Genomic DNA, 144,179 nt, shown 5'->3' with positions numbered 1-144,179 from the left:
TCTCAAACAATTGTACTTTTGGGCAGGGATGAGACACAATGTTGTTGATTTTGTTGTTAGATGTCTTGAGTGCCAAAGAATGAAGGTAGAGCATTAGTATCTGATGGGTCTTTTGCAGCCACATACCATTCTAGAGTGGAAGTGGGATATGATATCTATTGATTTTATCATAGGGTTGCCTATGCCATCACGGAGACATGATTGTATCATGGTGATAGTGGACAAGTTGTCCAAGGTAGCACATTTTTCACCCATGAGAGCATCCTACACATCTTCTTCTATAGCACATGTTTTCTTGGCAGATATTGTTCATTTGCATGGAATTCCTCATTGGATTATCTTAGATAGAGATCTAGTGTTTACTTCTGCATTATGGACATCTCTCCAGCATGCTTTGGGTGTGCAACTCAATTTTAGTTTGGCTTATCACTCGAAGACCGATGGTCAAATTGAGAGAGTGAATCAAGTTCTAGAGGATATGCTTCGCATGTATTTTATGGACAAGTAGGTGAAGTGGGAGGACTATTTGTACCTTGTTGAGTTTGAATACAACAATTGGTATCATAGTTCTCTTGGCATGTCACCTTTTCAGGCCTTGTACAGTAGACCATGTTGTACCCCTTTAAGTTGGGATTGTTTAGAGGATCAAGTTCTTTTGGGTCCAGAGATGCTTTAGGATATGGAGCAGCAAGTTGTTCACATTAGGGAGCATTTGGTTATTGCTTAGGATAGGCAGAGGAAGTATGTTGATGCCCATAGGTTGGATCATCACTTTTATGTTGGTGACAGGGTGTTTTTGAGAGTGTGTCCAAGGAAGAGCCCCATCTGTTATGGGAAAGGCTCTAAGTTGGCACCACATTTTGTCAAGACTTTTGAGATCCTTAAGAGGATTGGTCCTGTTGCTTATCGACAAGTGTTGCCACCTAGCCTATCATGCATCCATGATATTTTTCATGTTTCTATTTTGAGGCAATATATTCTAGATGTGACCCATGTTCTTGATTGGGATGCTTTGCAAGTAGTAGACAGGAAACTTACTTTGGAGCCCATTCATATCCTATAGTAGTGGAGGCTGACTTTGCAAGGTCGGGACATAGATCAAGTAAGGGTCCAATGGGACCTGAGTGATGAGACCTCTGCGACTTGGGAAAGTGCTACATAGCTAAGGGGATTGTACCCCTACCTTTTTGTTGGCTTCCAGTAGTAAGCCTATGCTAGTGGGGGAGGATGTAGTGCCTCTCATGTTTGCAGTTTGTACCTTGTTTATTTTAATTCGAGAGATACTTGATACTCTTATTGTTTATGTATTTTGAGATGACTTGAGGGTCAGATGTTATACTTTGGTTTGGTACCATAGATGCTATACTGCTATGATGTTTTTTTTATCATGTTTGCATGTTGATGCTATTTTGAGATGATAGTAGATCTATGATGATATCTTGATATATGGTTTATTTGAAATATTTGTTGATTATGCTATGAGATGGATTCTTATGCTATGGTCATTTACTTCATTCTTGTTCTTTATGCTTTATGCAAATGTGAGTGGTGTAAATCGATTAACTATGTATTTAAATGCATTAATTGCTTTGGCTATTATATTATATGCAATTGCACTTGATCGTGTGTTATAGTGTGCAAGAATTATATCCCTAGCAGTGGCACATGGAGTTAGTGATTCAGTTGTTCATATTTTACCAATGTCATTCCTATATGGTTGACATATCCTTATTTTAGTTGTTTAAATATAAACCTTTTAGTTATTAGTAAATTCGAACTCATTTGCATTATGTGATTAGACCTATGAGCATATTTGTGCATTTAGAGGTTCACTATGTCACGAAAGTGTTAAGTGATTTTTTGTATTTTGGATTTTTGGGCTTTAAATCTTTTTGGATTTAATTTTTGGCAACTTTGCCTTAGGTGAATTTCCATTATGAATAATAACCTTTTTTTTTTGGGTCGATTCGGAGTCTAGCTACTCCAGCTGGCTATTTTCCCTAATTGACTATTCACTCAAAAAGTGAATAAGTATTGAAAAAGTGAATTCATTATTCACTTCTCACTTTTTGAAATAGAAAATTGAGAGCTATTTTGGAAATCCTCTTCTGAAGGATTCATTTTCTATTCATTCTGGGGGCTCTGAGTGTGGAATTTTCATGAGGTCAATCTCATTGGATCTGGCTCAGGGAGACCTTGCTTTGCAGCCATTGTTGGCAGAGTCGATGGGGTATTTGTTTTATCTGGTTGTTTTCAGTATTTACCCCTTTTGTTGTTAGGTAGGGCTTTCCTATTTTATTTTTTTTATTCTATTTTAGCTTTTGTTTCTTGTGGCAATATGCTAGGAGGCCGAGAACTAATATTTTCCTCCATTTTTGTTTGTTGGTTCTACCCAATTGGTCGAGTATGAATGTTTTCCTTATTTTTGGGATGAGGGTTTGGGGTTTTGAGCCATTATATTGTTCGTTTTTGCATATGGTGTCTAATTTCATTTATTTTTGGATTTTCCAAATGGGTTTTAATTTTGAAATTTTCTAAAATTTGGGGTTTTTACCTCATTTTGTGTGCTACCCTATTTTCTCAAGTTTTTTTGGCATAATGTGGGTCGTTGACCTAAATGATCTGTTTGGATACTAGTCAAACCACTTTTGCACTTTTTATGTTGCATTTGGATTCGTGTTGCATCCATCCTCTCGATTCTCTTTTCAGTTGAGGGACTCTTTGTTCTATGTTCTCATCTAGTCCTTGTGCTTTGATCTTCATGATGATGGTGTGCCACATGAGTACGTGTGCATATATTTATTGGGTGACCTGCTAGGCTTGATCTTGTGTGGTACTTCTAAAAGTTATGATCATTGGGGTTGGGTTGGAAATTTGCATGCTTGCAAGCACTCATCATTGGATCAGCATGGGTAGGGTAGGGTAGCATATGGAGGGGGCTTCTATCTCACAACTTGGTGTCATGACACCATAGGGTTGGTAGAGGAAGTTTTAAAGTAAGTGATAACTAAATAAATATTAGGAGCTAATAAAATTTAAGATAATAAAACAATGCTTTAGTGTGAGAGCCTTTCTTTGGGAAGTTGAGTCTGCACAAGTATGAGCTTGGGCTTGTTGATGCCAAGTGACTCTCCATGATGTCAATCTCTATTTAGTAGCCCATTGAGATGTCTAACCAGGACCTGTAGTTTATGCATTGTCTATGTCTTGGATTCAATCATCATACTGCTTGGCATGTGTGTTAGTCATGGATGTTTGCTTTGCATGTGTTTGTAGTTGAATCATTATCTCCATTAGCATGGTGGGTGTGGACCTATGAGTGCCACGTGGTTGAGAGATGTAGCTACCTTCACCACTACTAGGGACCGGTTATAGAGATGGTCTATTGTCCTAGCATGACCATTGCTAGATGTGTTCACTTGGTACTTCGAGTTTTGGAGTATGCTTTCTTATGACTTATGCTTTCATTGGGATGTTTTTTATCATGCTTAGATGATCTTAGTTTTGATGCATTCCTTATTATGATGAGTAGCATGTGATAGGTGATGTTATCTATTTGTAGGTTTATCTTATGCTTTACTACTAGCATGTTATATTTTCTTATGCTTATGTTTTAGCATGTTTAGTAGTGACTTCCCTATTATGATAGTACCAATGATCTAATCGATGGCTTGGGATGTTATGTGTTGGGGATGGCTAGGGCTCACAATGGTCTTATGATGCCATTAATAGTTGGGAGGAACCTCGTACTTAGTTTGGTTATTTTGCTCACTGCGATATTGCTTTCAGTTCACTGCGATGTTCCTTCTATACCTTTACTCTTGTCTCTAAGATGGTTAGATGTTGTTCTTTTTATATTTCATATTTGGTTCGAGTGTTCTTCCCTCAAAATGTGAATTTGGTACTCCCCGAATTGCAGGTTTTATTCTCTATTTTTCAAGAACATCATTCCAAGCTCCAGCCTCTCTGTTTCAAAGAATTGCTATAAGAATACATCAATGCTCATAATTTTAGCTCTACCCTGCAAATCCCAGCAGTAATGAAAGTAAAATAATCTTCCATTTTTCTTCAAAAACTCAAAACAAATTATTTATCTTTGGGTAAATAGGTTTCATCTTACAAGCCCGAAAGTAAACAAGTGTTTCTTAAGTTTCCTCGATGACCATTTATCAGCATGGTGCAACACAAAAATGTATCACACGCCCTTTGAAATTGTATTATACGTCCCCTGATTCTATCACACACCTCTTGGAGAAATATCATGTGATACTTTCTAGTATCGCACCCCCTTGTAAGAATTATCATACGATACCCTTAAAGTATCACATGTCTTCAAGTGAAGTATCGGCTAGTCTCTAAAAGTGTCACCCTCCTTCTTTAGGAATGTCGCACGATACTTTCCAATGATGTATTAAAGTATCGCCTAGGTTTTGTAAAAACTTGTGCGGGCAAGTAGCGGGAACTTTTTGGTGTGATCCAAACTTTTTGGGAATCATTTGGGATTCCCTCTTAGGTTTTCTTCAACCCTTTGGTGTTGCATTTTGAATTTGGAATGTGTTTGATTCAAATTCAACTATGTGTTCTTCGTTATCAGTCATTTTGGTTAGTAGTGGTGTTTGGAGATTCATTGGTTGTTGGGATGGTGTTTAAGTCTTTCGTTATGATCTTTGTGATCAAAGTGGGTGACAAGTTTAAAAGAGGATGGAAGACCAATTTATGAATTATGTAGTCATTGGGATATTATGGGGGTTGATGAAGTTAGTGGGTTATTAATGTAAACCTTTTTAAGACATGATCAAAGTTGTTGAGAAGGAAAAGTGTGGCAGTTGATGACAATAGGATAGAAAGGACTATCAGTAAAGGTGGGGGAAAGATTGTGTAAATCACCAGCTACATTTTTCATAATGAGAAAAGATGATAAGCAACTAGTTTGAAGTGTGTAGTGAAATGCTGGGATAGTGGCTTAAAGAGCTAGGTACTCACAAAACTTAATAAATTCATGATTGATGAAAAAACCTATCAAAAACAATAATTTGTAGCAGTGATAGTGACAAATTGAAAGAAGATGGAGGAAACATTTACCTTTCAAACTCAACGATAGTAAAAAGCCCTCTACGAATCGGTGAAGGATAAATGGTTAAACCAACTAGTGAAGTGCCCAACGTCAGGAGTTATAGTAGCCATGAAAGAGACAGTTGGGGAACCTTTTCAAAACACCACACATCACTAGAAGATTAACATGGATGCGCGGCCATGGTAACAGCATGGGGATTAGAAATTGCTTGCACGATTGAAGAAGTAGAGTGGGTGGTTAAAAATCAATTTCTTGATGATTTACTAGGGGGGATAGAGTTCCTTTTAGAGTGGGCTTGGCTAGGCAAAGGATTTGATTACATTGAGTGTTATAAAGACAATGAGGAAGGTTTGAGAAAAGGAAGAGTGGGTTTCCTATGGTGGTCGATAGGAGTGGACAAAGAATTATATAAAGAATAAGAAAAGTGGTCATGGGTAAATTTAAGTAGGGAAATTGAGAGCTTCTTAGAGGAAAACAGGCAGAGGGTTAAACATTTTTTTGTAAACCACTCTAAGAAGGAAAGGAGTATTGGTTCAAGGAGGATAAAGGGGATGGTAAAGGAGAAATTTGTAGTGAGGGTGGATGATTGAGGTAGTAGAAAATAGGCATGGTAATTTTGTCAAAAAAAATTGGGTTGATAAAGTGATGGATATGGATGAAGGGAAAGTTTTGATATAGGTGGGAAGGGCAAGGAAGTGAGGAAGGGAAGCAGATCAACAAGGAGAAAATAGAGAAAGATGATGGCAATTCAGTGCTGGCTGGAGAATGATGATCGAAATGTCTGCAAATGAAGGCCATGAAAAAGAGGATCAATTGATAGAGTGAAAAGCAGAATTTTGGAACAACAATGATAATTTTTTGGTTCTGGTATACTTCTATGTGTTTTAGTGATATATTCAAAGGAGTTAAATTATGAAAAGCTATGATGTATTTAGGGTGGGTGAATTATGTTTAGGAGTTTAGGGATATGGGGTGGTCAACAAGGAATGTATGAGGACCTTAATAGGTAGAAATATGTAAAGAGAATAGCTTGAAAGAAGCTTGTAAGTATTTATGTAATGATGATATTTTATTAATATAATTAAAAAAACTTATTACCGACCCAAAAAAATGTGACTCTTTAAGTCCAATAATCACCCCCTTTGGCCTTGAGGGAAAAACCTCTTAACAAAACCTCTAATTATCTTAACACCTTTGTCACATGCTACACTACCCCTATCAGGATGGCTTTGTCTTCTCCTCTATGATCTTCTTTTCACTTATCTCTCCCTTACTCTATATTATATAATTTCTCCCCCTTTTTGTGACTTCTCATTTTTCTATCTTCTTCTTATTCTCCCTCATTTTCCTTGATCTTGTATTTGCCTCTTAGTCCCCCCCCTCCTTTTTCTTATCCCCCCCCCTTTCATCCAATTAAAAAGAATATGTCATGCTCAGATCTTTTTTAATGTCTTTAGAACCATATTGTGTTGTTGAGTTATGCCTCTCATGACTGCTTTAGGTTGGTGAGAGCTGGAATCTCACTCTAAATTTTCTAGTTCCTTATCAATGTTGTCCATTGAATATTACATTGGTTTCATAATCTAGGCTTTTACATCCTTTAGATGATCTTTTATGGTTCTTTCCAATGGTGATAAGAAATATCGTAGCTCAAGTAATTGACCCTTCTATCCTTTTCTTCCTTGAGTTGATTAACCAAGTAAATTATTTCTTATAGCTTTGCGTCATGCTCTGAACTTGATCCTAATAATGGATCATATGATTTGATGACTTCATTAAGCTCTTTTTGAACTTTCTATCTCTATTGTTCTAGGTCACTAATGAAGGTTCTTGATGTGCATAGCTTCTTGAACACTAGGGTGAAATCATTCAGAGCTTCTAACATTTCATCCTTAAGTTAAGTCAGTTCCTCTTTCTTGTCTTGAATAAGACTAACTTGTTTCTCCATATTTGTCACTTGAACATTCTATTTAGCATCTTTTTTAATATCTCTAGTCTTCTCATAAAGATGATCAACAAATTCTTTGATCTGATTAATTAGATCAACATCTAGATTGTATGAGGCTTCTGGTGCGAGCTCACTAATGAGATCTTTGGCCTTTACCAATGCACTTTCTCTTTTGCACTTTTTGTTGAATAACTTTGACCTTTTACATTTTTCCATGAGATTTGTATATTTCTTTAGTTTCTTATTGTTTAGCTCGTCAAGATGCTTTTACAATTATGTTATTCTATTGATTATTGCTTTCTTTTATATTTCCTCTTCAGCATCTTCTTCAAATAATTCTCCTTCATCCTCAAATTTGGAAGATGAGGCTAGCATGGGTGACTCTTATCTCCATTTATGATTTTTCTTTTTGTCTCACTCCTCTTCTAAGTCAAATTTTCTTTTTCCTTTCTTAGGCTTCTTCACACTCTATTGTCCTTTAGACATACTACCAAACAGTCTTTACATCGTTGATGTCTTCTCTTTCTCTGATGATAATACTTCTTCTTGTCCCATCTCTTGCTCCACTATTGGAGTCTTTTGTCTTACCTATTCTCCATCCCTATGTGTTTGATTCATGGTTTTGGCAGGGAGCTCCTTCTTAGGTATATGTTTTTATTAGGTGTGACTTCCTTTACAAGTACCTAATCTTTTTTATTTTTCTCCTTTCTTTTCACTAGTCATAGTTTGACCTAGTGACTCTATTTTTCTTTTCTCTATTTCCTTCTATGGACTTGAATCCATTTCAATTACAAAAATTATCCCTAGAATGTTTTCTCTCATTAGTGAGTGTTCTTTTCTTTGAGCATCTACCTCAAGTAATTTTTCATATATTTGTTCATGTCTAGTTCTATGTCCAAGAGCTTTTCATTCAAATTGTATCTTACTAGAGAGTTTTCTTTAGCTTGTCCTTTGGCTTGTCCTTTTGTTCCCTCTTGTGATATGTTTTGCTCTTCAGACATTAGAGCCTATGTGATAGACATACTTGGCTCTTTCTCACTTTTCTTCTCTATTAGGATATGTTCTTTGTGCCCTGGGTCAACTTTATTCTTTTTGCTAGATTTCTCTTATCTCACAAGCTTCATCCATAACTTCTTAGCATTCTAACATGCTTCTTTTCTTTGACCAATTGTAACCAGTGCCACATTATTGAGCATGTTGAAGTCCTTTTAATAGGATTATACTAGTGTCACTCTTTCTTTATTAGTATAATCTAATCTCATCTTGGCTAATACTTTATCCAATATTCCTTTACATTGAATGATTCTTGTCTTCCACTTCTTGGAAATTATTGTATCTAGTTCATTGGGCACTAATGCTTTGATGTGTCTAGGTCATTTATTGAATGTTCTCGTACTTATGAGATCTACATGGGCTATCTTATCTTTATTTATTCATTGAATTTTGAAAATCTATTCTTCAGAGTGTTGTAGTTACCATTGTGCATGATATAATTCAATATATCTTTGAAATTAAGTCTCTTACCTTTCTTAGGAGATTTTAGACTTTCAATATTTGTTTTCTTTATAGATGCACCCTCCTCTAATGTAGCTAATGCATTTTTTCCTTCCTTATATGTCTTCTTTATCTTGTAGGTTTGTATCATTGGGGCTTTGATAGTGGTTGGGATGCTTCTCCTAGTGGCTTCACTTTCCAATTTAGGTTTAGGTGAAGACTCTCTTCTAGTCTCCTCTCCTTTCAATAGTTTAGAGCTCTCCTTAGCTTCACCAATTTCTTCTACATCTTCCTCCTCTTATTCCTCTATGTTAGCCCCATATTTGTCTTGCCAATTGTTGATACTAATACTCATTGTTTCACCAAATCAAACTTGAACTTGAACCTTGTCCCCTTTATACTTAAACTTCTAGTTCAAGTTAGTATCATTCACAAAAGCACATAATCCTTTCTTCCCTTTACCCATCAGTTCAAGATGTCTTGTGCAAGGAAAAAGTTTTAGTTAAAGCAAGAAAGTGCAACTTCAACTTCAACTTCATTTCTTTTTGTTTTAACATTTTTACTTATTTTCTTCTCACAGGGATTCAATTAAGTAAAACATGCACATCTTAATAAAAGGAGGCCCCACTTTCTTTCCATGTGTCGAATATGTAAAAGGCAGTAAATATGACAGCTAAGTGACATGTGTCAAAGTACCAATTATTTCTAGGAAAGTAAAAGTAATGATCATTTGGCATCATTAAAATGAGATCATATTATGATGTGATGGAGGTATTTAATGGTAAACAACTAAGGAGTATTGTCAAATAAATTCACACACTGATATTGATGATTTCACACACTCCATATCTGTCCATGATTTTTTGAAATCTCATTCCTTAAATTCTTCCTTTTCTAATTTAATTTTCTATCTTACTGCATTGAAGCCCAAAACATCAAGCTGGAAAGAATAGAACTAGAGTGCTTGACTTTGCAAAACTTGTGAGTTCATAATTCAGCCTTCTCTATATATATTATTTTCTTGCTCTTGGTTTTTGGTTAAGCTTTATTTTTAGCATTTAAGTTTGTGATACCATGTCAAAGTGACCATGACTCTTTTTCAGCTTAAGCTCCCTAAGCCTGAGAAGCCCTACTTCTTAAGCTCTTTATCTAAGATACAAGATACTTTCCTAGTCAATGTAGACTTAACCCAACTAGTAGAAAGAGTTAAGAATGCACAAGTTGGACCCATATAGTAGAGAATCACCAATAGTGGTTTGATAGAACTTGTAGGATGACTAGAATTGATTGTTGAGTGTGTGAATCATTATGACCCTCAAACTAGATGTATAAAGAAGGTCACAGGTGAAATTTTGGCTAGAATTATAATTTTGGTCAGTTCTTCCCTAAGGATACCTCATAAAGAACCCTATGAGCCATGGACATTTAAAGAATCTAGATGCTTGTATGGGAAAAACAAGAAGGATTATGATTCTATTGTGGCATAGACCTAGCTCTTGAGACTAGCACTAGGAGGCTCAAGGTTACCCAAACCACTAACTATTGAGCATTTTATTAAAGAGATCACCGACATAGTTTTTTTGCTCAACAAAGTAAAAGGAAATGAGCATGCCTTTCACTAAGACAACTGGGTTATTTGTTCATTCAAAAAATTGTTAAGGGACATAAATTCATTGACTAGGTAGATTTGATAGCTAAAGGGTTGCACATAGGTCTTGTAGGTTTGAATAACTTCAACTCTTTCTTCATGTCCTCCTTTTTGGTTTACATCCTAGTTGCATCAAAGGAATGGGAAGGTCTCCCACATGAGCCTTGGACAAAAGACATGACCATTTACCAATATTATAAAAACCTACAAGCAAAGGAACCCTAAAAAGAGTTCAGGAGAATTAATGATCTATTTTTAGGGAAACTAGTTTTTGATCTCTAAGGTCGAGAGAATTGTGGGATCTCTAAAGAATCTATGCAAGCTATTAAGGATTTATGGTTTTTATTATGTATAGTTCCCTAGATTCACCTATATCAAAGTTGAAGGTTTTTCTAGTGAACCTCTTAAACTCCCTCACTCTTGCCTTGATAATGTCAACCTTTATGAAATTTGTAGGCATCTCATTCATGTCACTGATTTGTCTAAAAATATTAAGAAGATTCATGTTGTTATGTTTCCTATAGAAATTGGCCACTATAGATGTCCCAATATCAAATAGGCTATGTTGATAAATTTGGTGATGTCCAATCTATGTCTCAAGTTCTACTTTGCTAGAGGAAACTTTGATTATGTGGGTTTTTCCAAGGAAAACTAAAACATGTGTCCTCCCTCAAGCACATTCCCACTAAGAAGACTATTGGGCCAATTGCTCTGATAAGTTTGAAGTAAGAAAAAGATTATAGTCAAGATTGATCATAAGTCAAATACAAGCATTCAAAGTTCATCTTGACATCAATGGGTTAGAGAAAAATGATAATGAGGAGGTGGTTGATCCCCTATATATTGAACAAATTGAATGTCTCCCTATCCCTAAACTAGATTGGAAAAAGAGGGAAGAAGATGATTTGTATTCTTGGTTGACTAAAAAGATGAATCGAGTATCAACTCAAGAAAAGCCCAAAAAGCACTCAAGAGCTAGAAAAGAGAAACTTTTAAAAAAAGCTAAATTTTCCCTGTAATGATGCCATTGGTGATTCTATTGCAGGTCAAAAGGAAGCCAAAGTTGAAGCATGTATACCTCTTATTCAACTCTAGGTTCAACTTCAAGCAGTAAACACTAAAAGAGCTAGTCATTCAAACACCAGAAGCAAGAAGGTTGCACAAAATAGAACAAAGAATAGAATTGCAATAGACTTGGGTCCCCTAGAATCTAAGGCAGTAAAAGAACAAATCATTGCTCCTGATATGTTTGACTCAATAGGAGACCAATAGAAAATGGTAGAAGGAGATAGTACATCAATGGGTAATCTAGCCCTAATTGGTACCACTACCACACCTCGAAAGGAACCTATGACTTTTTATGTGATCTGAGAATGTATTGAATGGAGAAATGAAGCAATCACACAAGGTGTAGCTAATATCAAAGAAACACTATCTAGGCTTGAGGTCATAGATGACATAATCCTCAGAGACCTAAAGTGGTTTTATAAACAATGTGGAGGAGGGGAAAGCGATTATGTTGCACCTACACAAGATATCATCAAATAGATATAGAAGAAATTCTTGGAAGTATAGGAGAAGAAAATGCTTGTAAGACAAGACTTTTATAACATTGCACATGTCGAAGCCATGTTGATAATCAACCAAAAATACTTAGAGATGCACAAAGGAAAGATAGTAGAGTTGAAGAAAGAAAAAGAAGTATGGGAACAGAGGATCACTTTTCTCAGCCTGCCACATCAATCAGTTATCTCATCCTTTACTACTGCATAAAAAAGTTGGAAAGCTGGAAGGATTGTTTTTGGTGTGGAAAAAGCCCTGTGACACCTGGAATCTCATAATTGGACACTTGCTAGCTTTTATTTTTTTTATTTTCTTCTATTTTCAATTGGTTAGCATGGTTAAATAACCAAAAATTATCTACTCCTGGCGGGGTGATTTTGGATTTTGTTATCCAGCCCTGAAGGGTATATATATGTGATAACTGATTTATAATAGGGACTCTCTTGGTAGATGCAAAACTAGAAATACGTTTGATTAAAGTGTCTGCATTTTAAAAAAATTGATGCAAATTTTGGTTGTGATAAGGAAATATAAGATTCTACAGTTTTATATTTTGAAGCTTTTTTGGAATAGATATTATTTTCTATTCTATAATGATTTATGTCCTTATGGAGATTAATCATTTTGTGAAAAGGTTTACATTGTCTCATTACAATTTAAAATCTTGTTGTTGAAATTGAGAGAATTCGAATGGATAATAGAAAAAGTAAATTTTAAGTCATTTTCATCTATAGGGATTAATCATGTGGATGATCTTAGTTGTTAAATTTGAATAGTTTTTCAATCTACACACTCTTTTCATTTTTATGAAATGATTGTTTAAACTTTTCAATTTTTTTTTTGAAAATACTCATTGGGAAGGTTTTCCCTTAAAAGAGGAATTAACGAATATCTTTTCAAATTGGTAGTTGTACCTAATAGTATTTTTTAAAAATACTAAGTAGATAATTCCTTACACATTTAGGAAATTCAATCAGTTGGTTTATCAAGATTTTCTTTCTTTATGATTTAAGATTTAGGGAAAAACTATTTACTGACACTCTACATCAACTTTTTTGGAGGCTTGGCCTCTATTCTTTCTCTTCAATCTTCTTTTATCTACAACTATCTCTTGTTTCTTCCTCTATTTTTTTTTATTACTTTGCTTAGCCCGAAAAAATTCCCTTTTCATCAATGGGCTTAGAAAGTGGATGCCCAATATGAGTCTTGGTTGATAGCTTATCAACTTTGTTTAGAATATTTGTTAACATGTGGGTTCATGGTTGAACTCCTTAAGCAATGCACCTTTCAATATTAGCAAGGAAATATATTTCCTTCTTGTATTCTTGTGCTGGTCTAAAAGGGGTCATGTCCCTTTGTTGCACCGCTTGCTAAAACTTATTGAAGTACTTATCATGCAACTTAGTACCTTTATCAGTCAACATTTCATTCAATCTGGTGATTTGTGTAGTGATGGGTTTGTTTATCTTCTATTCAAACTACATTAATCTAGGGATCTCTTTTTGAAAATATAATAAAATCTATACCAATATAGAACCACATTTCAAATTGTGCTTACTATAATTCATCTTTATTTTCCATAATTTTTCCAACACTTGCATCTATAGAAAACCTCATAAATCAAGTGGGGGTTTGATCCTTTATGGTCTAGTGTGTTCAATACATAGCTCTTCTTGGACTGCTATTATTCCTACTATAGTAGTAGAGCTTGTATGTGATTAGTATCATGGTGTATCTTAACTCCTGATTGGAAATTTCCTAATCGTGATGACATCCAATTGCCTTGGCAAATTCCTTTAGTGAGTAAGTCTTCTTCGTCAATTATTTTCATATTCTATTGAACCATGTTACTCTTTGGATCGCCTCCTTCATGATCTTGTAGGGTTTGTTAAGCCAAATGTATTGATCATGGACCCTACTTAGCATGAGTTAAACTAGTCTTCATGGAAGAAAGTTGGGATGTCCATGACATGGTGTAGTATAGTCACCTCTAGATGTCTATGTTAAGGCTTCAATGCTCCATCTTTATAGAATGATTAATATAGCTCATGAATTTGTCTGTCTCCCAACCAATAGATCTTCACCATTAGAAATGAACTCACATTATAAGTGAGTATAACATCTCCTAGGAGGAAATAAAGGGCTCTCATTGTGTCTTTTTCATCATCATTCATTGTAATAGGTGTGAAAATTGGTTGTTCACTATCCTTTCCATTACCCAGATCTATGTCATACAATTCCTCTATCATCTTACTTGTTGAATTAATTTGTTTCTTCATACACAAGTTTCTTTAGACCTTATTCTTAGTTCACCTTTTACCACCTACTCAAAGTCACATGGTATTCTCACAATGATATTGCACTAGATAGCTAGGGTTTCATAGATATGAAAGATTGAGAAATTTCAAGTTTTCAAAATCACAATCATATTGTGATGTGCCTATTTATAGAGCCAAATAGTAACATTGAGGTTCCAACTATAAATAAACCGTTTACCTACCTCCAACTCTAACTAGTTAATACATTCTATCATTTCATCCAATAATCATGATATTGAAGACAACATGTCTTTTCTTATAGGAAAATAATATTAGACTAGTAACCATATTCTAGTTTTCTTTGGCATCACATTTTGTGAGTTACCAATTTTAGATCAGGGGATTAGTGTTAGATTTTCCTTATTCACATAAACCCCTAAGCTTGGCTAGCTTACTTTGATTTAGAATTCTCACCATTCACTAGAAGATTTTAATATCTACATGATTTACTACTTCTATTTCATCACTTTTATTTTCCCAAATTCTTGTAGAATCCTTGGTGATATGATCTTTGTTGATGATCTTCTTCTTTCCTTCCTTATTAAAAAGTTTTGGCTTTGACTTTCTTTTTTACTAGCAATCTCTGGCAAGATGACCTATCTTATGACATTTGTAGCATGTCATATTGGTACCATTCCATGGTCCAATGTTGTTCCTCTTTCTTGTCCTTAACTTGTAGTGTGATTTAAGATGATCATCATTCCCACAGGTAGAGAAAACTTGTATGATGCTCTTTTCCTTTCTAGTATGCCTTTTAGTCTTTGGAGATGACTGATTAGATCAATTCTTTGATCTACAATCTTTGTTTTTGTGACCATACTTGTTACAATGGTAATAATAACTTCTATTCTTTCTTTATTAGCATTATCTTTTAACTTCTATACACTATGTCTATATCGATGGTAGGTATTAAAGTAATTATTATAGGCATACTAAATATCAGGAACTACTTACATGTGCCAACAAATATTTGACTTGTGTCCTACTTTCTCAAAATAGTAACAATTAGGTTTGTAAGATTTCTTACCTATTGACAATGTTCTCCTATTTGTCTTGAGGTTCAACCTTTCATTCTAAAAGACACTCATTTATCTATTTTGCTAATTTCTTTAAATCCTAGACCAATTGAGTTCATAGTCTTCCTTTGAGTGCTTAAGTTTCTCTTCTACCTTTCTAGAGCTTTTTTTAGATTTCATTGGTCTTTCATTCCTTTATTTTGTGTTCTTTATCTCATCAGCTAAATGGTTTACTTTCTCAGCTAGTTGTTTGCATTCTTCAGTTAGAACTTCCATCTACTCCATTTTGTCATGATAGTATTTATGTAAAACAATATTTTCTTATCTAATGTAGTGATGCTCTACTTTCATCATAGTCATTTCTTCTTCCTTTTCTCTTAGCAATTATTTGGCTTCCTACTTTGCTTCTTGGGCTATCTACAGTTCCTCATTGGCTTGACTCTTACCAGAATGACATTACCTTTCTTGTTCCAAGATTCACTCATTCTTACCACTACTTTCTTTTATTCCTTCTTCATCAAATTTATCCTTTTTTTAGCTTCTCATTGTTAACCATGAGATCTAATATTGCTTCTTTAGATTCCTCAGATCCACTATACTCGTATAGTTGTTCTATTAGTACATGGATTTCACTTGGCTTCTTCATAGGTTTCTTTCTCTTGGCTAGTAACTCTCTCAACTTTTCCTTCAAGTCCTCAATAGTGTCAAAAGCTTCATCAAGTTAACTTTGTAGTCGACAAGCTTCTATCTAATCTTCCCTTGATTTTTTAAGCTCTTCTCTATCAAGGCCTGAGGCTTTGTTAGCAAGTGCAGGTCCTAACTAGTACTAAGAAGGAGAGTGAATCAATACAAACTTTCAATTTGGTCATTAGAGCTACTTTACTTACTATATTGACTATTGATTCTTTAACCAAAAAAATAATGATAAAAGTTATGCAATAAAACCATGCAAGATTAGATAAAAGAGAATATGTATTTATACATGGAAACCCTCAATGTGGGGATGAAAACCATGGTGGAAGTAATGTGCCCACCAGCCTTTCCTTACAAGTAAAGGGGTGCCCTTTTAAAGGTTATAGTTGTTGTTTCTGAGAACATGTCTTATTAGGAAGCTACATAATTTTTTAGGATTACCTAAGCCTACTAAGGCTACCTTGTAAGAGGATTTGAGTTATCTTTTTGAGAGATACCTTTCTTGAGATTTCAAATACTTACATACAAGTTTTTCCCATTAAAGGCTTACAATAGTTTCAATGCTAAGATAGAAAAATAAGGTTTTGATCTAAACTTTGATACATATTGCCTTGTAGATCCTTTGTATTTACCCTAAAGACTCCCTTATATTCTCCTTTTGTTCTAGCTTTCCTCTATAAAATTTCCTCATTCACTTTTTCCTCTTTGTACATCTATACCAATATATTGCTCTTCTCTCTAATTTAGCTCTCTATTCTTCATTGTTATATTTTTAGTTATACCCTTCAACAACAACAACAACAAAATGAAATAGGTCTATATTTCTTCCTGTGAGCCTATGTCTAGACTTGTGTCCTTGCATCCTTTAGTTTCTTCTTTCTATGTACATGCTACATCATTCACAAATTTTTCTTTTGTCTTATCACATTATTGGTGACTCTTCATACTTGATATATGATCTACTATCTTTTGTGTCAATTTTTTGGTTGTGGCTTCAACTACCCCATTCTTCTTGTCTTGATCAGTATGCTAGTTTGTTAATGGTTGCATTGTCTTACAAAACTTATCCTTTATCAACCAGTTGTTAATTAATGACAACACTTCAAATATTTGTGATGAAAAGTATTAGTCATCTCCATTTAGCTATCCAAATACCAATGTATTTTTTTAAGTCCAACACATTAAAGAATTAGATTTTAGAATTGATCCAATTGATGTACTCACATAAGACTACTTTATAAAAATTCAGCACATGTTTCATAACTCTCACTTCCCTCATAGTTTCTTCTCCAAATAAAAAAGTATCATCAACAAATTGTAAGTGGGAACAGGAGACTAATCCATCTACAATTCTTACTCTTCTAGAAACTCCTTAACTCCTTTTATTTGAAATGAGATGACCTATAATCTTTACCAACAAAATAGAAAGGAACAAAGAGACCAGGTCTTTTTGACGCAGCCCCCTTATAATGGTGAGGAAGCTTTGAGAATTTTCATTAACAAGAATTGACACCTTGTAATCTTCTACCATGCTTCTAATCCATTGAATCCATCTACTAGTAAATCCAAAATTTTCCAACACCTTAAACAAGAAACTCATATCCACCCATTTATAAACCAATGTCTAATTTGAGAAGCACAAAACTTATATTCCCTGTTAAAATTGAATGAGTTACTTTGTGGGTCATTATAATACCAACTAAAATGTTCCTACCAAGAGTAAAACCACTTTTCTCTAGAGAAATGAGCATCTCTAAAACCTATTTTAATCTATTTGCAACCACCTAGGAGATGATCTCATAAATGGTATTACATAAAGAGATCAACCAAAATTCCTCCATAGATTTCACTCTTTCTTTCTTTAGAATCCAGGTCGTTAAGGCTTTATTAAATTCTTTTAAAACAATTATGCTAGCTCTTGATTCCTCTATCACACCCAATAACTCCCCACTAATAGCTTTCTAGAATTTGTGATAGAAGAATGCCTAAAAACTATCAGGTCCTAGAGATTTTTCTCTTGCCAAACCATAAACAAATATCTCCAACTCTGATATACTAAAAGGTGCCAACAATCATGTGTTATCTTCCTCTATTAAAATTGAATTAATGGCATCCAATATATTCTCTTTGTGGTCTCTCCTCACCATGCCCAACACTCCAAATCTATGAGAAAAACTCCACTACTAGATTGTTAATCTCTTCTAAATTTGTAATTTCTTCACTTTTAGGGGACCAAAGCTTTAAAGCTTTAAAAAAATGTTAATAGTCCTATGAGAATAAATGAGTAGTGGAATAATTTTATGTTCAGATCATCCATCCTTTACCAAGACTCCAATGACTTCTATTCCCCAAAAAAGAATTATGTTGCCAAAATCTCCCTGTACTTAATTTTTAAATCATTTTCTACCTCAAAGTTGATTTCATCCATCCCATCCTAAATGACCTTATTTAATTAAGGTTTCCAATGATCCCTCTAGGATTTCCTTCTTCTTAAATAGATTCTTAAAATGGTCCCTATTCTAAAATTTTAGCTTTTTCTTGATATTCAACAACATCTTAAAAACCTTAAAAATTCTATTACCTTTTACATAAGGAGCCCGAGTCCACCAACTATTGACCATCTCAAAGAATCCCTTCCCTCTAATCCACATCTACTCAAAATTGAAGGATTCCTTGGGGGGGTTTATCTCTACTCATGAAAAATGAGACTGTAAAGTGGTTTGAAGCTAAAAATACAAGTATTTCAGCTTCAAATAGCACTTCAAGACTCCTCCAATTACCCCTAGAGAAGAATCAATCCAATCTTTTGGAAATGCTTGAAAATCTTGCTCTATGATTAGTCCATGTAAACTTACCACTCTTTGGTCGAATCTCCCATAGACCATTCTCCTGGACAAAGTCCTAAAACTTACCTTGGATCCTGCCCAACCTACTCCTTCCTCCTCTCTTATCCACCAATTCAAAAGTTTCATTAAAATCACCCACCAAAATGACACTTTCTTGTTGTATGTTACTATATAGAGTAAAATATGGTTGAATAGGGTTTAGAATAATGCACATGAAAGAGATCTTAAACCCATATTTAACGCATGCATATAGAGTTTTATGATATGAAAAGTAAATCTAGATGACTAATATTGAAATGAAGAAATAAAAGATGCTTATCTCTAAAAAAGAATCGACTAAAAACCTTGTCAAACAATATCAAAAACTATCAATTTCTGCACAATTGACTTGAAACTACGCTTCAAAACCCATAAATCATTTTCTTTTCTAAGGGTAGGTCAACCTTGATTGAGATAGTGGGGCACAATTGTGCCCCAAAAAGTTGACCTTGACTTGCACTACTCCAACAAAATTTATATTTGTGGATCCCACAAGTTCGACAAAAATGGTATCCAAATCTATACTTTAATTTGTTGTTCCACAACTGTACCTACAAGAAAAATGGTTTTTTTTTTTTTTCAGATGGGGGGTTTGTCTTGGTCAAACCTTAGTTTGGAATCAACCTTGAAATGTAATTGAAATTATAATATGAATAAACAAAGTAAATGGAACTACTCACCTTTCTTATATAGAAATCCTTATGGAGGATTTGAATCCTTGAATCCACAAGTATGGATGCTCCAAATGAATGTAAGATGTCTCAAATCAATGGCATTAGATCTTCAACACCAATCTTGAATATATCTTGGATTAGGAAGAGGCTTAAATAGAAATGGATGAATCTCCAACAAGAGGGCTCCATAAAGCTTGAATCCTTCAATGGCTACTAATGGATCTCCTTGATGAATTGAATTCTTGAAGATGGATGCTTGCTTGAACTTGATAATGCTTGAATACTTGATCATGAAAGAGTATAACTTTGTCTCATCTCCTTATGCCTTTTTCATTCTCAAGTCTTAGAGAGAATGAGAGGAGGGTTCCTTATATAGAGATCTAGGGCACAAACTTCTAGAGAAGGCCAACATTGGAGCATTAAGTCCCAATTAATCTTAACCCCTAGAAATGGACCTAGATTAAATGTAATTTAAGAGTTTACCATTTTGGAGACCAAAATAGCCGACCTAGTAATGAGAAAATAATTCTTTCTGAAACCTAACATCCGAAAATCATGGAACCTTGAAATTTGGACCTTGACCTAAAAGGTTGTCCTTGGCCCAAAAGTTAAGAATCTCAGGATTTCAATCTAGAATGCTAGAAAAGTGTAGAAAGAAAGTGGAAAAGTGGGTAGAACAACAGAAAAAGCCATATCCAAGTCAAAGACCCATTCAAGGCATTTGAAATGACCCAAAACCACTTACTCAGAGAGCTAAACTCTCTTAACATGAAAGTGCTTCCATTTTAAGATGATACAGTTATGAATAACACCCAATAGAAGTTCCTACAATTCCTTATTTTTTTCTATTTTTGTCAAGCCATAATATTTATCAAATGAAAAGTAACATCCTATGTTAAAAATTTCACTACTCATGATCTTGTTCCTCTCTTTATCCTCTAACTCTTCTCTCACATTCCTCAAATTCCACATAATACCCTATGTAGGGGTGAAATGGAATCAACCACCTTAGTTAATTTAAAAGGGGTAATACTAAGATTCTCCCCTTTGATTAGATTTTATTTATACATAAGTACAAATGCATAACCTAATTCAACTTTAAGAGAGTTTAAGCAAGAAGATATGCAATATAGAGTTGAGAAATAAAGGTATTATAAGATGATAAAGAGTATTGAAATACAAAAGGGAAAATGACATACCTTCTAAAATACAATCCTAAAAAATGGGCTATCAAATGACCTCTAAAAGGGTTGATTACCCCATTATGAACTAAAAATTGCAAGATGGAAAAAACCCAAAAATCGATCGACAACCTACTAGGACTGAATAGATGATCAAGGTTGACCCAATCATAATTAATGCATAATGGGTGACCCAATAGACCTTGATGGAATGAGCGTGATGTTGATTTTGATTTTGCAGTTTTGAAGAAAGCCAAAAAAGGTATCTAGATTTGCAACCTATTCACCAATATGAGATCTAATACTTGCAAAATAAAGGGGTTTGTTTATTTGTTGTTGCCAAGGGGGTTACCTCAGTCAAACCCCAATTTAGGAATTAGACTTGAATTGAAATAGAAATAGAATGATAGCAAGTAGTAGTGATATATCTAGCATAAAAGTAATGTAAATATATGAATATATTCTTGAATTTGGAATGTAATCAAGTATGTAGATGCAATAGACTTCACTAAACTTCAAAACCCTAGAAAGGAAATCAAAGTGAAACCAAAATCTTCATGAATGAATTCTCTTGAAATCCACCTTATGAGTGAAGGTAGATGAATGTAGATCTTGAGAAGATGAATCTAGAAGATGCAACGAAGGTTCTTGAATGTATGAAGGGAGATCTTAAATGTTGAAATTCTATGGAAGATCTAGCATAAACTCCTTCAATAGCTTGAATACATGAATCCTTGATCTTTAATGGCGAGATTTCTTAAATTTTATGAATGCTTGAGAACTTAAGGGAGAGTGCATGGTCATCAAGTGCTTACATATGGGATGAGATGCAAAATGGAGCAAATGGATGGGTTTATATAGAGCTCAAAATTAACTTACTCCCTTAGGCTGACCTTGTTGAAAATAATTGTTCAATTGTATATTGTCCTAGATGTTACACAAAATGTCATATCTTTACCAGTCAATGTCTATCGAGCTCACATGGGTGATGAAGATAGTTTACTATATTTGTTGAGCATTCTAGTATTTACCAAGTTTAGAAGATAGTGTCTACTGAGTTCACTCGAGCACCAAAGAGAAGTTTGTAGAAGTTTAGTGTTAATCGAGCTCACTCAATTAACAAAGGATAGTTGGCATGGAACTAGTGTTAACTAAGCTCACTTGGTTACCAAAGGAAGTTTATGAAGTTGTAGTTTTAGTCAATTTCACTTGGTTAACATAGGAAAATCATTTCAGAGTTAGTGTTTACTGAGTTGGGTTGGCTAACAAAATATTTTCTTGTTTTGGCATATTGAGTTTAATGGATTTGTTTGTTGGTTCTAGCTGACTAAAGAGATGAATATTAATTGTTTTAAGTTATATTCAAGCTGACTTGAAAATGTATATGATATAAGTATAAGGTCAAATTGAGGATTGAAGAAGTGAGAATGTGTGAAAGATAAGAAGATGCTTAGAGGAAGTGAATCGAAAGGATAAGCAAAATATCCTTGTTGGGCTACAAAGATTAATACGATCAAGATGGATCAAGTATTCAAGCTAGAATTGAGATCTAAATTAACAAAGGCAATTACATCAGCAATCAATTCAAGTCATTGATGCTCTCTAACCATTGTAGCAGTGCATCAAATCTCTTTATAGAGTTAGCCTAACAACCATTTGTAAATCCTCTAACAAGGTGGCATTTCTAGATTGAGGTGTCGAAAGACCTCTAACAAGATCACTCCTAATAGGGTGATTAAATCCTTTAATAAGGTCACACCTAATAGTGTTTTTTGTAACCTTTAATAGGGTTTGCTCCTAATAGGGCTCACTTGAGAATAGTGAAAACAATAACTAGTTGCAATTGGTGGTTTTTCCCAAATTGGGTTTCCATGTTAAATCTTGGTGTCACTTGTGTTCATACTATATCTTTTAAGTGTATGCAACTAAGTTAATTAATGTTAATCACATTTAATATCTTAAGATTTGAATACTCAGTATTTACTAAGTTACAGTTAAAATTATAGTGTTTGCCAAGTGACAATAAATTTCTAGTGTTAACCAAGTGTCTCTGTATTAACTGAGTAACAATAGTAATTTAGTTTCAGTAGATTTTATGTTTTGATTTTGTTAGGAATAAGGTGTCTCAACCTTGGATAATTCCTATTCTTATTATTTGTTTTGTAAAATGTATTTTTGCAAATAATATGTAAATGTGAGTGTACATGTCTAGTTGGCATGTTGATCACTTACATGTGTCGGCATCTTGAAGTGTGTGAAGGAGATCATGGCTGAAATGGTTATGATGGATTCCTATGATGTGTAAGAGCTATTTAAGGAATGAGCTATGACAGGTGTAAGAGCATCTTATGACATGGGGCCTATTTGGGTGCCCAAGAATGAGTGGTTGGTGTGTGTAAGAGAATATGCCAAAAATAGGTTGGTATGATGGATTCCCTTACGCTTCTCTTGTGATCGCTATTTTTGGCATATTCTATGACAAGCTGTCATTGCCTATTCAAGGGATGGATGCCCTTTTCTTGGTATTGCATGTACATGTGGCATTGTGCATGGTTCTTGGTGGTTGAGCCATTAAAAATGCCCAACTCCTTTGTGGGCATTTTGTTGGGCCTTAAGATGTTCATAAATGTAGTATTGCATGTTGTAAATGCAAGAGAGAGGACGAGGAGAGTGTGTAGGTACTGAGGTGCTGCTGAAGTCTTCTGTTGTCGCTATTGAACGTGCATTGCAAGTGTATTATAACCTTGTGTTGAAGATAATACATTGTACAGGTTCTAGAGGGGTGGGGTTGTTTTACCGAAAGGTTTTTCCCCACCAGAAAATCTTTGTGTTATGTGTTTCTTTCTTTGTCTATTTTTTGTATGCATGGTTGGCTGCAATATTGTTGTTTACATGATATTGAATCTATAAGTGTAGAAGATTTTAATAGGATTTGAACCATACTTTCCCTAAGAGATTAGTGTAGGAAGCTGTTTTCGCACCTGAGTTTCCTTACAAGTGGTATCAGAGCTTGATCAACTTTTGATCCTAGTTGTTTTGTACGGTTTTTTGATCTACTTTAGGAAGCAAGTGTATTATAACCTTGTGTTGAAGATAATACATTGTGCAGGTTCTAGAGGGGTGGGGTCGTTTTACCGAAAGGTTTTTCCCCACCAGAAAATCTTTGTGTTATGTGTTTCTTTCTCTGTCTATTTTTTGTATGCATGGTTGGCTGCAATATTGTTGTTTACATGATATTGAATCTGTAAGTGTATAAGATTTTAATAGGATTTGAACCATACTTTCCTTAAGAGATTAGTGTAGGAAGCTGTTTTCGCACCTGAGTTTCCTTACAAGTGGTATCAGAGCTTGATCAACTTTTGATCCTAGTTGTTGGGTAGGGTTTTTTGAGCTAATCTCAAGTTGAGTGGGAGTCTTGTGTAGAGCATCTTGAATTTTATTTGCAGATTGAGATGGCGAGTTCATCATATGGAAGAGTGGAGGTGGAGAAATTTAATGGCGCTAATTTTGAGTTGTGGAAACTCAAGATGGAAGCATGTTGGAAGATCGTGACCTATGGGAAGTGACTTCCAATGCTACAAGGCCAGCAACTATAACTCAAGCAAATTGGGATATCAAAGACCATAAAGCTAAGGATCTCATAAGACTCTGTTTAACCGATGCAGTCCTTCTGAATGTTCTAGATGAGAAAACCGCATATAGTTTGTGGGAAAGACTTGGGGTTGTGTATCAGGCCAAATCTTTGGTGAACAAGTTGTTTCTAAGGAAGAAGTTGTACTCTCTATGAATGGAGGAAGGTGGATCCTTAATGGATCATTAAAATGCATTTAATCTACTGTCTGCATAGTTGACATCAGCCAGTGTCAAGTTAGAGGAGGAGGATCATTGCTACACACTTTTTTGTTCTTTACCGAATTCATGGGACCATCTTGTGATGGCTCTCAGAAGCACTTTAATCACTTTCAAAATGGATGATGTGGTGTCTTGACTACTATCAGAGGAGATGTGGAGAAAGGCTTCCATTTTAGAAAAAGAAACCCTTGCTATTTGTGGGAGATCCACAGAAAGAGCAAAGAAAAATGATAATAAGTCTGACAATAAGGGTAGATCCAAATCTCGTGGGAAGTCAAAGACTTCCAATAAGTCTAAGGAAAAATGTTGGAACTATGATAAACTTGGGCACTTTCGTAAAGACTACAAAGAACCAAAGAAGAAGAAGAAAGGTTCAGATTCAGCTTCAGAAAGATCTCAAGAAGATGGCGATGCATTCATCGTAGCTTTGGTAGCCCATGCATCTGATGATGTGTGGTTGGTTGACTCAAGTGCATCTTGTCACATGACCTCTCATCAAAACTGGTTCTCAAAATATGAAGAGTTCGATGGTGGAAAGTTGTACTTGGGTGATGATTCTCACCTAAAGATAGTTGGATGCGGAAGGGTCACTATCAAATTTCCTGACGGACGAGTAAAGGGAATCAATGGAGTTATGCACATTCCAAGTTTGGCATGAAATCTATTATCTGTAAGTATGCTAAATGATGTAGGTGTGCAAGTTGGTTTTTCGAAAGAAGGATGCAAGATGATGAGAGGATCGATAGTACTTGCAAGGGGTACTAGGAGAGGTACCTTATTTTAGCTAGATGCATGTATTCCTCTATGTAATAGTTCTTCATCCTCACCATCTAAATCAGCAATGAAGAATATTGTGGTTATTGGTTCTAATGGCAATGCAAACACTTTGGAAGGTAAGCTTCCTATGGCAATGCAAACAATGTTGTGGCATTTGAGATTTGGTCACATTGGTGAAAAGGGTCTCAGAACCCTGAAAAATAAAAATCTCGTTGAGGGGTTAAATGATTTCAATCTCGAGTTTGACTTCTATGAAAACTATGTCTATGGTAAAAAAAATCGTGTTCAGTTTTACTCTAGTTCTCACAAATCTTCTGATGTTTTGGATCTTATTCATTCTTATGTATTTGGTCCTGTAAAAGTTCCTTCAATCTCCAAGTCTATATTTTTTGTATCTTTCATAGATGATTATAGTAGAAGGACATGGATTTATTTCCTTAAAAGTAAGACACAAGTCTTTGGTTGATTCAAGGAATTTAAAGCCCTTATAGAGAATCAGACTAGTAAGAAGATTAAGTGTGTGAGAATTGACAATGGTGGTGAGTTTTGCTCAGCAGAGTTTGAACAATTCTGTAAAGAACAAGGTATTGAGAGGCATAAGACAACTCCTTATACCCCACAACAAAATGAAGTTGCAGAGAGAATGAACAGGACACTGATGGAGAAGGCTAGGAGTATGCTTAGTGGAGCTAGTTTAGAACAAAGCTTTTGAGCCGAAGCTGTGGCCACTACTTGCTATCTGGTTAACAGATCTCCTATATTAGCCCTTGTTGGTAAGACACCCATGGAGGTGTGGTCTGGTAAGAATCCTTCAATTTGACATCTTCGTGTTTTTGGTTGTGAAGCTTATGCACATGTTCCAAAGGAGAAAAGATCTAAGTTGGAAAACAAAGCTGTTAAATGTATTTTCATCGGGTACAATGCTAGTGTAAAAGGATATAAGCTTTGGGATCCTGTGACTAGTAAGGTGTTGTATAGTAGAAATGTTATTTTTAGAGAGCTAACATCTTCTCCTATTGTGCTACAACCAGATGAAAAAGAAAAGGAAAAAGATGTTGTTCAATTGCCTCCTACCCCTGAGAAGACTGAACAGAGAGACCATGTTGGGTCTAATGATGAGGAGAGCTCTAGCAGCTCTGATAGTTCAGAAGAAGAGGAAGAACAACCTCAACATCAGCCCTTGAGGAGATCCACAAGAGAAAGAAAGCAACCAGAAACGTTTGGATATTCTATGTTAGATTCCAATTGTGCTTTTGCTTTGATTACTAACACTGATGAGCCTAGATCTGTGAAAGAGGCTTTGGGCATGGAAGATGCAGGTTCCTAGATTGAGGCTATGGATGATGAGATGGCTTCATTAGAGAAAAAAAAACTTGGGACCTTGTACCTTTTTCTAAAGGGAGAAAATCTGTTGGCTATAAATGGGTGTTCAAGAAGAAATTCTGTGCAGATGGCAGTGTTGAAAGGTACAAAGCTAGATTGGTTGCAAAGGGGTATTCACAAGTAGAGGGAATAGATTATGGTGAAATATTCTCTCCTGTTACAAAGTTGACATCCATTAGATTTCTATTATCTCTTGTTGCATCATATGATTTAGAGATAGAATAGATGGATGTGAAGATAGCTTTCCTTCATGGTGATTTGGAGGAAGAGATTTATATGTCACAACCTGAGCACTACATTGTTAAAGGTAAAGAATCCTTAGTTTGCAAATTAAACAAATCTCTATATGGTTTGAAGCAATCTCCTAGGATGTGGTACCTTAAGTTTGATGTCTTTGTGTTGTCAATTGGATTTGTAAGATCAAAATCAGATCATTGTGTTTATTTCAGAGTTTAAAATGATTGCCTTCTTATTGTTGCATTATATGTTGATGATATGTTGCTGTTTGGGAAGGGTAAGGGTATGATTTCTGATTTTAAATCTTAGTTGTCAACACAGTTTGAGATGAAAGATCTTGGGGCAGCTAGGTACATCTTGGGTATGGAAATCAGTAGAGACAAGTCTAAACGAAAACTTTGGTTGAGTCAGAGTAAGTATGTGAAGTCTGTGTTGGATAGGTTCAACATAGCATATTGTAGACCACTATGTGTTCCTATTCCTATGGGAACAAAGTTATCTGTAGATGATTGTCCAAAATCTCCTAGTGAGATGGAGGACATGAGTAGAGTACCTTATGCTAGTGTAGTTGGAAGTCTTATCTATGCTATGGTCTGTACTACACTAGACATTGCCCAAGTAGTGGGAGTCTTGAGTTAGTTTATGGCTAATCCTAGATAGGTACATTGGGATGCAGTTAAGCGAGTATTTAGATATTTGAGGGGTACATCAGATTACTCCATATGTTATCATGGTAACTCTTCTAGATCTCTGCATTCATTTTGTATTCATGGGTTTGTGGATTCAAATTAGGCAGGTGATATTGACTGCAGGAGATCCACCAGTGCTTATGTGTTCACTATGTTTGGTGGTGTCATCAGTTGGATGAGCAAGCAACAACCTGTGGTTGCTTTGTCCACTACAGAAGTTGAGTACATGGCTGCCACTCATGCTTGTAAGGAAGCCATTTGGCTTAAGAGATTATGTTCTGATGTTGGTGTTGATGTAGAACAAATTACTATTTGGTGTGATAGTCAGAGTGCTATTTTCCTTGCAAAGAATCCAACTTTCCATGCCAAAACAAAGCACACTGATGTGCAGTTTCACTTTGTGAGAGATATGGTGGAAGATGGAAAGGTAAATTTGGAGAAGGTAAATACTGTGAAGAATGTTGCAGATGCATTAACGAAACTAGTGGGCACAAAGAAGTTCAGATGGTGTTCGGAGTCTATGGGCCTTTTGGCCTATAGCAGTTAGTTCTTGTTATGTTGTTGCTGCTCTTACAAGGTGTTCGACAAGTGGGAGAATGTTAGGAATAAGGTGTCTCAACCTTGGATAATTCCTATTCTTATTATTTGTTTTGTAAAATGTATTTTTGCCAATAATATGTAAATGTGAGTGTACATGTCTAGTTGGCATGTTGATCACTTACATGTGTCGGCATCTTGAAGTGTGTTGAGGAGATCATGGATGAAATGGTTATGACGGATTCCTATGACGCGTAAGAGCTATTTAAGGAATGAGCTATGATAGGTGTAAGAGCATCTTATGATATGGGGCCTATTTGGGCACCCAACAATGAGTGGTTGGTGTGTGTAAGAGAATATGCCAAAAATAGGTTGGTATGACGGATTCCCTTACACTTCTCTTGTGACCACTATTTTTGGTGGATTCTATGACAAGTTGTCATTGCCTATTTAAGGGATGGACACCCTTTTCTTGGTATTGCATGTACATGTGGTATTGTGCATGGTTCTTGGTGGTTGAGCCATGAAAAATGCCCAACTCCTTTGTGGGCATTTTGTTGGGTCTTAAGATGTTCATAAATGTAGTATTGCATGTTGTAAATGCAAGAGAGAGGAAGAGGAGAGTGTGCAGGTACTGAGGTGTTGCTAGAGTCTTCTGTTGTCACTGTTGAACTTGCATTACAAGTGTATTGTAACCTTGTGTTGAAGATAATACATTGTGCAGGTTTTGGAGGGGTGGGGTTGTTTTACCGAAAGGTTTTTCCCCACTGGCAAATCTTTCTATTATGTGTTTATTTCTCTGTCTATTTTCTATATACATGGTTGGTTGCAATATTGTTGTTTACATGATATTGAATCTATAAGTGTAGAAAATTTTAATAGGATTTGCACCATACTTTCCTTAAGAGATTAGTGTAGGAAGTTGTTTTCGCACCTGAGTTTCCTTACAGATTTGTATTGGCATCTAAGTGATTTGGGATTTATTTTAGTGGTAACTAATTCACCCCTTCCCTCTTAGTTACTCCTCTTATATTTCCAATAGACCTACCTAAGAATTAACACCTCCAAGGCATCCATACATGGGACCCAAATAAAGGATGCAAAATAGGGCCCAATCAAGGGTGCAATATGTCCCTATTAATTTAGAGTCGCACTACTGCCTTGAAATCCAGGGTCCAAAATCTCTAAGATCTCTTAGGGATCCCAAAATAGGTCCAAGATCCCAAAAATCAAGCATAAAGTCTAAGATATAGTTGTTTGGTGAAGAGAGAAGATTCCAAGTGGATAAATGAAGGGAATGGAGGACCTAGGAGGATAGATCCTACCTCTAGCTTAATGCTATAAAAATAGGAGCTTGAAAGAGGATCTATTAGGTTTTACCCCAATTCCGCATAGAAGAAAGGATGATAAAGGAAGGGAAGATGAAAATTAATGATGATGTCACATTAAATTGGTGCTAAAGCATCACTAAATTGGAGTGCTTCCAATTTAAGATGATACATTTAGCCCCCACTTTAGTGAGAGTGTGGATCAACCCACACTTGCGGTAAAGTATAGAGAAGAATAGAAGAATTTGACAAATCGCAAAGAGATAGATCATCACCTAGTCAAAGAGAATAAACCCCCAAGACCAAGGGTCCTAACTCCACATCCATCCACAAGGGTGAAAAATAAAAGAAAACAAAGACAAAACAAGGGTTATTACTAAAACAAACCAAAATAAACTAGTGAAGGAGACATCAACTGAAGAAACATTGTGTCCACTAATATCATATTTGGAAAGCTATTACAAGAGCATAGGTGACATAAGAAATTCAAGAGAAACATTATTAATAGCATAGTTTTTGAATCTATCTCTGCTAGAGTAAAAGAAAAAGAGAGAGAAGGGAGGGAAAAGTGATCACCTCACCCAGTAGAGTGCCCACCTTACTACAAACCACCAAAAGAGGTATTTTAAAAGATGGCTTTGAATGGTCTAATATGGTGGTAACCCACTAGTCAACCCACTGAAGTTCTATACGTTGATCAACATCCTCCATATCACAATGGCATGGTCGTATGTAAAAATGTGTTACATGTGTATGAGACTTAGCATGTTGTGCTTGAAAGTGTTAATTATTTTGGGACTTAGCAAGTTGTTATGTGTTACCCATATATAAGATTTATCATATATGTTTGGATGCATTGCCCATAAATGAGATTTAGCATATGTGTTTGTGTGCAAAAGAGAAATGAAGTAACATTTCTTAGATTTGAGAATAACTTAGAAATCATACCAAGCATCTAGGGCTGTAATACTCTAAGGCATGCTCAAAATTTGTATTTGATACCCCATGACAAAAAAAAACTATATACAAGGAGGGAATATATATGCCCCCCTCCTTATCATGTCTAGAAACTATACATGAGAAGGAAAATAAAGAGGATACCTACTTTATGCAACAATGAGATATCCTTAAATCAACAATGTGGACTATATTCATAGTAAAGAGTTTTAACTCTTGTAATCTAAGAGCATACAAAATTGTGAAAAGTACATATTGCTTATGGAAAGAGGATCATCAAAAGGAGAAGTTTTAATAAAAAGATTCCCACCTAAGAGGATTATTTGACTAAAATAACATCTCCAAGAAAAGGAAGAGGGGAAGAAGAACAAGAATGCACCTATTCATCCCCCTATATAGGTGGAATATGGATCCTTGGAAGAAGGATAACAATTTATAAGCATGAGGAAATGTATAGAATAGGCATAGTTTTACTTGGTAAAGAAGAGGTGGTGACTTAAAACATACACCTCTTGTAAAATAGAGAATTTGTAGCCAAGATACAATTCTTTAGAAATAAAAAACAATGTTGCATAATAAACAAGTTCCAATGAAGCCCAAAGAAAGTAGATCCTTAGAAAAGAAGATAAAGAATATACAAGGTTTCTTGTCCTCCAAGCTTGAGACAAGAAAAATGAAATTCTATGGTGAATTATATAGCAAAATCTTGCAAGATATAAAGGATAAATCATAAGAAAAACCTAACAACCATGCACAAAATGCAAACACCCCATATCCAACAAGAAAGATATAATCGTACACCATAGAGGGGATATAAGAAAGAAACATCATAGGATAGTCAATTATAAACAACATAAAATGATAGAAAAGATATTACATATGAAGTATACTATAGATGATCATTAAATGAGAAACCTTAAAACCAAAGGAGTGAAAAGACATTTTGCTAGGCAAAAATCACAGTCATGAATGTAATAAAGAAATACATACCCATAGATAATAATATTCCATAAAATAATATAAATCCATATAGAGATGAGATAGAGAGATGGAAAGACATCATGTTATGCATACTTAGTTATCACAAAGAAACAATAAATAAATAAAAAGTCCTAGAGAGGAGATAAATAAAAATCCAATATAATCCCTAAATGATAGATTCCATATGATAGAATTAAAATAAAGGATAGTGGATGCATTGAAGAAAGGACATATTATGTCTCCCTAAGAAGTTTCAATTTACACTAGACATGAAATTTTGATCAAGTGAATGAAAGAAAATATACCATCGTATAAAAGGAAAAAAAGTCAACAAAGGGAGGTAATGGATCTAATGATATAGGAAGAGGAAACAAGGCCCTTGCCCCCCAAGTGAAGAGACAAGGGAAATGACTATTATTTTACTCACAAAGTAGGACAATGAGCCCCCAAAGGACAAGATAACAATGTCACAAACCTAGGAGCAACATAATAGGGATATAGAAATGTCGAGCAAAGTGATTACAAAAAAGATACCATTCATCATTCCATGTCACATGAAACATAACATAGACAATGAATTGATAAAGAATAGAAGAAGATCTCTCAGATGTAATGAATTATAAAGAGAAGAAAAAGATATGCATATGCTCATTTAATAAAGGTGTTTGATGTATAAATTCAAGAATGTATGATATTAGTGTAAAATCTAAAGTTTCCCAATCTTGAAGAGTTGAGAAATCACTTATAGGGTCAATATGAGTGGGACCCTTAGGATCTAAGTTTGAATTGGTGAAAATAAGGTTATAGGTTATAGTAACTATCTTCTTCAACAAGACCTAAATTGATTTCAGATTTAGCTTGAAAGTAACAAGAAGAATAATCAAGGGTGTGGCTTCTATTTCTAAGGTACTCATAGGAGAAGTAAAAACAAAAGTCATCAAGGCCTCATCAATAGAAGGGATATCAATGAAATGCACATAAAGGAGTTGATAAATACGAGAAATAACCATATTATCATCCAAAAATGTCTCATGACGAAGAGAGTAATCTATATCCTTATCTAAGGGTTCATCCTAAATAGTATCACTATCAAAGGTAGGAACATCAAAATCAACCATGTAAGGTTCACCAAAATCATGTGCAAGGGTGAAATAGAATCAACCACCTTAACACATTTTAAAAGGGGAAGACCAATATCAACCCCTTCGATTAGATTAGATTAATACACAAGGAAGTACCAATTCCTAACCTAATGCAAAATTAATGAATAACTTGGATTTATTTCCCTCACTCCTCTTTTGTAAGAGGATTAAGCAAGAAGATATGCAATATAGAGTTGAGATATAAATGTATGAAAGAGTATTGAAATATACAAGGGGAAAATGAGCTATCAAACAACCTCTAAAAGGGTTAATTCTCATGACCTAGACCAAACATCATGAGATTAAAAAAAAAAACCCAAAAATTATTCAGTGATATGTCATAGGTGAACTTGATGATCAGGGGCAACTTAGTTATTGTTGATGCATCAGGAGCAATCAGTCGACTTGAAGGAATGAGTGTGAAGCTTATTATAATTTTGTAGTTATGAAGAAAGCCAAAAAGGGTATATAGAGTTGTAACATGTTCGGCAATCCAAGATCCAAAACCTACAAAATAAAGGGGTTTATTTTTTTGTTGTTGTTTGTGGGGCAGCGTCCTCGATCAAACCCTAGTTTAGCAATTAACCTTGAATTGAAATAGAAATAGGATGATAGAAATTAGTAGTGATAGATCTAACATAGAGAAATGTAAATCTATGAATATTCTCTTGAAATTGGAATGTAAAATGAAATCAAAGTGAAACCAAAACTTTCATTAATGCATGTACTTGAAATTTGTCTTATGAGTGAAGGTAGATGAATGTAGTGTTGGAAAAAATTGATTAATTGTGTATTTTCTTTGATGTTGCACAAAATCTCATATCATTTTCAGTCAGTGTATGTTGAGCTCACTAGGGCATTAAAGACAGTTTCCTATGTTTGCCGAGCATTCGAGTGTTCTCCTAGTTCAGAAGTCTATGTCTACTGAGTTCACTCGAGTGACAAAAGAAAGTTTGTAGAAGTTGAGTGTTAATCAAGCTCACTTGGTTAATGAAGGAAATTTTGGATGGATCAAGTGTTAATGAAGCTCACTTGGTTACCAAAGGAACTTTGTGAATATGCAGTGTTAACTGAGTTCACTTGGTTAACACAGGAAAATCACTTTGAGTTAGTATCTACCGGGCAAGGTTGGCTAACGAAGGATTTTCTTGTTTTGGCATATTGAGTTCAATTGAATTGTTTGTTGGTTCTAGTCAACTAAGAAGATGAATGCTAATTGTTCTAAATTATATTCAAGCCAACTTGACAATGTGTAAAATATAAATATAAGGTCAAGTTAAGATTGAATGTGTGGAACATAATTGAAGATTTGATGATGCTTAGAGGAAGCAAATTAAAAGGGTAAGAAGAATATCCTTGTTGAGATGAAAAGATACATTGGATTAGGAAGGATCAAGTATACAAGCTAGAATTGAGATCTGTAATCAACAATTTAGTTGCATCAGAAATCAAGTCATCTCATTGTTACTCTCTAACCATTGTAGCAATGATCTAAATCTCTTAACAAAGTTGGCTTAACAGCTATTCGTAAATCCTCTAACAAGGTGGCATTTCTATTCAATTATCTAAAGACCTCTAACAAGGCCACTCCTAACAAGGTTATTAAATCCTCTAACAAGTCACACCTAATAGTGTGGTTTGTAACCTTTAATAGAGTTGGATCCTAATAGGGCTCACTTCAGAAGAGTGAAAATCAATAACTATCTACAATTGGTGGGCTTTCCCAAATTGGGTTTCCACATTAAAATCTTATGTTCATACTATTTCTTATATGTGTTTGCAACTAAGTTAAAGTAACATCAATCATAGATAATATCTTAAGATTTTCATGTTAAGCATTTGCCGAGCTATTTTAGTGTTTACCGAGTTACAACATTTTTTCTTGTGTGTTTACTGAGCTACAATAGAGTTCAGTTTTGATTTATATTGACATCTAAGGGATCTAGAATTTATTTTTGTGGTGACTGATTCACCCCTTCTCTCTTAGTTACTCCTCTTATATTTCCAACATGTAGATCTTGAGAAGATAAGTGTAGAAGATACAACAAAGGATCTTGAATGTATGAAGGGAGATCTTTAATGTTGAAATGCTATGGAAGATCTAGCATAAACTCCTTTGATAGCTTGAATGCATGAATCCTTGATCTTTAATGGCAAGATTGCTTGAATGCCTTGAATTCTTGAGAACTTGAGAACATGAGCATGGGTTTTAGGTCATCAAATGCTTGGATATGAGATGAGATGCAAAATGGATTAAATGGATGGGTTTATAAGAGCTTTGAATTGACTAACTCTTGTAGATCAACCTACCTAAGAATTAACACCCTAAAGGCATTTGGACATGAGACTCAAACAAAGGAGACAAAATACAACCCAATCAGGGGCATGTTGTGGCCTTGATTGATCAAGGGTGCATTACAACCTTGATTGATTAGGGGTGTACATTGCCCCTAACAACTAGGGTCCAAAACCTATGGGATATGTCCAAGATCCAAAAATAGGTCCTAGGTCCTAGAAATTAGGCACAGTGTATGAGATATAGCCATATCAGTTTGGAGAGTATGTTTCAAGTTGATAAATGAAGGTAAGGGAGGACCTAGGAGGATAGATCCTACCTCAAGCTTAACACTACAAAAATAGGAGCTTTAAAGAGGATTTATTAGGCTTTACCCTAATTCCACCTAGGAGAAAGGACATAAAAGAGAAAGAAAGAATAGAAGATGCAAATGAATGATGATCTAGTTTTAAATGGGTGTTAAATCATCACTAAATTGGAGTTCCTCCAATTTAAGATGGTACATACATAAATCCCCATAAGCACCAATCGAGTCAACAAAAATGACCATCTAATCCTTACTCCTAAAAATCTAGCTAGTAATTCCTTACTAACCTTTGTTTCTTGCAAACAAACCACATCTAACTTTATTTGATTAAAGAACCTTTTGATTGATTGTCTCTTGTCAGGCGTATTAAAACCCCTAACATTCCTTGTCAAGAGCCTCATTTCTCCCCAAGAGGGATCAAGCCCCTCTTGAATCTCAATTTTGTTTGTCCTTTCATATTGTATGCTTTTGCCAATAACTTTTAAACATACTTCCACCCTCTAGTATTTTTTCCATCAGCAGAACCTTTTAACTCTATTGATTTTACTTTATTTAATGTTCTTAGAGAAAGAACAACCTCATCCTCAATATACCCATCATCTAAACTCCCCTCTTCTTTTGGAGTTGAATCATTTGCTTGATCCATGATTTTAACTTGTTGCACCATTTCCCTAGTTGGGGACATTTGAACACCTTTCAAAATCACCTCTCTATTCATCCCATCTTTCTAGCTTGATACCATTAGATCTTCTATATTGCTGGAAGTGATTTTCCAATCTAAATTCTCTTTTATTAAGCCTCCACTATTTTTTCATTCACTAGCTAAGTGGATAATCTAGCAATCCCTTCTCATCTCCTGCCCTTCCAAAGGAGATTCTCCAAATGAAGGATCAACACTTGGGCCTATGGGTACTTGAGCCACTACTAACTCTTCACGAACCCCTAGATCCTCTTAGTAGGGGACTACCTCTACTAGAGCATCTAGGGAATCTTTTTTGTGATAATTTGTACCCTTAAGAGAAGAGACATTCCTCTCCTTAGCCTCTGACATCTGAATTGGACTCCTACATCTTACATCATGCATCCTGCATCCTTTGTGACTTCTCCAAATTGATCTCGAAGTGATGCCATGTTTTGTCCACCCTAGCCACACTCTACACCAATCTGAGATAAAATATCCTTTGTTATTTTGACAACTCCCCCCTCCCACCCAATTTCTCTTTCTCTATTACTTTTTCTAATAGTGTTTCCCCTAGACTCACCTCCTTCCCTTTCCCTTTTTCTTCTACAATGCATTCCTCCTTTCTGTAACCCTATTTTTTAACATATTTCATCAGCTATTTCTCCACTTTAATCTCTTGCCACTAGTACCCTTATGAAGTTATGATTTATGTAGCATATGAAAAGGGAGTTATGTAACCCATCCTTCTCATATTTCTCCCTAGCTTTAACCAAGAAAAATATTTAGTAAAAAAAAATTAGGATTAAATTCCCACCCTAGTGAACACCAATCAATTTTCTTATACATGGATGTGTCACCCACTCATCATCCCATTTTAAAAACAAGGCCATTTCCCTTAGGTCCTTGACATTCTCCTTCCAAGTGTCTGATTTGATCATAATGTCTACAACCCTTTTGTCTGATGTCATTTTCTCTATTTATACTGATCCCTTTGAATTTTCCTATCATTTAGGGATCCATGATTGTCTTACCCTACACTGTCCTTAAAAACCTTAGCTCTACCCCATTTTGAACCACAACTGCATTGTAAATCATCTCCATTTTGATGTTATGCACCATGGGATGAAACATTATTTAGAGGCTCCCAAGCCTACTACATATCTAGGTTATACACATGTGAGTGTGAAGACTAAAATATTTCTTGTCAACAGCTTCATCTTTACAAATAAACTTACCCAACTTATTCTCTATCTTCTTGAGGATTTCTTCATGCTAATATTTGTGAGGTAAATAATATAGTTTCACTCATATTAGAACCTCATCAACTATTGCTTTCTTAGGGTTAAAATTAGGGATCCAATCTCTTATGAAGAAACTTATTACCCCAATGAGAAATAGACCAACGAACATTAGTCCATCCTTCTCATATTTCTCCCTAGCTTTAACTAGGAAAAAAATCATTTGTCAGAGATTTTAGGATTAAATGCCCACCCTAGTGAATGCCAATCCATTTTATTATAAATGGGTGTGTCACCCACTTGTCATCCCATTTCAAAAATAAGGCCATGTCCCTTAGGTCTTTGACATTCTCCTTCCAAGTGTCTGATTTGATCATAATGTCTACAGGCCTTTTGTCCGGTGTCATTTTCTCTAGCTCTACCGATCCCTTTGACTTTTCCTGTCATTTAGGGATCCATGATTATCTAAACCCCCATCCTTTGCTGAGAAAATCCCCTTAAAAACCTTAGCCCTACCCCATTTTGAACCAAAACTTCATTGTAAATCATCTCTATTTTTGTGTTTTGCACCATGGGTCGAAACATTATTTGGAGGCTCCCAAGCCTGTTGTAAGGGAGAGACCAAGGAATATTTCATCCCTGCCTACCAAAACCCCACCCTTCATATCTTGATCATCCTCCATGAAAATCCTCCCTCTGAAATCCTTAACTCCTTTGGTGGTTCATTTTTTTATAGGTTTTACTACTAAATCACAATACGTAGCAAGATCCTCATGTTGTGCTTAGGTGGTATAGAAAAATCAAACTTTGAAGGATATAGGGATAAATTTTGATTATCTAATTTTATTCATGTGTGATAATACCAGTGATATAAATATTTCTAAGACTCTAGTGCAAGTCTACAAATATAAATAGTAGACTAGACTCTCTCTCTCTCTCTCTCTCTCTCTCTCTCTCTCTCTCTCTATATATATATATATATATATATATATATATATATATATATATATATATATATATATATATATATATATATATATATATATATATATATATATATATAGAGAGAGAGAGAGAGAGAGAGAGAGAGAGAGAGAGATATATATATATATATATAGAGAGAGAGAGAGTCTTAGAAATGTTTATATCACTAGTATTGTCACACATGAATAAAATTAGATAATCAAAAGTTGTCCCTATATCCTTCAAAGTTTGATTTTTCTACACCACCTAAGCACAAAATGAGGATCTTGTTATGTATTGTGATTTAGTAGTAAAACCTATAAAAAAAAATGGAGCACTAAAGGAGTTAAGGATTTCATAGGGAGGATTTTCATGGAGGATGATCGAGATATGAAGGGTGGGGTTTTGGTAGGTAGGGATGAAATATTCCTTGGTCTCTCCCTTACAGCAGGCTTGGGAGCCTCCAAATAATGTTTCAACCCATGCTACAAAACACCAAAATAGAGATGATTTACAGTGAAGTTTTAGTTCAAAATGGGGTAGAGCTAAGGTTTTTAAGGGGAGTTTCTCAACAAAGGATGGGGGTTAAACAATCATGGATCCCTAAATGATAGGAAAAGTCAAAGGGATCGGTAGAGCTAGAGAAAATGACATCGGACAAAAGGCCTGTAGACATTATGATCAAATCAGACACTTGGAAGGAGAATTTCAAAGACCTAAGGGACATGGCCTTGTTTTGAAATGGGATGGTTGTGTCCCTTAGGTCTTTGACATTCTCCTTCCAAGTGTCTGACTTGATCATAATGTCTGTAGGCCTTTTGTCTAGTGTCATTTTCTCTAGCTCTACCGATCCCTTTGACTTTTTCCTATCATTTAGGGATCCATGATTGTATAACCCCCATCCTTTGCCAAGAAAATCCCCTTAAAAACCTTAGCTCTACCACATTTTGAACCAAAAACTTCATTGTAAATCATCTCTATTTTGGTGTTTTGCACCATGGGTTGAAACATTATTTGGAGGCTCCCAAGCCTGCTGTAAGGGAGAGACCAAGGAATATTTCATCCCCACCTACCAAAACCCCACCCTTCATATCTCAATCATCCTTCATGAAAATCCTCCCTATGAAATCCTTAACTCCTTTGGTGCTCCATGTTTTTATAGGTTTTACTACTAAATCACAATACATAGCAATATCCTCATGTTGTACTTAGGTGGTATAGAAAAATCCAACTTTGAAGGATATAGGGATAACTTTATTATCTAATTTTATTCATGTGTGCCAATACTATATATATATATATATATATATATATATATATATATATATATATATATATATATATATATATCAATTAAATATCACTTTTTGAATGAGGTGGTGTTGGAAAAGGAAGTCACTAAGTATTTCAAAGGGAAGCTAGGCATTTATCCCCCTTTTTAGTGTTTACTAAATGTACCAACATATGCATTGGTCCTATGAATTGCATGATTATTATTTTATGAATTAATGTTTAGTGGCCTCCTCTAAAGGGAGAAAAGTGAGTTAGTAATGGGAAGTTTTGGCCCTTTTTAATTGTTGCCAAAGTCTTAGAAAATTGGAGAAGAACAAACAACTTTGACATAGAACTTTGATGTGTATCTTTTGACATAAGTTTTTTATTTGTTATTGATGAACGTTTCCATCAATATCAAAAGGAGAGATTGCTAGAATGTGAGGCTGATGTTATTCATGTTGTTGTTATTGATGTCAACATATATGATGCATAAAGGAGATTCATTCATGTTTTTCATTATTTTTATATATCAATTGATATGTACTGATAGCCTTAGCATACCAAAACTGTGACCAAAAGATGTGCTTTAATTATCTTTTTTTATCCTTGTTACTTATGGTTATGCTTAGTGTATAACATATGACAGAACAATTCTTTTAGGTTTGGTCCTATTTGGAATGCATTCATTTATGTTTCAATCCCAACATTTATCATGAAATGCATTGTTCATATTAATTGATACCAAAATCATTAGAGATGGTGTGACATATTGGCATTCACAAGACATGGTTTTGAGGTGGTCAATGTTTCATTCCATACCACCATGGGAATGTTTCAGTGTGTCCTATTTCAAATTGGTCTAGGTTGACTTGATTTATGGTTTTAAATAGTGTAAGAAGAATGATGATTTCAATTGTTGATAAATGGATGCATGATGCTTGTATGTGAGTGATATATGAAATGAATGCAAATTTGACAAGGAAAACTCACTATGTTGACAATCATGTGAGTTAATGTAATTAGTAGAAGACTATTATATCATTTAAATATTCCATTGTGTAACTAGTCATAATAATTTTAGTGGTGGATTCAATTCTTATTTCTTATATCCTAGCTATAAGTTTGATTATATTATTAGTGAGCCTATTTGTATTTTGTTGTTAGCCATTTCTATATTTCTTCATAGCTAGCCCAATTGATAATGAGATAACCAACAACCAAACAACAATGAGAAAATTGATAATGAACCTTTTGGAAAAATCACATTAACTAGCATTCATTTCATGAGAATTAGTTTCTCCATGATTTTCCCAATTTGGGTATCCACGTAAATTGTGGTGTTCATTGTGTTGATGGTTTTATTCATTCATGTTTATATTTATTATAAGCTTGTGAATGCCAAAACATAATTTTTTAAAGAAGATTTTTATTAACAATTAATTTATCCCCCACTTTCAGTTATCCTTCACCTACTTAATACTCTCTAAACATACAAACTTCTTTAACTTAAATCATTTAAATTATTTGATGATTGAAAGTCTAGGATTTTTTTTCCAAAAAGATTAAATCTTTCATGTACTATCATCCAAAATATTCATTTAAGGTTATTACATAATTAAGTCAAAAATAATTTTAAAAATTACCATTTTCTAAAATATCCATGTGAAAATGATTACACACATTGTGTGGATGGTTGTTTCTTCAAGATTTTGGGACAATTTTCCTTTTGAAAATCCTTCAATACTTTCTTTTCCTATAGATTGATTTCATTTCATCCTTAAAGCTATGGTGCATGTATATTTTTATATATTTATATATGAAACTACAATACAAACATATTTATTTGAAAATCGCAACTTTGTTTCTTTTTTATATACAATCTAACAACTTCTTAAACAACTACTTTTATTAGCTTCTACTTTAAGACAATCTAACAACTTCTTATGATGTATACATTTTTTGATCATAAATAATTAAGCTGATAGGCTTTTTTATTGTGGCACACAATAGCTTGAATTTTATCATACACTTGAAAATAGTCAGATGTTAGATGTTGGAAATCAATAACCAAAAACCAACAATTTTTAAAATATTTTACAAAACTATTCTTAACCAATCATTGATTTGGAAAATCTACCAAACTGTATGACCAATACTGCATGACAGGCAATGGACAAAGTTTTGTACACCTGTCAAATAAAAATCCTCAACTTTCCCTTAATTGGATTAGATATACATCAAAGCCACTCTTGTAAATGTATTTCTATGGTCTATTGACATGTGTGTCAAATAACGATGTCAATTGCTATGTATATGTCAAGTTTTCAATGAACAACACACAATACATACATAATTATAGGCCACACGTGGAGCATAGAAGTATACCAAATCTATTTAAACAAATGTGTATTATAAATGGATTTCTTGACCCAAAACTTCAAAACAACAGATATTTTGTACCTTAGTAAACAATTATTTATAAAATTAGAGCCCCACCTCCTTTCCATGTCCCCTTGCAACGCGCAGATGGTTCCCTTATTTTTCCCTGCATGTAGAAACTAATTCTTCATAAGCCTCCAATTTAAGCTTTCGCCTCATAATAATTGATTTGGGTATCTAAATTGAGCAGTCACTTAAACACTTCTCTACAACACTTTGTTCAATATAAATAGTCAAAATATTTCCTCCTACACCATGTCATGCAAAAGATTGAACAAAGTAAATTGAGATGTTCTTATTTACAAACAACAAATTTGTTTTTGGAATTAATCTTTGTCTTATGTGTATGAATTATTGTTAGATGTTTGCAATTTACTTATTTATATTTTGTTTCCAAAACTGAGAGAGCTGAGAGAACAATCATAGGAAGGACTCAATCATGATACTTATCCAGGTTCCATTACTTGTTTTAAATGTGAAATTTGCAGTACGAAAGAGCTAAAAAAATGCTTGATTTGAATCTAAAAGTAGTTGTTATTATCATAATGTGAACAACGTACCTATGCTCTTGTCTATTTACTATCTCCAAAAATTAAATTAGACTGTGTAATCACTATATGTTTAGAATTTAATTGGATTGATTAGACCCTATAATCATTGTATATTTGGAATCTAATCATAATGATTAGACTATGTAATCATGGTATTTACCCCAAACATAGTTCAGGCTATTGATCTACTTCTCTCAAATTCATTTCACTTGGTTGCATACTAATTACACAAGTTGGGGCAAGGAAATTTAAATGATTTGGTTCATCAATCACAACAATTTTCTGCAAATGAGCCAATTTTTGTATGAGACTCTCATTATGCAATACTTGTGTGTGAAATTTTAACCATTTGCACATTCATGATTGTAGTTTGGCAATCATTTGTTTGTAGGTTATCTCCTCAACCATCTTCAATATAAGCTTCACATTCTTGAACTTATCTGCAAGCCATAATCTTCTATAGAGTTAGGTGTCACATGTATTAACTTTACCTGACTACATCAATCTTCCATTTGGAGTTGTTGCCCACGAACTCTAGGTTAATCAAAACAAATCCTCTCCTTATACTCCCACATATTTTGTTGAATAAACTGATGTGTCTTGATAGTTTTAGGTTCTAGGTATATTAAAAGGGATATGCATCTTGTTGGTATAAATAAGTATTTACTTATTACACTTTACTTAAGTTTACTTAGGTTAATGCATTATTTTATTATATTACAGTATTTTATTATTTATTTAGGTGAGACACTTAGGAGCTTGAGTACTCTTATGAGTTGTCATAATTAATTGAGTTGTCATGTAGACAACACATTTATTCACACTCCCATTTTAGCACATGTTGTCTACAACATTATTTTGCATGCTAGACCTTTGTAGGCTTATCCTCTCATCATCACACTTACTCCCGTGCTTAATGGAGGATAACCCATATCTAGTGGACATGTGCCTAGTTGTATGACTTATCATGTTGCTGACTTCTATGCATTCTAGAAGCTTTCTGGAGGCCTTTATATACAGGCACTCCTAGTGTACTTTCAACAAATATTGAATGAATATATCGTCATTTTGATCATACTCTCTTTGGTCTATTGTTGTGCTTGTGTTTGAGTTCCTTGGTCTTGGCTGAATTCTACCCTAAAATAAATTCTTACACATCTATCCAAATTTCCAATAGCATTACCAAGTTGTCTAAATTTGACTTATCTCATTTTCTTGCTTGAAAAACTACTATTTTCAATAAACAACACAATCCAGGTCATCATCAATTTCTTGTGATGTCTTCGTAGATTAATGTCTTAGTGTGAATTTTATTTCATCGTATAAATTTTGCTAGAAAACACACAATAGAACTATTGCATTGGGTTTTTATTTGTCACTTGTAGATATGATTATGAAAAGTATGCATTGTGTTTTGCCATTGCAATATTAAGTAGATTCTATCAATTTGAATATGAATATTTGAAAACATCTAGTGTTCATTGAAATTGCAGGATGTAGTTTGAACACGTTATAGAAGATGCCCTGCAACTTTTCTCCTCCTCATTCTATCTTTCTTGACAGGTAGCAGGAACGATTTTGCCATACACAAAAACAAAACTCTTGACTGAAGCTTGAGTATATGACAGAGCCATCGCTTGACTTTTATGACATTTTTTTAATATTGAATTAGATTCAATGGCTTAATTGATATTTTATCCTTGTTTTCTTGTTTTTGACTTTCCTTCTTCAAACATACTATGGATGTTTTAGGACATGAAAGTGCAATCTCTTTGTTGTAGCAATTCAAATAATTTTTTTGCTTTTTAAAATTGCTTGCATTTGTATTTCATTTCATTTATTGAATTATTTCTAAATCACACATTTAAAGTAGTACTAGAGACTAGCGAGATGACAACTTTGTTGCAATGAGATACATTCTTTTGGAGTACTTGAACATATGTCAACTTTTCCTAGGATATCAAGAATCAAGAGTTTGAATCTTGGGTTGTGTAACACCCTGCCAATGGATCCAAAAGAATTAACCTAAAGTTTTACTAAGTTTGCCAACAATTTTTTTTTTTAAAATAAGAAAGAATAACATAAACATCAAACACATAGTAGCGGAAGCAATAACATACAATCAACTGAAAACATACATAATAGGTTACATTTCTTAAGGATCCCATGATGTTGAATTACATTTAAATTTAACTAATACTAACTCTAACAACTACCACATCCATATGAAAGAATAATGAAAAGTCCAATGTCCATATTATACATTTGTTCTAAATGCCTCTTGGCAAATTAAATTCGGAATTCTCAATCATCCACTGTACATGTCACAGGGTATGAAAGGCTAAAATAATATACATATGTAGAAATAAAAATACATCTTCCTCCTTGGATCCACAATACAAAGTACAATAAAATAAATGAAACCATCCATCATAAAAGATATAAACATCCAACATGAAATGCAACTATCCATCATAAAGCACAACTAAGTGCACGATTGCTCCCAATTGTCAATAACATCATTAGACCATCATGGGCCCTAGCCATCCCCCGCGCGTAACATCCCAAGCTACCGACCAGATCGTTGGTACTATAGTAATACATCACTTCTAAAACATGCTACAACATACGCATAAAGAAATTTAACATGTTAATCATCAATATAAAGAAATGCATCAGTAAATAACATCACCTAATCATGATAAATAGCATCCCAAGAAGCTCCAACCATGGTGACTACAGACAGATCTCAATAGTAAGAGTAAAAAACACTACCACCCAATCGCATGGAACCTAAATGGACCACTCTCATGCGCTGAGGAGCTAGTCTCAAGGCCCAACAGGATAACAAACATAAAACATTCCTAGGCAAGGAATTCCTAATAGCCAAAACTACCTCAAAGGTAACACATCCTACTCAAGAAGATAAGATAATCCAAAAAGAAAGAACACTCAATCCAATACCAACACCACATAACCAAATATCATACATGAACCAAGTATAAATCGAATACCAAGATCATAAGATAAAGTCAATGAAAGATATTCACCTCAAGTCAAGAACCACATGTCAAAGTACATCACCCATGAATGACCAATCATCATCAATGAAAGTAAATAACCACAATAAACACATCCAACAATAGGTACACCACCAGAGGTACACAAAATCTATAGAGGAGACTCGGGCTACATACTAGGGAGTGTCATCACATGGTCCAACTACTTGAGTTACCCTGGACTGGTCCCTCAATGGACCCCAGACCCTCAAGCGTTGAGTTACCCTGGACTGGTTACTCTGAACCCCGGACCCTCAACGTGACACATGTGGAACCAGAAACCTCTCTCAAGAAGATGAGGCAACCAGTTATACTGTCATCCCATTCCCATCCTTAGTCTATACAAGCACTCAAGGCATGGGTGGGGCAAATATCTCTAACTTATCTTTTCAGTGTGTTTCCCCCTAAAATATTAATTACTAGATTATCACTTATTACATAACTTACAATAGGTTACCCTGATACTGACCACTTTGGGTCTTGGACCCCTATTGCAAGACTCCCAAAGACATGTACCTAGACAACCTCTCCTAAGAACATAAAACATAGTTGTGTCCCATACCACAACACCCATAATGATCAAACTTGGTTCCTTAACAGGCAACCCGAAAACAAGTTGGTTCTCCAAACCTAAGTACACATAAATGCTCCACAAAGTAAACCTCATAAATATAATTTGAATTTGAATTACAAGAAACATCATGACGTCCAGCCGCATAAATGGTATAAAAGAAATCTCACAAAGCCTCTGGTGTACATCCTAGACTGGTCAACATCTAATCAATCCCCAAAACCCCCAAAGCATAGACAACAAATAGAAGCAAGATGCAAGTACATGCTTTGGTTTGTTTTAGAAATCACATGGTTAAGTTATATATGAGGTTTCAATTTTCATTTCAAAGTACATTTCAAGTGTATAAGATTCTCAGTTTAAACTACAAGTCAACCCATTTATTTATTTGAACCAAAAGAAATAGAACTAGCCCTTTCATACGTTAGATAAATTTTCCCAAATATTCCAAGGGTAAATTATATTTAATTAAATTACTAAAATAATGCTTGTTGATTTTCAAAGAAATTAATCTATGAATTTATCAAATCAATATTATAATAATTTAATAATTTTAAAACTTAAATTAACGACTTCCCTTATTAATTAATCTTAATTAATTCACGTTTAATTAAGTTAATTAATAAAGTATATAATTCATAGTCTACGATCCCGAATCATTTAATAATAATTTAATTAAAACTTAATTAAATATTATTAAAAATTTAAGTCACTTAATTAAATTATTAAAGATAATTAGTTATTTATTTAAACTAATCATGATAAATAACATCACTTAATCATGATAAATAACATCCCAAGAAACTCCAGCCATGGTGACTACAGACAAATCTCAATGGTAAGAGTAAAAAGCACTACCACCCGACCGCGTGAAACCTAAATGGCCCACTCCCACCACACTGAGGAGATAGTCTCAAGTCCCAAAAGGATAACAAACATAAAACATTCCTAAGCAAGGAATTCCTAATAGCCAAAACTACCTTAAAGGTAACACATGCTACTCAAGAAGATAAGATAATCCAAAAAGAAAGAACACTCAATCCAATACCAACACCACATAACCAAACATCATACATGAACCAAGTATAAATTGAATACCAAGACCATAAGATAAAGTCAATAAAACATATTCACCTCAAGTCAAGAACCAAATGTCAAAGTACATCACCCATGAATCACCAATCATCATCAATGAAAGTAAATAACCACAATAAACACATCCAACAATAGGTACACCACCAGAGGTACACAAAATCTACAGAGGAGGCTCAGGCTACATACTAAGGAGTGTCATCACATAGTCAAACTACTTGAGTTACCCTAGACTGGTCTCTTAATGGACCCCAGATCCTCAAGTGTTGAGTTACCCTGGACTGGTTACTTTGAACCCCAAACCCTCAACGTGACACATATAGAAACAAAAACCCCTCTCAAAAAGATGAGACAACCAGTTATACTGTCATCCCATTCCCATCCTTAGTCTATACATGCACTCAAGGCATGGGGGAGGGGAAATATCTCTAACTTATCTTTTTAGTGTGTTTCCCCCCAAAATATTAATTACTAGATTATCACTTATTACATAACTTACAATAGGTTACCCTGGCACTGACCACTTTGGGTCCCGAACCCCTACTACAAGCCACTCCTAAAGACATGTACCTAGACAACCTCTCCTAAGCACATAAAACTCAGTTGTGTCCCATACCACAACACCCATAATGATCAAACTCGGTTCCTTAACAGGCAACCCGAAAACAATTTGGTTCTCCAAACCCAAGTACACATAAATGCTCCACAAAGGAAACCTCATAAATATAATTTCAATTTGAATCAAAAAACACGTCATGACATCAAACTGCATAAATGATATAAAAGAAATCTTGTAAAGCCTCTGGTGTACATCCTAGACTGGTTGACATCTAATCAACCCCCAAAATCCCTAAAGCATATACAACAAATAGAACTAAGATGCAAGTACATGCTTTGGTGTGTTTTAGAAATCACATGGTTAAGTTATATATGAGGTTTCAATTTTCATTTCAAAGTACGTTTCAAGTGTATAAGATTCTCAGTTTAAACTACAAGTCAACCCATTTATTTATTTGAACCAAAAGAAATAGAACTACCCCCTTCATACGTTAGATCAATTTTTCCAAATATTCCAAGGGTAAATTATATTTAATTAAATTACTAAAATAATGCTTGTTGATTTTCAAAGAAATTAATCTATGAATTAAAAAATTTCTAATAGAAAATTAAATTATTTTTAAAAAGTTTGTAATGTAGTAAATGCCAACAATAAAATGATAATAATTAAGGATCCATTTGTTTGTCGACATAGGAATAGAAATTTAGAATGGAAAATTGGAATAGGAATGGAAATGGGGAATGGGAATGGAAAAGAGCAATCCCATTCTTGTTTGGTTCGTCTGGTATTTGATTGGAATATGTTACTCCCTTGTTTGGTTGTACAAAATTGAAATTGGAATATAGTTAAGTTTATATTTTAATTGGTATTTGCATTGGTGTATTGCATTGAATTATCTTCTTTGGAATCCAATCCAAGAGTTGTCTCATTTCAGCTATCAAACTTTGTATAAGGAGAAAATGCAAACTCTGTACCATGCATGGTAAAGGTTCAAATTAAAACTAATTTCACTGTGGGCTCCTCTTTCCAATATACACATGTGTGTAGCAGAACACACTAGATAGGAATCCAAGGGCTCCAAAAATTTATCTTCTCATTCACATTTGTTGTATTCAATTGATAGAATAACGTTTTTCAGACCAAATGGATTGAGCCAATCTAGAAATTAACTCACCAATAAATTTAAGTGGTGTATTATTTGAAAATCTATGGGACTGTATGCACTATGAATGGTAATGGTGGAAGATGTTGTCCTCAACTTCAAAATGTCTATTAAATGCCTTGACAATGTTGCATAACATAAATAATTACTATATGATATCGTAGTCTGATGCTCCTATATGTTGGAATGTGCATGGGAATACTGAAAACAATGGCGTCCATCCTCCACAACCTTGGCAAAAATAGTGAAAATAATGGTGTGAGGAGAATGAGCGCTAAAATGAAAACGGTGGACTCGAAATAATTGTCAAATTTTGAAAAGTATTATGTGGAATAGGAATGAGCCATTCCAATAACAACTTTTTTTTGGAATGGACATGTCCTTGTTTTTGGGGTAAAATTGGAATAGAATTCCATATTCCCTATTCTAATTTGGGAAACCAAACAGAGAATACCAAATCAATTCTAATTTTCTTATTCCTATTCCAGCAAACAAACAGACCCTTGCTTTTGGGGTAAAATTGGAATATAATTTCATATTCCCTATTCTGATTTTGCAGACCAAACAGAGAATACCAAATCAAGTCTAATTTTCTTATTCCTATTCTAGCAAACAAACGGGCCCTAAGACCTTGTTTGGTTACGGGAAGAATCAACACGGAATAGGGTTTTGAGGGTCAAAACCTGGTTATGCAGGAAAAACATGGCGTTTGGTTCATCAAATGCAAAACCCAGTTTCGATTTTCGTCTGCCAATTTTGCTCAAAAATTGGAAGAAACATCTTCTAGGAAATAGTTGGAAGTTGAAATGAAAACCCAAAGTTGGGTTTTTATGAATGCGTTTGAATAAATTGTGGGGTTTTTGGAATCTTCTTTAGGTTTTTGGAAGAACAAATTGGGTTTGTTGTGTTGTTTTTGGAAGACAAGGGTTTGTGCTATTTTCGTGCACTATTGTGCAAAGGCGATGGTTTCTAGTTTGTTGGGTTTGTTGGGCTGTGGCCATGGCGTTTGCTAGGTTTGTTGGGTTTGTTGTGGCCGTGGCATTTTATGTAGTTTCTCTGTGGCTATGGCTAGGGTTTCTCTGCTTTGAACAGTGGCGATGGCTTTGAACGGTTCTCTTCTCCCACCCACCTTTGCATACTAGAGTTTTTTTGGGTTTTTTTTGTTCACATTCAAACGTAACAGTTTGTTGTAGGTTTGCTTAGAAAAATAGTTAAAATATATGCTCAGGAATGAGTTCTAGTATGTGCTCACGCCATTTAACTCTGATTACTTGTATATATCATAGTTAAAGTTTTAATTTTTTGTACTCATAGCAATGAAATTTGCAAGTATATCAATACCCTTTATCTATACAAAGCTGACCTATACATAGTTTATCATGGTTCTATTTCTATCTGCTATCTTCTTAGCAATTTAGTCAATATATGTGGTAACTGTTTGTTTCAAATTTGTTTTTAAAACAGTCAATATGTGCTCACTAATAAATTCCAGTATAGTGTTGTGAGAGATCAATACTAGTGAAATGAACAATTAAACTTTGTAACAGTTTCTAGCTATTTGTTTCAAATTTGTTTAGCAAAATAGTCAATATGTGCTCACTAATAAATTTCAGTATAGTGCTGTGAGAGATCAATACTAGTGAAATGAACAACCAAACTTTGTAACAGTTTCTTGCCAGTAATGAGTTCTAGTATACTGCTATGAGAGATGAATGCAATACCATTAAATAGAGCCAAGTCATAAACTTGTGCTCACTAAAAAACTTCTAGTATAGTGTTGTGAGAGATCAATACTAGTGAAATGAACAACTAAACTTTGTAATAGTTTCTTGCCAGTAATGAGTTCTAGTATACTGCTGTGAGAGATGAATGCAATACCATTAAATAGAGCCAAGTCATAAACTTGTGCTCACTAATAAATTCCAGTATAGTGTTGTGAGAGATCAATACCAGTGAAATGAACAACTAAACTTTGTAATAGTTTCTTGTCAGTAATGAGTTCTAGTATACTGCTATGAGAGATGAATGCAAATGAGTTCTAGTATACTGCTATGAGAGATGAATGCAATACCATTAAATAGAGCCAAGTCATAAACTTGTGCTCACTAATAAATTCCAGTATAGTGCTATGAGAGATCAATACCAGTGAAATGAACAACTAAACATTCTAACCATTTCTTGCCAGTAATGAGTTCTAGTATACTATTGTGAGAGATGAATGCAATACCATTAAATAGAACCAAGTCATAAACTATGTATGGATCAACTATGTATAGATCAATGGCAATCATGGCTTTTATCTATACATAGTCAATATGTGCTTAATAATATATTTCAGTATGTGCTCATGTGATTACCTCTATATATCATAGTGCCAATCAAGCAAAACATGGAAATCATGGCTTTTATCTATACATAGTTGACTTATGCATAATTAATCATGGTTCAAATCTATTTAGCAAAACAATCCAATATATGTTGTAATAGTTTGTTTAGAATATGTTTAACAAAATAGTCAATATATGCTCACTAATGAGTTCCAGTATAGTGTTGTGAGAGATCAATACCAGTGAAATGAAAAACTAAACTTTGTAACAGTTTCTTGCCAATAATGAGTTCTAGTATACTGATATGAGAGATGAATGCAATACCATTAAATAGAGCCAAGTCATAAACTATGTATGGATCAACTATGTATAGATCAATGGTAATCATGGCTTTTATCTATACATAATCAATATGTGCTCAATAATGAATTCCAGTATGTGATCATGTGATTACCTGTATATATTATAGTGCCAATCATAATAGCAAAACATGGCAATCACGTTTTTATCTATACATAGTTGACCTATACATAGTTTATTATGGTTCAAATCTATTTAACAAAACAGTCCAATGAGTTCCAGTATAGTGCTGTGAGAGATCAATGCAATACCATTAATCAAAGTGAATCATACCAATGAAATGAACAACTAAACTATGGATATATCACTTATGTATTGGTCCATGCAAAATCATTCAACATACTTATGAGGTCATAAACTATGTATAGATAAAAGCCATGATTTCAAACTATGTATAGATCAATGTAGAAAGAAACTCTATTCCCACTGCCAACAATGCTACTTTTCATCTTCTAAAAGACGAGCCTCAGTTTCAACAGACTCGACAATTTATTAAAACACATTCATAAAAACCCAAATTCAGGTTATAGTTTGTACATGTGTATGTGTACATACATACATACATACATGTGTGTGTACGTACATACATACATACATGTGTGTGTGTGTACGTACATGCATACATACATTTGTGTGTGTACATACATGCATACATACATGTGTGTACACATACGTATACACATACATGTGTGTATACATATAGACAAATGGAATCAGTATTATGCTTTCATTGGTCTAGATAGATTACATGGAGTAGAATGACACATTATTGTAATTTGTTCGTTATGGGCTTATGATCCTCAGTAGTTGGTACTCCTTGTTGTATTTGAATAAATAATTGACTTCTTAATGCAATGAGACTAGCAAATAATCATGTTGTATCTCTATAGGTGATAGTTGATATCTCATAATTGATAGTGTTTAAATTGTCCATGTTTCAGGTCACTGATGGATCCTATGGAGAGTATAGAGGTTCAAGGAAGCATAGTTAGGAAGACCACATACACTCGCATTCTCGCAATTCTTTTTTCTTTTGTTGGCATAGCCAAAGTACTGGTAGCCCGAGAAGGCAGTCAAATGGGTAAACGAATAAGAAAAGGAAATTCCTTTTGTAGAGACATTATTCATTCAAATGAGGTGGATTGTCATGATCAGATTCGGATGAGTAGGGCATCCTTCTTTTCTCTAGCTCGTATTTTGAGGCTGAAAGGAATCTTGAGAGATACAATCCACTTGAAGTTAGAGGAACAACTAGTGATGTTCCTCCACACCCTTGGGCACAATCTAAGGAATCGCAAGATTGCCCATAACTTTGGGCACTCAGGAGAGACAGTCAGTCGGTACTTCCGCAAGTTTTGATGGTTGTCTTAGTCCTTCATAGAGATTACTTCATACCACCTGGTCCAGGAACTCCTCACGAAATTGGTGGGAAGGATCGTTTTGAACCGTTCTTCAAGATAAATCACACATTGTTACAAGTTTATTGTCTAGAATGTTGTCCTTATGTTATTATTACTTGAGCATACATTTGATCAGTGTATCATATCCCACGGGATTGCATTGGAGCCATCGACGAAACCCATATTCTAGTGCAAGTCGATGTCAACATATAAGGTAAGTATCGTGATAGAAAAGGGAACCTATTGCAAAATGTTATGGGTGTTTGCTCCTTTGATTGTAAGTTTCAGTACTACCTTGCTGGTTGGGAAGGCTCTGCTGCAAATAGCCATGTTCTAGCCTCAGCTCTATCCAGATCAGATCCACTTGTAGTTCCCCTTGGTAAGCCAAATCACACTTTAATATGCTCAAGGTTATGCTAAATGGTTCAAGTATTGACAATATACTTTCTTTATGTAGGAAAATATTATCTGGTGGATGCTGGATATCCAAATGCACCTGGATTTCTCACTCCTTATTGGTGTACACGCTACCACTTGAAAGAGTGGTCAAGAGAGAACCCAATAAACTTTGCACATGAGTTGTTCAACCATTGACACTTCTCTCTTAGAAATGCAATAGAACGTATGTTTGGTATTCTGAAGCAGCATTTTTCAATCTTAAGACATGTAATGTCTTATGATATCATGACACAATCCTATATTGTTTTAGCATGTTGCATACTTCACAATTTCATTATGATAGAGGATGGCCTTTCATTGGAAGAAGCTATTGAAGAGGAAGATGATCATGATGGGATAGAGGTACCACTGCTTCAGACATACAAGTTGTCTGAGGAGGATAGAAATGAGTGGGCCCAATTTCGAGAAGATATAGCAAGTAGGATGTGGGAAGATTATAGATCCCGAGAATAAATGATTTATTAGAAGGCAATGTGCTTTATATGATTAAATTGATGTATGCATATACAATGATGGTGTGTGATTTTGTTATTCTGATATCAGTCCTTGCTACATTCTAATTAAATAAAAAAACCATTAACTTTCAATTTCACACCTACATTATGTACAAAAACTGTTGATCATATCTGCAATACACAATCCAACTTGAGATATAGATTTCATTGTTTTAAATGCAAGAAAGCACAATTATTATACATCTTTGCATTGAGAAAGTACAATAACATGCTTCATAATGGGGCTCACAACTATTTATTTGCCATTGATATCACCATTTTGTCTTGTTGGTAGTTTTTTTGATGCTGATGTGTTATCATCAATTATTGCTTAAAATGTGTATTATCTGATAGGAGTAGCTCAAATGTCTCCCAACTATTCCTCCTATCTGCTGCCTCAAAACCACTCAAACTATCACATGTTGTAGTTGAATAATGTTTATCATCTTCAGTTAAATGCTTTCAAGTTTATTAAATGTTAGCCTCATTGCATTAGGATGTATTAAAAAATGATATTTAAAGTTTATCGTCTTTAATTTTAAATGAAATACAACAAGGAGTACCAAATGATGAAGATCATAAGCCCACTAGTAAGAAGCGAACAACGAATTCGCTGAAAATCCTATTTTTCTAATGTTACTCCTTATTGCATTCTATTTAAATTTAAAGAGCAATAACTTTCAATTTTAGTCGTATGATTACTTTAAATCGTAATACGTTTACCTATTCAATATGTTAGCCTTGTTCCATTATGATGTATTACAAATTGATAGTTAAAGTTTTTCACCTTCAAATTTAAATGAAATACAGGAAGGAGTACACAATGACATATACCGAGCTCATGATTAGCATGGATGGATCTGATCATGTGAACTGGATGTGTTCTCCCATTACTTTGAGTGATATAGATGGATCCCTCACCGTGAGCAACAAATCTTCTTCTTCAAAGAAGAAAATGTGGACAAAATTAATGGAACGCAAGTTTCTAGACTTGCTCGTCGAACAAGTCCATCTCGGACAGAAAGGTGAAGGTGGGTTTAAAAAAGAGGGGTGGACTACGATAGAGAGGACATTCAATGCAGTGATGAACTTGAATCTGTCATGAGATCATTTTAAGAATAAACTGAAAACATAGAAAGTATGATATAAAGTAATGAAGGACTTGAAAAATACAAGTGGGTTAGCTTGGAATGAAGAAACTCAAATTGTGGATGCTAAGGATTCAGTGTGGGATGACCTTTTGAAGGTAGGATGATCTTTGTACTCTTTTCATTGAAGAAATTTTCCCTTCTTATTTTAATAATGAAAAACTTACAACCTAATCTATCTATTAATGCTTACATGTAGAGGAGAGAATTCAAACATGCAAAAATGTATAAGAGGTCACCTTTCCAATATTTCAATGAGTTGGCTATAATTGTTGGCAATGACATTGCTGAAGGGTTCACATCTACAATGCCCCTTGATGCTAAAGAAGGGCACCCTATGAACGATGCATTTAATGCGCTTGATGAGGACGATACCAATTGTGGTACACCTCTTGACAGCCAACCAGATATTGATGAAGAGTTATATCATTCCAATTAGTTGAGTGCAAGTGCTAGAGGGATGACTCCACCATCATAATCAAGGAGGGGAAAGAGGAAGAAGACATCATTATCTACATCATTGGATGTGATATGCGAAACTATGAAGGAACTGAAAGATGGCCTTGGTAAGCCTCAGATTGTACAAGTGGGTAAATTTGAAGACGATAATATTTTGTGTGCTGCATATACTGCTCTCAAAGCTGTCCCTAAACTAAGTCGAGCAGTTTTCGTGAAAGCACATGATACTTTTGTGCTTCAACATGAAAGAGCCAAAGGATTCTTGATGATGGATGAGGCAGAGAGAGTGGAGTGGATTGCAATGACATTTGGTTCAATTTAGCTATTTCAGCTACTGACTGGATTGCAATGACATATGCTACATGATTACTCTGTTCAATGGTTTTGCATTAATCTCTAATAGCACTAAACTGAAACTATGTTGATCTCACATCACTATATTGGAACTCATTATTGAGCACATTTTGACTATTTAATTGACTATTTACTTGATATATCGATAGTTTAGTTGTTCATTTCATTGGCATGATTCACTTTGATTAATGGTATCGCATTGATCTCTCAATGCACTATACTGGAACTCATTAGTGAGCATATATTTACTATTTTGTTAAACAGATTCTAAACAAACTGTTACAACATGTATTGGACTATTTTGCTAAATAGATTTGAACCATGATAAACTATGTATAGGTCAACTATGTATAGATAAAAGACATGATTGTCATTGATCTCTCACAACACTATACTGGAACGCATTAGTGAGCATATATTTACTATTTTGTTAAACAGATTCTAAACAAACTGTTACAACATGTATTGGACTATTTTGCTAAACAGATTTGAACCATGATAAACTATGTATAGATAAAAGCCATGATTGTCATTGATCTTCCATGTATACTCATAAATATAGGACATACATCCATACATAGTTAATGAGTTGGCTACTTTTAATGGTATTGCATTGATCTCTACATAGTTTATGACCTCATATGTATGTTGAATGATTTTGCATGGATCTATACATACTTGATATATCCATAGTTTAGTTGTTCATTTCATTGGCATGATTCACTTTGATTAATGATATTGCATTGATCTCTCACAACACTATACTGAAACTCATTAGTGAGCATATATTTACTATTTTGTTAAACAGATTCTACACAAACTGTTACAACATATATTGGACTATTTTGCTAAATAGATTTGAACCATGATAAACTATGTATAAGTCAACTATGTATAGATAAAATCATGATTGCCATGTTTTGCTATTATTATTGGCACTATGATATATACAGGTAATTACATGAGCACATACTGAAATTCATTATTGAGCACATATTGACTATTTTGCTAAATAGATTTGAAACAAACAGCCAGACACTATTACAAAGTTTAGTTGTTCATTTCACTAGTATTAATCTCTCACAACACTATACTAGAATTTATTAGTGAGCACACATTGAATATTTTGCTAAATAGATTTGAAACAAACAGTTACCACATATATTAAGTAAATTGCTAAGCAGATAACATATAGAGATAGAACCATGATAAACTATGTATAGGTCAGCTATGTATAGATAAAAGCTATTGATATACTTGAAAATTTCATTATTGAGAACGTATTGATTATGTCTAGATAAAAGCCATGATTGCCATTGATCTATACATAGTTGATCAATACATAGTTTATGACTTGGCTCTATTTATATGGTATTGCATTCATCTCTCACAACAGTATACTAGAACTCATTACTGGCAAGAAATTGTTACAAAGTTTAGTTGTCTATTTCACTGGTATTGATCTGTCACAACACTATACTGGAATTCATTAGTGAGCACATATTGACTATTTTGCTAAATAGATTTGAAACAAACAGTATGTATGTACACACATGTACGTACGTACATATGTATGTATGTGAGTATGTATGTACACACATGTATGTACGTATGTATACATACTTGATCTATGAATTGCATTGATTTCTCACAACACTATACTGGAACTCATTATTGAGCACATTTTTACTATTTTGCTAAGTAAGTATGTATGTATGTGCGTATGTATGTACAGAGATGTATGTACATATGTATACATACTTGATCTATGCATAGTTTAGTCATCGATTTCATTGGCATGATTGGCATTGGTCAATACGCAGTTTAGTTGTTCATTTCATTGGCATTCACACGATTGGCATGTGAAGTAATTCCAGATGGTTAGTTGGCTTTATTTAATGGTATTGCATTGATCTCTCACAACACTATATTGGAACTCATTACTGAGCACATTTTTACTATTTTGCTAAGCATGTATGTATGTACGTGCGTATGTATGTATGTATGTGCATATCTATGTACACATGTATGAACGTACGTATGTATGTGCATATGTATGTACACACATGTATGTACGTATGTATGTATGTATGTATGTATGTACGTACATATGTATGTATGTGCGTATGTATGTACACACATGTATGTACACATGTATACATACTTGATCTATGCATAGTTTAGTCATCCATTTCATTGACATGATTGGCATTGGTCAATACATAGTTTAGTTGTTCATTTCATTGGCATTCACACAATTGGCATGTGAAGTAATTCCAGATGGTTAGTTGGCTTTGTTTAATGGTATTGCATTGATCTTTCACAACACGTAGTTTATGATCTCGTAAACGTTTGGTATAGTTGTTCATTGCATTGTTAATTAGAGTTATATTTGAACCATACATACGTGGAATACACGAGGAGTGGCAAATGATGAATGCTCAATTGTAGAACTTGAGAGCATATAGAAATGTGATTTGCTAGATGATTGTATTGTTCATGATTTTGTCCTATGTTATATCTATAATCCTAATTTGCTTGCATATGTTTTTATTTCTCGTCTTTTTGTCCCTATTTGATTTCCTATGTATTTTCTCGCTGACAAGATTATCAAAAGTATTGAGGATTTCTGGTAGATGATTGTACAGTTCATGATTTTGTCCCATGTTATATGTATATTCCTAATTTGCTTGGATATTTTTTAAATTTCTTGTTTTTTTTTTCCACAATTTGGTTTCCTATGTACGTGCTTCTTGACAAGATTGTCAACAGTATTGATAAAGTGTCTTTCTTTTGTTTTTTTTTATCGCTCCTGATTTGCTGATATTGCAAGACCACACATGCTGATAAAAAATGAGCTATCTGATGATTGTTTACTGTGTTTGTAAACAATCAATACTTTTGATGCCACTCCTTGGTGTATTCCATTAAAAAATAATCAGGTTTTAATTTTTCAAGCATGTTTAGTTCATATATGCAGGATTGCCCATCTAACAATACAAACAGTAATGGGAAGATTGAGCAGCATGAGAGGGTTGCCGTCGAATGTGAGGCATAAGGGCATACATCGTGGATTTCCTAGTGTTTTCGTATTTAACGGTGTGTTTTCACACCACCATTCAGATCATGGATATTGTTCTTTCTTATCAGTTCATGGATATTATTTTTCTATCTTCTATCAAGTTAGCAAGTTTTCATATTGTTCATGGATATGTGATCTAGTTAGCAAGTTTTCATATTGTAGTAATTATGTGAAATTCATTATCAGAATTTCATGATGTTAAAATATGATTTATATGATTAATGATTTTCATGATTTTTAAAAAAAAATTGCATGTAAAATCTATGTAGCCAAAATTCTACATTTTTTAAGAACAATTATTGACAAAGCATCATTTTTCTTGTTAAAGTTATCATTAGATGTTTAATGTGTGTGAATGTAAAATGCTATATTTTTTCTTATATAATATTTCACGTAAAATTTTAGTTGCATATTTTGTTGAATAATTAACTAACTTAATAAATTTATTGAAAGGGAGAGATACATAGAGGGGCAGAGAGTGTGGGATAGGAAGGGGGGAGGGAGGGACGGAGAGAGAGAGAGAGAGAGAGAGAGAGAGAGAGAGAGAGAGAGAGAGGAGCTTGTGTGTTCCTGCATCTGTAGAAAGATGTCCTCGAGAGATATATACATAGAGGGGGGAGAGAAGAGTGGGCTAGGTTGAGAGAGGGACAGAGGGAGGACACAAACACACATATTTAGCGGCTAAGTCACAAGGTTCAAGTTCGAGTTCGAGTTCGAATGAACTCGACAACAAATTCAATTCGACGATAAATTTGTTTTATATAATTTTTCAAAATATATAATATATATGATCACAATTTCCAACTATGGGACAAAAAATAACTTTGTACAAATGATTGCAAGTATGATTATTTTTTATTTTTCTTTGCTAATAAATAGACTTAAAATAAAAAATAATAATCATTTCATTTATTCTTGACTAACAAAATAAAACCGTGAATACTCAAGAATTAAAAATAATAATAACGTAGTCTAATTATAAATAAATTGAATCATAAATATTAATACTTTACTCATTATAATCTTTGTGTTTCACTAATAAAATAAGATTAAATTTTTTTACATCAAATTTCAATTTCAATTCGAAAATGAACAACCAAATACAAGAAAAAAAATATTCCGTTCCAATTACAATTTTTAAATTATCAACTAAATGCAGAATATGGATTTGTATATTCATCTTCCGTGTCAACCAAACAGTCCAACTATCTTTCTAAAACGCATAACCAAATTTTCGAAAACCTGATTATAAAATAACCTGGTTATGAGAGAAATTCATTTTCCCAACCAAACGGGCCTAATAGTAAAATGCCTAGAGTTCTGAATGGCAGGTGAACGAAGGAAAGATTGGATGGTAAGTACCGAGCCCTCAGATTCCAGCTAAACACAAATCCACAACACGTTCAGAAATGATTGAATCTCATTAATTAAGTCATATTACCTCCGTACGCAGGTTAGATGTCCCTTTATCTAGCGTTGGAATTCTGCTTGCTTGCTTCCATTGCTACATAATTCGATCATCCTGCAATGCGTTGCGAGGTATGTTCCGGGGTAAAATTTCGAAATGTCTGAACCGGCGAAATTTCCTGCCCAAATATTGCGCCGAACGGTGTACACGCATTCCAAAATCTTGTGAATGAATCTTCCCCTTACATGATTGGATATTTGACCAAATCGGGTGTGCGTTGCTAATAGTTTAGGGCTACATGATCCACAATGACTGTAGCGGATGCGCGTAAGCGTTGGGTTCTAGCCAAGTGCATGACGATTAGATTTCTGGGATGCCCAATTGAATACTTGTTTTCCTGGAATGTGAAAAGGGTTGCCGAGGAATCCACAGTTATCTAGGTTGGAATTTAGAATTCGCCGGGGCTAATCAAGTCTCTCATAGATTTTGCGTCCTCCAGAATTATGTTTGACTTATAAAGGCGGGATTTTGAAGGATGCGTGAGTGTGATGAGTTCGATTTGATGTTGTGGCTACTCTACAGCAGTTCTTATGTTCAATAGAGATCAGATTGGTGGGGACTTGCTCCGTTCTAAACTGAATTCGCGGTTGACACCTTGTTGGGATGCATTATGGTTTCTTGCTCTTATTAATGCAGGGAAGAAATTGAATTGAGATGCTATTGTCAATTGTCGCCAATATGGAATTCGTTTTGCAAAGACTAATAACAATTGGGACGGGTTTATCTACAGACAATCTCAGCGGGTGTCTGCTAGCAATTGTATCCAGTGCCTTTATAGGGGCAAGCTTTATAATCAAGAAAAAAGGCCTCAAACGTGCTGGCGCATCAGGAGCTCGAGCAGGTATAGATTGTTAGCCATTGATTAGAATGATAATGCATCAAGATATTGGTATTTTTTATAGATCACATTGCCCGAAGCTCCAGTTTTGCTCCACTTTAAAGATGCTCTCTTTCTTCTTGCAGGTTTAGGTGGCTATACGTATTTGCTAGAACCTCTGTGGTGGACAGGAATGATTACTAGTAAGTTTCATATGTATTTATGCCCTGTGTGTGCCATGTTATATTTGCTTCTAATTTGGACCCCGTTTCACACCTAATGTTCCACTAGATCGTTTCATTCATACTGTCTGTAGGGCCAACTACAAAACGTGGATGAAGTTCAATGTAGTTCACTTAATAAATGAGCTTATGTATCGTGCTGTGTTACTTGCCATCGTAATATTTATTTTAAGGTGTTGCACTGATAACCTGGTAACAGTGATTGTGGGAGAGTGTGCGAACTTTGTAGCTTACGTATTTGCCCCAGCTGTTCTTGTCACTCCTTTAGGTGCTTTGAGTATCATTGTCAGGTAAGTAATGACATTCATTCTTGTGAATTTGATGACACTACAGAGAAAATTCTGATCTTGATAAATGCTAATGATAGCAATGTTTTACACAGTTCTGTGTTGGCACACTTTATGTTGAAAGAGACACTGCATAAGATGGGAATGCTAGGCTGTCTTATGTGCATGGTTGGTTCTACAATAATTGTAATTCATGCACCCCAGGAGCGTTCTATTGATTCGGTCACAGAAATTTGGAATCTTGCAACTCAACCTGGTACTTGCCTGCTCTCAGTTTCTTATTTAGAGCTATCCTCCTTATATATGCTAGCTTTCTTATGCTTAGATTACTTGGCTATGAGGAGAAAGGTGCCACTTCCGTTTGAATTATCTGACTTGATCTTATCCTTTCTTTTATCTCCCAGCATTTTTGTGCTATACGGTAGCTGTGATAGCTATAGTTCTGGTTTTAACATTGCATTTTGTTCCACGATGCGGACACACAAATGTACTGGTGTATACAGGCATTTGTTCCTTAATGGGCTCTATAACGGTACAAATATGCTTTTACTCTCATCAAATTCATTAACCTTTTCAAGAATTGTAGTGTTAAGAAAGGGAAGGCAAATGCAGCAAAGTAAAAGAGTTAATTGATTCTTTTTGATTTTGTTTTTGCAGCCTAAATGCTCTTTGATGCCCTTCTGCAGGTCATGAGTATAAAGGCCATGGGAATTGCCATAAAACTCACAATTGAGGGAACAAGCCAGCTAGTTTACCCTGCAACATGGTTCTTTACAATGGTTGCAATTACATGTGTGATAATGCAACTCAATTATTTAAACAAGGTCAGTTATTATTCTTTTATCATTTGTCATGGCTAAGAACTGAACTTGTTCTTAACATATTTCACACGCTCAATAGTAAGACATGCTTCTGGATATCTGCTCCCCTAAAATACCCTTTTTTTATTCTGTCGAGTAGAGGAAAATATAAGGAAGTCATTATTTAATATAAATTTTTGTGAAAAATAGTCATGGTTTAACCATGGAGGAAACTTAGTAGTTAAGCGCGCTCGAGTTGGAGTAGTACTGGGATGGGTGACCTCACGGGAAGTCCTGGTGCTTCACTTTTGTGAGCATCACCTCTAGATCCAATGAGTGTTAAGTGTTCCATCTATTCTTATGAGAGATGCATTCATGTCTGAATCACTACTCATGATATATGGGTCAATAAGTTTGACTCAAAAACTACACAGTTAAATCCTGATAGCAATATCACAGTTTGACTTACTGTGGAAAATACCTCCTACTTATCAATTGATGAGCTTAAGGGGCTTTCTAATGATTGGTTCATGACGCACAACACTTGGTGAAGGTTTTGCAAATGGGGTTGCAAGCAGAGTGGGTTTAACCATGGAGGAAACTCCGTAGTTAAGTGCGCTCGAGCTGGAGTATTACAGGGTTGGGTGACCTCCTGGGAAGTCCTGGTGCTTCAACTCTGTGAGCATCACCTAGATCCAATGAGTGTTAAGTGTTCCATTTATTCTCATGAGAGATGGATTCATGTGTGAATCAGTACTCATGACATATGGGTCAATGAGTTTGACTAAAAAACTACACAGTCAAATCCTGATAGCAATATCACAATGGTAATTGTTGTTTTGCTCATTTCATCAAGTTTTATAGATGAATCTGGTAGGTTGTTGATTTTGTTTGTTATTAATTTAATTTGGCAAAGATATAGTATGTTTGAAACAGAGTAGATGTTAAAATGTTCTTTTTTAGAATGCATGTATTCCGGCGACCTTGAGTAATGAGATAATGAAAGCACAATACAAGAATTTGCATTCAAATAGTTTTCCTCTTGGGGATCAAGTGATCCATTTTCTAGCGAGAGAAGATGGCCATAGAAGAATGAAATGTTTGTGAGGGAACTTTCTTTCAATGGTGAGGCTAAATGAGTGAATATTTTAATAATGTGCACCAGGGTTCCCTTACATCTGAATGGAATGAATTTGGTCATTGAAAAGACAGGGTGAAGTCTCAGGAATAGGTACTATAGGATTTGGCATCGAAGCAGAGGAAATCCATGCTAAGTGTTACAGGCTCCATTGACTCTTTTTCTGGAGCCTTGTATTAACAAGTTGAATATTCCAATTTATTAAATGATTTGATCAATTTGAATTTCATTACTTTCTTTCTTTACAATTCTTGTTTTTAATCAGATATATAATTTACGCAGAATTAAAGCTCTAACCAGGTTTGTACTTGTTGGAATTCCTTTGTCAAGCGATAGAAAACTTTGAATGGTTCTTGTTTCAAGTTACTTAACATATGTTATATGACCAAAGCGTTATCATCATTTTTTGCCTAGCGTTTGAGGTGTTGTGATTTTAGCATCTAAGGATATTAGATGATGCATGCCTAGGATTTTATGAGGAATTTTACTATCACATGTTTTGCTTCTTATGTTTGTCTGAAGTTAATATACACAACCATAAATCTATATTAAATTTCTTGATAAGTATGGTTACCTAGCTTATGTATGCACTAGGCTAGGTAACATATGGAAGAAACTTATCTACTGTGCTTATGATGGAAGAAGGTTATGAACAGTAGCTTGATGCTATATGATCCATCGGATACCAGTAACACTAAGTTCTCCCTAAGATCAGTAATGTGGCCATACTATTCTAACTTGAGCTTTTATTTGTGTTTTTAACATGCTTTACCGAGCTACATGTTAATTCATTGACATTGTCTGGCTGGGTAACATATGGAAGAAACTTATCTACTGTGCTTATGATGGAAGAAGGTTATGAACAGTAGCTTGATGCTGTATGATCCATCGGATACCAGTAACACTAAGTTCTCCCTAAGATCAGTAATGTGGCCATACTATTCTAACTTGAGCTTTTATTTGTGTTTTTAACATGCTTTACTGAGCTACATGTTAATTCATTGACATTTGTCTCATTTTTTTATCTCATGATTTATCAAAGAACATTTCATGAGAGTGCTCAGTTAAAATATTCAGTGAGTCCTAAGCCTTCTCTCATACCCTTATTTCTTTCCCTATTCCTTTCCATAATTAAGGTCAAATCATGATTCAACACAGATTATTAGCAAGTACCTATTCTAGATTCATGATTTGCCAAATGTCTTGCACCTGAAATTGGTTTTTGCTGGAGCACCATATGAATGCTATATTTAGGCTTGAAAACTCACCATCCCCTTTCCTGATGGCTAAGCATGGGGATTGATAGATATCCTTCTGTCAACAAGTGCTAAAATTTAAAACACACATTCAATGATTTATTACATATTTCACATCAAAGTACTATTGGGTCAAGCATGTAAGGAGAAGTTCTATAAGGGAGTTTGAAAACATGTGGATGTCAGTTCATCTCAAGAATGAAGATATGATCACAACAGAAAAATAGAAAATAGGAATGATTATAGTGGGATTACCTGATATACATTTCAACAGTGCCTGAGAAGAAATATTTGCATTAATTAGTGTTGTTGCTGGACAATTATGGTTGCTTTGGGTTAGTTTGCTGTAAATAGAGAACACTTACTTTACTGGAAAAAAGAACAATGTCTATTATTTAAAAATGAAATTTATAGAATACTAATTCTAGGACCATTAATAAAAACTCATAATGAATGTATTAACTTTTGAATGAAAATTTTAAATCATCTCCATACCTCATAAATTATCAATTACATAAACAAAAGTAAGGAAGAGAGTAAGGAATTACTGTTAGAGGGTTACTCAGTAAAAAATCTAAGAAACTTATTCCAAGGAAGCAAGGGTAGCATGGAATGCTACTGGATTGATATTGATATTAGTGAAAAGAGTATCATCTCTGATCATACTTACTAAAAGAAGTCTAAGTTGCTTAAGAAAATGGCATATTCATTATGGTGGTATTATCTTTGAAAATGATTAAAGGAGACTAAATCAAATTTGCGGTTAATGAAGCAAATATTCTCAAGTATTTGGTTTATCCTCTTATTCTTGGAGGAGGGAATTGATTTTGTGCAGGATACAAAGCTTTGTGATGAATGTTTGTCTTTACAATTTCATGCTTGATTGCAATATTGAAAGCTTATTCATGTCCATTAATAGCCATGCATTCAACAAACTTATTGCAGTAATGGTGCATGCCTCCAAGCTTGCTTGAATCAGATTAGCTTTGGACATTTGAATTTGATAGAAGGCACTTGAGGCCGTCTCTAATGGATTTGCATATTGAATTTATTAATATTAATTAACTATTGTCGTAAAATAGGTCCTTCAACACATGCCCATGCAATGTTCATGTAATTGATATTCACTTTTTATTGTAATATCATATAGATACATATATATCATTTAGTACATGTTAACTATTGTTGTGCAAATAAGTCCTTCAACACATGCCTACGGAACATTCATATAATTGAGATTCATGTGTATTTTAACATCTTGTATATGTACACATCGCTTATTATGTTTTAGTTTATATATTTTTATTTAGAGAAGGCTTTCTTGAAATCTCGTGTAGACGATTTTGGATCAATGTTTAGGGCAACATACAATGGTTCATTATTAGGATCACAGTTTGACAACTTACATAATCTCCATCTCAGGTTTTTTAAAAGAACCCATTAAGGTTTGGCTCAGGACTTATAAAAAACTTGGCAAGTTTGACAGTGTAATGACACTGCACCAAAAATGCTTTTAAGTTTTGGGAATAATTCTGTAATGACACAATTTTTTGCCTTTGAAAAGCGTGTTCAGCTAAACTGAACACTCTGAAAACATATTTTTTGTTTTAAAGCATTGTTTTTTTGCCTTCTTAAAAAATGTGAAATAATGTGTGCTATGATGGTCTTCATTTGCGCTTGGTGGTAAAGATGCCTCTTGATCCTGTCCTCTATCACAGCTTTGAGGGCACCACCTCCAGACCTTCACAAGGAGTGCCACCCCCCAACCCTGTTATTGTTTCTGCCCCCAAACCCCAGCCAAGTTCATTTGATATATTTGTAGCTATATTTGAACAAGTCATGCATGTTTTCTCAAAAAATTGAGTGTTTTTTCAAGTTGCAAAGTTTTTGCCGACTAAAAAATTTATGGTTTTCTAAGTACTCACTGAATTTGAGTCTGTAAACAATGATTAGAAGGAATGGTAAAATTACTAATAGCAGCTTCTTACATAGAGAGCTCCAAGTACAGAATCAAATTCATAGACATTACAAGCAAAGTTTGTACTCTCTATGTTTTTGGTTTGTGAATTCTTACAAGTTTAACTTGCAAGTGTTTGTAGACACAAGAACATGGGTAAAAATGCCTACTTGGGTAAAATGCTGGTTGAAGTACATTTTCACACTTTTTTGCTATAGAACCATGCATTTTCTCTTTTGAGATGTCAATTTATAATATAATCCATTTTCTAATTGAACTTAGCAAAAACAATTTTTTTTCAAAGAAATTTTACTTATTAATACTTTCTAAGTTGCCAAGTTTTCGCTGAGTATTTATTGGGTTTTTGCTGAGCCAAAAGTTTCAAGCTTGCTGAGTACTTTTACGAGTCTAAGTCTGTGAACTATGGCTACATGTGTCATATAGGAAAAAAGATAGCATCAAATGGATAACTAATACTTAGTATTATGTATTAATTTTAACAATGATAAATATATTCATGTCAACATAGCCAGACTGAGATCCACAAATAAAAATAGCAATTCCAAACAAGTAAAAACCAAGGTCAGAAGGATCCTAGCCACAACACATCATTAGTACAAAAGAAGATATGCAATGACTAAGACAATTATTACTTTTAAGGGAAAATCAACAAATTGATCTTCCAAATCAGATTGTGCTATATCCATAACTTTTTGAATTAGATAATCATTCGCTCCTAGGAATTGAAAAGTTGCCACCATTAAGTTCTTGACCACCGGGTAAACTTATGATCACATGGTAGAAATTATTATTCGTACTCACTGTATTTTATTATTTTTCTTGGATTGTTTTTTACTGCTTTGACAAGTTCAAAATCTATTGATAAAGTCAATGGAAATGTGGACAAATTATTCTCATGACCAGGGCTGGTGAGTTGTGGTACATGAGAGAGGAATTGGCCTGGTGAGAATAGTCACCAATAAGATCATTTGCGAAGCTTCTTTTAAAAGTTGATGGATAAGAGGTATTTTTAATCCCATAAATATCATCGGCAGCAACCTGATCTCCCACACCTCCAATTTAGATATGAGAAGCATGCCTAACAGAAGTATTACTTTCTGATGATGGTTGACTGGGAGGAGTGAAACTACTCCGATGATTGTCAACTTGATGGGAATTATCAATGAATATTTGATTATTAAACTTGCTTGAGTGCTTTAAAGGTTTTCTGTATTGAGTAGGGTTGGCATTTCTCCTAGCAGGAAAAGGTGTTTGAACTTCCTCTTTGATAGGTGCTGAACATTTATAGAACTATAGAAGGGAAGGACATTAACAAATGAGGGGACTTTTAGCTCAATTCCTGGATCACTATGACTCCAATTGCTCCCCTCAGTGCTATGACTACATTTTGTGGTCATTTGAATAGGTTGGTTGTTTGTGCATCTCTACTCAAGCAAGTCAGGGATCCGAATTGCATTTGGACTATTGAAATTTGTAAGGGTCTACTTAAACATTATAAGTTGCTGAATTAGAAGAAAGGCTAAAGAACTAGTCCATATCAAAGGGAAAGAAGCAAAAATGGGGGCATACAAGGAAAAAGAGAGAGTGGAACAAGTTTTATAGGAGGGCCAAAGGAACTGGTCCATATGAAGAGAAAGAAGCAAAATGGAACACATACAAGGAAACATTTAAAGGGTTGCAATTTATGATAAGCTGCTGATAAAGAAGAAGAGCTTAAAGAACTGGTCCACAAAGATTAAGAAGCAAAAAGGATGCATATAAGGGAAAATAGAGCAGAACAATTTAAGGCTTCCATTTGTAAGAGAACATGGACAGGGCAATAAGCAACTGTAACCACTAGTGAAGAAGACCAATGAGAGAAGAGACGAGAATGACAAAAGCATGTGCAGTCATTTGTAAAAAGGGAAACAAGTGAAGGGAGATAGAAAGGGCAGACATGGGAGAATGCAAACTACAAGATTAGAGACAAATTTGAAGTTTTCTACCAGTAAAGAGGACAAAGCTAGGGAATGATGGAATAAAAGAAGGTGAAGGGTGAAGACAAAGATAATAGAAAATAAAAGATAGGAAAAAGGCAAGGATAGATGGAGAGAAGTAACTTTCCAGTACTAAATGTTTTTTGAAAGATCCATATCCATCCCATTTCTATTAAACACTTTAGACACCTTCTCTGTGGAGTGTAATCGTATTTTTCTGTTAGTTGTTACATCCATCCTGATCATAATGTATATTTTTTCAAGATCTTTCTGTAAACTTATCTTTGATCGCCCCAGTTAACAATTACCCTGATTGAAACTGCTAAGATGGCAAGTTAGTCAATACTTTTGTTCTCTTCTCTGTAACAATGAGAAAAGCTTATATTCCTAAAATGATACCTCAGATTTAAGGCTTCAATGAGGTTTTTTATTTTTCAACTCTTGCATTCCCTTAATTTTTTTCTGCCACTAATTAGTTTTGTGTTTTTATTGGTAGCAAGATTCAAAACTCCAGATTTGAAGGCAAGTTTAAAACTGACTGGCAGAACATCATACACACTAAGGTCTCTGTCATTACTAAAGAAAAAATGATCAACACCCGCTCCTCTATAAAAGAACCAATAGTCTATCCAACTGATATATCATATGTTCTTCGCAGTCACAAAATATGATGAAGTTCTCTCGCAATCTCCTGATCAAATTGTATATGCCCTAAGTCATCCCACATACAAGACTGTGCACTGGAAAATGATTAAGGGCCAGAAGCTGAAGAGACATCATCATTAGCATTAAAGAATCAACGGCAGTTACAAGCAGAATATGATAGGGATCTTCCAGTGATGTCACATCCATTCGAACATGAAAAGGAACCCATATAATTATGCACATCATATTCAGCCGAGCTAAATGCTTAATGACACTTGTATATAGTCTTCATGAATGTTGAGCAGAACAGTTGCAAAGGAGACTATACAACTGCAGAACAACTAAGGCAATATACATTGCAACAGCTGACGGGAACCATAAGAATGATACCCGACTCCAATGATGTGCATACAGAGAATGAATACGACAGCATACAAAGTCAGGATAGGGTCTCCGCTGAAACGAGAAACAGCTCGCGATGATGCAAAGCAAAGAAACAAGAAATGTAGATAACCATCCCATACACATGATTGAACCAAGTAGTGATGACCACAGTCCAGCATAGCAGAAAAACTCAGAGAAAACTGAAAAGATCAAAATGCAGGTAAGAATGATTTCTGCTGCAGCTACCAGATAATTAACAAGATCCAATCCATTGCAAATGACTTGATAGCCATAGTGCATATCTCATAAGAATGAAAACATTTAATAAAAGAATGGTTGAGTTATTTACTGTCACAATACAGGTCGCATCTCCACGGGCTTTTAAATTGAGACATGTGATCTCTCAGGATCAATTCTCTCATATATTCCAAAGACACAGTTTGCCTAGTAACTTCAATGATGAGGATAATGCCTTGCAAGAACTTTTTGTTGGGGTGATAAGTTTGCCCAATGCCTACTAAAATCTTTGTTTTCCCCCTCATTCTAAATGGCTCAAACCAAACTACCAAGAACAAAATTCAAAGAAAGAATTTTCAAGGATTCAAAATTAGTTTAATTCCCAGTTTGAAGGCAAAATTAATTGTTGCATTATGAAAAATTCATTCCATTGCAATAACTTGATTAGGCAAACCATTTAATGATGGTGACATCTTCACTGCCCCAACATCACTCAATCTCGAGGGTCTTAAAAGCATTTCTTTTTATGAATTTATATTGCTAAAGTTTTTACATGAGTTGTCATCCGTAAGAGGACTTTGGCTTTTATTTAAACCTTTGACATCCAAATTCTATTGCACAGCTCTGATTGGTTTAAGTTAACGGTGCTCCCTTTGCAAGTATTCAATACCCTTCATTGGCTGAATATTTACCTGATGTAGAGTGCCCTATACAAGTTTATCTTGGTCAGACTGCAAGTCTTAAATCGTTGACATGTTACATCTACATTCACCTAAACCTTCAACGCAACAGTCCTAGTTTTGGTTATGTTATCACCTTTTACTACACACGACTTCTTGATGTTTGAGCTTAACTGGCTGAAAGCCTCCTACCTCAATTTTCCCACATTTAAATTGTTGTCAGCAGAGAACCCTATGTTAGAAATAGATAATACTGAGAGAGGGCGGAATGGGGTGGGGAGGGTGAATCAATATTCTACAAACTTTTGCCCACAACTGAATATTGTTAATTACTTTATAACATGCATATGAAAGTAAACCAAAAATGCTGAACAGTAAATAAATCCATACACAGAGAGAACTCATAACACCATATTTTGTTAATTAGGGAAACCTTGGCCAAGGGAAAACCCCGGTGGGTATGGCACCCAGAAGATGATCCACTAAACAAAAGAATCCTATTAAAGATATTGACCTTGTTAGGAGTCTATGAATTACATATAGTTTCTCGGTCCTTGTTAGAGGACTAGGCCCTGATAAAAGCCTCAACCCTATTAGGAGTTGCTTCAACTCTGTTAGGAGTTGGTAATACAAATACAAATGTATGCAAGAAGAGCCCACTACCCAAACATGCAATTATACAATGTAGTTCTTTTATGCAACAAGAGATAGATACAAAAACCTCTTTATTGTAGTCTGCTGTACTTCACAATCTTCTGATCATACACCAGATTTCACATCATATACTTTGCATAATACTTCGCATATCTGTATAACTTCGCATAATTCAATCTTTTACTTATACCTTTGCATTTTACAAAACTTGCCCTATTGGCCTTCAAGCATTCACACACTTGGCATAATACAAAAATAACTCTTGCTAACATAGGGTTAAAATCTAGGATGTTGTCCCTAATTAGTTAAGTAATTATTTTATCACAAAATAATTCCTTAACCCGTAAATACCAAATTTTTGATGTGCTATGTTCACTGCCTTTACTAATAAAACTAATATATTTGATGCCATACTGTTCATACCGTACTGTGTACTTAGCCACATCATCACTACACTTCATACTACCTGTCCTTAATTGTGCACGTGCCAAATAGTATGCTGTCATCTCTACTTAATAAAACTGTTACCATGTTGCTAGTTAAACTATCCATCAATTAGACAATTTTTTGTATCTGTCTGTGAGAAGTTTAACTATACATTATGCCTTTTCATCCTGAGATATATCTTGCCATAAATGACACCTCCAACTTCTCCTACTTAGCCATATTGCCACTAATCTCCCCCTTTGGCATTGATCGCAATGTTTGGGAATCTGGTTAAGTCCCAAAATGTTGTTCAAAAACTTTCATCAAAATTGGCCTTAAAAACTTCACAAAATTTCAAATTCAAAATTTGTGGATCATACACTTATAACCATCTTTCCTTATATCTCCTAATACAATACTAAGTAACAGTGCTCCCCCTTAGTATATAACTTTTGCTTCCCTTTACATGCCATTACTCTATACAATTACGATTACTGTATACAATTTTTTTGTATTCTTTTCCCCCTTTGATATCAATGAAAAAGGTGTCAAAACTTATTTACATGTCAAAATTTTGGTTCATTACCTCTTCTCTAGGTTGTTAAATGAGAGATATGGTCTGCAAAACTTACTGTCAGACTCTTCAGGTTCTTCTCCCATGTGTCTTTCACTCCCTTTTATATGCTGAGTAGAGCGCATAACCCATAAGATGCAATCTCAACTGCATTCAAGTCTGAGTAGATGAACTTATCAAAGGATGTCTTTGCTGCTAGACATTCTTCTACTTGCTGCTCGATTGTGCTTCCTTTCACTGATAGGTGCTCTTAGAAGTGAGAACCTTTTAGTAATCCTTTCTTTGCTGACTTCTAATAGACTTATTTCATCACAAGTCTTGCTGACCATTCTTTCAATCTCTTCAATTTTAACACCAGGTTGGCTGAGCTGATTCGACACTGCCTTGACTTCATCTCGCTTTTTCCTTAGCTCCTCATCAATGTCCTTGGTGAAATTGAAGGACATGGCGCATTTGGCATATAATGCCTTGCCTTTAAGCTCACATCATGAAGAGCTCCCAAGTCATTCCTAATGTTTTGACATACAATATAAAACATCTGAGCATCATACTTCGCTTGCTCCTAAGCTGCTGCTACCTCTAATAAGCTGGTGAATTCAGCATCAAATGCTTGAATCACTACCTTAGCTCTATCCTCTAGATTAAGATCTGATGACCTTACTGTTAGCATGCTTTGTAACTTTTCAGTTACATCCATAAGAATTTTCTATAAGCTCTTCACTTGTTTGTTTTTGCTGATTATCTTTTTGAGAGATGAAATCAACTCTGTCTGATCATCATCATCTGAATCCGTTAGTGCTGCAAGGGTGAGAGATGTGCTAGGTGCACTTGCCTTCTTATCCTCGTCTTCTTTCTTCTTCCTTTGTTCTTCTTCTTCCCTTTTCTTTTCCTCATCCTCTTTCTTCTTTTGTTCGTTTGCTTCTTTCAACTTTTTCTCTTCTTCTTCCTTCTTCTTTTCTTCTTCCTTTTTCTTCTTCTTCTCATCTTCCTTCCTTTTGTTTTCTTCTTTCTCTTTCCTCTTCTTCTCTTCTTCCTCTTTCTTTTTCTTTTCTTCCTCCTTTTCTGCTTTACTTTTCTCCTCTTCTATTTTTCTTTTCTTCTCTTCTTCCTCCTTCCTTTTCTTTTCTTTTCTTTTTCTTCTTGTCTTTTCTTCCTATCTTCTTCTTCTTTCTTGATCTTTTCATCTTCTACTCTTTTCTTCTCTCTCTTTTCTTCTTACTTCCTCTTTTCTCTTATTCTCCTCTTCCTCTTTCTTTCTTCTCTTTTCTTCTGCATCTTCTTCCTCATCAGAATTAGAGTATCTAGTTATATTGCCAACAATGTTTGGCCCAAGATCCTTAAAAGGATCTTCTGCAATGTTAAATGTAACCATGGTGGCACCAATTTGCATGGTGTCAATTCCAATTGTGATCTGGGATGCTGCTATTGCTGCTTTTAGATCTCCCATCATCTACACAATTGCCTTTTTGGTTTCCTCATTAACTTCCTTATAATTCCCTTCCATTATCAGTATGACTCTCCTCTTGTTCCTCAGATATGGTTCTAGACTTTTCAATAAGCTAGCCATGTGTGCATCACTGTCAATTTGGCATAGTTTGCCGAGTTGATTTTGTCTGATATTTTTATCTTCTTCAACAACACTTTTTCTTCTATTTATCAGCCTCTCATAGAGGTCTTTAGGAATATCATCCTTCACATCCTCAAATTTCTTATTGGACAAAATGATGTGTCTTATGACAACATTCTCTAATTGTAGCCGATCAATACCAGTATACAAATGATAAAACTTGTTCAATTGCACAAAATTCCCATAATTTATGATTGCATTGTTTACCTTTTCTATTTTGGGCTTCCAGGCCTTCCTGTTTACGCACTCTTTGGTTCCTTCTAAGGCTTTATTTGATCTCGCATCTTCTTGCTTGACAGACTTGGCATGATTTCCTTCTGTCTCTTGCCAGGTCCTGTAGCCATAGCCTTCATTCTCTTTTTCCTTGGTAAATCAGGTGACTCTTGTTTTACCTTTGCTAGTTTGATTGACTTTCTCTTTACCTCAACCACTTTTGTCTCTTTCTCCTCTAACTCCTTTGTTAGTGGAATGGTAGGTTGATGGGTGCCTACTATTGTGAAACTGCTGCATAAGGAGCAATAGGTGCCACAGTAGATTTGCGGCTACTGTCACTACTTTAGTAGGTCCAGCTGATGCCAAAGGTGGAATGTACATCATCCCTTGTTGACCAATTTGCTTCATTCTAGTGATGGTTTGCCTCACTACGCTCGCTTTCTCAGTTGTCATTCCAGCTTGCTCCAATGATTTCTTCATGACTGCTTCTACCTTCTTGGCAGATTTCTCCACTTGTGTTTGACTAGCTGATTATATTTGCTCCTCATATGTTCCTTATCTGTCAAACTCTTCATCTTCATCTGCTTCAAGGATAACTTGCACATATCCTTCTATTTCTGCTTCTGTTATTTTATATCCCAAGGGTTCAACATACAACATCCTTGGTTCAACTACTTCTATGTATGTGAAGTCTGTATCAATCATAAAACAAATATCCTCCTTGTACTTGTCTGACATAGAGGGTGGGATTCTGAATCTTTCCTCATCTCTGTCTGATAAGTCTTCATTATCAGATTTGTACTATCATTCACCTTCTCAATAAGGTGTCTATTATACATTTCTTAAATCTTTTCCATTGTGCATTTGTCACTGCTCACTATTGTAGATGTCTGCATGAATGAACATCTTTTGATCAAATGGAAGAACATATATGTGATCAAAGACTGGAATCTGAATTGACTATTCTTAGTCTTCTTTATCTTCTCCAAGTTCTCTATCAACTGTGCTTAGAATTTCACACAAGTTGACCTTCTCCTTGTAAACACAGATCTTATATGCTGCTTGTATAAAGCCAGCTGCCATGTCATCGTCTCTAGAGCTGTAACACATTCTTGCAACTATAATTCTGGTCAAGAATCTAACATCATGTTGCTTAATTTTGTTTATGACAATACCTCTGCCATTATAAACTGACTCGGTATTGTCCATCACTAACTTCTTGACATTCTTCTCATTGACTGGTATGCTGCCTTCATTACACAGTCTAGTGGCCTCATTAATTAGGTTAGCAGAAATCACTACCACATTAGCTCCAATTGTGTCTGACTAGCTGATTGTATTAGCTCCTCATATGCTCCTAAACTGTCAAACTCTTCATCTTCATCTGCTTCAAGGATAGCTTGGGCATATCCTTCTATTTCTGCTTCTATTATTTCATATCCCACGGGTTCAAAATACAACATCCTTGGTTCAACTGCTTCTATGTATGTGAAGACTATATCAATCATAAAACAAATATCCTCCTTGTACTTGTCTGACAGGGTGGGAGTCTGAATCTTTGCCTCCTCTTTGTCTGATAAGTCTTCATTATCGGATTTGTACAGTCATTAAGGTTCAGTCATTAAGGTTCTCAATAAGGTGTCTGTTATACACTTATGAAATCTTTTCCATTGTGCATCTGTCATTGCTCACTATTGTAGATGTTTGTATGAAGGGAAATCTTTTGATCAAATGGAAGAACATGTGTGATCAAAGACTGGAATTTGAATTGACTATTCTTAGTTTTCTTTATCTTTTCCAAGTTCTCTATCAATTGCGCTCTCAAAATTTTACACAAGTTGACTTTCTCCTTGTCAACACAGATCTTATATGCTGCTTGTATAAAGCCAGCTGCCATGTCATTGTCTCTAGAGTTGTAACACATTCTTGCAGCTATGATTCTGCTCAAGAATTTAACATCATGTTGCTTAATTTTGCTTATGACAATTCCTCTGCCATAATAAACTGACTTGCTATTGTCCATCACTAACTGCTTGACATTCTTCTCATTGACTGGTATGCTGCCTTTATTAAACAGTCCAGTGACCTCATTAATTAGTTAGCAGAAATCTCTACCACATTATCTCCTAACCAGAACTTGCCATCATGAATTTTGCTTAAGGTTATCCTTGTCCATTCTTCATTATCAAACTCATAGTAGAAAAGAAACTTGACTAGGTCATTATCCTTCAAATACTCAAATCCTTGTTTGTAGCTCATATCCTGATTGTAGATATTATCAAATTCCTCGGATATGTGTTCCTCACCTACATTCTCAAACTTACTTCTCAAATAGCTACTAACATCTTCTAAGTGGATGACGTTTACTGGCTTTCTTGACAACGTGGAACTAGGGTCATCACTAACATTCTTGATAGGGTTAACCTTCAATTTAGGTCTTGCTTCATCTTCCACATTATAAATCAAAGACTTATCCATCTTTATGACTGAATTCTTGACACAAATCTTAGATTTAGGTAACTAGGGCTTTTTGTTCTTCACACTTGAAAGTCCTTCAAATCTCCTTCAAATCGGTGTCAAATCACTCTTGATAACTCCTTAACTCTTCACACGGTTGAATGATACCCACAATCATGCTCGCAAGATCTCCACATTAATTGTGCAACTACTTAATCCATAAAAATTGCTCTCTGGTTAACTAGTAAACTTGTTTTCATTCGTACGGCCTCATACGATCTCCAAATGACTTGTGCTCTTAACTGGAGCTTCCTTACGATCTGTTGTTCCTTCTCCCAACTTCACAACCTTTGCTTCGATGTCTACCTTCCGTTCTAACTTTTTGATACTCTATCTTCAATGAAAAAATGCTTAATTCAAATTAGATGAATCACACACAATGATTGACTTCAATCTCTCATTAGGTGCATCAAAATACTATTCTTCTAATACCACATTTGAACTTGATGGATCATTTGCCTTCACAAATACTTCCTTCAAATTCTTCAACATGTTCTTTGAGTGCTTCTTTTTGACTACTATTGCTACTGCCATTCCTTCTGTCATTCTGTTGTTATTCCTTCTGAAGTTTAAGTTCTTTTTGATGTTCCTCATATCCATTCTGCAAAATCTTGCAATGTGACCAAAGTTATTGCATAACTGACATACAAGTGTACTCCTTTGATTAGGTCCATTTTGATTGACCAGTGCTCTGCAATTCCTCGCAATGTGTCCAAAGTTGTTACACTTGTAACACAATATTTCTTGTTGTTCCATTAGTTGTTTCTCCTTCATTAGATCTACTTGAGGATCTCCTTCTTTCATTACCTGCAGAGTTAGTATCCCTAAACATTCTATTATTGCCATTATTACTATCAAACTTAGGTTTTCTACAATCTACTGCTTTATGTCCAAAGCCATGACAATTATAACAATAAAAATTAGTAATAGGTTTGAAAGGCTTACCTGTACAATCTCTCTTCATATTACCAACTTCATTACATATTAAACATCTACCTTTGAATTCATGTCTTATTTCTTTAGGTGGTATAACTTGCTCTGTTTGTTTGGGTTCATCACATTTCTTAGGTTGACTTGCTTGCTCAACTTCTTTAGATACTTCATCAGACTTACTTGACTCAATTTCATTTTGATTATTCTTTTTCGGTTTAGGGGTTTCAACAACTAGATCTGGTTCTTTTCTAGCTTCAATTTTCTTTGTTGATTTATCTCCAATGAGATATCTAAGATCTGTCTTATCATAAGATCTCTGATAGAGTAGTTGTTCATTAATTTTCTCACTACTGGAATATAGCTTCTCTAATTGTTGCTTAGCCTTGGTCAATTCTCTTTTCACAATGATATTGTATTTCTCGAGTTCTGCATGCTCTATTTTGATAGAATGTAATTTTGATGTCACTTTTGTAAGATGGGATCTTAGATCTGAATTCTCAGATTTCAGATCTGATTCACTCTTGCTATCATCCTTCTTTAGACTCAGTTTTAGTTCAACAATTTTCAATTCATGTTTCAAAATCTCATTTTCTTTCTTTAAGGTTGCTACCTCATTCTTGCTATTTGTTTGCTCTCTAGGTTCTTTTCTAGATTTGAAATGATCAATCTTATCTTTCAGTTTCCCAATGTAATCTATTGTATCTTCATACCTTTCTTTCAGGTTGTCTCTTTCTTCAGTAAGAAAATCAATCTGTTTAAGGGCTTCTTCAAGATTCCTCTTTAATTAGAACATATCCATAGGGATCTTACTCAAGTTGTTAAGTCTCTTTTGAGTAATTGTTCTTTGATACCAATTGTTAGAAATAGATAATACTGAGGGGGGGGTTAATCAGTATTCTACAAACTTTTGACCACAATTGAATATTGTTAATTACTTAATAGCATGCATATGAAAGTAAACCAACAATGTTGAACAGTAAATAAATCCATACACAAAGAGAACTCATATCACCATATTTTGTTAACTAAGGAAAACTTGGCCAAGGGAAAACCCCGGTGGGGATGACACCCACAAGATGCTCCGCTAAACAAAAGAATTATGTTAAGGATATTGACCTTGTAAGGAGTCTATTAATTACATATAGTGTCTCGGTCCTTGTTAGAGGACTAGACCCTGTTAAAAGCCTCAACCCTGTTTGGAGTTGGTAATACCAATACAAATGCATGCAAGAAGAGCCCACTGCCCCACATGCAATTATACAATGTTGTTCTTTATACAACACGAGATAGATACACAAACCTCTTAACTGTTGTCGGCTGTACTTCACAATCTTCTGATCATACATCAGATTTCACATCATATTGTTCGCATAATACTTTGCATATCATCTTTCACATATCTGTATAACTTCGCATAATTTGATCTTTTACTTATACCTTCACATTTTGCAAAACTTGCACTGTCAGCCGTCAAGCATTCACATGCTTGGCATAGTACAAAAATAACTCTTGCTAACATAGGGTTAACATCTAGGATGTTGTCCCTAATTAGTTAAGTAACTATTTTGTCACAAATAATTCCTTAACCCATAAATACCAAATTGCTGATGTGTTCTGTTCAGTGCCTTTACTGATAAAACTAATATGTCTGATGCTGTACTGTCCGTACCTTACTGCACACTTAGCTATGCCATCATTACACTTCGTACTACCTGTCCTTAACTGCACATGTGCCAAATAGTACTCTGTCATCTGTACTTAACAAAAGTGTTCCTGTGCTGCTAGTTAAACTGTCTAACACTTGGATAATTTTTTGTATCTGACTGTGAGAACTTTAACTATACATTATGCCTTCTCATCCTGAGATATATGTTGCCATAAATGACAACTATAACTTCTTCTACTTAGCCATATTGGCAACACCCTCACTGCAGCATTGTTCTAAAAAATAATTGTTTGTCCACTTCTGATATGCCAAGGAATTGTAAAGATGCCCTTAGGATCCAGACCATCCAAAAGTATTATTTCCAATTCCAGTTACTCCAAATGTCATTTGTGAGGCAAACCTTCTAGAAGTCTTCCTGCGGAAACTCTTCTTCGTTAATTTTTTTTTGCCATGGAAAAGTCCTTATAATAACTCCCCTCTTTGATGACCTGTTTAGGGGCAGTCAGAATAAAGAACAAGTGTAGAGGGACTGGCAGAAGAATAGATTGAATGAGTGCAAGGTGACCCAATGAAGAGAGCCATTTGTCTTCTTTTCATTGAACTTGGGAATCCTAACTAATTACTGGGGTGTCCTTTTTTTCAATCGAGTAATGTGGCCAAATGATTGTTTTCCCCTACCAAGAAATTTTATAGAAAGACTTTTCATTTCCTTATATAAAATTGAAGCAGACTCAACTTTTCCTGTTTTTATCATGATTTTTGCACAGCTTTCTTGTGTTCTTTATGGAAAGTTTGCCCTAACACTTGAGCTGTAATAATTTACTCCTTGGTAGAGGTCCTTATCAGAGTGAAAATACCCTTGGTGTAGGACTTCTGTGCCTAATCCTACCATTCGAGAAACTAAATCAATATATAACAAGCTCTAAGAAGTCCCAATTGACCATGTCATAGGCCTTAAAGATGACCAATTTAAATAATAGATCATTTTCATCATTGGTAGACAGTCAGTGAAGAACTTGATGAATTGCAAACACCTTATTCAGGATCTGCTTGTCATGAATAAAACCTCCTTGTTTTGGGAAATATTTTCAGTGAAGAGAGATTGAAATGACTTTATATGGTGGCTAACGAAGGGAGATAGACAGTTCTGCAATTTTCTTAACATCTTGTGTGTTTTTGACTGATAACTATAAAGGTGGGATCTAAGTCACAAGGTTTGAATTTGAATTTGTGTTCAGCAACAACAAATTTCAAATGTAGTTCAGCAAGGGGGAAAAAGTTGACATTTCATTTGTCTAATATAAATTTAGAATATTAAAAAATATAGAAAGTACAACTGCAAAATTATAAATATAGCTTAACAAAACTACAAAATTAAATTCTATTTATAAAATGTATAAATTAAGTAAAATAAAAATTAAACTGAGTTAAAAAAAAACAGTATAAATAAAATAATATTTAAATCAACGTTAGTATTAAAAGATAGAATGCATGCTGTTATCTTTATAAAATACCGAAAAAAATAAAAAGAAAGTTAAAAGGACCTACACCTTGAAAAAAACTTTGACTTATCAGAAAGTTGCAGAGCAGCAGAACATGAGCTGTTGGCCTTTGCACAGAAATGGAATGGAGGAGCGTAAGCCATGGCGCCTTCGTGCAACATGCAGGTCAGTGTCCCCATTAGGCTTAATGAAGTCCATCATAATTAGCGATCTTGCCTTGTGATTCTTTGTCGTCTGTGTGTCCTGATACCTCTATCATGTGACTGTGCATCAAGAAACTCATCTTTTAAAAGAAGATACTATGCCCTAGCTGCTCGCGGGAGATACTCTCACCTAAATCTATGTGTCATTTCCAATGGGAATTTTAACTCGAATCAGTGGAATTTATAACTCAGTCAAATGTTTGCCAAGTTTTGAACTTTTAAGAATGAAATTTGGCAAACACTTTGACTAAGGGTGTGATTGAAAGCCCGAAAGAAGAGCAGCAGTCAATTATACAGTTGACTCAGCTGATCCAGTACCAGCAACCTCACTAGTAGCACCCCACCCCGGACAGCTGTTCCAAATGAAAACTTAGACGGCCAGTTTCAATCGCAGAAGAATTGGGAGCACCTAGAGCAATATATCTAGTCAAAGAGCTAGCAGGTGTAGCAGCACCGGTTGCGGGAGAAGAATGTTGGAAAGCCATCAGTACCTGGAGTTACTTTTACATTTTAGATAAAGAAGGCCACATCTTACCTCCTTAAGGATTGGTCACATCAGTTAGAGGATTTGAGAAGGAGAAATCAGTTGAGGAATATTGTGGAGAGGAAAACTTTGAGGCCACATTGCTTGAGAAATAGAACACTTATAAAGCAATCTATTTTCCTTCCTGTCTCTATATGAGATTCTAGAAACTCTACCCTAAAACTCCAAACAAATTGTCTTGTTTTCTTGGTGGCTTACCTGTGTCCTAAAGTAAGCAACTTATATTTGGTCCCCTTCTTACAATTGCTTGATTCTTGAATTTTCTTACAAAAGATTTCTCTTCTATAAATGTCATTTAGATGATCCTACTCATTAACAACAACTAATTTTATGTTGAGATAATCCCTTTGATTTTTTCTTGAATATCTTTTAATTTTTCTTCTGCTTGAACTTTGCTAGCATAGATGCGAGTAAAGGTTATCAAAATTGGGTGTTTCAATCACATTTTTGGGGATTTGACGAGCTAAGATTTGGGCTTACAACATAGGCCAGTTGATGACAAATTGCCAATGGTCCAAGCCTAGCCTATAAAATCTCATGCTTTTTAGAAATTGATCAAACTTCTCTATTTTACTTGGCTTGATATCCAGATGTCTGGTCTAGAAACAAAAATCTATGAATCCAATTAGTTAGAATTCTTCCACTTCTTCCTTTGCCCTAGTCTCCAAGACAATTTTTTATTCCAATCTCATTCACTTGTTGCTTTTTAACTCTTTCAAAGGCTTTCTTCTGTAAAAAAGGTTTACTTTGTTTGGATGAGGCAAGTGGTGTGATCTTTAGAGGAATCCACTGTTATATGGTATACCTCTCATCTCATCAGGATATTCAAGAATGATCAGTCCCGCCAGTGCAAATCTCATTTGCTTCTTTCTCTCCAACTCTTTCGGAGTCTCGCTTCTGTAAAAAGATATATTTTTTTTTGGATGAGGCAAGTGGTGCGATCTTTAGAGGAATCCATTATTAGACATTTCATTTGCAGTGTCCTTTCATGGTTATCTTTTATTCTGAATCTCTAGTTATTTTGAGCTACAAGTACTTTGGAAAGTTAGGTCTGTTTTTCAATTACACAGCTAGATATTCCTTCTTTAGACTAAGCATTGCTTGATCTTATATTCTGGGCTAGAATCTTCATTGCCTTTAAAAGCATGGTATTGTTTTTATATGTACTATTTTTTTGTCCATTAGTGGTGTTGGTTTTGAACCTTCTGATTGCACCTACCCCCCGAGATCTTATTATAGATCTCTTCAATGGTCTCCTTTTCTTACCATTGTTGTTTACCTTTCGCTTGAGACCCTCTAACTCTCCATTGATATCGTTTCTGTTGTTGGGCTTCCAAAATCCATCACCTTCTCCTTTATTTGGTTCCACTAGATGTGTTTTTGGTTTTTTTTTTGACAACATTATGTTAGATTTGAGAAATGCAAATCTTCTCAACCCCTAAACACTTGCATGCAAAAACTTGTCAGAAGAGAAGAATGGGGACCAAACAAATTGCTCTCAAAGAGTAAAATGCATTAAGAGAGAATGAATAGATTTACAATTACAATCCTTATAAAAGGAGAAAGGTAAAAATGCTAAAGAGAAATATCCTAGGTTGCATGATAATAATTAATAAAATAATTAATTATTACATGCTTAAAGTTTAGCTTAAGTAAATTAGAGATAATAAGTGATTTAATAATTAAATCAATAATGATTTAATTAATAAGAAAATATCTTATTACTCTAACAACCCCCCCAAGATAAACCTAGGAAATAAACCTAGGAAGTAGCTAAAAACCTAGAAATTACTGCTAGAAGCAAAAATTGGGTCTTGACAACAAAGCCTGATGAGGTACCGAAGCACAACCAAATCTCTATAAAGAGGAGAAATAGAGAAAACCACATGGGAAAACCCTACTCCAAAAAAAGATTGAAAGAATGTCTCAAGAGTTATGAACAAAATGGATGATCATGAAGAACACCACTAAAGCATATAGTTGCAACATTGTGAAATTGCTGATCTGAAGAATCTCCACTGAATAGAACATGAGCAGGTAGAGAAGACTAAGTCTAAAGAGCTGATCAATTGAAGATGGAAAATATCTTTATGGCCTCCAAAAACAAGAATGAAAGAGTGTCTATATGGTCAATGATCCATCTCACTGAAATGCATAAGTATCTAGCCACTGCAATTGCCTAGTACATAAGAACAAATACTGAATACATAGCTCTTTCTATTGAACCAAGAAAGCATTAGAACCAAAAAACCCCCCCTATAATGCTGAGAGGTAAGACAAGTACATTGAAATTGAATGCATAAACTCTGTAGAATGAAGAACTAGGAACATCAAGAACATCAAGAGTGCACAAGAAGTACAAACAACTATAAAAGCACGTTTCATCGATACATCATGAGGAATGTAGTATGAGTACAACAAGACATAGAGATGTGCAAGATCCCAAAATGCAATAGAGTGACACTTTATCTTAGTGCATTTGCATAAACATGCTACATAAGATGTCAACTAGAATCAAAAGAGACATAAGGCTGGTACAATAAAAAAGTAAAGCACATGATGAGTCATCCCAAGTGACAAAAACGATCTTTGGACTAAAACAACCAAGATATCCACCAGAGTGCAAAAATGCAAAAAATTGAATAGGATGCAATTGGAGTAGAATCTGGAAAAACAACTAACATCACTCAAAAGAGCACATAACAAGCTTTCCAACGATATAAAGTTTTCCCAAAATGGAGATCGGATGCTCAAGATGTCTCCTAGAGTGCAAAATAGAACCCCTAACTTTGATAGTGAAAAAAGCAAAGTTGCATGGATATGGATACGGATACAAATACCAATATGGTATTGGGTACAGAGATGACCATTTTTTAAGACCACCAATATGGATACGGCTGGACACAACATTAATAAATAAAACATACACATATTTAACATAGTTTAGGAGCTTTTTATCACTTCAAAAACGATATTGACACATAAATATTTATAAGTTAATTTAACACTTCACAATATGTGAACATAGTAGAGTTGAATTAGAAGATAACCCAAAAAGTGGGTCGCTGAAATAGAAAACATTTTATTTGTCTTTCTCATTTGGTGTAAGTTTTTTTTAAACCTTTTTTTAAAAATTGCTTTAATAAAGTTTTTTAAAAATCAAATTTGGGAAGATTTACGTCAAATCTTTTAAAAAATCAAATCCCATAGTATTTGGCATGGTTGGAAAATCAAATTTTTTTATGTAGACATGGGTACAATATGTGACATGTATCTAGGCAATATCGGATACGTTTCCAAATTGGGTATGGGGATACGAGCGCCCAAGGAAGGACAGAGGAGTTTCTGGCAACTCTAGAAAAAAGCCATAAAAAATGTCAAAATTGAAAAATACTTGCACCACAATGATGGGCTTAGAATCAGCTTTTTGGTGGTTTCTTGTTTGTGGAAAGCATAGTCCATATGCTCAAGGGCAAACTAAGCCACAAGGGCAAACATGTGTGATGATGTAGGCACTGATATTAGCAAGTGACGAGCCCAAATTTTAAAGTCGAATGATTGTCAAGGAAAAATAATGCCAGAAACAGAAAAAAGGTGCCAAAAAATCTCTGTTCACCAGAAAAAGACAAGTTGTCAGAAAAAACATCGTCCTAAAAATTTGACTGATGCTGGAAAAAATATTTCGGGTGGTCATAAATGTGCATGTCAACAAGAAAACACCAAAAATATGGGATAAACTACGATGACCAATATTGCACATTAAAACTCCAAAACCATTGAAATTGTGGTATAAACAACCCCACCTATTGACTAGCACTGGCGCTAAGATCGAGGCAAGCCAATAACGCATGTGTAGGTGGGAGTACATGTCGGGCTTGGAAAAAATGCCGAAGATGGCCACATGTTTGCATGTGAGTTGGCCGTGAGAGCGTGCCTGTCGCAGGGGGCAGTAGTTGTCCCAAGGCATGAGGACCACAAAAGAAAGACCCACACACCTTTAAAAAAGGCTGTGATAAGCGCATGGGAGTATAGAGCTGTGGGGGTAGACTGCACATGGAGAGTGAATTGCAGCATAGGACTTCGGGTAGCGTACGGGCTTTTGGAAAACAAGCAGGCCATTGAGGTGGTCTACATTGTAGGCTAGGGTCCTTGTGCATGGGCAGAGGAGTAAGTAGGGCCCACAAGTACCCTGTGGGTACCTTGGAAAAAAATTGCCCCCCAATGTGTGCAGGAGACCCAAAACAAAGAATGCTTCCTTTTTTTTTTTTGATTTAAAACAAAAATCTTTGCGCAAAAAAAATCACTGCATATCATTTTCAATCATTTTTTGGTTAAAAAATAAAAATCATCGTCTATTGATGTGCACCTAGGTCATACAGCTTGGGCCAAATTGTTTTTGTCTTAGAATGCAACGTTGTCTAAATTGGGCATATTTATATGAAAATGGGGGTTTTTGGATGCTCTAAGCTCCATGATGATGCCTATTTGGGCTCAAAGTGACCCAAAATGAAGGTCCCCCTAGATCGAATAAAAAAACCTTCGAAAACTGAAACCCTCAAAAAATCCAAAATTCTTCAAGATCAGGAACAAGCTGTAACAGGCCCGACTTTGATACCATGTAGGTTTGAGAAATACAATCTTCTCAACCCATGAACACCTGCATGCAAAAACTTGTCAAAGAGAAGAATGGAGACCAGACAAATTGCTCTCAAAGAGTAAAATGCATTAAGAGAGAATGAATAGATTTACAATTACAATCCTTATAAAAGGAGAAAGGTAAAAACTATAAGTTAAAAAATCTGAAGGGAAATATCCTAGGTTGCATGATAATAATTAATAAAAAAACTAATTATTATATGCCTAAAGTTTAGCTTAAGTAAACTAGAGACAATAAGTGACATAATAATTTAATCAATAATGGTTTAATTAATAAGAAAATATCTTATTACTCTAACACATTAGGCATTCCTGAGTGTGGTGGACAAATTCATGGTAGCCTTTGCTGTAGAACTATGTGGACTGCTATTTAGTTGGTTGCAACTATTCCAAATTCCCAGCCTCTAGAGCTGAAATAGGTTGAACTAGGTGTTGCCTCCCAAAATCGCAGATTGGAAATCCAAGAGCTTGCCACTTCTCCTGTAGGATCTCTCAATCAAATTTTGGCCAACGAACGGAAATTGCTTAGATTCCCCTGCACTTCGGGCTCCGCTACACCTAGGCGGGTAAACCTTTACCTTAACACTGATTGCCTGGTTCAAGACTTTTCTATAGTGGATTTAAACTTCTGGAGTTCTCCGGCTGGCAAGGTCCTCGAACTCAATAAAATTGAAACTGGATGCTGAATAATGGTTAAATGTTTTGAACAATTGAATAATAATTAATTTGATGCTTGCAGGAGGAATGTATAGATTTTCTGACTTCAATAAAAAGACCAGTGCCTTCGCTCATCTGGGCGATAGAGTCAACTTCAGTGAACTTTTACATACAACTTCATCATGTTCAATGCACTTGTACTGCCAATAATTTTGATAATCTAGAAGCGACAGACCAATTATGATGCAATCTTTAAATTAGTCCAGATTGAATTTTAACTCCACTGAGACAAATTGGACACAGCTACGGAAACAATTAAATATTTCACAACACCTATGATGATCAAATTTAAAATGCTAACTGACCATGTCCACTTATCTGATAACAAAATCATATACAGAATTTTAAAATATAATTATAAAAGACGATTCGCCTGCAGTTTAAATCTCCATGCCATTAAAGGTAAACAAAAGACATTTTATTTTATTGAAAATAAAATAATGGCATTTTTATTACAAAATCATAATATAGCCCTTATTCCTCCGTACAATAAAAATATAAAATGCTTCTCCTTATAAAATGACTTCTATCTTTCTCCTCTTTATATCTTAATAATATAGAGACATGACTTTTCAAAGTCAAAGAGTCATATTATTAAAAATAGGTAACTACACCCATTTGATAATGATTCCTTTTTAATTTAATCGCACCACTTTAAATAGTTTTCTTAAATATACTTTTGGAGCCTCTTTTAAATGTTAACTTTATTAAAATTGTATGTTATTTTCAAATGCCGATAGGCCAAGCAATATGTTTGTTTTCTAAATAAAACTTTATCTTCACGCATCGCACGTTTAATAATTTGGTGGACAATTTCCTTACTCCCGAGATATTGTCTTCTGCTGGTTCCTTCAATTTTTTATACTGCCAGACGTAGGAAAAATTTCCACATACTCTCTGCTTCAGGTGCCATTTTGCCAAATATGTTTGGTATTTATTTTTAATAATCTCAAAAAACTTTATTCGCGTAGAACCGTCTTCAAATGTGCGGAATTTGCAGATTTAATATTTTCCCTCTTGTTATGAGGCTTTATCGCACATCATGCATATTATGTGTGACTTTATCGCTCCCTGTTACAACCTTACCGTGTCAAACATTGCTTCGCAGATAGTGTTCATCCATTCATTTTTGTCTTCTAATGCTGCAGGAAGGCTTGATTTTGAACAGTGATCAAGGCATCCGAGTATGCCCACACCCACACCCATCTTCGTATATTATCTTTCTGGTGCATGCTGTTTTAGATAGCATTGTGTGGTGGTGCTGCCTTCATCAAATGACATCTTCAAGGAAATATCTCATGATGTTATCACACATATGTGTTTAGAAATCAATATAAAAGATAATTCATCCTGATATCAGGCATTGGCTGAATGGCTATGCAAAAGAACTGTGTCACACACCATTAATAGAGGCTCTAATACAGTAGTCCTACGTTCAAATTGTTTTCAACTACAGTGCTCTCCGTTTACAATGATGCCTCAGATTTTGTCAGAAATAATTAAAAAAAATGCTGAACCATCTTCCACTATTAAAAGCAAGTATCATGGGTGCCAATTCACCCACACGATCCTGGAGATTCCATAACAATGATGCTCGCCCAGCAGTATAAGTAAAAAGATAACCAAGGCTATTGTCCTCAAGAAGTGTATTTTGAATCGATGTAGATGCTCCTTATTATTCTCTCATACGCTCCGATAAATTCATATATAGCCATCTGCTATAAATATTTGAAAAGCATGATCTGAATTTTATATTCTTGGCTTGTTCTCAACTTATCTTCCACTGGTAGTGACTCACAACATTCTTTCCTTTAGAAAGTTTCAATGATAATATTTTGGCCTCGAACTATTGATTCTGCTGTAGCATTTATAATTTTAAACTCAAGCCTTTATAATATTCATATGGATTTCAGAAACAGTTCTGATCAAGTCCATATTTGAATGAATCAATTGGCCAAAAAGTAATACGATGCCCTGCTGTGATGATTCTCCTCATAATGGTGCAGGGACACCATCAACTAAAAATCTCAGTTCGTTATCCCCAGCATGTGAGTTTACTATAGATCTGAGATCATTTGCCAGCTTATGATGTTCATCCAACCAACGTGCATACTCCATATCAAAGGCTAAAGCTCTTATAGCAAGATAGGCATCATATAATCATGATTCTCCAGTGTTCTCTCATTTAGTTTACTATTCTAATCATAATTAGTGGGTAAGACTTGAAGATTTTCCTTTTGGCATCATAGTTGGGACTCGAAATTTTGCCAAAATTTTGGAGTCCCATCAGTGGCTCTTTTTGGGGACGTATGCTTCTTGTGAGCATAGCGAGATCTCAGCTATCTCTGGAAGAGCAGACTGAACATCAATGCTGTAACATGATGCAAGGTAAGTGTGGGTGGCCCCGGGCCCCCCAAAAAATGTACTTTGGTTCTTTCCTCTATCAAACACCTTATTCTGATCAAATACCACTTTCAACCTGCTAATTATGATGCCATCATTCGTATAAACAATACATATTGTTTCTATTTCACCAATGCATGCTTTGATATCCGTCTTACATTTATCTTTCACGAAATTGGCAAGTGCCCTATTATTTTTGCTGAATGGAGGATTGCTAGAGCTACATTTTTTATCTGTTATACAACCATTGGAATGCGTCCTCTTCACCTGATCGTCCTACACACGATCTGCCCCATCTTCAAGATGTCTTTCCTCATGTGCTGCTACTCCTTTATCAAGAACTCCATCAGGTTTGATACTTAGAAAATTCTCAGAAGTATTCTCCAACATACTTTCCTTACTACTCCTTGATTCGATCATAACTTCACATGTTTGATACAATTGCTGCTCATAAGATAAACCAGTGCAAGCCTTGCCTTCTAAATGTATGCCATGAGTTCCATCAGCTTCAGAATTGCCAACAAACCTGCTATCTTCATCGCAATGCTGATAAACTTGACCGCCCAAGAGATCTTCTTCAAACAATGGATTTGAGAACATAGTGAACTCAGGCACATCTCCTTCTGCTTGCTCCTCAAACAAAGGGTTTATGAACATAGAGAATTCAGCCATGGCTTCAGAAGAGCTTTCACCCGGATCATCAAGTGTTTCATCAAATAGTGTACTAACTTCATCACTTTGAGAATCATAATCTGCTTGACCAGCAAGGGGGATATCTTCATCAGCAATATACTCTAAAACTTCTTCTCGTTCATACATTGTGTACAATTCTATTTCATCTTCATAATATGACTCTTCAAAATGATCACTTCTCTCATCCAATACCTCCTTAGAATGCACTGATTCATCAACTTGCTCACCATGGTGATTTGAGAAAAAATTTGGACCATTTTTCTCAACATGCTTATGATATTCTAAATCTAACAAAGCTGAAATTTCTTCCACACTTAGGGAATCCTCTTCCTCATTTTCACATTCATCATTATCTATAGGCATATACGTATCATCACGAGCTGATTCTCCTTCAACATGTTCAAAAATTTCATCTCTACTTGAATCTGAAACTTCACTTGACCCATTTGTTATTTCAGTCCTGCATTCATTATCATCTACAACCAGCTCTTTATCCATAAGTTCAAGAAAGTTAAGAAACTGACGATCATATAAGAGGCCTAATTCCCGCATTCTGTAGAGAAGATCAGATGATGGAGGCTTGTATTCTGAAGGTATTTCTTGATAAGCATTAAACATTCTTAGAAAGAATTCTGTTGCAGATTCATCTTCTTGCTTTTTTACATTCAAATATGCATCCAAATGAGATATATATCTTGGACTTTAATCAATTATTTGGAAGAGAAGCATCAAATTAGGATCTTTTGGTGATATTCCCAACTCACAGAACTTTTGTATCAATTCCTTGTGTGAAGGCATGATGTTTGAAGGTATTTCCCGAAAAATATCCACCATTCTTATAAATAAGTGTGCCGATGTCTCACCTTCATATCTTTCCAAATTGAAAAATGCATCTAGAGGATGTATGTATTCTTCCTCCATGGTGTAACATAGATCCATCTCCTGATTATAGTAGATATTCTCCACTGTGCATGATCAAATTATTTCCTTATGAGTCCTTTCCCTCAGCAGAGTTACCAATTGAAACTTTATTGACTAGAGTCACCACCTCTTTCGAGGAATGTATTGATCTTCCAAGTTTTCACTTCAAGCAGAGTACACTTCCAAACAAACTGATACAACTTCTGATATTGATCTACGAACTTAGAAATTCTAGGTAACTTCGCAATATGTATTGTGAGCAACTCTCCCCAGCGGAGTCGCCAATCTGTTGGTTCCCAAAGTCGTAGATTGGAAATCCAAGAGCCTGCCACTTCTTCTATAGGATCTCTCAATCAAATTTTGGCCAAAGAACGGAAATTGCTTAGATTACCTTGCACTTCGGGCTCCGCTACACCCAGGCGGGTAAACCTTTACCTTAACACTGACTGCCTGGTTCAAGGCTTTTCTATAGCGGATTTAAACTTGTGGAGTTCTCCGGCTGGCAAGGTCCTCGAACTCAATAAAATTGAAACTGGATGTTGAATAATGGTTAAATGTTTTGAACAATTGAATAATAATTAATTTGATGCTTGCAGGAGGAATGTATAGATTTTCTGACTTAAATAAAAAGACCAGTGCCTTCGCTCATTTGGGCGATAGAGTCAACTTCGGTGAACTTTTACATACAACTTCATCATGTTCAATGCACTTGTACTGCCAATAATTTTGATAATCTAGATGCGACAGACCAATTATGATGCAATCTTTAAATTAGTCCAGATTGAATTTTAACTCCACTGAGACAAACTGGACACAGCTGCGGAAACAATTAAATATTTCACAACACCTATGATGATCAAATTTAAAATGCTATCTGACCATGTCCACTTATCTGATAACAAAATCATATACAGAATTTTAAAATATAATTATGAAGGACGATTCGCCTTCAGTTTAAATCTCCACGTCATTAAAGATAAACAAAAGACATTTTATTTTATTGAAAATAAAATAATGGCATTTTTATTACAAAATCATAATAGAGCCCTTATCCCTCCGTACAATAAAAATATAAAATGATTCTCCTTATAAAATGACTTGTATCTTTCTCCTCTTTATATCCTAATAATATAGAGACATGACTTTTCAAAGTCAAGAGTCATATTATTAAAAATAGGTAATTACACCCATTTGATAATGATTCCTTTTTAATTTAATCGCACCACTTTAAATAGTTTTCTTAAATATACTTTTGGAGCCTCTTTTAAATGTTAACTTTATTAACATTGTATGTTATTTTCAAATGCCGATAGGCCAAGCAATATGTTTGTTTTTTAAATAAAACTTTATCTTCACGCATTGCACGTTTAATAATTTGGTGGACAATCTCCTTACTCCTGAGATATTGTCTTCTGCTAGTTCCTTCAATTTTTTGTACTGCCAGACGTAGGAAAAATTTCTACATACTCTTTGCTTCAGGTGCCATTTTGCCAAAATATGTTTGGTATTTATTTTTAATAATCTCAAAAAACTCTTATTCGCGTAGAACCCTCTTCAAATGTGCGGAATTTGCAGATTTAATATTTTTCCTCTTGTTACGAGGCTTTATCGCACATCATGCATATTATGTATGACTTTATCGCTCCCTGTTACAACCTTACCGTGTCAAACATTGGTTCGCAGATAGTGTTCATCCATTCATTTTTGTCTTCTAACGCTACAGGAAGGCTTGATTTTGAACAGTGATAAAGGCATCCAAGTATGCCCACACCCACACCCATCTTCGTATATTATCTTTCTGGTGCATGCCGTTTTAGATAGCATTGTGTGGTGGTGCTGCCTTCATCAAATGACATCTTCAAGGAAATATCTCATGATGTTATCACACATATGTGTTTAGAAATCAATATAAAAGATAATTCATCCTGATATCAGGCATTGGCTGAATGGCTATGCAAAAGATTTGTGTCACACACCATTAATAGAGGCTCTAATACAGTAGTCCTACATTCAAATTGTTTTCAACTACAGTGCTCTCCGTTTACAATGATGCCTCAGATGTTGTCAGAAATAATAAAAAAAATGCTGAACCATCTTCCACTATTAAAAGCAAGTATCATGGGTGCCAATTCACCCACACGATCTTGGAGATTCCTTAACAATGATGCTCGCCCAGCAGTATAAGTAAAAAGATAACCAAGGCTATTGTCCTCAAGAAGTGTATTTTGAATCGATGTAGATGCTCCTTATTATTCTCTCATACGCTCCGATAAATTCATATATAGCCATCTGCTATAAATATTTGAAAAGCATGATCTGAATTTTATACTCTTGGCTTGTTCTCAACTTATCTTCCACTGGTAGTGACTCACAACATTCTTTCCTTTAGAAAGTTTCAATGATAATATTTTGGCCTCGAACTATTGATTCTGCTGTAGCATTTATAATTTTAAACTCAAGCCTTTATAATATTCATATGGATTTTAGAAACAGTTCTGATCAAGTCCATATTTGAATGAATCAATTGGCCAAAAAGTAATACGATGCCCTGCTGTGATGATTCTCCTCATAATGGTGCAGTGACACCATCAACTAAAAATCTCAGTTCGTTATCCCCAGCATGTGAGTTTACTATAGATCTGAGATCATTTGCCAGCTTATGATGTTCATCCAACCAACGTGCATACTCCATATCAAAGGCTAAAGCTCTTATAGCAAGATAGGCATCATATAATCATGATTCTCCAATGTTCTCTCATTTAGTTTACTATTCTAATCATAATTAGCGGGTAAGACTTTAAGATTTTCCTTTTGGCATCATAGTTGGGACTCGAAATTTTGCCAAAATTTTGGAGTCCCATCACCAGGTCCAATTTCATGCATATTCTAGCATGTTTTATTGTACCACTTCTGCCAATTTCCTTTCAAGGGTAGGTTTAATGCTTCATAATGTCTGTTACCATTTTGAAGACATGGTTAAATCATAGCTCATAAGGAAGGCAAACAGTGGGATCCATATAAGTATTAGAATATTGTAATGCTTCTTTAATGGTCATCTTAGTTAGTCTTTAGATAATTAGGTAGATTCTTTTTTGTCTTTAGTTTATATGATTGTTTCATAATAGAAACATATCTTTGTAAATCTATACAAGGAGCTCTTATCTCCTCCATTTAATACAACATCGATATACCATAACATGGTACCAAAGTGGGTTGGTGAGATTTCATAAAATATGATGATTTTTTTAAGGAAAAATTGAGCCTCTTTTGATTTGGATTTTTTCCAGAAATTGGTTTTCGGGTTTTTAAAATAATTTTTTGGAGTTATTTTATGAAAATTTTGTGGTTCGTCTACAAAGATTTTTGCTGAAAATTGTGAGCCTAGTTGAAGGTTTTGATTGTGCATTTTCCTAATTTGAGAAAAAGTTTAGACTTTGCTTGCAAAAGCTTTTTGTGAGTTGCATGTTTTCACATGCGCTGTTTTACCACACAAATTCTCATTTTTTTTCGCATGAAGGTTTCTTTGATGGTTTTTTATAATTTTTTCCCTTAAATTATTGTTGGGTTTACCATTTGTCCTCAAAATTATTTGTTTGGTTTTGCTATGTTTTCCTAAAAAATGATGCTTTGTATGCTGATCCGTGTCTTGGATTCTGTTGTCTCGTTTTGATTGATTTTTCACCTCAAAAATTGTTTCTGTTTTTTCCGATTATTCTCCTTATAAAAAATCATGGCTTTTTGTACTCTGTATTGGGGCGTAGTGTCATTTGCAAAAAGGGTTTGACAATTCTCCTCAAAATCGTAGTTTCAGTTTTACCTTGTTGTCTTTGGCTACATTGAGTGATACCTTTGTTGTCCAATATTATGGCTTCTTGGTCCTTCACAATTTACACATCCAAGGAGGATCTTAGTTGTAGTAGAATGTTTTGAAGAATCTGTGACCCAAAGACAGCAATTATACAATGATTATTAAGGGAGGGTACTAGAGTATTGTAATGTTTCTTTAATGGTCATCTTACTTAGTCTTCAATGTACCAAATAGTTTCTATTTTTGTCGTTAGTTCACAATTGTTTCATAATAGAAACACTGTCTTTGTAAATCTATATAAGGAGCTTTCATCTCCTGTATTTAATACAACATCAATTTACCATATCAAATAATGCTTAGAGGGCATTTCCTTTTTCAGCTGGAAGCCAATATGTCAATGCTTCATGACAAGTATGATATTCTTGTAAAATCAAGGGCCTGAGAATACTTTCTCACAAGTTGTATCATTAGCAAAAGTAACTATGAAATATTCTTTTGGACAAAAAATAAATCTCGTAATTCCAGAAAGCCCTCCAATGCATTATGGCCCATGAGTACAGATGATATCAATTGGTAGCTGTGTTTTAACAGATCTGTGTATAAGTTCCCTCATGGCTATTAAAATAAATTGGATTTATGGAAAAAAATGTATTTCCTTCATCTCAAGCTACCTCTTGGACTTTTCAAGTAATTGTTGTCGTTTTGTAACTATGCTGGTTATGACATTCACTTTCTTTAAAAAATTAGAAAAAGGTGAGGAATGGCTAAATGGAAAAGAAATTTGCCCAAAGAACAAGACGTAGGGGCCACTTGTTGTGTATATTTACTCACTGAAATATAGAGGAGGCTATATGATCTGATTGTCAAGTGATAAAGATTGGCAAGATAGATACATAACGAGTCAAGTGGCATGAACAATGTGATGTATCTTTGAGGTGAGAGTACATAACAGCTTAGCTTCATCTTTGTTGCCATTATTGATGTTACCTATAGATGTGTTTTTTTTCATGGCCGCAACAACAATGACAAAATAAAACACCAAGGCATCTTATCCTCTCTTGAGCGAAATCCCATGTATGCTAAGATTCCGAAAGAAAATTCACGTGACTCCAAGGTTCTGTACTGTCAGGTCTTCACATTTCCATCCTTCCATGCGCTTGCTTGGAAATTTATGGATTGGAATCCTTTTTTGATGATTATGTCATTCTAGAGTTTCTTCACATACAACTTCCCTTGGACATGCTCTTGGATTTCTGTATTGAACTTTGATCTTTTAAAGTCGTGAACTTTGAATGTCTTGAACTGGCTCACTTGACACTTTTTTCAACACTGGAACTTGGATGTCATCCTTGATCATGTGGGACTGGAATTCTTCCTCCTGCAAAATGAAATAATTGACATAAGAATAACATAATATTCTTTTATATTTTTTCTCTATTACTTTTTGTTCTCAAAAAAAAAAAAAAAAAACCCTCTCTATAACATTCTCATGCATCTTTCTCTGATTCTTCAAACTCCTTGCAAATTTATCTCTATAGAAAGATATTTTCTCTCTCCAAAACTCACTCTCTCTCTTTCAAAACTTCACACTTTGCCCTTCTCATGCTTTAAATTCATTTTGTCACGCTTTTCCTTTTATTTTTTAAGAATTCCCCTTTTGTTGTATATCTTCATCAACATTTGTCAACCCATGGGCGCACACTTGATGAAATTTGACATCTGGAGAGGGAATTTCCATACTTCCAAATTTTATGTATTCTTCGCAATTTCTTCCTTGGAGAAATTTTTCACCACTTCGCCATTTTTCATCTTTCTTTGCAATTTCTTCCATGGAGTAGAATTTTTGAACACTTAGCCATTTTTTTTCCATGGAGGAAATTTTCCAACACTTAGCCATTTATTCCTTCATAAAGGAGAAGTTTTCCAACACAGTAATTTTTTCTTCCATGAAGGAGAAATTCCCTGACACTAAGCCATTTTTTCTATGGAGTAGAATTTTCGAACACTTAGCCATTTTTTTTCCATGGAGGAAATTTTCCAACACTAAGCCATTTATTCCTTACACTAAGACATTTTTTCTATGGAGTAGAATTCTCGAACACTTAGCCATTTTTTTTTAGCCATTTTTTTTCCATGGAGGAAATTTTCCAACACTAAGCCATTTATTCCTTCATAAAGGAGAAGTTTTCCAACACAGCGATTTTTTCTTCCATGAAGGAGAAATTCCCTGACACTAAGCCATTTTTTCTTCCATGAAGGAGAAATCTCACAACACAACGATTTTTTGTTCCATGAAGGAGAAATTTTTCAGCACAACCATTTTTTCTTCCATGGAGGAGAAATTTTCCAACATTCAGCTGTTTGGCCTTTTCTCTTCCATGAAAGAGAAATTTTCCAACACAACTATTTTATCTTCCATTAAGGAGAAATTTTGCAATTCTCTAACATTTTTTCTTCTATGGATGAATTTTCCAACACAACCATTTTACCTTTCATGAAGTAGAAACCCTCAAGCATTTTTTTCCATGGAGGAGAAATATTTTTGCAATTCAAGGAAATTCCTTGACTTAGTGGATTTTCATATGTTTTCCTTTTCTCTAGATTTTTTCTCAAAGACGTTATTCAAATGTAGTCACTTTTCTGATATTTTTCATGCCTTTCCACTTTTATGGATATCGCAAGGGTGTTTTTCAGACATAACTGGTCTGATTGACTGCCTTGCTTGCTCATTCTTTTGGATATACAACTGCATACCCTTTTGTCTCTTTATCAGTTGGAGCTCACTTGTTGCCAAAATGGACCTGCCAAAAGTGGACTTTTAAATAATAGTAAGTTGTTCCAAAGTCAAAATACAGCCAATCCGAGAGGCAGTGAAATTTTCTAAAAATAGTAAGTTGTTTCAAAGTCAAAATAAGGCCAATAAATAGACATTTCCAAAAATAGCAAGCATTTCAAAACATTCAAAATTTCATTGGTATTCTTTTTTGAAAGATCAATTCCCATTCACACTTGACCTAATTCTTTGACAAATACACAACTTCTGTTTCAGGAGCCAGGTGGACAACACTTTTCTGGACTTGGCCAATATTACCGATTCTCATTCAAAACACAGGGAACTGTAGGGGTCTGAGCCAAAAAATTACCAAGAACAAAAAGCCAAGTAGACAAGGCCAACAACAATAAGCCCTCGGGTCCCTATTTGCAATGGGGGGATGTGTGAAAAGGTCACAACAGTACCCTGTTAACAGAATATAAATATTAGCATTTCACAAATAATTTTAATCAGAGGTAGATGGTTAAATTAATCTCTGTCCTAATGGCAATCATCAATCCAACTTATATTTCTGACGTGATGCATTCTCATTTCTCTGTTGTAGGCTCTTGACACTTTCAATACTTCAGTGGTGTCTCCCATCTACTATGTGATGTTCACAACACTGACAATTGTTGCCAGTGTTATCATGTTTAAGGTATGCATTGGCTCCTTGAATAAAAGAAGTATTGGCTTTTCGAAAGAAGTTTCTGGTTGCTTGTTGCTTTTTGGATATGTTTTCGGCTTCTGATCAAATGTTGCCTTTGTTTTGTTTTACATTCATATTTTACTTGCAGGACTGGGATGGTCAGAGCGCAAGTGACATAGTGTCAGAGATTTGTGGTTTCATCACTGTTCTTTCGGGGACAATCATATTGCATGTTACAAAGGATTCTGAACAGACAACTTCAACAGGTATGTATTGCTTTCTATTATGTTTATTTTAAGCAAATTCTTATATATATTGTGTTCTTGTTTGGAATATTATAGACCACTGGAGGCAGCAAGCTTAAATGACCTTTAATTTAATTTATGTGACAAGTTTGTGGCATTCTTGATCACCCTGCAGGCATCTATACGCCACTAACACATTCATGCACATGTCATTGCCAAGGAAATGGGGACTTGATTAAGAACATGCAAGAGGATAGTTCAAGCAAAGAAGAGATTACCTTCTTAAGACAAGATTTATTTTGCTAGCTGACATCAGATTCTCTCAAGTTAGGATTAAATTAAACACGGAGGCTACCCTGGAATATCAAGCTGTGTTACTACAATTAGTGTGCACTCCAACCTGTATTTAGTTGTATCAACTTCAAGTGACACTGCAAACACAACATCTTTTCTACCTGTATTTCAGGTTGTAATTTTTTCAGAGGCTGTATAAAGTGAAAGGTTTCAACTTGTTTGATCTTCTGGTTTTTACAAAAAGAATTGAATTGAAGCACCTGCTTGCTGTGGAGTGATAAAGGTAGCCAGATATGCACACATTTAGCAATGAGGGGTTGTTCCAGTTTTTTCATCTCACAGTCTGCAATCCTTTGGAGGACTGATATAGGTCTTGCAAATTTTTAAGTTAGTAAAATTTTAGCCAATTTATTTATAAAGTTCCTTATATTTATCTGAGCAAGTATCTACCGTGTCATCGTGTGCTCCATGTATCATCATTTACTTGGTATCTTCTGTGTTACAAAATGCTTCAGCTGGAAATGAGGGTTCGAGTATGAAAAATATGAGAAGGAATTCTAACCAGCACAGAGTCTTTTATTGGGACTGCTAACATTGTCAAGGGAGACGTTATCTTTAGCTTTGTATGGTCAACTAAGGGAAGTGGTCCGTGGAAGCTATTGGTTCCAAGTGTACTTGTTCCTTGAGTTTTCTATTTTGCTTTTAAAAATGTTCTGTGGTAATTTGGCCTTGATTATCAGATATTTCATTTTTTGTACTGTGGATTATGTTGTAAATCTCTTCTGTAAGCTCATTCCATTCTTCCAGTAGCCAGATGGTTTGTGACTGGTGTATGGGAGCTGAATTGCAAAGTCAGGTATTGGTGTAAGATACATATTTAAGCTAAAAATTGTGTTTTTGCTTTTGTTCCTGTCTGGTTACAATCTTGATTTATATATTTGACTTTAGTAGCACCTCCTTATTTCAAACAGTTACCACAGCTCAATTTCATACTTTTAATGACAATGAATGTCTTTTTACGCACAATAAGTCATCTAAGGGTTTGACATTTGTGAATTTTTTGGTTGTTGTGAAAAGAGGTGAACTGAAAGTCCTTTTCAAAAGGTCTTGGTTAGTTGTTTTAACTCTCATTTTTTAACACCGTCATTGTTTCCTGATAAACAAGCTATCAGTAAACATGTTTCTTAGTCTTTACCGTTTTCTAATATGGCAAGAAGCATTTTCTCAGGAGGTTGTTCCTGTTTGTAATTTTATTTTTGATCATGTTAGCCACCAATTTTTGAACGGTCTAAGTTGGCATGATCGGAAAATAATAAAATCTTTTCAGGTTAGACAACAATAAATATGAAATGATAAATCTTAATCACCCAAAAACTGTCTATTGAAATTCTGCTGTTTATGCTAACACAATTGTTCGTACCATACTAGGTCCAGATGTTTAGCATATTGGTTGAAATGTTTGGCTTATATGGGGTAGGTCTCAGGATCAAATCCCACCAAACTTGTTCTTAGGGAGCATCTGGTGGTGTAATGGATAAATGATTGCATTGTTAATGGTGCAACCATGGTCCAAATCCCCATTCGGTCCAAATGAACGGTGTTAATGCTGGCTTGGGTCCACCTTTGCTGGGCTGGTGTGCTCGTGGGCTATATGCCCCTATTGGGTTACCCTGCTTGCAGTATAAGTTGCTTACCAACTAAAAAAAATGATCCATACAAATGGAAGCTGTTCATGCTAAAACTTAATTATACTAATCGATGCATAAACAGCATCAAACTGAAACATGAGTGAATAAATAGATCTTCAATCAGCTGCAGTTTCTTATGTCAAAACAGAATTTTTTTAGCAAATTTATTGATAAAAAGCTACAAATTCAATGAATTTAATTTAAAATGATCTTGCTCTTTACTTTAATTGACAAGGGAACTGGAGTTGCTTGTTAATAATAGGCAAGAATATTGCAGATAGGCTGTTTACAGAGATATACGAACTATCTAATTTTGTAATCTGGAAGATTTTGTTATTGAAATGACAAGTTAATCCACAACTGTTAAATAATAGAAAATCTGTTTACTGTTTATGATTTGTAGATGGCGATTGCCATAGATGGAGAATGTTAGGGGAAATCTATAAAAAACAGATAAAGTTAACTTCGTCTTCCAGTAAAACATGTTTAAAGAAAATGAGTACTTATACTAGAAACACTTACTGATGAGTTTAGTTTAACATGTCGTATTGCCTTGTAGAATTTACTAGAAGGCCATCAGTTGATGGTGATTTTTTAACAGCGAAAGTTTATTTTTGAGCTTCACAGAGTCTTATAGAGCCTTCTAGCCATGCATCTCTCAAAAGGAGAGCACTAGGTGGTGTAAGTAGGGGAAGGCTGCTTGATGTGTTCCTTCGGGAACAATGGAAATAAAGCGTTTTGAATATCACTTGCACTGACAGCTAAAAATAATCTTCGAAGGCTATCGGAAAGGAGTGTCCCAGACAGGTCGTCAAATACTTTGCTATTTCGAAGCAAAGCGTTTCTTGCAGATCTCTATGAAGCTTGGTATCTTAAAGAAACAGGTTCCAAGTTAAAAAAAAAAAAGGTTATTCCGCAACTTCATTGTGTTTTTTTTTGGTGAACGTATGTGGCATCCATAGAGAATTTTCTGTTGGAATATCAAGTACATTTTTATTCAGACAATAAACGATTCTTCAGTTATAGACGTTTGATTTCCACAATCCATCGATACAGTATTCCAGAGTTTTTCTGGAATTTGAATGTGTAATTTTTTTTTTTAGCATCAACGTTTCGGATCACACACAGTGATCCATCATCAGGATGAACAGCAAGAGAACGGAAAAAATAATAAGTATGCAAACTAGGAGAGAAACAGAGATATAAATAGAGGAGGGAGTGGGGGAAGGGGATCAAAAGGTGAAAAAAAAAAGATAGAAAACAGTGAGTGTGTGCTTGATTGAATGAGAAGAAAAAAATATAAATAACCAAGAAAGACACCAAAATCTAAAGAAAATAAAGATAAGAAAGACGAGACTGAAAATATAAGGACCAAAAATTCTTACAAATGGAAAAGAGTGAAATAATACAATGGACGAAGAATAAAAATGTAAAAAGAGGTGAAAATCTAATGAGGGAAACACAACTAACAAGACAAGAAAAAGAAAATGAGCTATAACTCCTAATACTACTAATGGAAAAAAATGAAAAAGCTAATACACATAATCAAATTAAAAATAATAATGTAAAAAGGTAAAATTGAATTCATAATACTCATATACAAATAAACATATCATAATATATATAATCAAGTCTATAAAATATGTAATCAAACCTATAATATAAAATGACTAATATAATAAAAATAAAATAAAATAAAAACCATACTAATATATAAAGGTATTATAGTTTTTATTTTGATTATATATCAATAAAGATTGATATATAATAAAATTAATACAAATATATATATATATATATAAACTAATAAAAAAATACTAAAAATTATAAGATACAAAATGTCTCAAATGAGAAGGCATAAAACAAGAACTCAAGGAAACGAGCAAGGAATGAGAACCCAAAAAAAACTCAATAGCTAATAATAAAGCAATTGAATCAATGAAGAAAAAATAATAAGTGAAACTTAAATAACTAGACTAGAAAAGACTCAAATTAAGAAGATAAAAAAATAATAAAAAGGGGGAACAAACCATTAAAACCTAAAATTAATGAAGATAAAAGAATCAAAAGCAACCAGAACCTAAAAAAGATCTACAAGTTAAACAAAACAAATGGAAAAAATAATAAAGAAAAAATCGAAATAATGATAATAAACTTGAAAATAATAATAAATAATAAAACATAATAATAAGGCACTCAAGAGTATAAAATAATGAAAGTCAAAGAGTCAAAAGCAATGAAAAGACATTCATTAAGAGAACCCAAATATGAAAAATTAAAAAAAAATGATAATCAAAATATTAATAATAAACTAAAAATAATAACCATAATAATAATAAAAAAGATACTAATATTAAAAATAATCATGAAAAATAACCATAACAATAATAATAAAGATACTAATATTAGAAATAAACATGAAAAAAAGTATTAATACCGAAAAATATTTAAAAAAATACTAAAATTGAGCTAATAAAATTAAGAGGAAAAAACTAAACCACAAAAAAATAGAAAGAACCAACCTAGGAAAGAACCACAAAATAATCATAAAGATACATTAGAAAAAAGGTTAGAAATAATAAAAAAAATAGAAGTAATAATGATAATAATAATAAAACTAAATAAACTAATAACACCAAATTCAAATAAATAAGAGAACTAAAAGAAAAACCATAAAAAATCTAATAAGACAAGACAAGAAGAAAACCCAAAAAAATAAAGTGGAAATAAAAATGAAGAAAAAACTCCTAAACAACAAGTAAGAAACAAAAAAATAATAATGAAACCAAAAAAGCAAGCAAAAGGAACTACCAACATAAAAGTGAAGAAAATGGAAAAAATAAAAATGAAAATCAAAACATAATAAAATATAACGATGAAAAATGACTAGATAATAACACAAAAAATGAAAAAAAGAGAATGAAGATAATCCAAGAACAAGGAAGTAATGAAAACCACGAACTAAAAGAAATTAAAATAAAAAGGTGAGAATAGAATAATATTCTAAAAATATCTTAAGACTGAGAAATGAAGAGCGAGGAAGTCAAACAAAAGAGGTGAAGGGAAAGAGAGAGAAAAGAAAAAAATAGGCTCCAGAGAGCAAGGTTGACCAAGGATGGATGGGAAACAGGGAAGAACCACCACCAACTTGAAATCGCCAACCAAGGAGCAAAGCGGTGAGGAAAGACCTACAAGGAGGGAAGACACAAGTTTAGGAACATTGGCACTTGGCCAACAAGGGAAGCCAGGAGGGGTTTAAGGCCCAACCTTCATCTCTGTTGAGGTTGGTGGGGTGGCTAATGGTTTCAATTGCTTCCTTTTGAAATAGTTGTCCTCCTTGGATAAGATTTGAGCATCTTCTAGACAAATGTGGTGCTTAGTAGTTAACGAATGCTTGGCTAAGGCAAACTTTTACACCTTGTAGTGTCTAATGTCAGCACAATGCTCCTTGATTCTTGTGCCAAAAGAACGACCAGTTTCCCCTATATACGATAAACCGCAAGAGCAAGAAACTTTGTAGATTCCTGATTATGAAAAAACCTCTTTGGAGTCTTTGAGAGTGGGGGTTTGATTTTCGAGCCTATACCCGGGTTTGAAAGCCACCCGAAGGCCTTTTTTGCTCAAAATCTTGGCTAACTTCTGGGAGATACCATCTACAAACGGAAGTGACACGAAAGAGGGAGGAGGAGAGGGGGTGGGTTTGGAAGCAGAGAGGGAAAGAGAATGAGCGAGCTTGGGCTAGGGCCTTCGAAATTTGTTTGTGGGAGTACCCATTTAATCTAAAGACATGGCGAAGGTGGGTAAGCTCCGAATTTAAGTGGTCTTCATCACAAATTCTATGGGCCCTTATGGCTAAGGTCTTGAGGACGCCAGCCTTTTGGCTCGGATGGTGGTGAGACGAGGCATGAAGGTACAAATCGGTGTGCGTGGCCTTTCGAAACACCCAACGTCCCAACGTGCCATCGGGTTTCTTGATGAGTAAAACATCAAGGAAGGACAATTGGTTGTTCATTTCCAACTCTTTAGTGAAAGCGATGCACACAGAAATATTGTTAATATGTTTGTGAAATTCTTCAAGTTTCTCTATACCATGGGGCCAACAGACATTGGTATCATCTACATACCGCTTCCACCATTTTGGTTGAAGGGGGAAAGAAGACAGGGCCAATTCTTCAAAGTGTTCCATATAAAGGTTAGCAATAACAGGTGATAGTGGGGAGCCCATTGCGGCCCCATATATCTGTTTGTAGATAACCCCTTGGAAGGAGAAGAAAGTTGACCTTAACCAGAGATCAACAAGGTTAGCGATCTCAACATTGGTTTTTCTCTTCACAATTTCAACCACGTCCGGAATAGGGAACTTCGTGAAGAGGGAGGCCACATCAAAGCTAACCAAGAGGTCATTATCATCTAGCTTGGTCTCTTTGATGAAGCTAACAAAGAGGGAAGAATTTTTAATGAAGGAATTGGTGTGGCCAACAAGGGGAGCGATAAGCTTGGCAAGATGGGCGGCAAGAAGGTAAGACCTTGGCCCAAGCTCGCTCATTCTCTCTTTCCCTCTCTGCTCCCAAACCCACCCCCTCTCCTCCTCCCTCTTTTGTGTCGCTTCCATTTGTAGATGGTATCTCCCAGAAGTTAGCCAAGATTTTGAGCAAAAAAGGCCTTTGGGTGGCTTTCAAACTAGGGTATAGGCTCAAAAATTGAACTCCCGCTCTCAAAGACTCCAAAGAGGTTTTTTAAGAATCAGGAGTCTACAAAGTTTCTTGCTCTTGCGGTTTACCATATATAGGGGAAACTAGTTGTTCTTTTGGCACAAGAATCAAGGAGCACTGTGTTGACATTAGACACGACAAGGTGCAAAAGTCTGCCTTAGTTGAGCATTCGTTAACTACTAAGCACCACATTTGTCTGGAAGATGCTCAAATCTTATCCAAGGAGGACAACTATTTCAAAAGGAAACTCAAGGAAGTGATTGAAATCATTGGCCACCCTACCAACCTCAACAGAGACGAAGGTTGGTCATCAGGTAAAGGAAAAAAGACAAATTCTCCAAACTTTCATTTGATATGTCTTTGCATTCTCAAAAGATTAGACCAAAATGTAAATCTTGATGGTATGTGGCTTCTTGGGCTGTTTGCCGTCTTGTTGGGAACTTTAGTGTGTCCCTCTAGTTTGTCAGGTGGTTTTCTTGATGGGGACACAACCCACACAGAATGGACACAACAGAAAAAGGGAAATTATATTAACTGAGAAAATAAGCTAGTACAAACAGTACAGAAAAATAAACTTCAAAACATGCCCTAAGGGCTTACAATAGCATAAATCTGGAGATAATTTCTCCTTTCAGTACCTCCTCTCAAACTCCAGTCCGAACTGCCTTTTACAATGCTAGGAAACTCCTTAAATAGACCCCAGAGAGTTAAGGACTAGGAATACATTCTAGAAAGTGCTAGTAGGCATCCACCGACCAAATAGAAGGCTCCAAAAGTTGCGTTAGAAGTCGGCGCAAATCTAGAAGAATCCAGAAACGGTAACCAAACTTTCGGGAGGCATAACTTTTGAACTGTAGCTCAAATTGACGAACCGTTTACATTTCTGAAAAGCTCTCAAAGCGCTCTATAGCCCTATGGACCAGCTTCGCTCGTCCCCCATTTTCGGCCCTTTTTGAGGTCATTTAATGCCCCTAACCTAACTTTGAAGCATTCTTAGGAGGTCTCCAAAACTCAAAAAACTGCAATAACTTTCAAACTGTGGGGCCTTTTGACCTGATTCTTTTTATGGAATGCTCTAAATCACAGTTACATTCATCTGGCCAATTCACACCTTCTAGTTTACCAAAATGGTGACCCAATTACATACTCCTATTTTTTCGAGATTTTCTAGCACACTGATAGTGGAACTGTGAGAGTTGGAACCTTTATTTGACCCAAATGGGTGTCCAAAAATTAAAACACATGAAATAGAAACTAAGTCTAAGTACATTTTTTTGGGTGACAAAGGATTGCCCTTATACCTCTGGATGCTCCTGCATCAGACACCCAGGGTAGATTGAAAAGTGACCCTGTCACTTTATGAATGGTAGAGGAAATCCCAATTGGGAAACCTCAGCTGTTGAAATCCAAGTTGAGTCCTTGATCGGTCGTCCTTTCCATTTGACCAAATACTCTTCATACTCCCTGTTTCTGGTAGTCCTACCCACTCGATGATCTAGAATGTCTTCTATCTCCTTCTTCTTAGAAGCAAGAATCAGACATGGCTCTAACACCAGCTCCTCATCTGCACCATCATCATGATACTCTGTTAAATCTGCAATGTTGAAAATGGGAGAAATGTGAATACAATCTAGCAGATCCACATCATATGCATTTCTTGAGTCATGTTTCTTCAAAATTTTGCAAGGGCCAAATTTCTTCATTTTCAGCTTGTTGTAAGTACCGACTGGAAATCTTTCTTTTCGTAAGTGCACCATGACTAGATCCCCTACTTGGAATTCTTTATGTCTTCTCCTTTGATCAGCCCTAGCTTTATACTCTTGATTCATCTTGGTAATGTGTGCCTGAACCTCCTCATGTAGACGCTTGATATGTTCAGAAAATTCTTCCGCTTCAGCACTTGTCCTCTCCCTTTGCTCTATCTTCCTCAATTTTGCTGCAGTCCTTGGGCTATTCCCATATACAATTTGGAATGATGATTTTCTAGTACTCCTATTTATAGAGTTATTGTAAGCAAACTTTGCTTGTGGTAGAATCAAATCCCATCTCTTGGGCTTATCCCCAATTAAACATCTCAGCAAATTGCCCAGACTTCTGTTTGGTCGTCAGTTTGTGGGTGATGCATGGAATTGAATTTCAAGTCTGTTCTCAACTTTTACACAATGTCCTCCAGAAGTACCCCACAAATTTAGTATCTCTGTTAGAAACTATACTCCTTGGAAGACCATGTAGTCTTACCACCTCTTTGAAAAACAAGTCTGCAATATGGACAACATCATGAGTTTTGTGGCATGGAATGAAATGTGCCATTTTGGAGAACCTATCAACCACCACGAATACCGAGTCATTACCCCTTTGTGTCGTTGGCAATCCAAGAACAAAATTCATGCTTATGTCCTCCCATGGCCTTGATGGAATAGGCAATGACTGATATAGGCCAGTATTGTGACTAAACCCCTTGGAAACTTGACAAACCTGGCAACTCTGTATAAACTTCTTCACATCCTGTAAAATTTGAGGCTAAAAATAATGTTCTCTAAGAATGGCAATGGTCTTATCTCGACCAAAATGTCCTGCCATCCCTCCACTATGTTTCTCCTTAATCAAATTTTCCCTCATGGAACTCCTTGGAATGCACAATTGACTACCCTTGAACAACATGCCATCCTGAATCAAATAGTCTAACCACTGGTTCTATCTATAGCAACAGGTTCTTTATGAGCTTTCCATGCTTCAAAAAAATCAGGATCATCGGGATACAAATTCTTGAGTTCATCAAACCCGACTACTTCAACCTGCATTACTGTAAGCAACAACTATCTCCTACTTAGTGCATCTACAACCCTGTTAGATTTTCCACTTCTATGCTTCAACACAAATGTATAACTCTGCAAGAACTCTACCCACTTCATATGCCTCTGATTCAATTTACCTTGGCTATTTAGGTGCTGTAATGCCTGATGATCAATATACAAAAAAAAATTCCTTTGGCAATAAATAATGCCTCTATTTCTTTAAGACCTGAACTATTGCATAGAACTCTTGATCATAAACAGAATACTTCTTCTTTGCATCATTCAATTTTTCACTAAAATATGCAATAGGCTTACCTTCTTGGCTTAATACAACCCCAATAGCGCTGCCACTAGCATCACAATCCACCTAGAACACTTTTCTAAAATCTGGAAGTGCCAACATAGGCTGTTCTGTCACCTTCTTCTTCAGCAATTCAAAACTTCTCGTAGCTGCTGCAATCCATTTGAACTCTTTTCTATCCCCTCTTATTGTATCAGTTAGGGGTGCACATATGCCATTGAAATTCTTAATAAACTTCTTGTAAAAATTAACCAAACCATGAAATGATCTTACCTTAGTAGCAGACCTTGGAGTAGGCCATTCCAAGATGGCTTTTACCTTCTCTGGATCCATTTTGAGACCTTCAGGTGATATAACAAACCCCAAATAGACTAACTCCCTTTTTGCAAAGATACACTTCTTCAGATTAATTAACAGTTTCTCTTCCCTTAGCCTTTCAAGGACACTATGAATATGCAATAAATGTTCTTCCAAAGTCTTGCTGAAAATTAAAATATCATCCAAATAGACAATAACAAATTTTCCCAAGAACTTCTTAAGTACCTCATTCATGAGCCGCATGAAGGTGCTTGGGGCGTTCGAAAATCAAAAGGGCATGATTAACCACTCATAAAGACCCTCCTTGGTCTTGAAGGCTATTTTCCACTCATCTCCTTCTCGAATCCGTATCTGGTGATAACAATTCTTTAGATCTATCTTTGTGAAGTACTGAGCTCCACTCAAGCAGTCCATAAGATCATCCATCGTTGGCAAAGGAAACTGGTACTTGATGGTTATCCTATTTATAGCTCTCTCCCTTTTAAAGATGTATGGACGGTGGAGATCAAGATGAAGATTGTGGATGATCAACGGTTGAATTCAAAAAGAGGAGTGATCCATGTGCACGCACAAGTCAACCAATAGAATATAAGTTGACTTGTCATATAAGACAAAAGTCACAAAGCCTTTTCTTTTAATTGTAAAATAGAAAAAGGACTTTATGTGTGCACTTTAAGTGGGTTAGAAGAATGGGGTGTTTTATTTAATTAAAAGGGGACATTTTCTTTTAATCAAATAATGAACTTAGGATAGCATAGTCAAACTATAGGTTATAATCAAATAAATTGATTATTAACAATTTGGTCTAGGTAAATGATTAAATTAATTTAGCCAAAATGTTGAAAAGGGGGCTAATAGTCTAGATGACCATTTTTAGGTGATTACATTTGCCCCTCTTTGACTAATGCGTGGTCGATCTGGGAACACATTATGTCAAAGAAAATCGAAGTCAAGTAGGCGATGATAGATATAGATGTCTAATTCTGAAGAGTGAAATGCAGAAATAGATAGCAAGTCTTAAATGCACAGCCTGATAGCAGTAGTACTGAAAAATAGGAAGAGATGATGTCAGAATTCAAGAAGAATACTAACACTTAGAAAAGCAGATAGAGTGAGAGCAGGTGAGAAGATCAAACAAATGCTCCTAAGCAGTGATAGAGTATTTCTGCCCCCTCGGGATCGAAATTGAAATGAGGTAAGGGGATGAAAAAACTGGCTAGAAATGAGAAAATTAGAATATAGCAATGTCCAAGATGACAGATAGAGATGATTAGAACCCAAGAATGACTATATAAAAAAATTGATAAAATGCCCCAGTTTGACTAGAGTTGACCTTGAAGGATATAGCATAAAAATAAGGTCGAAATGAGTAGAAAGGTGATTTTAGACATGAAATAGTGAATTTAAGTAGATATGAAGTATGGAAATGATGAAGACATGAAGAAATGAAGATGCCCCAGTGATGATTCAGAGATTAGACCTCAAAAGGTCAGCTAACTGCTCAGAAGAAAGTAGAATTTTAAAAGATAATTTTGACCATCATGATGAACTCAAATTTGGATTTCGATCCCGAAAATGAATCTAGGATGTCAAAATTATTTAAGAGGTCAAAAAATTATATAATGTGATGACAAGATAGAAAAGAGATGAAGCGAAAGATTAAGAAGGTGAAAAGACATGAACAAGAAGAAAGTAAAGAAATATATGAAAGGAGTTAGCTGATATGTCCACAAAAAGATGAAGAGAGAGCTCTCCCCATATGCAAGAATGCAAGACTAAGCTAGAAAATGAACCTAAAATGCAAGCTAATATGCAAAGTGGTTTACCAGCAAGAAGCGCATAACATTTAGACTCTTAATTTCATCATTGAGCATTTATTAGGGACATCATGAGATCATACAACCATCACTAGTATAACTATGAGGATATGAATATGATCGATATCAGATAGGTATGCGAAAATCCAATCTAAGCATCAGAGACATGTAAGTCAAGATAACTACGTGATTAGATTCCCTAAGTTTAATGTAGCAAGATTACACCTGTATCAAGGCATAAGCGCCAGGATAACCCTTGAGTGCGGTGTTGCAAAATAGTCAAGGATGATACATTTATAAGTCAAAGTGTTGAATAGGACAAGCACAAATGCTTACAACATTATAGACAAACAAAGTATACCTACAAGCAGAAATCAAGAAAACATGCCCCATGCCTCCAGTCTTCTAGTTAATGACATCCTTGAAAGACTATTAGGGATGGAACATATAGTAAATAAATCATCATAGACAACACACAAAGTAGATAAAGATCAGCATAGCTTAGTTGTTTAAGTGTTAAAGTGCGTGTGTGTAAGTCACTTGGCCATTTCTTCAAGACTTGATTCTGATAGTGAAAAATATCGCGACATCGGAGACCGTAGGTAAACTATCTGTAAAGTGTTAAAGAACACTTGATGTCAAGGTGGGGGAAGTGTTGAGAAACACTATTTTTCTTATTCTTTACTTTTACATGTGCGGCATATACTAGTTGTTTATTTTTAGGCACATTAAAACTTACAATTGGGATCTTTTGGTGATAGGAGAGTATGCTCTTCACCCTTGTGGTGAATCAGAAATCTTGACTTGCCATTTGGTTTCAAAAGCAAGGGGTAACTGAATTTTCTTGGCGTGTTTGGGAGAAAACAATTGGAATAGGAGAGTATGCTCTTCACCCTTGTGGTGAACCAAAAATCTTGACTTCCAAAAGTTGATCCACTTTGTGTAGTTAGAATCCTTTAGAGGGCCTGCTCTCAGACAACTTGAGAGGAACGACCCAAGTGGGGACAAGCCGATTACCTGGCTCTTCCAACCCACTATAAAATCAAGGCTACCAAGGACACAAAACTTTGGTAGACATAGTGTTTGTCTTCGCCTAGTGTGATCGCTTATGGGATTTTGATCATAGGGAGATCACTAGGAAAGAATGCTTAAGGTACTCTTGTGATCGCGAGATCGGTTACTCATTGCAAGGTGAGGTGTCCCGTAATTGGGAGCAAGAGGAATACTATGAACAGAAGCCCTATCTAAACACCCTAAGTTAGTAACTACCCTTTTTAGCCGCTCAACTTCTTGGTGCAAGGATCGATCCTAGTGGACTACCCGGATCACCCCAAGATTTACACTCACCATATGTGTTCCCTTGGTTGTGCTTATGGCACTTCCATGACAAAGCCAATATCTCTTGTGGGAAACCACTTGGTGTGAGGCAAAGGAGCATCAAGCGTGGGCCAAGTTGTTGAGTAATGAACCATGACTTCTAAGTAGATATTGCTTGATGTGTTCTCGAATGTGCTAAACCTGTGAAAATCTTTTGAACATACACATGACAATAATTATAGAGAATTCTTTTGAGACGTCACATATGCTTGTATCATGCAAGGTTGCTTTGTCCCTTGCTTGATTGTTTGAAGAATACTCCATATGTCACTATCTTGCTTGGAAAGAAATTGGTTTTGAACATCAAACTTGCTATGCTATCAACTATTGTCAAACTTTGTCAACCAAGTCAAAACATCAAATGCAAACATTTTCTTGTGTTGCTTGCTAAGGGGAGTCTCATCATTTGATTTTGATTTTCTATGTCTCTAGTTCTTGAACATGCTTAAATTGACTCTTTGGTCTTAGTGCTCTTGGTCTTTTTTGTCTTCATGGTCTATGTGTGCTTGCTAGATATCATGTTGCTGAAATGGTTGCCTTGATTTCTTGACTACACTCTTGGGTTAGAGAGTTGTTCACTTGTCACCCCACTTGCTCTATTTATTTGGCTATTTGGGCATCTTGCCTAGCTATTGACTTGAGTCATTCATGTCATAAGTTTCTTGGACATATTGTTTGACAAGTCGCTTTAATCTCTCTCGACTATCTTGGCAAGTGAACACTCTACCTCTCTAGTTTGGACATCAAGTTATCTTGTGTCACCTTATTAGCTTCCTCTAGTCTCCTTCATGCTTGATTATCTATCTATCACTATGGAATTCAAAGCTTGTGCTACCAAACCTCAACCAAATCTAGATGATCATGATATCCTCCATGTCACTAAAGAGTTTCAAGATCTATATGTGCAATACAAAGAACTAGAAGTGATCTTTCTTACCTTCATCTTTCTAAGCGCATGACAGAAATGAAGTCTAAACTTGAGAAAAGGTTAGAGGAGAAGATTGCATCATTACATGAATCTTCCTTAAGGTCTTTACATGCACGTGAGTCACCTTCTTTGAGGTCATCCTCTTCTTCTAGGTCTACATGCTCTACTTCAAGACATCAAATGTCTTCATCTTCTAGATCTAAAGACCTCTTTAGAGGACAAGCAAGTGATACCTACTTTGACCCTATTCCAAAATTTCATGATGGATCTATATTTGACCAAGATAATGATGAAGACATGAATGCATTCTATTCACTTGAGAAACAACAAGAAGATCCTAGACATACTTCTAATAGAACTTTTGCTCCCTTGGAAAATTCTTATGATGACACTTTGCAAAAACTTCTTAGCAATAAGATCATCATGTTACCACAGTCTAGCTCATATGGAAACCCATTCTTGGATATCTATTGTGCTTATCATCAACATAATGAGCATAGTACTTCAGATTGCATTGAGCTAAAACATAAAATCCAAGATCTTATTGATAATGGAATTATTGATACCTCTAATGATTCATGTGATGAGTATACTTTTCTTGAGCAAGATTACATTAATGAACCTATGTCTAGTAGCGGCTCTATTACATCCTCCACTTCCAACACTTGTGCATCTCCCAACACTTCAAATCTTTCCAACATGCCTATATCCAATAAAGAACCTAATGCTTTTCATGTACACTATTCCTATCCTAAAGGACTACCTCTAAAAGAAACTCAAGCTAAACTTCACTTGGTGGAAAACCTTTTCCATGCTACCAATCCTAAACATCCTCAACCTTCATGCACTGCTATGCCTAATCCAAGCACTACTCCATTCACTCTTCATTCTCCCTTGTCCTTAGAAGTGGCTCCATGCCAAGAGGACTCTCAAAAAGAAAAAGCTATAAATGTCAAGAAAGATCAAGATCAAGCACCCATTCATCTCTTTCAAGATTTTTCTATTCCATATCCTATATCTTGTCCACCTCCTAAGTATGATGAAGATATCACTTCCACTATCTCCCTTGAGCTTACTGAAAATTATGAGAAAAGTTCTCTTCATATGCTATCCAAAGCTACTTGTCAAGATCAAAGCATTGCCTCATGTTTTACTTCTCCACATCCACTTCAAAATTGTGCTCAAGCTTCAAGTGCTTCTATTAAAAATGTTGTTCCTATCAAAGGTACTCATGAGTCTATTGATGGATTTGACCATGTTGCTCACTCTAAAGATGTTGATATCCCTTTCCACTATCCCTTTGCATCTTCTAAATCTATCCTTGGTCCTTATCCATCTAAGCTACAATATTCAAACCTTCCATCTATTTTGGGGCCTTATGTTCCTCCATCTCCTACATTCACTCCTAGCTCTCCCATCATACCTCAAGATCAACAAAGACACTCATCCTTGATAACTTTTCACCCATCTATCCATCTAAACCAGTCATATCATCCTTATTCATCCACAAATCCCAAGTCCTTTGGAAGTGAGAATAAACATAAGAATCCACTGAAAAATGAAGATCACTATGTCCCATATAATAGACATGTGAAAGCTAAGGAAGGACAAAAATTCAAGAGACTACAAAGGTCCACTATTAAGAGAGCTAAATCAAAGAAAATATGGGTTCCTAAACCCATTATTGAAGAAATGTGTTTTGAAGTATCCAAAGGAAAATCTAAAGCTATATGGATTCCGAAGTCTCTTTTAGAAGACTTGAATATTGAAAATACCTCAAAGTTGACATTCAAGCTTCCAAAGGCTTCCATTCCATCTTCTTCCAAAAATCTTCCTAAAAATATTCCAAAGCCTTCCACTCCACTTTTTCTCAAATCTCTTCTACCACCTCATACATCTGAATCTCAAGCTATTTCATCCATAATTCCTCCATTGTTCTAATACCCTTCAAGGTGTGTGTCAATGTTGATCTTGTCCAATATTTCAGCTATCCTCATGAAATCCTCTAAAGCTTACACTTACTTTTCATACATGAACTCTTATCCTCCATATACTCTTTCTACTACCATTTCTCTTTCATCACCCTATCAACATCTTTGAGCATGCCTTTCTATGGTCATGGTTTATCATGACTTATCTTTCCTATAGGAGCACTATCTACATTCAAAAAGCTTGAGCTCTTTCTAAAAATTCAAAAAAAAAAAAAAAATGAAAAAAATGAAAATGTGCCTCGGTGAAAACCACTTCTTGTGGCACCTTGGTAGCAAAAGTAAAGAGAAATAAATTTATCCTATGGTGAAAACTACTTCTTGTGGCACCTTGGATAAGTACCATGATGAAAACCTGGCAAAAAAGCATCATGCGTAATTCTTCCATCATCCATCTATCCCCTCTTCTCTCTTTGATCTTGACAATGTTGAGCTATCTTTGCATATTGGCTATCTTATCCATGAGATTTTCTATTGTGCTCTCCCATTCACTAATAGCCTCTATCTTGAGCTTTATTTTTATTGCTCTATCCCATTGCTATACTATCTAGTTGACCCCTTGGTCTTGATCATAATAAATGAAACATGATTCTTATAGGCCGCTTGACATGTCTACTCTCTTGGATTTCATGCTTTCATGCTATCTTACTCATTAGATTTCATCGATTATCTTATATGCTATCGCACTTGTTAGCTTCATTGCTTATTCTACATGCTATCTTTCTCATTACTTCCATTGCTTATCCAAAACATGCTTCATATGACTATTTCACCTCTTTCCCTAGCTTGGGTACTCTTGAGGAGTCAGTCCTTGAGGATCACTTTCACTTGCTTCATACTCCTTTCTTATCCATCTTTGTCTATCTACCAACTTTCTCCTTCATCATGTCCTATACCTTGCTAGACATTCGGCGAATATGATGTGATCTTGTTTGAGAACTAGTGATCTCTAAAACCTTCTAAAAAATCCAAAAAATCATATATTATGCTGAAAAAAATTCTAAAAATCAAAAAATGTCCTGAAAAAATGATCATCTTAGTGAAAACCTAGCAATAGGTTCTTTGATGTATCACCAAAAAAAATCAAAACTTCAAAAATACAAAAAATTGAAAAAAGGTCCTAAAAAAATATGTCAAGTGGTGAAGACCTAGAAATAGGGACTACTTGAAACCCTCGCACCTATGTCTATCAATCTCAATCATCCATTTTGCTACACATTTCCTAGCTTGGAATTGTTTCTTGTCCTCATCGTGGGGGCATAGCTACTTAGCCTAGTGAGGTATTCTTGTGCATTAGGGTTTCTTTGACGACTCACAAAATAGTGTTTCTCAACACTTCCCCCACCTTGACATCAAGTGTTCTTTAACACTTTACAGATAGTTTACCTACGATCTCTGATGTCGCGATATTTCTCACTATCAGAATCAAGTCTTGAAGAAATGGCCAAGTGACTTACACACACACACTTTAACACTTAAACAACTAAGCTATGCTGATCTTTATCTACTTTGTGTGCTGTCTATGATGATTTATTTACTATATGTTCCATCCCTAATAGTCTTTCAAGGATGTCATTAACTAGAAGACTGGAGGCATGGAACATTTGCATTCTTGCATCTTGTCTTTGGAACCTCCCATTGCATGGTTTACTAGCAAGAAGATTATCTCTAAGGCTCATCTGAGAGCCCTTGAACTTGAAATACACTCTCTTGCACTCCATGGATAGGGATCTCTAAGCCGGCATTTAAGCATTCCAACTCATGGAATTGTTTGGATAGAATGGTTTAGAGTGTGACACTTTCGAGTGTACATTTTTTGGCACCCATCTTTGGGCTTGAATCAAGTTTCTAGCTCCATTTTCTTTTATTTTTCATCTCTAGTTTTTTATAGCAGCATATTGGATCTAATCAAATGCTTTTGTAGAATTATCACTTTGGTTTTAAGGCCAACCCATAAGTAAATTGGTTTGAAGGCCAAAAACTTAGTTGGTTTAAAGATTTGATCATATCTTTTAAACCGCTTGGAGTTTGGTTTTGAAATTTTTTTTCAGGTTGGGTATATGCTCAAAATGTCTCAATCGAATTTTTAGAGCATTATGCCATGATTTTTGAGAGTTATAAGTTTTTCTTTATTTTTCATAAAAAGCCATTTCTGATAAAAAATCAGCAAATTTTTTTAAAAAACTTACATTTTCAGAAACGGTTTTCAATTCTAATGGGGGTTATTTCTTTGTGTTTTGAATTTTGAAGTCGTATTAAAGATCAAAAACTCAATTTGATAAATTTGGCCTGTTTTGACAAAATTGATCTCTAGAGTGCAAATGAAGAGATTTTTAAAAATTTCTTACATTTTTGAAAAGCTCTCTAATTTTTAACAGGGGTCTTTTCTTTTCATTTTCATTTTTGGATACAAAATCATAGTAAACAAGTTCAATCTTGTTGACTAGGTCAAAATCAAAGAGTAAAAATGAGAGCATTTGTGATTAACTTGCACTTTCTTTGCATGCACTTGGTTGGAAGATAAATTGGATTTTTGAGGCAACTCACCACTTTTTATTGCAGATTTTTATGTTATTTCATACTAACTTTTGGTACTAACAAGTTGTGATTACAGGTTGCCATCCTTATGAAAGAAAAAATTGAAACATTGCATAAAAAGAATGCATGTCAAAGCTTCAAATGCGCAAGGGTTACTAACATTGTTTGCAGGGTTGCCTAAAGCATAAAAACCCAAAATTTTTTGCTTTTTTGTTTTCATGTGTGGCATTGACTAATTGTTCATTTTTCATAGGCACATAAAACTTGTGATTGGAGTCTTTTGGTAATAGGAGAGTATGCAAATCTTGACTTGCCATTTAGTTTCAAAAGCAAGGGGTAACTAAATCTTTTTGGTGTGTTTGGAAGAAAATGATTGGAATAGGAGAGTATGCTCTTCACCCTTGTGGTGAATCAGAAATCTTGACTTCCAAAAGTTGATCCACTCTTTGTGTAGTTTAGAATCTTTTAGAGGGCCTGCTCTCAGACAACCTGAGAGGAACGACCCAAGTGGGGACAAGTAGACTACCCGACTCTTCCAACCCACTATAAAATCAAGGCTATCAAGGACACAAAACCTTGGTAGACATAGTGTTTCTCTTAACCTAGTGTGATCGCTTATGAGATTTTGACCATAGGGAGATCACTAGGCAAGAATGCTTAAGGTACTCTTGTGGTCGCGAGATTGGTTACTCATCGCAAGGTGAGGTGTCCCATAATTGGGAACAAGGGGAACACTATGAACGGAAGCCCTATCTAAACACCCTAAGTTAGTAACTACCCTTTTTAGCCGCTCAACTTCTTGGTGCAAGGATTGATTCTAGTGGACTACCCGGATCATCCCAAGATTTACACTCACCATATGTGTTCCCTTGGTTATGCTTATGACATTTCCATGACAAAGCCAATATCTCTTGTGGGAAACCACTTGGTGTGAGGTGAAGGAGCATCAAGTGTGGGCCAAGTTGTTGAGTAATGAACTATGTCTTTTAGGTAGATATTGCTTGATGTGTTCTCGAATGTGCTAGACCTGTGAAAATCTTTTGAACATACACATGATGATAGTTCTAGGAAATTCTTTTGAGACCTCAAATATGCTTGTATCATGCAAGGTTGCTTTGTCCCTTGCTTGATTGTTTGAAGACTACTCCATGTGTCACTATCTTGCTTGGAAAGAAATTGCTTTTAAACATCAAACTTGCTATGCTATCAACTATTGTCAAACTTTGTCAACCAATTCAAAGCATCAAGTCTTAACATTTTTCTTGTGTTGCTTGCTAAGGGGAGTCTCATCATTTGACTTTGATTTTCTATGTCTCTTGTTTTTGAACATGCTTAAAGTAACTCTTTGGTCTTGGTGCTCTTGGGCTTTCTATCTTCATGGTCTATGTCCACTTGCTAGTTATATTTTTGCTGAAATGGTTTTCTTGATTTCTTGACTACACTCTTGGGTTGGAGAGTTGTTCACTTGTCACCTTGCTTGCTCTATCTATTTGGCTATTTGGGCATCTTGCCTAGCTATTGACTTGAGTCATTCATGTCGTAAGTTTCTTGGACATATTGTTTGACAAGTCACTTTAATCTCTCTCTACTATCTTGGCAAGTGAACACTCTACCTCCTATAGTTTCAACATCAAGTTATCTTCTAGGCTCTTTTATGCTTGGCTTTGCATCTAAAACTATGGGATCTAAACCTTGTGCTACCAAACTTCAACCAAATCTAGATGATCATGATATCCTCCATGTCACTAAAGAGTTTCAAGATCTATATGCACAATACAAAGAACTAGAAGAGACAAATGATCTTTCTTACCTTCATCTCTCTAAGCGCATGACGAAAATGAATTCTAAACTTGAGAAAAGGTTAGAGTAGAAGATTACATCATTACATGAATCTTCCTTAAGGCCTTTACATACATGCGAGTCACCTTCTTTGAGGTCATCCTCTTCTTCTAGGTCTACATGCTCTACTTCAAGACATCAAATGTCTTCATCTTCTAGATCTAAATACCTCTTTAGAGAACAAGCAAATGATACATCCTTGGAGCATATGTCAAAATTTCATGATAAACCTATCTTTGACCAAGACAATGATGAAGACATGTATGCATGCTATTCACTTGGGAAGCAACCAAAAGACTCTAGACATACTTTTGAGAGAAATTTTACTCCCTTGGAACATTCTTATGATGACATTTTGCAAACACTTCTTGAAACTAAGCTCATCATGTTGCCTAAGTATAGCTCATATGGAAACCCATTCTTGGATATCTATTGTGCTTATCATCAACATAATGAGAATAGTACTTCAAATTGCATTGAGCTAAAACATAAAATCCAAGATCTTATTGATAATGGAATTATTCATACCTCTAATGATTCATGCAATGAGGATACTTTTCTTGAGCAAGATTACATTGATGAACCTATGTCTAGTAGTGGCTCCATTACATCTTCCACTTCTTCCAACAGTCGAGCATCTCCCAACACTTCAAAGCTTTCCAACATGCCTCTATCAAAAAAGGAATCTAATGCTTTCCACATTGACTATGTGTACCCTCAAGGGCTACCTCTAAAAGAAACTCAAGCTAACCTTCACTTGGTTGCAAACCTTTTCCATGCTACCAATCCTAAACATCCTCAACCTTCATGCACTACTATGCCTAATCCAAGCACTACTCCATTCACTCTTCATTCTCCCTTGTCCTTAGAAGTGGCTCCATGTCAAGAGGACTCTCAAAAAGAAAAAGCTATAAATGTTAAGAAAGATCAAGATCAAGCACCCTTTCATCTCTTTCAAGATTTTCCCCCTCCATATCCTATATCTTGTCCACCCCCCAAGTATGATGAAGATACCACTTCAATTATCTCCTTTGAGCTTACTAAAAATTATGAGAAAAGTTCTCTTCATATGCTATCCAAAGCTACTTGTCAAGATCAAAGTGTCCCCTCATGTTCTACTTCTCCATATCCACTTAAAAATTGTGCTCAAGCTTCAAGTGCTCCTATTAAAAATGGTGTTCCTATCAAAGGTACTCATGAGTCTATTGATGGCTTTGACCACATTGCTCACTCTGCAGATGTTGATATCCCTTTTCACTATCCATTTGCATCTCCTAAGTCTATCCTTGGTCCTTATCCATCAAAGCTAAAGCCTTCAAACCTTCCATCTATATTGGGACCTTATGTTCCTTCATCTCCTACACTTTCCACTCCTAGCTCTCCCATCATACCTCAAGATCAACAAAGACACTCATCCTTGATGACTTTTCACCCATCTATCCATCTAAACCAGTCATATCATCCTTATTCATACACAAATCCCAGGTCCTTTGGAAGTGAGAATAAACATAAGAATCCATTGAAAAATAAAGATCACTATGTCCCATCTAATTGACATGTGAATGCTAAAAAGGAGAATTCACAAAAGAGACTGCAAAGGTCCACTATTAAAAAAGCTAAATCAAAGAAAATATGGGTTCCTACACCCATTATTGAAGAAATGTGTTTTGAAGTATCCAAAGGAAAATCTAAAGCTATATGGATTCCCAAGTCTCTTTTAGAAGACTTGAATATTGGAAATACTTCAAAGTTGACATTCAAGCTTCCAAAGGCTTCCATTCCATCTTCTTCCAAAAATCTTTCTAAAAATATTCCAAAGCCTTCCACTCCACTTTTTTCCAAATCTCTTCTACCAGCTCATACATCTAAATCTCAAGCTATTTTATCCATGATTCCTCCATCATTCCAATACCCTTCAAGGTGTGTGTCAATGTTGATCTTGTCCAATATTTCAGCTACCCTTATGAAATCCTCTAAAGCTTACACTTACTTTCCATACATGAACTCTTATCCTCCATATATTCTTCCTACTACCATTTCCCTTTCATCACCCGATCAACATCTTTGAGCATACCTTTCTATGGTCTTGGCTTATCATGGCTTATCTTTTCTATAGGAGCATTATCTACATTCAAACAACTTCAACTCTTTCTAAAAATTCAAAAAAAAAAAAAAAAAAAAAATGAAAAAAAATGAAAATGTGCCTTGGTGAAAACCACTTCTTGTGGCACCTTGGTAGCAAAAGTAAAGAGAAATAAATTTATCCTATGGTGAAAACTACTTCTTGTGGAACCTTGGATAAGTACCATGATGAAAACCTGGCAAACAGGCGTCATGCGTAATTCTTCCATCATCCATCTATCCCCTCTTCTCTCTTTGATCTTGACAATGTTGAGCTATCTTTGCATATTGACTATCTTATCCATGAGATTTTCTATTGTGCTCTCCCATTCACTCATAGCCTCTATCTTGAGCTTTATTTTTATTGCTCTATCCCATTGCTATACTATCTAGTTGACCCCTTGGTCTTGATCATAATAAATGAAACATGATTCTTATAGGCCCTTTGACATGTCTACTCTCTTGGATTTCATGCTTTCATGCTATCTTACTCATTAGCTTTCATCGCTTATCTTATATGCTATCGCACTTGTTGGCTTCATTGCTTATCCTACATACTATCTTTCTCATTACTTCCATTTCTTATCCAAAACATGCTTCATATGACTATTTAACCTCTTTCCCTAGCTTGGGTATCTTGAGGAGTTAGTCCTTGAGGATCACTTTCACTTGCTTCATACTCTTTTTCATCCATTTTTTCTTATCCACTGGCTCATTGCTCCATCATATCCTATACCTTGCTAGACATTGGGAGAAAATGATGCGATCTTGCTGGAGAACTAGTGATCTCTAAATTATTCTAAAAAATCTAAAAAGTCATATATGATGCTGAAAAAATTTCTAAAAATCAAAAAATGTCCTGAAAAAATGATCTTAGTGAAAACCTAGCAATAGGCACTTTGATGTATCACCAAAAAAATTCAAAAATTCAAAAATACAAAAAAATTGAAAAAAGTCCTGAAAAAATCTGTCAAGTGGTGAAAACCTGGAAATAGGCGCTACTTGAAACCCTTGCACCTATGTCTATCAATTTCAATCATCTACTTCGCTACACATTTCCTAGCTTGGAATTGTTTCTTGTCCTCATCTTGGGGGCATAGCTACTTAGCCTATTGAGGTATTCTTGTGCATTAGGGTTTCTTTGATAACTCACAAAATAGTGTTTCTCAACACTTCCCCCACTTTGACATCAAGTTTTTTTCAACACTTTACAGATAGTTTACCTACGGTCTTCAATGTCGCGATATTTCTCACTATCAGAATCAAGTCTAGAAGAAATGGCCAAGTGACTTACACACATGCACTGTAACACTTAAATGACTGAGGTATGCTGACATTTATCTACTTTGTGTGCTGTCTATGATAATTTCTTTGCCATGTGTTCCCTCCCTAATAGTCTTTCGAGGATGTCATTAACTAGAAGACTAGGGGCATGGGGCATTGTCTTCTTGATTTCTGCTTGTGGGTATACTTTGTTTGTCTATAGTGTTGTAAGCATTTATGCTGGTCCTATTAAACACATTGACTTACAAATGTATCATCCTTGACTGTTTTGCAAGACCGCACTCAGGGTTTATCCTGGCGCTTATGCCTTGATACAGGTGTAATCTTGCTAAATTAAACTTAGGGAATCTAATCACGTAGTTATCTTGACTTACATGTCTCTGATGCTTAGATTGGATTTTCACATACCTATCTGATATCGATCATATTCATATCCTCATAGTTATACTAGTGATGGTTGTATGATCTCATGATGTCCCTAATAAATGCTCAATGATGAAATTAAGAGTCTAAATGTTATGCGCTTCTTGCTGGTAAACCACTTTGCATATTAGCTTGCATTTTAGGTTCATTTTCTAGCTTAGTCTTGCATTCTTGCATATGGGGAGAGCTCTCTCTTCTTCTTTTTATGGACATATCAGCTAACTCCTTTCATATATTTCTTTACTTTCTTCTTGTTCATGTCTTTTCACCTTCTTAATCTTTCACTTCATCTCTTTTCTATCTTATCATCACATTATATAAAGTTTTGACCTCTTAAATAATTTCAACGTACTAGATTCATTTTCGAGATCGAAATCCAAATTCGAGTACATCTTGATGGTCAAAATTGTCTTTTAAAATTCTACTTTCTTCTAAGCAGTTAGCTGACCTTTTGAGGTCTAATCTCCGAATCATCACTGGGGCATCTTCATTTCTTCATGTATTCATTATTTCCATACTTCATATCTACTTCAATTCACTGTTTCATGTCTAAAATCACCTTTCTACTCATTTTGACCTAATTTTTATGCTCTATCTTTCAAGGTCAACTTCAGTCAAACTAGGGCATTTTATCAGTTTCTTATAGTCATTCTTGGATTCTAATCATCTATCTATCATCTTGGAAATTGCTCTATTCTAATTGTCTCATGTCTAGCCAGTTTTTGCATCCCCTTACCTCATTTCAATTTCGATCCCGAGGGGGCAGAAACACTCTATTGCTGATTGTTACAGCTATCTATTTCTTAGGAGCATTTGTTTGACCTTATCACTTGCTCTCAACCTATTCGCTTTGCTAGGTGTTAAAATTCTTTTTGGATCTTAACATCATCTTCCTAATGTTCAGTACTATCGCTATCAGGCTGTGCATTTAGGACTTGCTATCTATTTCTGCATTTCATTTTTTGGAATTAGATATCTATATCTATCATCGCCTACTTGGCTTCAATTTTCTTTGACATAATGTGTTCCCAGATCGATCATGCATTAGTCAAAGAGGGGCAAATGTAATCACCTAAAAATGGTCATCTAGACTATTAGCCCCCTTCTCAGCATTTTGGCTAAATTAATTTAATCATTTACCTAGACCAAATTGCTAATAATCAATTTATTTGATTATAACCTATAGTTTGACTATGCTATCCTAAGTTCATTATTTGATTAAAAGAACATGTCCCCTTTTAATTAAATAAAAGACCCCATTCTTCTAACCCACCTAAAATGCACACATAAAGTCCTTTTTCTATTTTACAATTAAAAGAAAAGGTTTGTGAGACTTTTGTCTTATATGACAAGTCAACTTATATTCTATTGGTTGACTTGTGTGTGCACATGGATCACTCTTATTTTTGAATTCAACCGTTGATCATCCAACATCTTCATCTTGATCTCCACCGTCCGTACATCTTTAAAAGGGAGAGAGCTTTCCCCCTCAAAGGATCCATTCTCATTTTGAATATTGTTATGCTGCAGGTTTTCTAACAGGTTTCTTTGGAGCTTTGTGGAGAACTTCTATTTCTTGTCTACATTCTCTCATCCATGGCATCATGGCATTCTAGCTTAGCTTAGCTTTCATTTTTACATGTAGCTTAATCTCACATAGTTTAAATATTTGATTTTGTAACAATCTCATACATGCTTAGTATAGTTGCATTTTGCATTATCATCTTAGCTTAGTTTCCATACTTGCATTGCATTCTTGAGGGATTCCTTGAAGATATTTGCACTCTTGTTCTTGTTTCAAAGAACCTCCCGTTGCATGGTTTACTAGCAAGAAGTACATTTCTAAGGCTTGGCTGAGAGCCTTCATGCTAAAATACTAACTCCTTGCACTCCATGGATAGGGAGCTCTAAGCCGGCATCCAAGCATTCCAACTCATGGAATCATTTGGATAGAAGGGTTTAGAGAGTGACACAAATCAAGTGTACACTCGCAGCTGCTGCAGTCCATTTGAACTCTTTTCTATCCCCTCTTATTGTATCAGTTAGGGGTGCACATATGCCACTAAAATTCTTAATAAACTTCCTATAAAAACTAACCAGACCATGAAATGATCTTACCTCAGTAGGAGACCTTGGAGTAGGCCATTCCAAGATAGCTTTTACCTTCTCTGGATCCATTTTGAGACCTTCAGGTGATATGAAAAACCCCAAATAGACTAACTCCCTTTTTGCAAAGATACACTTTTTCAAATTAATTAACAATTTCTCTTCCCTTAGCCTTTCAAGGACACTTCGAATATGCAATAAATGTTCTTCCAAAGTCTTGCTGAAAATTAAAATATCATCCAAATAGACAATAACAAATTTTCCCAAGAATTTCTTAAGTACCTCATTCATGAGCCGCATGAAGGTGCTTGGGGAATTTTTCAATCCAAAGGGCATGACTAACCACTCATAAAGACCCTCCTTGGTCTTGAAGGCTATGTTCCACTTATCTCCTTCTCGAATCCATATCTGGTGATAACCACTCTTCAGATCTATCTTTGTGAAGTACTGAGCTCCACTCAAGCAGTCCATAAGATTATCCATCCTTCGCAAAGGAAAGTGGTACTTGATGGTTATCCTATTTATAGCTCGAGAATCTGTACACATCCTCCACTCTCCATCCTTCTTTGGTGCGAGTACTGCAGGTACTGCACATGGACTTGGGCTCTCCCGAATCAAGCCCTTCCTCAACAGCTCTTGAACCTGTCTGTTTAACTCCTCTATTTTAGTAGGAGTCATCCTGTGAGTAGCCTTGTTAGGAAAACTAGCTCCTGGGATTAAATCTATCTGATGGCTAATTTTTCTTATTGGTGGCAATCCATCTGGAACATTATCAGAGATAATATCTCCAAACTCACGTAGTAAATCTAAAACTTCAAGTGGTATTTCACTGCTACCTTCTTTATCTTTCCTAGGAATCAAAGCATATCACATATGTTGATGTTTCATGCCATCTAAAAACTTTCTTCCATCAACAAGACAAATCCTAACACTGCTACATACCTTTTCACCTTCCCTTTTCATGGGCTTCAATTTGTGGCAAACTCCATCCTTTGTCAGAGAGTATGTGTTTGCATGCCCATCATGTACTGCATGTCTATCAAACTGCCATGGTCTACCCAACAATAGATGGAAAACATCCATCGGAATAATGTCATAGAGAACTTCATCATGGTAACTCCCGATTTTGAATTTCACTAAACATTGTTCACTTACCAAGACCTTATGATCATCTTTTACCCAAGCAATTTGATAGGGCTGGGGATGTTTCTCCCTCTTGAGCTTCAGCTTAGAGACCATCTCTTTTGATACCAAGTTATCAGTGCTACCACCATCAATGATCACGTCACAACATTTATCCTCACACTTGCATCTGGTGTGGAACAAACTCCTCCGTTGTCCTGGTTCAATCTCACCACTTAGTAGGAATTTTTCATTTACCAAGGTCTCTCCTCTTTCTGCATCCTCTGAATGTGATGATTGTGCATCCTCATCCACATGAGCAACCCTAGGTTGGCCCTTAGCTCTCCTATCTATGCTTCTTTGTCGTTGAGGGCATTCAAAGGCACGATGACCTTCTTCATTGCAATGGAAACAGGTACCACAGAAGCCTCCTCTTCCTTGTCCACATCCTCTACCTCTTCCTCTTTGATTTCCAAAGTCTTGATCATGGGAGCGGTTAAAACCCTCATTCCTCTGGTTCTTGCTAGTACTCACATCTTTATTTTTCTTTTGGGTTTCATTGTAGCCTCCAGATGATCTACCGCTTCCCCTTCCTCCTTGACCGTGCCCTCTTTGTCTTCCTTCAAACCTTTTATTCAGCTTCTCTTCAACTCGTAGGGAAAATTGGTATGCCTCTTCAATGCTGGTCATTCTTACTAGACTTAATTCCTCCTGTATTCTAGGTCGCAACCCACTGATATAACGAGAAACCTTCTCCTTATTTTCTTCTGCATGCCCTGCTCTAATCAAGAGTCGGTAAAATTTCTCTATATATTCTTGGACTAATCTTCCTGCTTGCTTTAACTCATGCATCTTCTTAAACAAATCAAGCTCGTAGTCCACAGGAATGAACTGCTTCTTCAATTTGTCCACCATGCAATCCCATCTTGTGATCTTCTCCTTTCCTCTTCTATTTCTTTCCAATTGAACCTCTTGCCACCAGATTTTGGCATGGCCTTTCAGTTTGGCCTTTGCAAACTTAACCCTATCTGGGTCCCTGATATCCTCATACTCAAAGTATTCTTCCAGTTCATTGATCCAATCAATCAACTCATCTAGTTTTAGATTTCTTGAAAATACACCCACTTCAATTGTAGGTCTTTTCCCAAACTTAGTAATGGACCTAAAAAGCCTTTCCTCTGCATGATTCAGAACTTCCCCGTCAAATTCCCCTTCTAGTCCCATTTCTTCTTCTTCATTGTCATCCTCACTATCATAACTTGCGGCAACATTTGCTCCTCTACGGAGCTCCTCTTGCAATGCTTGTACCTGCCTTTGGAGGGCTCTAACCTCCTCAAGATTAATAGCTCTGGCTCTTCTGCCACGCTCTCTTCGTGGAGACATCTTCTAACTCGAACCCACAACCACACAGTCTTGGTGCAAATTGCCTCACAGTCGGCGCTTTGTCTACACACTCAGGAAAATTAGCTCTGATACCACTTTATGGGGACACAACCCACACAGAATGGACACAATAGAAAAAGGGAAATTATATTAACTGAGAAAATAAGCTAGTACAAATAGTACAGGAAAATAAACTTCAAAACATGCCCTAAGGGCTTACAATAGAATAAATCTGGAGATAATTTCTCCTTTCAATACCTCCTCTCATGTTGGTATAAAGTTATTTTCCATTAGTGACAACACTCATCACACAGTTCTAACCGAGCATCGAGTAATATAGTGCAGACTGAACAGTGGCAACACATTTCTAACCGAGCTTTGAGTAAAACAGTGCAGACCGAATGGTGGCAACACAGTTCAACTGAGCACTGAAGACACAATATTAACTGAGTAAAGTTGCACTTAGTGTCAACTCAGTAAAGATGCACTCAGTATTAACCGAGTGAAGTTTCACTTAGTGTAAACTGAGTAAAGATGCACTCAGTATTAACCGAGTGAAGTTGCACTTAGTGTCAACTGAGTAAAGATGCACTCAGTATTAACTGAGTGAAGTTGCCCTTAGTATCAACCGAGTAAAGATGCACTGAGCATTAATCGAGTGAAGTTGCACTTAGTGTCAATTGAGTAAAGATGCACTCAGTATTAACTGAGTGAGGAAGCACTCAGTGATAACCGAGCTCAGGAGGTTATCAAAGAAGTTAGTTTCTACCAAGTGACACTATATCTACCAAGTCACCAATGGTTACCAAGTTTCAAGCAACATTGTATGACTAGTATGAACCAAGCCCCTACCTCTACCGAGTGCATGACAATGCCGAGTAACGTAGTGGATGCTGTGTATCAGAAGGTCATCAAGTCTGTTTGAAGAACTCGAGTTTATTTTACTATTTGGCCGACTCAGTTATATTTTGTTTACTTGTTTTTTGGCCGACCTTGCATGAATAATTATTGGAATGGTATATATATATATAATGTATTATATCATTCAAGAGACATATATACAATTGACACATTAAACAATACACAAGAGATAGAATATTGCAAAAAAGGAGGGACATAAGATATGATATGCAAATTCATCAGCATAAAAGAATACTTAGCAAGGTCTAGCAAGAGCGAAAATGATTTCATCAATCACAGAAGTTGATCTACAATAAAAAACTTAGTCAAGTTGTAAGTTGATCTGTTGGTTCATCCTAACAGGTGAATCATTTTTGTAAATCCTTTAACAGGATAGACTTAACCGTCTTTATTCAAATCTCCTGATAGAGTGCATACATGTAAAGCATGTTTGTAAATCCTCTAACCAGGTGGATCTAGTAATCCTCTGTGCTCCTAATAGTGTAGATCACCAGAAGTGATCATTGTAAGCCTTAACTAGCCAACTTCATTCTGCAGTAACGAAGCTTTGTGGGTATCATCCCCACCCTAGTTTTACTTTCTATTTTTGGAAGGTTTCTGGTCACCAAATCTCTGTGCATATATGGTTTAAATGTTTAATATTTTTTTTTCAGTAGGATAGATGAGTAAATGTTGTGTATGGCTGACTTACAAAGTTTTATTGTTACTGATTAACCCCTCCCCTCTTAGTAACCTATTATATCTTGAATATTTCCAACACTCTCAAACTCCACTCCGAACTGCCTTTTACAATGCTAGGAATCTCTTTAAATAGAGCTCAGAGAGTTAAGGACTAGGAATACATTCTAGAAAGTGCTATTAGGCATCCACCGACCAAATGGAAGGCTCCAAAAGCTTCGTTAGAAGTTGGTGCAAATCTAGAAGAATCCAGAAATGGTAACCGAACTTTCAGGAGGCATAACTTTTGAACCGTAGCTCCGATTGACGAACCGTTTACATTTTTGAAAAGCTCTCCAAGCACTCTATAGCCCTATGGACCAGCTTTGCTCATCCCCCATTTTTTGACCCTTTTCAAGGTCATTTAATGCTCCTAACCTGAATTTGAAGCATTCTTAGGAGGTCTTCGAAACTCAAAAAATTGCAATAACTTTCAAACCATGGGCCTTTTGATGTGATTCTTTTTCTGGAATGCTCTAAATCACAGTTACATTCATCTGGGCAATTCACACCTTCTATTTTACCAAAATGATGGCCCAATTACATACTCCTATTTTTTTGAGATTTTCTAGCACACTGATAGTGAAACTGTGAGAGTTGGAACCTTTATTTGACTCAAATGGGTGTCCAAAATTGAAAACACATGAAATAGAAACTAAATCTAAGTACATTTTTTTGGGTGACAAAGGATTACCCTTATACCTCTGGATGCTCCTGCATCAGACACCCAGGGTAGATTGAAAAGTGACCCTGTCACTTTATGAATGGTAGAGGAAATCCCAAATGGGAAACCTTAGTTGCTGAAATCTAAGTTGAGTCCTCAATCGGTCATCCTTTCCATTTGACCAAATACTTTTCATACTGCCTGTTTTTGGTACTCCTACCCACTCGATGATCTAGAATGTCTTCTATCTCCTCCTTCTTAGAAGCAGGAATCAGACATGGCTCTAACACCAGCTCCTCATCTGCACCATCATCATGATACTTTATTAAATCTGCAATGTTGAAAATGGGAGAAATGTGAATACCATCTGGCAGCTCCACCTCATAAACATTTCCTGAGTCATGTTTCTTCAAAATTTTGCAGGGGCCAAATTTCTTCATTTTCAGCTTGTTGTAAGTACTGGCTGGAAATCTTTCTTTTCGTAAGTGCACCATGACTAGATCCCCTACTTGGAATTCCTTATGTCTTCTCCTTTGATCAGCCCTAGCTTTATACTCTTGATTCATCTTGGTAATGTGTGCCTGAACCTCCTCATGTAGATGCTTGATATGTTCAGCAAATTCTTTCACTTCAGCACTTGTCCTCTCCCCTTGCTCTATCTTCCTCAATTCTGGTGTAGTCCTTGGGCTATTCCCATATACAATTTGGAATGGTGATTTTCTAGTACTCCTATTTATAGAGTTATTGTAAGCAAACTCTACTTGTGGTAGAATCAAATCCCATCCCTTGGGTTTATCCCCAACTAAACATCTTAGCAAATTGCCCAGACTTTTGTTTACCACTTCTGTTTGGCCATCAGTTTGTGGGTGATGCGTGGAACTGAATTTCAAGTCTGTTCTCAACTTTTTCCACAATGTCCTCCAAAAATACCCCACAAATTTAGTATCTCTGTTAGAAACTATACTCCTTGGAAGAACATGTAGTCTTACCACCTCTTTAAAAAACAAGTCTGCAATATGGACATCATCATGAGTTTTGTGGCATGGAATGAAATGTGCCATTTTGGAGAACCTATCAACCACCATGAATACTGAGTCATTACCCCTTTGTGTCCTTGGCAATCCAAGAACAAAATCCATACTTATGTCCTCCCATGACCTTGATGGAACATGCAATGGCTGATATAGGCCAGTATTGTGACTACACCCCTTGGAAACTTGACAAACTTGGCAACTCTGTACAAACTTCTTCACATCTTGTGAAATTTGAGGCCAAAAATAATGTTCTCTAAGAATGGAAATGGTCTTATCTCGACTAAAATGTCCTACCATCCCTCCACTGTGTTTCTCCTTAATCAGATTTTCCCTCATGGAACTCCTTGGAATGCACAATTGACTACCCTTGAACAACATGCCATCCTGAATGAAATAGTCTAACCACTTGGTTCTATCTACAAAAATAGGTTTTTTACAGGCTTTCCATGCTTTAGCAAAATCAAGATCCTCGAGGTACAAATTCTTGAGTTCATCAAACCCGACTACTTCAACCTGCACTACTGTAAGCAACAATTGTCTCCTACTTAGTGCATCTGCAACCCTGTTAGATTTTTCACTTCTATGCTTCAACACAAATGTATAACTCTACAAGAACTCTACCCCTTCATATGCCTCTGATTCAATTGACCTTGGCTATTTAGGTACTGTAATGCCTGATGATCAGTATACAAAACAAATTCCTTTGGCAATAAATAATGCCTCCATTTCTTTAAGGCCTGAAGTATTGCATAGAACTCTTGATCATAAACATAATACTTTGCATCATTCATTTTTTCACTAAAATATGCAATAAGCTTACCTTCTTGGCTTAATACAGCCCCAATAGCACTACCACTAGCATCACAATCCACCTGAAACACTTTTCTAAAATTTTGAAGTGCCAACACAGGCTATTCTGTCACCTTCTTCTTCAACAATTGAAAAATTCTCGCAGTTGTTGTAGTCTGTTTGAACTCTTTTCTATCCCCTCTTATTGTATCATTTAGGGGTGCACATATGCCACTGAAATTCTTAATAAACTTCCTGTAAAAACTAACCAGACCATGAAATGATCTTATCTCATTAGTAGACCTTGGAGTAGGACATTCCAAGATGGCTTTTACCTTCTCTGGATCCATTTTGAGACCTTTAGGTGATATGAAAAACCCCAAATAAACTCCCTTTTTGCAAAGATACACTTCTTCAGATTAATTAATAGTTTCTCTTCCCTTAGCCTTTCAAGGACACTACAAATATGCAATAAATGTTCTTCCAAAGTCTTGCTGAAAATTAAAATATCATCCAAATAGACAATAATAAATTTTCCCATGAACTTCTTAAGTACCTCATTCATGAGCTGCATGAAGGTGCTTGGGGCGTTCGTCAATCCAAAGGGCATGACTCACCACTCATAAAGACCCTCCTTGGTCTTGAAGGCTATTTTCCACTCATCTCCTTCTCAAATTCGTATCTAGTGATAACCACTCTTTAGATCTATCTTTGTGAAGTACTGAGCTCCACTCAAGCAGTCCATCAAATCATCCATCCTTGGCAAAGGAAACCAGTACTTGATGGTTATCCTATTTATAGCTTGAGAATTTGTACACATCCTCCACTCTCCATCCTTCTTTGGTGTGAGTACTGTAGGTATTGCACATGGACTTAGGCTCTCCCGAATCAAGCCCTTCCTCAACAGCTACTGAACCTGTCTGTTTAGCTCCTCTATTTCAATAGGAGTCATCCTGTGAGCAGCCTTGTTAGAAAAACTGGCTCCTAAGATTAAATGTATCTGATGACTAATTTTTCTTATTGGTGGCAATCCATCTGGAACATTATTAGAGATAATATCTCCAAACTCACCTAGTAAATCTAAAACTTCAAGTGGTATTTCACTACTACCTTCTTTATCTTTCCTAGGAATCAAAGCATAGCACATATGTTGATGTTTCATGCCATCTAAAAACTTCCTTCCATCATCAAGACAAATCCTAACACTGCTACATACCTTTTTGCCTTCCCTTTTCATGGGCTTTAGTTTGTGGCAAATTCCATCCTTTGTTAGAGAGTATGTGTTTGCATGCCCATCATGTACTGCATGTCTATCAAACTGCCATGGTCTACCCAACAATAGATGGAAAAAATCCATCAGAATAACATCACAGAGAACTTCATCATGGTAACTCCCAATTTTGAATTTCACTAAACATTGTTAACTTACCAGGACCTTATGATCATCTTTTACCCAAGCAATCCAATATGGCTGGGGATGTTTCTCCCTCTTGAGCTTCAGCTTAGAGACCATCTCTTCTGATACCAAGTTATCAGTGCTACCACCATCAATGATCATGTCACAACATTTATCCTCACACTTGCATCTAGTATGGAACAAACTCCTCCGTTGTTCGAGTTCAATCTCACCACTTAGTAGGACTCTTTCATTTACCAAGGTCTCTCCTCTTTCTACATCCTCTGAATGTGATGGTTGTGCATCCTCATCCACATGTGCAACCCTAGCTTGGCCCTCATCTCTCCTATCTGTCCTTCCTTATCATTGAGGGCATTCAAAGGCATGATGACCTTCTTCATTGCAATGGAAATAGGTACCACAGAAGCCTCCTCTTCCTTGTCCATGTCTTGTACCTCTTCCTCTCTAATTTCCAAAGTCTTGATCATGGGAGCAGTTGAAACCCTCATTCCTCTGGTTCCTGCTAGTACCCACATCTTCATTTTTCTTTTGGATTTCATTGCGAACTCTAGATGATCTACTGCTTCCCCTTACTCTTTGACCACACCCTCTTTGTCTTCCTTCAAACCTTTTATTCAGCTTCTCTTCAACTCGTAGGGCAAACTAGTATGCCTCTTGAACGCTGGTCATTGTTACCAGACTTAATTCCTCCTGGATTGTAGGTCGCAACCCACTGATATAACGAGAAACCTTCTCCTTATTTTATTCTACATGCCCCACTCTAATCAAGAGTCAGTAAAATTCCTCTATATATTCTTGGACTGATCTTCTTGCTTGCTTTAACCCATGTATCTTCTTAAACAAATCAAGCTCATAGTCAACAGGAATGAACTACTTCTTCAATTTGTCCACCATGCGATCCCATCTTGTGATCTTCTCCTTTCCTCTTCTATTTTTTTCCAATTGAACCTCTTGCCACTAGATTTTGGCATGGCCTTTTAGTTTGGCCTTTGCAAACTTAACCCTATCTAGGTCCTTGATATCCTCATACTTAAAGTATTCTTCCAGTTCATTGATCCAATCGATCAACTCATCTAGTTTCAGATTTCCTAAAAATACACCCACTTCAATTGTAGGTCCTTTCCCAAAGTTAGTAATGGCCCTAAAAAGCCTTTCCTCTGCATGATTTCTGAACTTCCCCATCAAATTCCCCTTCTGGTCCCATTTCTTCTTTTTCATTGTCATCCTCATTGTCGTCACCTGCAACAACATTTGCTCCTCTATGGAGCTCCTCTTGCAATGCCTATACTTGCCTTTGGAGGGCTCTAACCTCCTCAGGATTAATAGCTCTAGCCCTTGACTTGAACCCACAACCACACAGTCCTGGTGGAAACTGCCTCACAGTCGGTGCTCTGTCTATAGACTCAGGAAAACCAGCTTTGATACCACTTGATGGAGACACAACCCACACAGAATAGACACAATAGAAAAAGGGAAATTATATTAACTAAGAAAATAAGCTAGTACAAATAGTATAGGAAAACAAACTTCAAAACATGCCCTAAGGGCTTACAATAGCATAAATCTGGAGATAATTTCTCCTTTCAGTACCTCCTCTCAAACTCCACTCTAAACTACCTTTTACAATGCCAAGAATCTCCTTAAATAGACCCCAGAGAGTTAAGGACTACAAATACATTCTAAAAAGTGCTAGTAGGCATCCACCGACCAAATAGAAGGCTCCAAAAGCTGCATTAGAAGTCGGCACAAATCTAGAAGAATCCAAAAACGGTAATCGAACTTCCGGGAGGCATAACTTTTGAACTGTAGCTTCGATTGACGAAGCATTTACATTTCTGGAAAGCTCTCGAAGCGCTCTATAGCCCTATGGATAACTTCACTCATCCCCTATTTTTTGGCCCTTTTCAAGGTCATTTAATGCCCCTAACCTAACTTTGAAGCATTCTTAGGAGGTCTCCAAAACTCAAAAAACTGCAATAACTTTCAAACCGTGGGGCCTTTTGACCTGATTCTTTTTCGGCAATGCTCTAAATCACAGTTACATTTGTTTGGCCAATTCACACCTAGTTTACCAAAATGATGGCCCAATTACATACTCCTTTTTTTTCAATATTTTCTAGCACACTGATAGTGGAACTGTGAGAGTTGGAACCTTTATTTGACCCAAATGGGTGTCCAAAAATGAAAACACATGAAATAGAAACTAAGTCTAAGTACATTTTTCTGGGTAACACAGGATTTCCCTTATACCTCTGGATGCTCCTGCATCATTTCCACAATTTTTTTAATATCCTCATTGTTATATCTTTCTTGTCCTTTGTAAAAGGTTTTGGGTCCTTTCAAAACCTATTTTTAGTTAATGAAAACAAACATCAAAATCATACAATTCAAGATAGTTCTGAATTGAAATGAAATAAAAGTGAAGAGAAATTATCAACCAAAAATTTAAAACATCAAGGTTTCCTTATTGTTAATATATTTGAGCTCCACACTTATCGATAACTCATTTTTTAATAGAACCTTAATTAAACTCAAATATTAGTTGATTTGTAATAAACTTGTAGAGAAATGTTATTATATGACAATGACATAAATATGATGCAAATTCCTCTCTTGAAAGGGAAATAGAATTACCCTCAAGGTTCCTTTAGGTTATTTGTCAACCACCTAGACAAATGAATTGAAGACTGATGTGTTTGTTCCCAAGGAGGCTTTTGCTACTTTGTGAAATTTTTAGGGATACAAGCAATAATAATGATACTAATTTTTTTGTAGTTGATCTTATTAATGAAATACAAATTTATGAATGAAATTATTAATCTATCTCCTAGAATGAATTCCTAGTTTAATCGATTTCAAAGAAATCACAAAGATATTAGGGTAATAAGAGTGTAAGCAAGTTGTTGTTAATCAAACCTAAATAGACTAAAGCTATCATTGAATCATCTTGCAAATTAAATCGCTACGAAGATGAAAGAAAGCTCACATAACAAGTAGTGCAATCATTACTTGCTAGATGCAATCACCAAGGAAAATTATGTAGATGTATGATTTATCACAACAAGATAATCACAACCATAGAAAACTCCAAATTTTTTGATGATCAAAGACATTAATCACAATACAAAAATTGGTTTTTAAATTTATAAATCATCAACCCATAATTCATAAATTTGAACAAATAACAAAATTCACACACCATGAGTGAAACACTAATTACATGTAGCTTTATTATGTAAATGTCAACCCTAATTATATTATACAAACTCATTAATAAAATACTTCAATTCCTAAATTAAGAAACCCAAAGCTAGGGTTTCGATAATGCATAAAGTTAAAATTACAATGCAAATATATGAAATTCTATGCATAACAACTAAACTTGTTTCTGACAACCATGAATGGATTTTTATCTATTTACAAGTGCATGCATGAATTACAACTAAAAAATATAGCTATAATTGGAGAAAAATGGACTACAAAAAGAGCTAATCTTCGAGTTGAGGTTGATATGTTCATCCATGAATATCACTCACTTCATGCTCATGAAAACCTTTGATGTAATGCAATTCAAGAATCCACATGCAAGCCACCTAGAATAAGAACTAGCATGAAAGACTGTGAAATGCATTGAAACTTGACTCCAAATTCAAAAATTTGAATGCAAAAAATCCTTTAGTATTGATCTCTTTTCAAAGTTTTTGGAGTTGTCACATGTCTAAAACTCCTAAATTCAAAAGTACAATTTTTTTGAAGTCCATAAAAAATCAAATTTCCTAAATTTCTCCACTTTAAACTTCTTCCTCTCAAAGGACTCTCGGATGCATAATGCATAATGTATCATTGATTATGACACATACATATACTTGAATATCATCTATTGATTCTTCTAAAATTTACTTATTTTGACTAAAAATTCCTTCGGTTCATCAATACCTCTCATAGAATTATCTATGTCTTCTTTATTTTTGAACAATCTTTGAAGATCATCCTCAGTCTTTGCTACCTATAGAGTACCCCTAAATTATTGGACCACTATCTCAATAAGATAAAAATTAGTTTTGTCATCATCTCGATATATTTAGAGACCAATTATATTAAAGAATTTGTCTCCCTCAACCACATATTTCTGTGCATCCTTTCTAATTTCTTCAGTACTATTCAACATGGACACAAACTTCTACTTTGGTTGATATCATTTCGAGCCACAAATTGAATTTATTCAACTATTCTCTCTCATATAGCATAAATATCTTTTCAAATATTTGCTTCCTTATTTTCCTCCAATTAGGCTTGGCTTCCTCCCATGAATAGGTGTTATTTAGAATACTACCCACCCCTTGCACCATCTAACAAACAATTGCCTTATTTTGAATAAAGGAATGATGAAACTACAAAACCGTAACTATACATTCCTCCCCAAATGTAGAAAAAATGGACTTCCATTGTACACAAGTTTTTAAAAAAGATTTTGAAAGAATATTCCAATTAGCTCACTTTTCAAGCACAACCTATAATGTGGCCTCTGGGTTATTAGTGTTAATTGAACCCACCATTTTGCTAACAAAATCTTTCAATGCTTCATTGCGCCTCTTCAGTCATTGTATCTAGATCTCATCTTAATCAATACATTTAAACATATGTTGAGACACATGGATGCCAATGCCTTTCCACCTTCTCGGGTTGGCTCTCCCAACTCTACCTCTTCCATTATTTAATCCTATGGTGTTATATCTTCAGTGTTAGCTTGTGGAGGAGGAATTGCAACCTATACCTCCCATGTTCTAGTTGCATCTTGTGTTACATAAGACATTCTTTACATCATCTTACTGGAAGTAGGTTGATGGAAGGACTTCCCCAGTGTGAGCATATCTATAGCTTTGTCAAAAGTATATGACCTTCTTCTCATGTGAACTACCTTGGATAATTAGGTGAGCTTAGTGGACACAATTAGAAGATCGTATGAGATCACAAGGTTCTTGTTGGTAGACCGAGCCTCTTGGTACTTATATTTTGCATCAACCTCTACTTGTACCATTTGGAGGGCCTTGGGAGATTTCTCTTGTTCTGTAGGTGTTCATAGAGCACTATCCATATAAACCTTTACATCCTTACTCTGCTCTATCTCTATTTCATTTTTGTCCCATGGTGGAGACTCAAATATGATCTCAATGAATACTCTAGTGATTGGCAATGATTTCTTCTTCTTTAACCTCTTCGATTGCATCAATAATTGTTGTACCCATTCTATTATAATTGTGAAGCAATAGGTTATACCTACGTTTGAAACATCATTGGAGGAGGGAAAACAATAGGTTGAGGTTGTTCCTCTATATTTGGCTAGGAATAATTTCCCTTAGGATCATCAATTGCTTATTATATTCCTATTTCAACCTCTTCTAGGACATCTCCTTGTTTTTGTGGAATGTCATGGGACACCTCCTTCTTAGGCTCCTATTGTATTCTAGTATCTACAATGTGAGAAGGATTTGTCGATACTTCTATCTCTACAACCTTTAAAACTTCTAGTACTTATGCTAATTTTTACTTTGTATGCACCCATTGGATTATTGGCTGTGGTGTACTTTGTTCTATAGCCTCAATAGTATGAAGAAAGTCAAGATTGTGGAAGACATTAGTAGGAGGCAAGAAATCTAAGTCAACCACATCAAATGCATCAAATCCCAACTCATCTCCCATCTTCTTTTCATCTGCAATAGACTCATCCACCAAGATGATCTCTCTTGGTCATTGAGGGGGTGCAACAACTTAACAACTTGTTTCTTTTTTATGGAAGCCTTCATGATAATGATTTTTCAAGTTCTCCTAACTAACGAGTCTCCTCCTCCTTCTTCTTCAAGAAATTTACTCACGTGTGGTGAATGCATAGTGACAACCCCTTCCTCTTATACACCTTATCCTTCACCATCCATTTTGACTCTAGTTCTTCTGTAGCCACTCCACAAGAAGAGGTAAAAGTATAAGTCCTTTTGAATTTAACAATGAAAAACTTCTTTAGTGCAAAAGGTACTTTTTCCTCTTCTAACACCTCTTCTTACATATGGCCTTTATCCTTCTTTACTTTCTCCTTACCATCCTGTAATGCCCTACCAAGGGATCCAAAAGAACTAACCTAAAGTTTCACTAAGTTTGCCAAACATTTTTTTTAAAGATAACATATAACAACAATTATAAAACAATGAAAGCAATAAAATACATTCATACATAAGCAACACATAAATAGATTACATTCCTTAAGGATCCCATGACATTGAATCACATTTACATTTAATTAATACTAAATTCAATATAAAACACATTCACATTAAAGATTAACTACAAGTTCAAATTCATTTAAATAATATACAATTGTCCCAAATGCCACTTGGTATTATTTAGACTACACAATCATCCACTGTACATGTCATAGGGTATGAAAGGCTAAAAGAATATAAATCATAAAATAGATTACTTCATCTCTTTAAGATCCATGAAATAAAATGCATACAATAGGTATAACCATCCATCATAATACACAAAGATAGAATGAAAGAAAATGTAGTACAAGGAACTCCAGCCACTACATCAACTAACAAATCTCAATGGTAAAAGTAAAAAGCACTACCACCTAACCTCAAAGTAACCCAAAAAGGTCCACTCCCACCATGTCGAGGAGATAGTCTCAAGTCCCAAACATGATAACAAACTTAAAAGTCAAATCCAACATCTAAGTCAAGGAAAACCTAAAAGCAATCTAACTCAAAGGTACCAAGATAAAATGACATCTAAAACTAAAGGCTTCAAAGACACGTAGGGAATCTATAATGGTAGTGGGCAAGTGTCAACATCACACAAGCCAACTCTAAGGTTACCCAACTAGTCTTTTAATCCTCTAGCCCCCTAATGATTCTATGTGGCACTATTATCCTTTCATACTGATAAGGCATACTGATGATTCATGGTCACAACTAAGCATCCTCTCTACTCCCATCCTAGTCTATACTAGCACTTGAGGCATGGGTGAGGAAAGACAAAGACTCTTATTAGTTCATTTTACTCTCATTTAGTGTAGTGTTTTCACTTATTAAAATAACCTACAATGGGTTACCTGTCAGCCTCTTTAGGGCCTTGGCCTCCATTGCAAGCCACTTCCCAACTTAACATATAGATCACCTACCCTAAGCTCAACAAAGAAAAATGATCTCAAAAGACCAAATACAATACATCAGTTCTCTAGACAAGCAATTGACAAGTACTCAAATCACTTAGTCATAATATAAGCATCACTACTACGATTGTCCTAATAGGACTGATCCAAGAAAGTACACATAAACCAAATCATGTTGTCATATGTAATCATCAAAATAATAACTCCTAGCCTCTGGTAGACATCCTAAACTAGTCAACACTCTAAGTCAACCCCAAACGCAAAACATAAGACTGTTTAATAGTGTAGTTTCATTGTTTTGTTTGATTTTGAAAACACATAGTTTAAGTTTATAGTAAGGTTTAAGTTTCCATTTTGTTGTACGTTTCTGGTTTGATAAAGTTTACTATATTCCCCTTACAACTTAACCCATTTTCACATTTTAATATGAACGCATCATTACCATTAATTCACAAAATTGACCTCTATAAGGATCATTAATTTAAAAATAATAGTTAATAAATAATTAATTGGTAATTATTTAACACTATTAAAAGATAAAATAAATCTCATGAAAATATTACAATCTAACATCCTATTAAAAAATTTATTAATTAATAATTAAATAAATTAACTTAATATTGCTAATAACATATAACATACTTAACAACTAATAATATTTTGATAATTAAAAAAAACTATTTATAAAACATATAATAATCAAACTTTAATTATATTAAAATTTAAATAAATTAAAAATTTCAATAATATAAAACTGTTAATAAAACTTTTTATAAAAAAATAGTGCTTTTAAAGGCATGCTGACTTGCTTTATTAAGTGGTCGTTCCGTGCTATGCCATAGCAGGCCCTACTATGGCCACAACAAGTCATACATAAGTAGTACCTACTATTGTCGCAACAATTCTTCTATGGTAGTCCCTCTGCGATGACAAGGACAATGGTGGGGGTGGGGGTTTGGTGGCCCTGCCCCCAACCAAATTCATTTATTATATATATTGTTTAACAAAAAAACCCTCCTCCCCCCCCGCTCCCCCCCTGCCCAATATATATTTTTTTAATAAATATATAATTTTTAAAGAAAACTATGAATAATACTTTGATAGGGAAAATCCAATGAACCAATCAATTTTTGCATTCTATACTTCAATTTCTTCTCAAAACCCTTTCTGATTAAAATACCCAATTGATGAAAGTTCATAGAATGAGGGTTCTAAAACTCAATTTCTCGAATCCAAATAAATTTGATACAAATAATTAATTTACAATGAAAGATTCATCTTACATAAAACTTAGAAAGTAGATTTATTAGACACGAAGAAGATAGGAAATTCAAAAAACAAAAATCACTGTGTGAATAAACCACAAGATTCTACCTGAATCTTATGCTAATACACAACCGCATGAAGAACACAAGAAATCCTCTGTCTTTTGAAACCCTTATTTTCGAAATTCCCTTCTCCAAAATCTCGGTCCCTGCGAAATGAGCTCTAGATCTTTGTAAAGAGTTCTCCCCTAAATTTGGGGCTCTGATTGTGTAATCACGCAAGGGAACTCGATCAAATTCTTTTTCAATATTTTATAACTTTTTAAAATATTCATGCACACTTTTTGCAATTTAAAATATCTTTGTTTAATTAATTTCTCTTTCTCACTTTAATTAATTCTCGAAGCATGTTTGATAAAAATATTTATTAACTTAAGTAATAATAATATTTAGCATTTATTTAAAAATGATCTCCTAAATATATTATTATTAAATAAATATTATTATGCTCTAAAATTAGAACTATAATTTTATCTTTAAATTTAATTCTTTTATTTAATTAATTTATCAATTAATTAAATATAATTAAATATTGAAATTATCTTAATAATTTTCCATTATATTAAATGATTAATTATTCTCTTAATTTGATTTAATTAATAGAAAAATCACCATAGATGCACAAGACAGACTATGAAAATCCATCATAAAATACAACATACTAGATCAAACTCAAGGGTTATAATCATGAATTTACGTCATATGACAAATTTGGAAGGGTAAACATCTCAGATACTTGCCCTACTTTTTAGGAAAAATGGTTTATGGATAGGATTTAGACTCGAGAGTTATCTCCCCTCTCTTACCATTGAGATATTGCGATAGGGTACACTCATCCTAACAATTCATGGAAGTCGATACCCAGTACCTACAATCTGCATAAAATCTATGCATGTATAAACACATATATTTTAAACTAAATAGGCAATGACAGGAAGTGGTGCATCGTGCAGATCCTGACTAGTAGGTGACTACGACTCCCCTCCTCAACCACATAAGAAATGTTAAGCACAAAGAAAACATACATGTACACCATACACATGCAAGTATGAGGTAAGTATCCATAGAAAACACATATAAATAATCCATCTAACTAACATCATTAAATAATTGGAATCACTATAAATAATCATCATCAAAGTATAATCATGCATACATTGTAACACACTGCCAAGGGATCCAAAAGAATTAACCTAAAGTTTTTACTAAGTTTGTCAAACATTTTTTTGAAGAAAGAATAACATACACGTCAAACATAAAGTAGTGGAAGCAATGACATACAATAATACATAAGAAAACATAACATATTACATTCCTTAAGGATCCCAAGACATTGTGTCACATTTAAATTTAAATAATACTAAGTCTAATAAATTCCACATCCACATGAAAGAATGATTACAAGTTCAAGTCCTTTTAAATAATATACATTTGTTCCAAATGCCACTTGGCAATAAAGTCAAAATGCTCAATCATCCACTGTACATGTCACATGGTATGAAGGTTGAAAGAATATACATTTAAAATAGGTTACATCATCCCAGTCAGATCCATGAAATAAATTACAATACAAAAAGTAGAGATCATCCACCATAAAGATATAACCATCCATCATAAAGACATAACCATCTATCATAATGATATAACCATCCATCATAATACATAAAGATAGAATAAAAGGAAAAGTAGACAAGAAACTCCAGCCACGACAACATTAGACAGATCTCAATGGTAAGAGTAAAAAGCACTACCACCCAACCGTGTGATAACCCAAAGAGGCCCACACCCACCACACTGAGGAGATAGTCTCAAATCCCAAACAAGATATCAATCCCAAAATCAAAATTAATATCTAAGTCAAGGAAACCCTAAAAGTAATCTAACTCAAAGGTTCCAAGATAAATCAACATCTAGAACTAGAGGCAAATATAGACACATAGGAAATCTACTATGCAAGAGGGTAAGTGTCATCACATGAATCAATGCTAGAGTTACCTTGGCAGTCTAACTTGACCCCAACCCCCTAGTGATTCTATGCAGCACTAGTATGCTTTCTTACTAATAAGGCATATTAATGATGCATGGTCACAACCAAGTGTTCTCTCTACTCCCATCCTAGTCTATACTAGCACTTGAGGCATGTGCGAGAACATAAAAAGCCTCTTATAGGTTCATTTTACTCTCATTTAGTGTAGTGTTTTCATTTATTAAACAAGTTACAATGGGTTACCCTGGCAACCACTTTGAGCCTCGACCTCCATTGTAAGCCACTTCTTGACATTACATATATATAACCTACCCTAAGCTCATAAAAGTATAAATCAAAGAATCACAAATTTCACCTCAGTCCTATACAAGTGACTAGAAAGCATCAAAATATAATTCACAATAATACATTAGTTCTCTATGAGCAATTGGAAAGCATCCCAAAAATACTAATGGAAGACTCAAAAAGGTTAAGTCAAATATGTCATAACATTTACCTCAGCTTCACACAAGAACACTGGAAAACAATAATGAAAAATAAACCCAAACTCATCATAAAGCATACTAGACACATTACCATGGTTGAGTTTAAAAAGATCGAGATCAAAACATCATAATATCACAAACACAGACCTCCCAAGCCTCTGGTAGATGTCCTAAAATTGGTAAGTATTCATAAGAAAACACATATAATAGTCCATCTAACTAACATCATCAAATAACTAAAATTACTGTAATAATCCTCATCAAAGTATAATCATGCATACTAAAAGTAAATAGTACTAAGTAGTCTCGTCAT

At 35.2% G+C, this 144,179-nt stretch overlaps 1 protein-coding gene across 1 annotated transcript; it reads left to right on the top strand.

Moving 5' to 3' along the window:
- The first annotated feature begins 59,871 nt into the window (after nucleotides 1-59,871).
- On the top strand, nucleotides 59,872-99,529 carry LOC149542911 (putative magnesium transporter NIPA6). Its single transcript, XM_089797828.1, has 10 exons — nucleotides 59,872-60,008; nucleotides 60,108-60,963; nucleotides 61,086-61,142; nucleotides 61,381-61,471; nucleotides 61,564-61,724; nucleotides 61,873-62,000; nucleotides 62,155-62,292; nucleotides 97,997-98,089; nucleotides 98,229-98,346; nucleotides 98,501-99,529. The coding sequence occupies exons 2-10, from the start codon at nucleotides 60,777-60,779 to the stop codon at nucleotides 98,629-98,631; spliced, it is 1,104 nt and encodes a 367-aa protein (XP_089653954.1). The 5' UTR covers nucleotides 59,872-60,008; nucleotides 60,108-60,776; the 3' UTR covers nucleotides 98,632-99,529.
- The last annotated feature ends 44,650 nt before the right edge of the window (nucleotides 99,530-144,179 follow it).

The sequence above is a fragment of the Cupressus sempervirens genome, chromosome 8 (genome assembly GCF_028749045.1).
Source record: "Cupressus sempervirens isolate cs-2001-9-10 chromosome 8, ASM2874904v1, whole genome shotgun sequence".
In the NCBI taxonomy this organism is placed as follows: domain Eukaryota; kingdom Viridiplantae; phylum Streptophyta; class Pinopsida; order Cupressales; family Cupressaceae; genus Cupressus; species Cupressus sempervirens.
The sequence above is the reverse complement of the archived record's forward strand: the minus strand, read 5'-3'. Positions and strand labels throughout refer to the sequence as shown.

Excerpts from the sequence above, each read along its gene's own strand:
- LOC149542911 (XM_089797828.1), top strand. The coding sequence starts at position 60,777 with ATGCTATTGTCAATTGTCGCCAATATGGAATTCGTTTTGCAAAGACTA. Across the intron at positions 60,964-61,085 it reads CGCATCAGGAGCTCGAGCAG|GTTTAGGTGGCTATACGTAT; the intron begins GTATAGATTGTT and ends TTCTTCTTGCAG. Across the intron at positions 98,090-98,228 it reads CCAGTGTTATCATGTTTAAG|GACTGGGATGGTCAGAGCGC; the intron begins GTATGCATTGGC and ends TTTTACTTGCAG.